This window comes from Tachypleus tridentatus, chromosome 1, assembly GCF_004210375.1.
Source record: "Tachypleus tridentatus isolate NWPU-2018 chromosome 1, ASM421037v1, whole genome shotgun sequence".
In the NCBI taxonomy this organism is placed as follows: domain Eukaryota; kingdom Metazoa; phylum Arthropoda; class Merostomata; order Xiphosura; family Limulidae; genus Tachypleus; species Tachypleus tridentatus.
In genome coordinates, this window is record NC_134825.1 from 158,221,477 (window position 1) to 158,329,836 (window position 108,360).

The 108,360-nt window shown below is 33.8% G+C and overlaps 2 protein-coding genes across 4 annotated transcripts; both read left to right on the forward strand.

The window, feature by feature from the left end:
• Nucleotides 1-26,076: 26,076 nt before the first annotated feature.
• LOC143228723 (uncharacterized) lies at nucleotides 26,077-74,720 on the forward strand. Of its 2 annotated transcripts, none has more exons than XM_076460016.1 (6): nucleotides 26,077-26,332; nucleotides 59,372-59,461; nucleotides 67,440-67,934; nucleotides 69,866-69,984; nucleotides 71,091-71,184; nucleotides 73,439-74,720. In XM_076460016.1, the coding sequence occupies exons 2-6, from the start codon at nucleotides 59,390-59,392 to the stop codon at nucleotides 73,526-73,528; spliced, it is 870 nt and encodes a 289-aa protein (XP_076316131.1). In that variant the 5' UTR covers nucleotides 26,077-26,332; nucleotides 59,372-59,389; the 3' UTR covers nucleotides 73,529-74,720. The 2 variants fall into 2 exon arrangements, with proteins under 2 accessions (XP_076316131.1, XP_076316136.1); XM_076460021.1 differs by having other exon boundaries at nucleotides 73,666-74,720.
• A 10,104-nt stretch (nucleotides 74,721-84,824) lies between these two features.
• LOC143228711 (5'-AMP-activated protein kinase subunit beta-1-like) lies at nucleotides 84,825-94,614 on the forward strand. 2 transcript variants are annotated; one of them, XM_076460001.1, is made up of 8 exons: nucleotides 84,825-84,979; nucleotides 87,268-87,507; nucleotides 88,366-88,520; nucleotides 89,096-89,189; nucleotides 90,972-91,077; nucleotides 91,449-91,570; nucleotides 91,763-91,831; nucleotides 92,041-94,614. In XM_076460001.1, exons 2-8 carry the CDS (start codon nucleotides 87,343-87,345, stop codon nucleotides 92,116-92,118), a joined length of 789 nt encoding a protein of 262 aa, XP_076316116.1. In that variant the 5' UTR covers nucleotides 84,825-84,979; nucleotides 87,268-87,342; the 3' UTR covers nucleotides 92,119-94,614. The 2 variants fall into 2 exon arrangements, with proteins under 2 accessions (XP_076316116.1, XP_076316121.1); XM_076460006.1 differs by having other exon boundaries at nucleotides 84,845-84,979; nucleotides 87,328-87,507.
• Nucleotides 94,615-108,360: the final 13,746 nt, after the last annotated feature.

Below are 108,360 nucleotides of genomic sequence, written 5' to 3' on the forward strand. Positions count from 1 at the left end.
TACAGAGTAACACCTGATTATTGATCTCGAAGATGACAGAAGGAATTCTGTGTAGGGACGGATGTCACATCATCCCGTTATACAGTAACACTTGATAGTAGTCTCTAAGAGTGCTGGTGGAATGTGTTTTACTCTACTTGTGTTGCTCGATTTTAAATTAACAACAAATCAACGTCTTGGAACAGCGCATTCAGTCACCAATACAGCCTTTAATACATGGTTGGAATCGTATAGACGAATTAAATCAAAAAGCACACAAAGACCTTCCATGTACCATAAGCTGGCAGAGCTTTAAAAACAACAATGAGAGATACTCACTGAATAGCACCAGTTACTTAGATCAAGAGGGGTATATAGTATAGTAAGTAACTGGTGTTATTATGTGAGGCAACACCAGCGTAGGCTTCACATAGTAGTACCAGGTACTTAGATAGAAAAAGGCGTTGCACCACAGTAAGTTTCACATAATAGCTCCAGTTATTTATATCAATACTAGAGCTATCTATAACGCGACATGATATATAAGATACTGAAAACTAATCGGTCCTTAAATGATTCATTATAACAGAAATATCAAGTGCAAAAACATGCACAATTGTTTGAAAAGCACAGAACTTAAAACTCTAAAGAAAAAAAATATGATTAACCCAGTACTGTTTAGACGGGAAAGAGAACTTTTAAAACACTTTAAGTATGTTTTTCTGTACAGTCCGTTTACCCTCTTCGTTTCATCATGAAGTGGCACTTACCAAGTATATATTAAATATAAGTTCTCAGAGCACTTACCAAGAATATGTTAAATATAAGTACTAGCAGTGAACATGAAGTAGCACTTACCAAGTATATATTAAATATAAGTACTAGCAGTGAACATGAAGTGGCACTTACCAAGAATATATTAAATATAAGTACTAGCAGTGAACATGAAGTGGGTTCTATTTTAATGTCATTTTTAAGGATAAGCTTTAAAGTTAAAAGAAGAAAAACGAGGAACTGATGATGATAGTCGAGTCTACAGCACAAAATGAAAATTATTAAATAATCTGAAGAGATCTGTTGTCCGCTGGCGCTTCAATTATTATGTTAATATACATTTATAATCTTGAAAATCAAAATTTGACTGGTGTAGAAAGATAGAATCGCCTTAATTGGTATCTAGTATGTGATATAAATAAAAGGACGTCTCACAGCAATTCCCAGGGGACAACGTACGAATGAGCAGACCATATGTACACGATTTCGCCCTTGTACACAGCACACACACCAGAGATTCTACCCTAATTATTTGTTATGAATCCGAAATTGGCAAATATTGTAGAGAAGCCGAACTACGGGCTCACCGTTGCTGCTCAGCGCTCACTACCTGTAACTAATACGCGGTTGGGTATTATTATCCAGCAAATTATGATCGTTAGTCTAGTGTGTAGGTATAATAAAGCCCAGTTCTGGCAGGCGTTCAACAGCAGTCTTTGTATGAAGAACGGCCTAAACTAGACGGCCTTGTCTCGTGCAGTGATCATTATCTTCATCGCTGTCTCAAAAGGAAGACGTATAGGCGTTTAGGGTACCAAATGAAAGCCACGCGGCGCTGCGAAGCCACCGCAGTGGTCCCATCAGTCAAGTGCGCTCGGACAATCAATATTTAACAACAACCGAGCCCCCTCAGTTCTGGCATAACCGCGCAGCATAGATGTCCCGCGGGAAAGCCACCTGAAACCCCTGTTTGGCATAATGAGGAAAATTACAGTAACGGATGATTTTTCATACTCCAGAGTGAAGATATCTTAGTCCGTTATGTCCCTCTATAAAAGAAATAATTAATAGCTTTTTGCTTTGTGATCATAAATCAAACTTACAAAGAAACGCTTCTTCAACGCAATAAATATAATAAATTATGTTTTAATTATGCTTTTCTCCAGTTTACAGTTATTGTATTTTTTCGACAGGGGTTCCTCAAGGTTTATCTTTGGATAATAAAATGTTGCCTTTCACACTCTAGTTAGCGTGACTCGTAACATATTACAATGTAAGTTATTTTCCTCAAGGTTTTTTTTTTAAACACATTGTCATAAACATCACTCATATTAGCATAATCTTTACTCTTTTATTTCAGTTATATATTTAGTTCTGATAAGACCTGATGAAACAGCAGTTACCAATTCCGTTTTAATATATTCGAATGAAAACCAACTAATAATTCAGTTATAATAAATTTGAATAAACAGTAGCAAACAATTCAGTTGTAATTCACTGAAATAAACAGTAGCTAACAATTCAGTTGTAATTCACTGAAATAAACAGCAGCTAACAATTCAATTGTAATTATCTCAAATAAACAGTAGCTGACAACTCAATCACAAATCTCTTTTGAAATAAACATAAATTAATAACTCACTGGAATACACTCGAATAAATAACAACTACAAATTCAGTCGTGAAACACTTGAATAAATAGTAACTAACAATTCAGAAATTCAGTTGCAATACACTCGAATAATCAACAGTTAACAACAGTTCAGTTTTAATACATTCAAATAAGCAGCAGCTAATAGTTCAGTTGCAACATTGTTTCAAGTTATCTTTGTCTTGTACAAACCCAGTAGAAGAAACAGGTCATTCGGCATTGTTCTGATTTCTAATAACCTGTTTACTTGCTGTTTTCTTTGTAGGCTTCTATAAATAGTTATTTCTTACTTTAAACAAACGTATTTTCTACTGTGTAACAAGTATGGTTTTCATGCTATGGAAGAAACCTTTATGTTGATATGAACACAGAAACTAGTCCTTTCAAGAAGAGTGTGTCAGCCCCGTGTAACTTGAGCCGCCAGTGGACTGGTTTACTGATTACTGAGAGTAACCTGATATCAAGAACAAAAAGACATGATCTCAAAGTAATCAGAATCCACAGCTATTTAATAATATTTCATTCGCCTCAGTACAGGTTGAAAACGTGCTGTGTTTTCCTCTGTATATGTACACATAAGACTACACATGCCACAGATATCCTGCATTTAAGAGAGATAATGTAGCTTGAAAACGTACTGTTTTTACTTTATACGTATGTGCATATAAAACTAAGCTTGTTACATGTACCCTGGATTTAAGTAAAATAATACGGCTTGAAAACGTGTTGTGTTTACCTCTATATACATATACATAAAAGAAACCTGCTACAGGTACCTTGAATTTATTTAAGATAATACAACTAGAAATTTCGCTTTATCCTCCTGTATGTATGTAAATTTAAAAAGAAACTTGTTGCAGGTATCGTATCCTGAATTTAACAAAGGTTGTGCGAAACTTTAATGTTTCAGATGTACTACAAAAACGCAATACCAGAATAACGTCGTCAGGGACAGTACACTTACAACGCTGGCTTATTATTAAGCAAATACTGTGGTCACTATAAGGTTACTAGTATAAAATAATACTCATTGAGAATTAATTCATTTAACGTTAAATATTCAACCGCGCCTAGTGGCTCATGGGCAATTGTGAAGGCTTACAACACTATAATTCTGAGTTCGATCCCTGGCTTAATTATTAAACTTTCAAACTTCAAATAATTTAATCACTGCATTAAAAATACAAAATAAATAAAAACTGTTAATTTAAAATCCTGCAAATACGAATACTAAAAAAAACAAGCAAACTACAAACCTTTGTTTTGTCTCCAAGCTGTCACCTAAAATTAGATTTGGTGGAATAAAAATAGCGATTTGTAGTTTGAGGAAATAATGTCTACAATATCTGCAGTTTTGTTTTATTTTATTTTACTTTTTACGATGCCGTTTTGCAGGTTTTTACACTCCCAATTTTTATTTATCTTGCTTCCTGGATTTTCATACTCAGCTATGGGCAAAGGATTACTCGATATGCTAACTAACTTTATACATTGTAATGATAATAAATGTAGCTAGTAGCTATCCGATACGGTACATGATGATTTACTGTTTCTATTGACTACTTGATCACATTAGCTCGAGATGTGAAATGATAATCTTAGCTGGAGATCGCCGTGTGATTAGTTTAAGAACACAGTGAGAATTCATAATTTCTGTGTAACCGAATTCTCTATATAAAGCATATAACGGACGAATATATTCCTACACTAATATACTAAACACACATAAAAGTTTGCCAGTAGAAAAGTAGCCTTTTCAAACAAAATACGTATATTTAAAACATTATTTTAGATATACCTTCGTGTCTTTCAAGGTAATTATCCCAATATTGTGTATAACCCCTTCACTTCATACACAGTATATGGATTAACACACTAAAGACAGCGATTGTTTAATGCACAAAGCATTTAATATACACATGTTAAAGTCATCTAATATTCACCCATTACTAGCTGGTAATTCACGTTTCATTTTGTACTTAAGGTTTTTAAAGAAACACCAGATATTTGTAAGAAAGCTAATTTCAAGACGTATTAATAACATCGTTTGCACGAGAATTATGGTGCTTTCAGCTTGTGTAAAATTTAGGAGAAACAAGTCGACTTTCCAATAGCCCTATGACCTTTGCATTACCTTATTTAGTATTGTACAAAAATATTGAATACAATATATCAAATTATTTTTATTGTGGGCTGACAGGAGAGGAAATTTATAAACTGGCTGTTTTGGGTGATTTTTCTTTCCCTTGTAAGTCTAATATACCTGAATTTCTCTGCATTTTTATACGTTTAAAGCCTTAGCATCAATAGTAAATATTTAAAAGTGTTGATTGAACTGAATCCTTACTATCTAAGGTGTATTTACCTGAACGCTTGTATTAGCATTTTGTACAATTCTGTGCGATACCTATTATGAACCACTGCAGTGGTTTATGCTAGTAATGTATTTTATTCTTAACTGTAGTATAGTAAAAAAAAAACAACTTTGTGTTTTATTTTCAACTTAAGAGTATACGTAAACATTCTCAGACTTCAATTATTTTAATGAAAAAATAATAATTTGAAAGAGATTTGACAAAAATGATTTGAAATTTAAATTAAGAAAAAATGCATACGTACAATTTATGATAAAGCGCATGTGTGGTTAAACGATTTGATCAGTTTAAGACGACTTGTGTAGATGCTACAATGCATAATCGATAGGGCATGTTGCTGTTACAGTTGCTTTAATTTAAGATATCCGAAGGTAGTTTGTGACCAGATTATTTGGTCCATATAAATGAAAAGTTTAACTCATAAAGTGGTTAACCTGGAAAACAATAGGTAAAGACAAGAGAACATCTAACTTTTACAAGGATGTTATAGTAAGTGGTCATCTAGCAGAAGTGTAGTGATCCAAACGTGATCCAAAGATATTTCAACACAGTCTGTCAATACTGGGAGTTGAAATAAAACATTTCAGTCATCCATCACTAAGATAACTGATAAACGCTGATAATTGGTCAAAAGAACAGGCAATTAAACATGATAGTAAAGTGAAACTGAAGACGGTCTTTGTCCCAAATTCGTGTAACACTTCGACATCATGTGTGAACAAGCAATTATTGAAAGCACACGGTGTGGTTTGATGGATCACATTCGATTCTTTCCTAAACTGATAGTAGCGTAAGAGTATGTAAAAAAGTACATACGTCGCTTGACCTTACTTCTATTGTTACGACACTGCAAACTGCTAAAGGTGGTGTAGCAGGGTAGAAACAATTTCATAAATAGGTATTATTATTATTATTTATTTAGAAGGATGAAGCGCATTCAGAAGGTACTTGAACTTCAGGATCTATTATCTTCACCACACTAGGTCATACTTGAGCCATGAGAAGCAAACGTCTCTTTTAAGACGACAATAAAACAATCCACGCCCTCGTGAATCAGCGGTAAGTCTGGAAACTTATACCACTAAAAATCAAATTTCGATGTCTCTGGTGGTTGCAGCACAGGTAAGTTTATTGTATACTTTTTTTGCGTTACAAGCAATAAGCCATCACGGCAATATTTACCAAAACTGTTTCAAGAAGTACAGTAGTATTTTTATCTTATTTTAACAGTTTTAGCATCTGTGGACCTTTAACAGACATTCTTCATTGAGAAATGGGCTACACCTTTAAAAAACATGTTCCAACATCCTGTAAAGTCCACGTTACATCGAAATCAGGGAACAAAAGACGGTACAACTCGATTTTATGTCTTAATAAAGTGGCTGGTCATTGTAAGTCAGAGAATATTATGTCTTAATAAAGTGGCTAGTCATTGTAAGTCAGAGAATATTATGTCTTAATAAAGTGGCTAGTCATTGTAAGTCAGAGAATATTATGTCTTAATAAAGTCATTGTAAGTCAGAGAATATTATGTCTTAATAAAGTGGCTCGTCATTGTAAGTCAGAGAATATTATGTCTTAATAAAGTGGCTAGTCATTGTAAGTCAGAGAATATTATGTCTTAATAAAGTGGCTAGTCATTGTAAGTCAGAGAATATTAACTTTTTACATGAAGATGAACATTATATTTCTCTCAGATTTTTAACAAAGTTCTTGAGTAAGGCTTACTTCAATATTCGAACACATGTACTCAAAAAACACGCTTTCTTTTTTTAAAAAACTACCTACGAATAATTGCCCTTCTTATCAAAATACGACACTTTCGGGTATTATGTGGTAATCGATATGACACTTGTATTTAGCAAAATAATAAAGGCATCTGAAGCATGACAGTAAAGTAACAGAAGTCATCGAACATACTTGGTCTGCCATCGTTGTAACTTGACAGTGAACCCAATTTTTCGTTGCTAAAAAGCACTTCAAGAGTTAGCGGTGAGTGATGTTCTTTTACACCTTTATTTTCTGTCTTTCTAAATTAGGCATAGCTAGCCCTTGAGTAGCTTTGTACAAAATTTAACAAATGTTTTCTCTCATTATTTCTTCGACTTTGACGAAATTGAAATTTTAATTCAACACTTTTCTAAATTCGAACAATAAATCTAATACATCTACTTACTTATAATTACTTTTACATACCTTATCATTCGCCCATGTAACTGTAAGCTACTTAAACTATAACGAATTTTATTAACTTTTTATCTTACTTGTAGAGGAATTATAACTATAACTTAAAACTTCCAACCTTTGAGTAGAATCTCAAACCGTTGTATCCCGTTGGTACAGCGTTAAGTCTGTGGATTTACGCCTATAAAATCAGCGGTTCTTTCCACTCCATGGGCTAAGAGAGACATAGCCTGATGTGGTTTTCTATAAAAAACACACACACACTCAAACCGTTACCGTTAAAAGATGAAATATACATTATTTTAAATTATTTGCTTTGTTCAATTAATGGTAAAACATAATTATTATAGGAAGAAAAAATTGTGGTTAATCCAATATTCGTTATTAAAAAGTGTTCGTCTATTGAATGAAACCAATGTTTTTAAGAAAATCGTAATATATTGTTTTTGCTGCCATCTATTATCACTCACATACACTAATGTTTTGTCAACTACTGATGGAATTTAAATTATTTGTAATGCTTAATATAATATATATATCTAATTATCTTGCAATAAAAAATATTTATTTGTTTTTAAGGTAAAGAGCTTAATGATAAAGCTATAATAATATATTCGCTTTTATTTAAATATCTTTTAAATTCAAAATATAGACCTGTAACAAAAATAAATTTCATTTCATGCATAAGCCAAGATATAGACTTTACAGAACTCACTTAAGAATAGTACAGAAACTAAACATTTGTAGAGATTCTAGACAATAGTAATAAGTAAAAAATAACTACGTGAATATATTAGGATATAAGAAACCTAGACATCAGTAGCACCAATTACGGTCTTCAAACAGACTTTCATAATTCATACAAAACAGAGTACATTTTGTGAAAGTGTAGAAGATAATATTGTGTATAATTTATCTCACATTCGTTATGCTAAAAATTAAAGTTAAATGTTAGAAATGTAAATTGAAACTTTAAGACATTACTGTAACAGAAAAATACTACTATCTTTGTGTGTGTTACATTGAGATTTATTTAAAGAACTAATCAATAGATGATGCGAAACTCGTATGTACACAAATATATATATACGTGTGTATGTGTGTCTGTGAACATAAAAACATAAAAAATATAGTGTGTTTTTTTTTGCTTTTAAGCGCAAAAAGCTTTACAGTAGATTATCAGTGCTACTCTTATCGTAGGAATCTACCTCAAATTTTAAGCTCTTAGGCTTAACGTTGAACCCCAGAAGGGCTGATTTTTTCCGTTTTTTTTTTTACCATGGTTATTTAAGAAAATGAGTAAATTTAATTACTTATATTTTTCATTAAAAATTTTAAATATCATCGAAACCGGACACAGAAAGAAATATTTCCAAGGAGTTCTAAGTTATTAACACAGGTTTGGGGAAAATGAATTAATACCCGTTTTGGCCCGACATGGCCAGATGGGTTAAGGCGTGCGACTCGTAATCTGAGGGTCACAGGTTCGAATTCCTATCACATCAAACACGCTCGCCCTTTCAGCCATCGGGGCGTTATAATGTGACGATCAATCCCAATATTCGTTGGTAAAAGAGTAGCCCAAGAGTTGGCGGTGGGTGGTGATGACTAGCTGCCTTCCCTCTAGTCTTACACTGCTAAATTAGGGACGGCTAGCACAGATAGCTCTCGAGTAGCTTTACGCGATATTCAAAAACAAACAAACAATAATACCGATTTTTAACAAGTTCCTAAGAATCACAGTTCTCAATTAATGATCATTGTGTTTCATATACTTAGGTTATAGGTTTTCCACATGACCTGTAGTGACAGTGATACACATAAACGCAAGAAAATTTTCAAAACCTATGTACGTTTCTGGATAGTGACCTATGACTTCTCTTATGGCCACAACCAAACTTACCACACTCACCAGCTTCATCTCCTCCCAGTGTCACAGTAATATGTCTGTGGATGTATACCACTAAAAACTAGGTTTCGTTACGAGTGGTGGACAGAGCACTGATAGCCCATTGTGTAATTGTGTGGTTATTATTAAGCACATCTATTGGTTTACTTGAAGCAAGAGGTCACTCCACTCTCTACTACCTGTATTTCAAAGTGATTTAAAATTCATTTTTTATTCTTCCCCAGCCATAAGGCTGGCCACACGACTCCAAATTAAAATATTTTTTCATCCAAATTTCAAGTGAAGTTTTATTTTATTCAAACTTTAATTACATATATCTCTTGTGTCCATCATAAACCTGTTTTTGTTTGGTTTCAGGTTTTATTCTGTTATAGCTGTTTATTATTTTTATACTTTTTTTTCCTTCAACTTATTTTTAATAAGTATTTTAATAAAATTAATAATTATAACATTCTATGTTTCCTGTCCACTTTGAAACTTTATTAATTTGAAATATGTATTGTAGACGTTACTCCAGGCGAGTTCAGGTTTTAATACTAGCATAACAATGCAAAAAATATGATGCATAATACTTTATGTTTTAATAACTTAACCTACTCTGTATTTTCTTTTAAATTGCACTTTAGGTGGCCCAGCATTTTTACTAGTAATGATCAGAAAGCGTTGGTTTATCAATAGGGCTCGTTCGATACGTTTCTGATCATTTGTATGGTCCTTTTTACCAAACCTTTTCACTGAAACCTTTATAGCAGGGACCCAGTTTTCAATCTCTCTTTGTTAAATATACAGTTATTGTTCAAATGATTAATGATATAGATATCTCAACATGCCTGATGAGTTTTGAAATTGTAGGGAAGGCCTCGTCAGCACAGGATATAGCGTAAGTTCTCATAAATAACTTCGAGTATGCTTTAAAGTACGTATGCCAACAAAGGAAACAAGATATTCACTAACTTCCCATTTCTAAGCTTTAGATTTAGCCCATTAGATGGCGCGCGTTGAATCCGGACTGTATCTTACTCTATTTAATGAGCATTTTTGGACAATTGGAGAAATTCCTGTTATTTTCTGTGAAAGTGTTTGAAATTTTCCAGTAGTTTCCCATCTTACACAAGCTACGTATTATCAGAAACTTTATGGATGGGTTAATGAGATGATTATTTTGAAAGCTGACACTTGACAACAAAAATTACTTTTGTTTTACAAGCGTGTTAATGAAATTTTTCGAACTTTTTATATTACTATTCATCATCCAGAAACAATTTGACAAAGTTTCAAACAGAAATCTGTCTTATAAAGTTGGCACATTGTTGGTAGAGGTTTAAACTTCAGTTAACAACAAGCTTCATAGGGAAATAAAAGGGAAATTGTGGGACAATTCACACAAGCAGTACACTATATGCCAGTAGATTCTTTTTGATTGAAAATGTAGTCTCGTAAACCGAGGGTTGTGGGTTCGAATCCTCGTTGCTCCAAACATGCTCGCCATTTCAACCGTGGGGGCGTTATAATGTGACAGTCAATTCCACTATTTTTTGGTAAAAGAGTAGTCCAAGAGTTGGCGGTGGGTGATGATGATTAGCTGCCTTCCCTCTAGTCTTACACTGCTAAGTTAGGGGCAGCTAGCGCAAATTTTTATTCGAGATTTTAACCTCACCCTTACTACTTCAAGAATCGCAAGGAACACATATCTCGAAATTAGTAACATATCACATAATTTATAGTATTGATATGAACACCTATTCTAAATTAGTATTATGTCTTACTGATTCTAGTGTTAGTAGATATGATCACGCAATCCAGAGTAATAGAATGTCACACTACCCATATTGATATGAACATCTGTTCCAGATTATTAGTATGTCCCACTATTTCCAGTAATGATACGAATACCTATTCAAATTTGATCGTCAGAGTCAGATGTAGGCTACTGTTTAGCGTGTCAGGTTACAAATCAAAGTGGCCCGGCATGGCCAAGCGTGTTAAGGCGTGCGACTCGTAATCTGAGGGTCGTGGGTTCGCATCTCCGTCGCGTCGAACATGCTCGCCCTTTCAGCCGTGGGGGCGTTATAATGTTACGGTCAATCCTACTATTCTTTGGTAAAAGAGTAGCCCAAGAGTTGGCGGTGGGTGGTGATGACTAGCTTCCTTCCCTCTAGTCTTACACTGCTAAATTAGGGACGGCTAGCACAGATAGCCCTCGAGTAGCTTTGTGCGAAATTCCAAAACAAACAAACAAACAATACAAATCAAAGTATCTGGAGTTCAAGACATGATGACCCTAAATATGTTTGCATTTTCATCTGTAAGCGTGTCATAAAAGTAACAATCAATCCTGTTGTTTGTTTCAAACAGCTAGACAAATCTCTTTTGGTTTCTTTTCCTTTCTCTGCTCAGTAGTTCAACATTAGGGACAGATATACAGGGTGGCCCGTACGTCCCTACCCATCCATATGTTATATTTAATTACGCATGTATTATAAACTTGTTTCTTTTTTCAGAGAAATATGGCCGATGTAAGCCCATTTACACTGAAATGTCTCACAGAAGATGGCGTCGCATAATATTATGCAACGAGAATGAGGGACAGCACACAGATTCACTGGATACATAAGATATGTGGATGGGTAGGGACTTACGGTCCACCCTGTACAATAATCCAACGTGCACATAAGGTGCCATTTAGGTTTGAAATTTCAATTTATTTATATTTCAACTACTGAACTGAATATCTGTCTCCAAATTAATTACACATATCGCTATTTCCAGTTCATATTGAGTGAATGGTGTTTAAAATTCAATAAACACAAACATCATATTGAGTGAATGGTGTTTAAAATTCAATACACACAAACATCATGACTTCAAAATGTTTTATTAAATGAACAGAGAGAGAATGAGAGATCTATATTTTTATTTGATTTGTTTACTGATAAATATATAAACGTGACATATTTTTAAAGTATTTATCTGAATATGTTTGTTTGTTTTTTATTTTGCGCAAAGCTACTCGAGGGCCATCTGCGCTAGCCGACCCTAATTTAGCAGTGTAAGACTAGAAGGAAAGCAGCTAGCTGGTCATCACAACCCACCGCCAACTCTTGGGCTACTCTTTTACCAACGAAAAGTGGGATTGACCGTGACATTATAACGTACCCACGGCTGAAAAGGCGAGCTTGTATAAATAGCCAACAAACTTGTCTGAGAAACAGTCTATAGCACGATAACGAACGAATCAGAAATAATCGAGCTGCAAATAGTAAATGTCGTTTGTCATGAACTCTTAGTGGATCCAACTTTTCAAAATCAAACCAGCCTGAGAATGTATATTATCGGTAAAGTATAATCGAGCTGAGGATACGTGTACGAAATGATCGATGTTGTAATTCGTAAATTTATCATCCATATCCAAAAATATGAGTTGCACCTTGGAAGCATAGTGCGTTGCAAGAGTGACAGTAAAATTCCAAGAGTAGCTCAAGAGTTGGCGGTAGGTGTTATTCACTATTGCCTTAATATTAATCTATCAGTTCAGAAGCAGAGGGCGGATATATCACTTGAATAGCTTTGCGCGAAAATTCTAAACAAACAAATCCCAAATCAAAAGTGTCTAAGCCTACTTTTGTGGTATACTTCGACTAACTGATTCAACACATAAATTAACCTTATAATGTAGACTGAATCCGAGCGTATTCTTCGAAACTTAAGCATCCATCCACACTACATTAACACGTGAATATGTGACTATGGTTTATTTATTTACTCCTTCAAGAAATTTTCTTAGACCTGTCAATATTATAATAAGTTAACGAATTCAGCTGGTTTATATGTTTGTTTTTAGAGGAAACCCACTTGGAACTACCTGCGGGGAATCTAATACCGAATTTTACCGTTATAACTTCGAAGATTTACCGTTGCCCTACGTGAGGCGAGTAAGAAATCATATTTGCAGTTAGAATAAATAGTAATTTAAAAAGAACGAACACCGGAAGTTTTCGCTTTACTTCCGCTGACGTATACTAAGTTATTGTTCAAGCAACAGATATAAATAGCACCAGAACCACTACTACATCTGTCGTATCCCAGCTAAACTGAAGAGACATGGTATTGGCGAAAGGCCTCGTCGGTACTGGATATAGTAGATACAAAAAATCATGTCAGATATTACTAAATACTCTCCTCTAATTTAATTCAGAACCTCAAATTAATAACTACACAGTCTAATGGGTTGCGAAAATAATTTAACACGTTAAAATCATTTAGGTGCATAGAAGTATTCGAGGACTCGAAATTTGAGTTTCGAATAATACACCGCTTATATGACGTGGAATGCAATATACCAACAGTCATTAATCACGTGCTTGCACGCGGGCTCATGCACTAACGTGACAACAAGATTTCGATGTCGTTCGGACATTAGGAAACCTTCTCGGGTTCGGTTCATCAACCTCTAAGTTTAGTTGTTATCTGCTATATAATCTATTGATTTGTCTCTGCCTACATTTTCTGATACAGAAATATGGATCTGTACACGTATACGTGAAGCATTAAATGTATAAACGAATAGTGGGATTGACCGTCACTTTATAACGCCCCTACGGCTGGGAGGGCGAACATGTTTGGTGCGACCGTGATTCGAACCCGCGACCCTCGGATTACGAATCGAACGCCTTAACACGCTTGGCGATGCCAGGCCTAACGTTTAGTAAATTATTTCTTGCTAAATAAGTTAATAATTACAGAAAGAGATTTCACATGAAGGTAATAAAATCACGGGTTACTGGAATAAACAACAATAAAGTGCGGTGTTACCACCCAGTGGATCCGTACTTATAGCACAAAAATTCAGAGTTCTATTCCTGCATCTGACAACAGTGCAGATGGTCACTGTTCAGCTTTGCACGTGTATGGTTAGTTTTAATCTACGTGTCATGTACATTGTATATACAGTTTCAAATATACAAAAACGCGCCAAATAGAAGGCAAAATTTTAATTCGCAGTTATAAAAACGTTTCTATTAAATTCCTTTGTTATTTGAAGCTTAGAATTTTGTGTTTAGTGCTATAGTAAAGTGAGTGCTCACAAACAGTTGTATTTGTGTTATTAAGCCAATGGTTTTCAAACGGTGCAGCGCGAGAGGATTAGCAGGTGTGGCGGGAAGATTCAAAGACAATCGAAGATTTAAAGACGTTTTCAAAAATATTCATGTGCCAAAAATAAATATGATTTTTTATTTGCAGATCATGGACGAATATTTTTCCAAAGTGAGAGCAAGAGCTTTAAGTGAGAATGAGGACTGTCCGAGTCCACGTTATAATCCAGAATCGTCGTCTTTAAAACCGTGCCAGCAGGATGAACAGCATGCTGAAGAGAGTTCGTCGAATTCGACACCAGTAGCAGCCCCAAGCAAACTTCCAAAAAAAGAAAATTTGTCGACAATAGATGGCACAGTGGTATGTCTGCGGACTTACACACTAAAACGGGTTTCGATACCCGTGGTGGGCAGAGCACAGATAGCCCATTGTGTAGCTTTGTGCTTAATTCAGAACAAAGAAACGGTTTCACATGGACTAGAGATAAAAACGCACCTCAGCCTCTGTATTTATACCGTAGTGAGAAGCTTTCCGGTGCCAATATGGTCCCAAGCAAGATGAAAAGACATCTGTTGTCAAAACAAAGAAACCTGGCAAACAAGGATGTTCAATATTTTAAAAGACTTTTGGAACAGTAGAAATTTCAACGATCATATTTTGAAAAACGAAAGTCTGTCTCAGATAAGATGCAGATTGTATCTTACAAAGTGGTTGAATTGATTACTTAACAGACGGAACTAAATACAATGGGATTCTGCCTGCCAGCTGCTTGATTGTGAAAACTTTGTTTGGTGACGATGCTGAGCGAGAAGTTATGAAAATTCCTTTGTATGATAATTCAATTCGCAAAAGAATAGTTGATGTGTCAGCTAATACTGAGAAGCGCGTTTTCGAAAGTATGTAAGAATTCTAAATTTGCCATTCAAGTTGATGAATCGAGCGACATTAGTGAAAAGCACGGATGCTTGCTTATGTGAAATTTATTTCCAATGACGAAACAATCGCATAGTTTTTATGTTGCAAGGAACTTGAAAAACATACCAGAGGACAAGATATTTTCCAAACCTTGCCTGAATATTTGGAAAAATGTGAGAGTTCATGGGATTCTTATGTTGGAATTTCTACGGATGGAGCCCCATCTATGAGAGGCAATGTGAGAGGCTTGGTGTCACTCATGAAACAAAAAAATTCAAATGTAATATCAACTCACTGTTGTTTACACAGAGAGGCATAGGTCAGCAAGACCCTTGTAGCTGATTTGAAGTTGTTTTCAGATCGGTCTGTGCGCAACGTGAACTTCATCAAAGCAAAACCACTAAGGGCACGGTTATTTGCTCAAATCTTCAAAGGCATGGAATCAGAACACCAATGCCTAATTCTGCACACTTATTGAAATAAGAAAAATAAAAATAACAATGAAAATGTTTTTACCTTATTTTTGTATTTCAATTTTTTCTTCTTCTTCTTTACTTTGGAGAGCAGTCACCTTCCCATAACTCTCTGCATGCAGTGTAGGGTGATATAGAGATATAGATGTGGGACGTTGCGGGCTGGAGCACTTACATCTCGCTCTTCTAATTTCTATTTCTATATCTACTGCTACCCCTTTATTTTTTATGTGTGACTGACGAATGGAGGTTAAGACTGACAAACGGTGTATCCCCAACGCAATGCGGGTTCTACTTCTTCAGTTACCTCCACAACCAAGAGTACATTTCATATCCCACATTATATCTTGTACCCTGGGATCTTTTCAATAAATACAGAGTTTTTAGTTTATCATTTTTTTATTTATTTTTCTTTCGGCTTTTTTTTTTACTTATAACAAACTATTATAATTAGTTAGAGGTATAGATTTGCTGTTTTTAACGCAATCCTTCCTTTTGATTTTGGTTACTCAATAATAATTTTCTATACAATATATATATTTATAAACGTATATATACGGTCAAACAATGGATTGTAATTGTATACGTGATGATACAATTGAACCTGCAATTATTATATATTTACGTAACATTGGAGTTTATAACCATATAAGACTGGGTAATGTGAACATGGTACATATGATAGACATAGGTCTTCTGTGTTGTATTAGCAGTTGTATTATATAATTCTATACATTTTCTGAAGAAGTAACGATAAAACCGAAATATATCCAGATTCATGTCCTTTTTCTGCGTTCCATTGTTGTGTATTTGTGCTACAAACCCCAGTCCCTATTTGTTGTGTTCTAGTGTCACAAACCTCAGTCCCTACTTGTTGTGTTCTAGTGCTACAAACCTCAGTCCCTACTTGTTGTTTCTAGTGCTACAAACCTCAGTCCCTACTTGTTCTGTATTAATGCACCAAACCTCAGTCCCTACTTGTTGTGTCTAGTGCTACAAACCTCAGTCCCTACTTGTTGTGTACTAATGCTCCAAACCTCAGTCCCTACTTGTTGTGTCTAGTGCTACAAACCTCAGTCCCTACTTGTTGTGTTCTAGTGCTACAAACCTCAGTCCCTACTTGTTGTGTTCTAGTGCCACAAACCTCAGTCCCTACTTGTTGTTTCTAGTGCTACAAACCTCAGTCCCTACTTGTTGTGTTCTAGTGCTACAAACCTCAGTCCCTACTTGTTGTGTTCTAGTGTTACAAACCTCAGTCCCTACTTGTTGTGTACTAATGCACCAAACCTCAGTCCCTACTTGTTGTGTCTAGTGCTACAAACCTCAGTCCCTACTTGTTGTGTCTAGTGCTACAAACCTCAGTCCCTACTTGTTGTATTCTAGTGCCACAAACATCAGTCTCTATTTATTATGTTCTAGTGCTACAAACCTCAGTCCCTACTTGTTGTGTCTAGTGCTACAAACCTCAGTCTTTACTTGTTGTATTCTAGTGCCACAAACATCAGTCTCTATTTGTTGTGTACTGATGCTCCAAATCTCAGTCCCTACTTGTTGTTTCTAGTACTACAAACCTCGGTCCCTACTTGTTATGTTCTAGTGTTACAAACCTCAGTCCCTACTTGTTGTGTTCTAGTGCCACAAGCATCAGTCCCCACTCACACAACTGTCGTTCCCTACGAGTTAGGTCCGGCATGACTAGGAGGTTAGGCGCTCGACTTGTAATCTGAAGATCGCGGGTTCGAATCCCTGTCACACCAAACTTGCTCGTCCTATCTGCAGTGGAAGCATTATAATGTGAAGGACAATCTCACTATTCATTGGTAAAAGAGTAACTCAAGTGTTCGCGGTTGGTGGTCATACCTATCTGCTTTCCCTCTAGTCTTACACTGCTATATTTAGGGACGCCTAGCGCAGATAACCCTAATGTGGTTTTGCACGAAATTCAAAAGCAAACAAACTCTCGTTGTCATGTCACATTTGTATAACATTTCAACCGCTTCTTGCTGTGTTCTGGTGACCATAGTGGATGATTACGTCACAAAATAGAGAGCACGTTTCTTCATGATGTCATTGTTCCAAAAGTTGTCATCATTGAATGGCTATGTTATAGAATAGTACCACGAGTTACAAACATGTTTCAACAAACAATCATTAATTCAATAATATTATTATAACAAAAAAAAATCTAGACACAATAACTATTTTAATTTTTGTGATTTTGTCACAATAAAGAATTTGTAACCTGATCCGCATTAAAAGGCACAACTATTAAGGATGTATTTAGACGAAAACGTTTGAAGACAAAATCATGAACAAACATATTATTACCACCTTTATGAGATCCAAATTCAGATGGAGATTTCGTTATGACACATGTCTACACCGATAATATAAATAATATATAAAGTAATGTCCATATACAGACGAATGTGGTCTTTGTAGGCAGTTGCTTTTAGTTTTAAGTCGACGTTCAACAATTCTTTTTGATGAATTTTCTTTTACTGAAATTATGTGAAGTAGTCCTAACGAACGAAAATGTTCTCCTTTTTCGTTTCAATCAAAATAAATACAGGCCCAGTGACTACCGCGTTTATGACTAGGATTCAAGTTGACGATATATATCTGTATTTGAGCAAACATTTTTCTCGTACACAAATCTGTATTAAATAAATTTATAATGTATTCATATGTTCGTAGATTTCTGTTACGACGTTTCTTGGCTGACCTATTTTTAAAACTGACTGGAATTCTGCGTACGTCAGAACATTTATAGTACTAGGTAAAGCGCCACCTAAAGATATTTCATTTCGTAAATTTTCCTGTTTCACCGAGTTAAGCTGAGAATCTTCACCAGATAGATCCGGTTTAAGATCAGTGTATTTCCTCCGGAATGAATTATTTGATTTAAAACCGTTTTCCAGTTCCACTAAATAATGTTTCATAGCTTCGTGCACACAGGTCAGCTTCAAAGTCTGACTGGAAAGGTTAAGTGGGTATCTGTTTTCCATCCACGTTGATTGCCACGAAATTGATTTTGTAATGTTTGAAATTGTATGAATGTTTCTTCCAAGATCCTAAAAATGTATCGTTATCAGCACCTCCTATAACAAGACGTGTAGGTATTTGACCTAAAAAGAAGCACATGAGCTATAGATTCTTGCAAGTTTCCCTAGATAATTGAAAACGATTTACACATTATATATTTCAAAGAATATTTAGCTGTTCCTTTCTGAAATGCTCTAGTATGTGACAGAACGTAGATAGAAGTATGTTATAGTATAATTTTAAGTTCTAATTCATCATTTGACGTAACACAAAATGAATCTTTACTTTGTATACGTTGGGATCTTAAAATTCTATCATTAGACAAAAACCTGTTCTGTAAAAATATACCTGAATGTAAACGACCAATCATGTCGAGTACCACGTGTATCTACGTTTCAGTCTTTAACTCTGTCATTGTCGCCGTCATTAAACTCGAGATTATCAACATTGCTTGATGTATCTATCATCCACATGGACGATGACAAATGACATCTTATAGTTTCACCATTATAACTCAGTAGAGTTTTCAGGTAGGCCTTATATGCATAAAGGTTGTGAGAAGATGAAATGGTTTTTTTTTTTATTAAGGTATACATCAGCTTAAGGAAACAGAAAATGAAGTAATAAGTCTGCACGTGCTGAGGTGTCTTCATCCTTTTGTTTATCGATACCATCATATTTAACAGTCTTTGTCTTTACATGTTTGTTTGTTTGTTTTTGGAATTTCGCACAAAGCTACTCGAGGGCTATCTGTGCTAGCCGTCCCTAATTTAGCAGTGTAAGACTAGAGGGAAAGCAGCTAGTCATCACCACCCACCGCCAACTCTTGGGCTACTCTTTTACCAACGAATAGTGGGATTGACCGTCACATTATAACTCCTCCACGGCTGGGAGGGCGAGCATGTTTAGCGCGACGCGGGCGCGAACCCGCGACCCTCGGATTACGAGTCGCACGCCTTACGCGCTCGGCCATGCCAGGCCGCCTTTACATGAAGATATGATTGGACTGGACCTAAATACCTTTCTCCTAGTCCTGATATAGAAAATTCAATCCGTTCTCTATTGGTCATTGAAGACAGAGGATAATATTCAGTCCACTGACCTTCTTAAATTACTGTTTGCGTGAGAGGGAGAGAAAATAAGTCTAGCTCAGATTTTGTATCGCTCGTCGTTTTCAAGTATCGACAGAAGGTTTTACTTGTATGGCATCAGATAGTAAATATTTATCTGATTTATCCGTCTGTTTTCCTAAGACTAGTGCTTCTTTCATTCACAAATGGTGTAGCAGAACGAAACAGGTTACTTAAAGAGTCTCCCAATCCAAGTCTCTGTTGCCATTGACTACCAGTTTCCCCCTTGACAATCGTAAAATATATACGTCATAAACGTCTGGTTCTTCACCGTAAGGAGCTCTCGTGATTGTGAAAGTGGAGCGTCACGATTGCTTTTCCTTGTTCACATGAGATCGGTTGACCAATGTCGTCCTTTATATCGATCTCTATAGTCTGAACATTTTGTTTAGACACGGGTTTGTATTGGGGATTTGTAAATGTTTCAGTGATCATGTCTCCACCCTGACATTTAACTTGAACAAATAGTTAGAGTGGTACATAAGTGTCACCAGCAATACTAGATACCACAATATCTGAGTAAACACAGAGTGAATAAAATCCACAATGCATATTAACAGCGTGTGGTGCTATAAATGGTTCTGTTATCGTGTGTTATTACTAAACCCAAGTACAACTGACACTTCAGTCTCGAGTGTGATACAGACTACACCATTTACGTTCACGCTTAATTTACGGGCGAATGAATCATAAATAAATGTACGTTTATTATCAGGTTTAAGAAGGGTATCTTCCATTGGTTTAATATTCTAATTAATTAATCTTCAGGTTCTTTGTAACGACCTGATAAAATGCAATTTATTATGGTTGCAGAGTGAGACCCTGGAAAGTATGATATCCATCTCCTATCACCAGAGGCCCAGCATGACCAGGTGGTTAAGGCACTCGACTTGTAGTCTGAGGGTGGCGAGTTCGAATCCCCGTCACACCAAATATGGGGGGCGTCATAATGTGACGGTCAATCCCAATATTCGTTGGTAAAAGAGTAGTCAAAGAGTTAGCGGTGGGTAGCGATGACTAGTTGTCTTTCTCATAGTCTTACACTGCTAAATTGAAGACGGCTAGCGTAGATAGCCCTCATGTAGCTTTGCGCGAAATTCAAAACAAACCATTCTACCACCAGACACGTTACGTCAACTATGTGGACATTGTAATTCGACCAAGTCCGCTTCCAACTAACCTTCAAGGTTAATAGATCTTCGAAGACGAGTGATTAAGTTTCTTAGAGTATTGTTAACAAAATAATTAATAAAACTATTACTATGTCACGTTACACACCACTGACCTAAGTTCAATAACAATAAATACAGTTATACATAACAATTTATGAAGGTAGTGATTCATATCTGTTTGAGGGATCTAACTGTTAAATTTATCAGATATTCTTTCCATTTTACAAAACATGGTCGACCTTTCAGTCGTGGGAGCGTTATGTGTGTGACAGTCAATCCCACTATTCATTGGTTAAAAGAGAAGCCCAAGAGTTGGTGGCGGGTGGGGAATACTAGCTGCCCTCCCTCTAGTCTTGCACTGCAAAATTAGGGACGGCTAGAGCAGATAGCCCTTGTGTAGCTTTGCATGAAATTCAAAACAAACAAATATTTTTACCGGTATCGTGATATCTCACTTAATCGAAAGAAAACCTCGTGGTTACGTATATTAAAAGCATTTCTTACAGATAGGCCTTGTGTACGTGTGCATGATAGTTTGAAAGCGAAATCTTCAATGACATCAGTAAATCCCTGAAAGAAAAACAATAAAGTTATTAAGGGACAAGGCAATTGAATTATGGGTCAAGGCACATATAACTGTGATTGAACACTGTAGGGGTCTCTGACCTGGCAACTTTGTTCATTAAAACACAAATACGAAAATATCATACAACAGTTACAACAGAAAAAAAAAACCAAAAACAATCACCGACAATATATTTAAAGAATAAGGAACCATTTTAAAAGAAAACATAATTTAAATGCTGTAACTTTTGAGAAAATTCTTTGAACTTGGTTTTAGTTCTTTACAATAATTCAATCTCTTCTTTACAAGATTCGACAAAAAAGTCCCCCGCTGGTAGAGCGGTAAGTCTACGAATTTACAACGCTAAAATCAGGGGTTCGATTTCCCTCGGTAGACTCAGCAGATAGCCTGATGTGGCTTTGCTATAAGAAAAACACATACACACTCGACAAAAAAAGATTCTATTAAAATGATATATTGTTCTGACACCATACTTCTAGCTGTCATCAGGACCATATGAAGGGTGGGGCAGAAGGAATAAATGCACCAAGACTCTGACCCCGTGGGGACCCACAGTGATAAAAAAAGTTAATTTATTATATGAACTTGTATACATTAGAGAAGGCAAATGGTACTACACTGCGCCAAGCCCCATTTGACCTAAATGCGCCCTCTGGCTGTTATATAATTATTCAATCAAAGTAAAACGTCAAATATATTTCTGGATTTACCATGAAATGAAAAATATCCAAATAACGTTTTATTGGTCTACAGTACTTTTACGAAAGAGTTGTGTGACATTATCTATACGATTTTTTTTTCAAATTTCGTGCAAAACTACTCGAGGGCTATCTGCACTAACCACCCCTAATTTAGCAGTGTAAGACTAGAGAGAATGCAGCTAGTCATCACCACCCACCGCCGATTCTTGGGCTACTCTTTCACCGACGAATAATGGGATTGAGCGTCACATTATAACGCCCCCATGGCTGAAAGGGCGAGCATGTTTGGTGCGACGGGGATTCGAACCCGCGACCCTCAGATTACGAGTCGCACACCTTAACCCACCTGGTCATGCCGGGCCTATCTATACGATACTTAGATTATTTATCTAAAGGAATATATTACAAGATTATTTAATTTACAAAGCGATAGCGTCGAAAACCTATTCATTTTGTATTTGTTTGTTTGTTTTAGAATTTCGCGCAAAGCTACACGAAGACTACTTGCGCTGTCATTTTGTAAAAGTACGTAAATATATATCATAAATAGGCTTAATATACACGTATCAAAGTTTGTTTCAATATTTTCAACTTAAAACACACCTTATACGCACATCGACTAAACGGCCAGACCAAAACTTCTGCTAGGAAGATGCAACCAGCCAAAGAACCCGCCGCCTATTCAACTGCTTTTGAAGGAACAGAGGGATTGATTGTCACAGTCATAAAGTCTTGACGGCTGAAAATGTTCAGCGGTATATCGCTATTCATACTTTGGAATTTTCTATCCGCAGACCAGTAAGTTTACTATTATGTCATGCCTAGTTCGACGTAATTAAACCTAGTCTTCTGAAGTTTCCAACCGGTGATTAGTAGCCAATATATGTAAAAATGTAAGCTCAAAAGAAGCTTTGTAATACTTTTATGTTGGGTAACATGTGAAATGAGGGGGTCATATGAAATTGGTGATCACTTCAGAGTCTCTCAATAAAGTTGTGTGAAGTTTTCAGTTTTAAATTAAAATATAAGTTTCTACCTTTCTTTATTTCAGCATTTTAATCCTAATGTTCGATGACCAGTAAAAATTGAATTTCTTCTGAGTGAGTGAACCATATTTCAACATGTCCATTTCTTTAGTAAATCAATAAATGTTTATTCTCTGTAGGTCTACGATCATCTGTAAGTTCCAAATAAATTGCTAATTAACACTAGCATCAGGAACGGAACTGAAGGTTAAAAATACGTACAGGCCTGAGATATTAAACTAAAAGCCGTTTGACTCCAAGTAAGATATTATCTGTTTATGCATTCTCGATTAAAATGCGAGTAGGAAATGCATGCTGAAAGGTCACGGTCGTTTCGGTTAAAATGATTCAAAAATCGATTCGTAAGCAAATTGTTTAAATTAATCTGACTTGTTTTGAATTTCATGCAGAGATATGTGAAGACTATCTGAGCTAGCCGTCCCTAATTTAGTAATTAAACTAGAGGGAAAATAGTCATTACCACCAGCAGCAAATGGTAAAAGAGTAGCCCAAGAGTTGGCGGTGGGTGGTGATGACTAGGTGCCTTCCCTCTAGTCTCACACTGCAAAATTAGGGACGGTTAAGGTTTCTCCTCCTGGTTGGGGGTTGTGCAGTAGGCTAACAATCTACTCACTTAAAAAACCAGCCTGTTAATGAATCTGCAAGCGATTGCGGCCCTATGTTCCTTCATGGAATCGAGAGGCATAATAATAATAAATAATAACCAACAGCAAACTTTTGAGCTACCCTATTTTCCGACGAATAATGAGACTGACTGTCACATTATAACGTTCTCACAGCTGAAAGGGCGAGCATGTTTGGTGAGGCAAGGATTCGAACCGGCAATTATCAGGTTAGGAGATGAGCGCCCTAACCACCTAGCAAATCGGATAGAAATGGAGATGTCAAAACTACTTATTCACGATATGTGAAACGTGAGGTCGGGCCTGTGCTGTTACGAAGAGTCCGAAATCATGTTCTTGTGAAACAGTTACGTCTTTCACGCACGTGGAGTTGTGTCACAGAAGATCGAAACCTAATCACAACAAAGATTGCTACATAATTGATTGTCGTTTTGAATTAAGCACAAAGCTACACAACGGGCTATCTGTGCTCTGCCCACCATCGGTTTCTTGCGATGTAAGTCCGCAGACATGCCGCTATGCCACTGGGAGGGAGGGGGGGGGAGCGATTGCTACATAAACCTAGGTTTGAGTTACAAGGTCAGAAATTTGCACAAGCAGATAATTGCATCATTAAAGGTTCCAGACAGTTATGAGATATTAAAACAAGCACACCCTCAGTAAGATAGTATAAAAAGCCCTGTATTACAGCTGCTCCCAATCATCTAAATAATGGCAAAGTAATCAGATGAAGAACAGTTTGACACGGTCCTAGTGAATGGAGAATATCAGTAAAATGGCTCCCAGACGAACGTCGTCCCTCACGTTAAATGATTAGAAATGTGCGTGTGTCAGGTCAATTTACTCATAGACGCCGCGCAGACAGACGAGAGTAAGAACAGCAGCCATTACTGACAGTGAAGCCGCCATTCTGGCATTTGTCTCATTTGGGAAGCAGTTTGGACGAAATTATTGATTTTGTTTGGCCACCATTTCGTAGAGCTGTTAAAATTTTTATCTTATCTGTATTTATGCTTACAACCTGGTTACCGTGGAACGATTTGAGTTTCATTTGTCTACTGTTTCACGACTGACATTGTTAGCGCAGGTTGCATATTGACGAAATTTCAAATCTATAAGTCAACATGGACGATATTTTCGCACAGAGGATTTTGCTCACAGATACTCGCACGACTGAAAATTACTTTCTAATACTTTTACCCTTCTGAATTATATCCCCGTGAATAAATTTTAGTATCATCTGGCATACTTGTATATTGTTTAATATATTTAGCTAAATACCAACACAGTAATTTTGACGATAATTAGTTATTTTACAACAGACTGTTTCTGGGCATAACGGTTTTTATCTCTTGTTACCGTCACAGTTATTGAAAATTATTTAAATATATCTTTATATACACGTAGTACGTGTTGTTATACTTTTCAAGCCTAACTTGCCAAACTCTACGCACATAATATTTGTTATACTTTCCAAGCCTAACTTACCCGCTTCTACGCATATAATAACACATTCGTGTACTTTTCAAAGCCTAACTTACCAACCTCTACGCATATAGTACATGTTTTTATACTTTCCAAGCTTGCCTTGTTAAGCTTTATGTGATTGGTGGTAAGAGTTACTCGATAAGAAGAACGAAAAATGTTACCAGTAATAATGGCTCCTACCATAATTCATGGCATTGAAAAGTAACACATTACATGTAGTAACGAAAAGTAACACGTTACATGTAGTAACGCTTCTTTCCAAAAAAGAAAGGATACCTTATTACTTTCACACAACGTACTTTTTATATTACTGCTCGTTCTGTCTTTGTTTATTATTGGTGCCAAGTTCCATTATTATCGACGCCATTTTTATCAGACACCTAGTAAAGAGAAAGATGTGACAGGCCAATTTTTCCTTCCCTGTTACTCATCTTTGTAATGTGTGTTTTTAACTGAGATGTGTCATAGAATACAATATTTAATCAAACAAAAGGCTGCGTATTTGATTACCTATACTGTATCCACCGCAAAATCTTGAATTTTAGTGTTATAAGCCATAAAGCTTAGTCCTAAGGCACCGGTGGGCGTTAAATGTAATAACCCCATTGTTTTATGTAGAATCATACGTTAGTTATTTTTATTATTATTATTCGTATTTAGTTTTATATGCAAAAACATATAGTAAATTTTCAGTTTATTAATTGCTTAACATTCTGATGAAACATATTTTCTTTGTATGTTGAAAGCAGAGAACTAATCTTACTTCTACTTTCAAATTTTACCATTACTTGCGATTGTTGCTATAGTAACATCTCCCCTCTTACGAAATTGAGTTACGGGCAAATAAACTGTCGTCTTTCGGGAGGTTTCTGTGAAAAGGATGCGCCTGCGCAACCCTAGCGCACTGGACGATAATAGCTAGGACGGCGCCACTGTTAGCACGAGACTGCATTCGAGCTCAGTCACGGGTTTGAAGGAAATTGACCAGCACGTGATAAGTAAGCAGTTCGATACAGTTGATGTTTAGTTCGCTGGCTACGAATAATCTGCCGTCGTTTGGCGTTACAACGACAGTTCTTATTGTTTGTAATATAATTAACAGCCTACGTTAGCAGCACTGAAAATATTTTTCTACAGATTTCTCGACAGAATACGATATTTCGAAACCAGTATTAGCAGAAAATTAAGTAAGTATAACTCTGTTCTATTTCTGATTACTGATTAGTCGTCGTACATATTTTTGTACATTAGTTTTCTTAAACCTTTCATTTGTGTTTTAGATAGATTTATTGAGACATTAGAATCCTTAAACACAAGTACATGATAACATAAAACTATAAAAAAACAAACGGAAATTATGTGTTTTTATACCTTAATGTAATATTTTTAAGTCTCTACGCGTTGTATTTGTATACTTACAAGGTGTTCGGAAAGTCACTGTGCAGTTTTGTAATCGTATTTTGTTGAGTCTATTTCAAGCCAGCAACTGATAGCGGTGTTTAGAAACAAAATAAGAAGGATCCAGGCCTGTATTGATGCCAACGGGGGTCACTTTCAACATTGTTTATAATTGTCATTCATATTTACTTCCTGTATTGTATATTGAAACATGTCTGTTAATAAATATATAAGTGCACAGTGACTTTCCCAACACCCTGTATATGGAATTCGGTTCGACATGATGTTTTCCAACGTGCAGGGATAATAATATATGACCACAAAGCATTTTTTTGTGACCACAGTATAGGACAATGGGGTATTTTTTTCCCCTTGGAAAATAAATTCATTTATCTACTCTCAATTTAGGCTCTTCACACAAACATAAGTTTTTTATGGACGTGGAAAATAGTTACTGTTATTATTAACTATTAGCAGTGTTCTTTGTCTATTTAAGAACCCGGTTGTTGTATTGACACTAAAATATCATTATTTAGTTTAATTATTGGATGATTACCGTTTGGGATATTTTATCATCGAATTATTTCGAGAAATATGGAAGTTCTTTTTTTTTCTATCGTGATTATTTAACACTGATTATATTGAGAACATTTAACACGTCACCAATTAACTGGACATTATTTCAAGAGTGTGAATGTCGTACGTGCGATATGGCAGAAACAAAGTTGGTATTAGCGAATGTTCAATAATTATCACATCGTGTCTCGAGCTTACGAGTATAAAAAAAAAAGCAACAACAAAAAACAAAATAGCGGAATAATTAACTTCATAAAATAGTTTTTATGTCGGTCTTTCGTGTGTAAAAACAATGACTTTTTTCAGATAAAAGTTTAAAAAAGTTACAGAAATGAAATATAGATCAGATAAAGGACGTTTGGAAACCCTCATTACCCTCCATTAAACTTAAAAGCATATGGCATTTTTCCTTTTTTAAATACTCTCGTGCGCATGCAGTTGGAGCGTTAATTCTTAAAATACTCTCGTAAACATACAGTCCAAGCGAATCGAACTACAGACCTGTGGTTTGGATAGTCTGCAACTAATGCTGCTTTGTTGAAACACCTTCCCCTTTATTACCCTCCCTCTCCTTCCTAGAATGGAGCTGTTTAGGAAGTGAGTAAATCTAAACCTCGGAATTTAGGTTATCATCTGGCGAGTGAGTTGCAACTGAACAATGAGAGTTAAAGGAAGTTTTCTAATGGCGTGGTGGTCTAGCTCTGGTAGTAGGGCTGCTAAGTATATTAACCCTACACATGTTCTATCCAGCTTTTTGCGGCGACCTATTCAAAGACGAATACCTTCAATATTACAAGAAATGTTGATTTTTTTTTTAACACGTTTCAGAAATATAGATATACACAGCAGATTTGGCTACGCTTTCGAGATGAAACACGAAGTCTGGAGTATTTAAATTCCTCGATATAAATACGTTTGAGTTTACCTGTTCGGAACTTTTATCGATATAAATCTCGCATAGTTAGAAAAGCTTTTTTTGCAAGAAACCCGGATGGCAGTGTATTGCTTTTCAATTCAGAATCACAGGTTTTTGCTTAGTCAAACTTGTCAATGCAACGAGTGTTTTATACAATAGCACAATGTCGTTGTCATCATGTGATGGATGACTGGCTTCGATTTCAAGTTCAGTTTCTTTATTTGCAAAGTCTCAACATTTAACCTGCGTGTAATTTCCTTAAATACAAAAAAAAAAAAATGAACATTACATTAAATACAACTTAATGGGCGTTCTCGATTTAAATGTTTAAAATACGCATACACAATTTGTTCCAAAACCAAATGCTTATTGCTTTGTGAACACGCATTCTGACGTTTCTGCATCTTCAGCTAAATTTACCTTTATTACAACTTTACTTTGCAATAACTTGGCGTAGGTTAATTCAAAGAATGCTCTATAACCTTTCACCTAGTGTTTTTCTTTACTTCGGGTTTTATTCTTCGTTGTAACTGGTAAACTGTGCATGCACTGAACACTCGCAACTGTTTCATACTCGCTACACTATTCTAAATACAATAATACATTATTTATTTCATGTATAGTTTTTCATTAAAGTTATGTCTAGGACTCCACATTAGTTTATTTGCCCGACCACTTAATTATTTTCTTTCAAATAGACCAGGATATTATGAAGCTAACAATGCCTGCTTAAATGCCCTGCATGAACGTGATAATAAGGAAAATTAAAGCAAAGGGCATGAAAACGACGGCAAACATTTTGCGGGGCGTTGCTAGTAATAAATATTACACTGACGTGATTCTCGCATAATGAACGACTTGAAACAACACTTTTAAATGCCGCCTGTGCCTGTACTTCACTACTGCACGTGTTCAAATATTACACTGCGGTAAACTTTTGTAATTCTGCGCTCACTAGTAATGTGTATAGGGTATTGTGTTTTGTCACTGTTTTCCACAATTTGGTGAAATCTTTCAAACTACTATTGTATTAACTTAAACTATATGCTTAATTCCGATGTTACTTGAAGATCAAATTCTTAAAACATCTCGTTTGTCAAAACTAACGTCTTTCAATTTACGATTAGCTTCGGCCTTCTCTTCACCAAAATTGTCGTGTAGGCTTTGACGTTTCTCGCGCATGTCAAATAGTACAGTACAGTATTGTTCCAAGATGTCTGAGTGCAAGCTTATAAAGTACCTAGAACAATATTTTCCGAATTTATGCATAAATACGCACGTATCGAAACAATAGCAGATGGACTGCTACATAGTACAATAAATTATTTTAATAAAAATTGGAGAAAAAATGAACTAGTGAGCGAACATGACAGGTATTGCTTACATGATGATAATAGAGCTAAGCACCTTTCCCCAGTGAAAATATAATTTCCAATTAAAAATAAATAAATATATAAAAAATAATGAAAGGCCACCTATTAACGAGACTCCACATTAGTTTAGAGATTAATTACAAAATACTGAAAGGTTTTTTTATGTAAACGTTTTCTAGTTAATATCTAACTAATGAAAGTGCAACTAATTTATAGAACTATAAGAGAAATGTTTTATTTGCACCAAGTGTATATATAAATCGTGCATGGACATTGCCCTGAAAGGGGCCTGAGTAAGTATGGGTTACCCTATATATAAATACGCTTGACAGTTGAAAAAAAAAATCTGAAGGAAGGGGGCGAGGTCAAAGAAACCTGACCCTCCTGGGTAGACGAACATCAATACTCATAGAGAGTGCGTGTCGAATAGTAATGTATTTAATACTAAATTTTCATTTGTTTCATACCTATTTAAGTCGCGAAAAAGTAGCCAACTGGATGCTCGAGTTTTAATGGGTATTAGGAGTGCATTTTGTTGAATTTATTTTGCGAATTCGTGAAATACTTAAGGAATCTGTCTTTTTTTTTTTTTAATAAGTCTTCCCACAAGTCTTGGGGCACGCGCTTACTAGCTCTACTTGTAGTTATTGTGAGATCGTCTGGATGCTGGTTTACAACGAACTAAACGTAACATTTTAATGGAATACGTTACGATGGACAATTATATACATATTTTTTTGTTCCAGTAAGTGTAATAAAGAATTGAACAAAGGTAGCAATATTTAGTTGAATTTGTTAATGAAAAAGAACGAACTTTGTCCTTCTACTCTAGCTCTAGGATTCTTTCACAACGATGTTAATGTTTCCTCTGATTTGTCACTAGAAAATTAGAACGGCTAATGCCGATAGCCCTGGATTAGCTTTGCGCAAAATTTATTGATGAAAGCAGTATCTTGTGTAGAATAGCTTGGATTGGGTTTTATTGAAATGTTGTTGCTTTTTTGCTTTATTCCATAAAATTCTCGAGATCCTCCAGGCAACTCGGGACAGCCTACAAGCGACCAACAAAACACTTAGCACCTGGTTCAACTAAACCTTCGTCCGGCTGGCCGTTGTTTGGCGGAAATGACTCATCTTTTGCTGGGTAGTGCACCCTTGTTCCTCTGCTTTTCATCAGCGTTTCCGATCGATGACAGACCTTCTATTGACTTATGGAAATAGAGGGAGAATGCCTCCTCGCCAACGTTAATCATGAATAATGTCAGATGTACTTCTAATCGATCGGTGTAGTATTTGTGGGGTATTAATAGATGTGTTCTGAGGATGAATGTGTGTGTGTGTGTGGGGGGGGTGTTTGTGCTCCATCTAAATAGGGTTCCTTAAAACGAGTCTTTCCTTAACTATTCGGTAACTCGCATGTATTAAATTACATTTTCATTATAATCATATAGAAAGTTAAAATATGAAATACCGCCACCTACATAACAGAATAATTTTAACGCTTTGTTGTCATAGAAAGTGAGTTAATCCGTTTCGTTTCCATAGTCTCAGTATTCCAACCTTTTGTTAGGTGGTCAGTAGATTACAACAATATTCCAGATGTTTTGTATAGTAGGTCAAATCCACGATAGTGTTTGATTTTCTCTCCAATGTACTAACAATGATCTGCAGGAAAGCCAATAGCAAGTAACGAAGTGTAATAACGGGAAATCCATGATTTAAAATTGTTTAAGTATCTGTAGCAATCACATTTGTAATATGTACTGAAGCCAAGTCCAGTAACAGTGTGTATTGTACTCTCGTTACCGGGTGGGTCTTAAAGCACTTGCTACTTATTACTGCATTATAGAGGACAAATTGTGAATGATAATATTAAATTGTTCCAAAACAAAACTGTCAACCAAACCACTACACTGGTATCAAGTCTTACTCTCGTAACAGCAAAACAAACCACTACACTGGTATCAAGTCTTACTCTCGTCTCAATGTAACAACAAAACTAAAACGTTTTCAATCTATCACATTGTCAAGTACCCGCTGAACAATAACAGTATCATGGAACTTAAACTGTTTCTCTTATCACTCGGTCTTCATAAAACAGTTCTATCTGCAGTAGTTGGTTTTTTAATGCGAAAAAGGACTTTCAAATACTTGCTCTACGTATTAGATATTTCTTATTTAAATTTACAATTTCCTAAGAACATTATTAATTGTTGTCCTCGGTTCATACCAGAATAAATAAATTGTTTTAAAGCTATAAATTTAAGCAATATGAATTATGTGAGGTTCTCGCTTCTTGTCACAAACCGTTTTCACCATTAGTGTAGAATTTAACCAGAATAAGTTTGAGTAAAAAGTCCCTTTAAGGACCAAACGCGTCTCGATAACGGAGTACCAGACGATTCTCTTTAGTTTAGCACGACCATGAGGCTGTTAAACGCCCTACAATCAATGTCAAACATCTCTGACTACACGCGGTCTCATAATCTGAAGGCCGTGAGTTCGAGCCTCACCCGGGGCACACACTTTTGCCCCCTGCTAGTACAGCGGTATGTCTCCGGATTTACAACGCTAAAAAAATCAGGGGTTCGATTCCCCTCGGTGGGCTGAGCAGATAGCCTTTGTGGCTTTGCTAAAAGAAAAACACGCACAAAAACACTGACTACACGGAATTGTACAAATATACAACTTGTACATTGGGTACCTAATTATGAAAAGATAAAAATTGATTTCTGCACTTGAACGTAATTGACAAATAAATTTCATCTCTAATCTGCTGATACAATATGTAACGATATCACTTTAGAAACTGCCACTACGCTCTTTATGGGTAGACAAAATCACGCTGAATAGATGTAACTATATATCAAACTATATTTTTGGAGATAAATGTGCGTACTTATAGTCCTGCAGAGGCCTAGAACGTTCCACACACACACACAAGTTATGATGCAATAACATTAATAAGAAAACTTAAGGTACTAGTAACATGACGCAATAATCGCCAATTCATAATTAGTGAATTACACAAGGTGTGATTCGTAAACAGTTAGGTAAACAAACCTGCGATAAATTATCGCTTCTAAAGATAACTAAATTTAACACTCGCGCTGCAAACCATCTAAATCATAACATATGCATTAAACTTAGTTGTGTGTACCAAACACAAATTTACGCTGTTAAAATTTTTCAGTAAGAGAAGTCGTGTTGATCTCTAGATTATAAATAATATATTAATACACCGTTACTGTGTTTAGACTATACAAATAAGAGAATAAACGAACACCCAAAGAATAGTAACTAGCCTTGACGTCAGCAGAGTGACGAAGCCACTGAGACACACCTGTCAGTTTTATATTTCTTTTCAAGTTAACCCCTCCTCCCGTGGCACATCGTATGTCTACGGACTCGCAACTATGGAAAGTGCGTTTTGGGTTTCGATACCCGTGATGGGCAGAGCGCAGGTAGCTCATTGTGCTTAATTACAAAAGAGCAAACGCAACTTTAGGTTACGTGTTCAGCCCGCTTTATCTCCACGTGTCCCTTAGTGGCTCAACGGTAAATATGAAGGTTTGTCGAGGTAAACACCTGGTTACAATAACAATGATGAGCACGATACAGAACTCATTGTGTCGTTCGTGCTTTCTTTAGAACTTAGGTTACGTGTTCAGCTTGCATCTGCGCGTGCCTGGTGCTTCGTTCACTTTCCCACCTGTCCATATGAACTGATCAGTTGAACATTTTATGTATCCAACTTAACAGACTGTTGAAATGCTGTAAATAACTAAGCAACATCTGTTAGATGTGTATTTAAGTGATGCACAAGTCTGGCGCCACATGTATCTATTCCCGCTCTTACATGAGCTGTTTATAATGTGCGTTGTTGATTGTTATGAAAACAGTGTCACTTCCGCACATTTTCATAATGTTTGTTATATTTCAGGTAATTATTGTGACACTAAACCAATCACGATGATTGGCATGTCTGTCTTCATGAATGTATGCATACACTTACGTACACGTACTGTGTGTATCTCCTGTCCATAAATTTTGAATAGGTTTTATTTCCCTGTGTGATTTCCATCTTCAACATATGTTTAGGTTTCAGATCCAATTTACTTATCTCGTTTTACCATTTAGTTTCCCAGGACGTACGTGCGAAAAATGCGTTTTTGTAACAGCAAAAGCTGATTGCAACACGACACAATTATGTCGCGATAATTGGTATTGAATACGCAAGTATAAAAGCTGTTAATGAGATAACACATAGTGAGCTCGCGTGCACCAGTAACGTGTGGCCTGTCGTTGCCAGGTAGTTAAGGCACTCGACTCGTAAACCGAAGGTCGCAGGCTCGAATCCGCGTCATACCAAACATGCTCGCCCTTTCAGCCATTGGGGCGTTATAATGTGACGGTCAACCCCACTATTCGTTGGTAAGAGTAGCCCAAGAGGTGGCGGTGGTTGGGGATGACTAGCTTCCTTCCCCCTAGTCTTACACTGCTAAAGTAGGGACGGCTGGCGCAGATAGCCTTCGTGTAGCTTTGCCTGAAATTAAAAAAAAACACACAAAAAAACCAGTAACTTGTGTGAGCATGCACGTAATGTTTTCGATAAATACAAGATGCGAAAATTCACTTGTATTAATGGATAAGACTTAACGGTCGAAATAGTTATTAGGGATCGACTTTTAACAAGGTATGTCGCAAAACAGAGGCTGAACGAATAGAAAGCCCCAGTAACTTGACTGAAAGTAAATAACAATAATATGTAAACCACACTATATCTGGTATATTCATTCCCGACAAGGCATTTCGCCTAATACCAGAATTTATCAGACCAACTGGGGTACCGTAAATCTATTAGCGGTCAAACATTATATCGCCCATTGCTCGAACAACTGTTATTATATTGTACTGATATTATTTGTAACGCTCAGTTCCAGATCCGTGGGTGAGTGAATTTGAAACGAAGGGTGACTACAGTTTTCTTGTTGTTGTTTTTGTTGTCTTTAACTACTTTGACATTTTCCCAAATTGACGCTTGTTTATATCTATCGAGCAATAAAATGTTTATAACTTTATCACTGCCCATGTAGTAGCGATAATGCTGGGACAGATCACGTGATATTCGTTAAAGTGGATAATTACACAAATATCTTCAGTGACCTGTCTGTCACCAACGCATGCGAACTTCAAGTTTAGATTACGATTCGAACCTTCTCAAGAATCGTCATAAATAGTTTCACAGCCGAAGTCAGTTTGTCCGTTTTTTAGTGCTAGGGCATTTGCCTTGAATTACAAATAAGTTAGTAATTGTACAAAATTTGAAGCGTCTCTGTTATTGTGGAAACGTTATCGGAGCGCCACGTGTCGAGGCTATCTTTTAAATACCGTAACCTTGATCGTGGACATCTTATGTTTCCACCACAAAGGGGATTGGCTATAATGTATATTAGCGGCACTCGAAATGTGAATTTGTTTGTATTCAACCTGGTCACTCAATTTTTTTTTTTTTTTTTTATACAGACGTTTTGAAGACTGCGGATTCATAATCTCGAGGCAGGCTGCTGTAAATATAGGCCCTCAACGCAAAAATCACGTGTAGCTTTAAAAAGATAATTAATTATATTGAGGCGGTAGCAGTAAATGTTTAATATGAATTAATTACCATATAAAATTAGTGCATCCTTTATGAACTTGAGCTATCTGTACTCTTTGAAGGGCAAGTGAACAAAAGATATATTTTCTGTGGTGTTAAAGACATGGAAACAACACTAGTTGACAAAAGATGTAATATATTTTATTGTCGTGGACATCTAAACAAGGCCAACACAATTTCACATAATGTGTAATAAGATTCTGCTGTCTTAGACATGCATCGAAGATCAGCATAAGTTAAGGTGTAATATTAATGTTTTTACGGTCTTAATTAACATGCAAGCAAGACGAGTAGTTCACGGAAGATGTAACAAGCAAGGACGCCGTCATGGTGCCACATATGTTTGCTACATGGTGAGAAGTATTTCTCAATTTGTTAAACATTTACTATTTCGATTTACATTGGAACCAGTTAAGTAATAAGTACGTAAACAATTAGGGTAAAATTCTACAGCACGAAGAGAAAAGGAGAAACTTTCTATATAAACAGAAATAACTAGCATTAAGTTTTTCTTGAAGTTTTACACCTTTCTCTCTTTTATTGTTATCATTGCCAAGTAATTTTGTAAACACTTAGCAACAGTTAAGAAGGTATACGAAACTTGAATTTTGGGTATGTAAACAGTCATTTGAAAAGTGGCAGTTCCGGCCGGGTGGTTAAGGCGCTTGACTCGTAATCTGAGGGTCACGGGTTCAAATTCCCCGTCTCACTAAACATGTTCACCCTTTCGGCCATGGGGGCGTTACAATGTGACGGTCAATCCCACTATTCACTGGGAAAAGAGTAGCCCAACAGTTGGCTATGGACAGTAAACATCGTCAATCTAGGAGTGACTTTGTAAATAATTAGTAATGCTTAAGCAGGCATTTATGAAACTAGCTGGGCCAGAGTGCAGCAATCAGTACACCTAAACGTTTGATGGTTATTTCACAAATCCCCGATAATAATATTGGCACGAGTTTGAGTTTTAACAAATATTGGATCAGCCAGAACCTTACTCAAACTTTCTGTACATCAGATATTTCACGATCAGCCGTCACTTTGGACAGTTAATAGAAACTTCATTCTTACGAATGAAAAACTAGACGTGAGTGGAGAAGTTCCTCTCAGAGTTTGTCTTGTCAAAGCCATTTGTCAAGTGAAGGTAATGGTTTCTGCTCTGGGTTTGGATATTGATGTCTAGGGAATGGACCTATTGTGGCAGTTGTCAACATGAGCTGGTTGTGCAGTAACAGATCAGACGTTTTGTAACAAAATGATTCAATGCCAACCAGATTGGTCCCAAGAAGAGTAGATTGCATGCGCGCACGTTAAAAGTAATCTAACTAATGTGTGCAAATTGTGTTCCATGGGGTATTGTCTCCTTCTGGTCCAGTAATAAAAACAATAAATGAAACACTGTTGCCTTTCTGGAAAAATTACATTAACACTAAAAGAGTAATCTGTCTATGTGCAGGTCTAACTACGAGCATATGGTTATTCATCTTCCAGCTAAAATGGTTATAAAGTTAAGAGAGGGTGATTTGACAAAGTAGTTGAACCATGCCTATGAACAAACGTGCATCTTCCAGAGTACCTGAAATCTCCAGTAGATGGCTGTGCAAACAACATGAGCTCATCACAGACATTAGCTCGTTGAACTGTTCAGATTTTGCTGATGTAATTGCTACACCAGATGACAAAAGTGGGCGGGATAATGGTTACACATCACCACATAAACACATGCTGACACAGATATTTTGGACCATACTTTTCAAACCATAACTGAGAATCTGAATATGGTATTCTAGTGCGTTAATAATGCTGGTTTTCGAGTCAAACCAGGAAAATGTGTGCCTCTATGCATGGAAGTGCAGCTTATCGATTGTATAATTGGTAGAGATTGGATGTTTACTGCTCGTGCAAGGACTTCAGTGACCAGAGAAGTGGCCCCTATCTTCTAGCAGGTAAAAACTGTGGACCTATGTAGGTTGTGCACTGTTATTGTTAATTTGTACCATATTTATTCTAGACAGTCAACCACTTCTCGCACTGAGTAAGGTTTATGCCTGCTTTGAGTGAACGTGCTCCCATTCTTATTTCAAGCACTAATGTTGACTTTCTTTCTCAAGATTGTCCATAACATCCTATATACAAACGTCACTCTTATCACAAGAGGAAGCCCGGATTATGTCCAGTGAGATGTAGTGAGGAACAGTCTGATATGTCAGGATTTAGTGTTTTAATATTTTTAAATTCTTAGTACATTGTGACTTATAGTAAAATGAATTTTTCTTTGTTTCTTGGATAGTTGGGTTGGTCTGATTTAAGAAACGTGAACTGAAAGTACCTTCAACCAAAAAGGATCAAGAGAATGGGTTGAACGACAGTTTAAAACCATTAGACCTGTGTGAGGCCCGGCATGGCCAGGTGGTTAAGGCACTCGGCTCGTAATCCGAGAATAGCGGCTTCGAATTCCTCACACCAAACATGCTCGCCCTTTCAGCCGTGGGGGCGTTATAATGTGACGGTGAATCCCAGTATTCGTTGGTAAAAGAGTAGCACAACAGTTGTCTGTGGATGGTGATGACTAGCTGATTTCCCTCCAGTTTTGCACTGCTAAATGAGAGACGGCTAACGCAGTTAGTCCTCGTGTAGCTTCGCGCGAAATTCAAAACAAAAATTCAAGACCTGTGTGAAGCTGTACAAATCAACTTGTTGGTATTTTTGCTTTTATTATAATTACAAAGAATAAATGCACATACGTCCAAAAGTAATTTCTTTTGCATTTAACAACAGTTGATTCCCTTATGATGCACCCTTCCTGTTCCATTTAACTCATGGGCCCATTCTGCCCCTCAGTTAAATGAAATAGCCAAAAAATGCCACTGAAGAGTGTGGAACACATGTTTGTCTGTGACAATCGTACACTTCTGCCCCTGAATACTGACGTTATATAACAAGGATGAAACTTCTTGCACACGTATTATTGACCAAATATTATCATCACTGCGTGTATCGTATTGTTTACTAAACATTAACAGCACTATAATTGCATGTAATACACCAGTTGGGAACCTGTACGTCACTGAAATGGTTAATGAACTTCAGAAACCCTGAAGATATGATTTATGCATTAGATAATAATGCTGCAAGATAATAGCTTTTTTTTTTTTCCTTTAGAAACAACAGGGTCAGTAGAAAAGACAGATTTATATCCCTAATTAATGATAGACATTCACAAGCTGTGTTAACTACATTTTATACCACAAGTTTCACGAAAAGTTAGTGGACTTGTTAGTATATTTATAGTAAATACATTAGGGTCATAGTGATGAACGTAACTCGGACCCCTTTCCGGGCAGTGTCCATGTATATTGTACTCTCAGATTTTCTAAGTCTACAACATGGGTGGCTTGTATTATTATAGCATTACTGTGTGTATATTGTTTTTATTGCTTTATTTTTAAATACTTAATTTTAACTTAATGACCTAATGTACAAGTATATCGGGGAGAGGTGTTTAGAACTCTCTTCATCATACATGCAATACCTGTCGAGTTCACATAACAGCTCATTTTTTATCCAATTTTTATCAAAGTATTTTATTGTACTATGTAGGAGTCTGTTGTATTGTTTTGTGTATTAGAGTAATTGTGCATGAAGTTTGAGGAAGTGGGTTTAGGTACTCTATATGCTGTTGTAATTAATGTATTCTGTAATGATTGTAGTTTAGTTTGCAGTTTTTTACTTGCATTAATCCATGCATGAGCTGCGTCGTCTATTGTTGGTGTTTTATATATTCTGATCTACTGTTATTCCTCTGGTCATAAGTTTAAAATTAGACAAATATACTTAACCACTAGACGTTTATGTACTCGCCGTTAAGTGTTGTATGCGTCAGGTGTCATTTAGTTTCCGCTCTTCTAGACGTTGTGTGTTCATGATGTTACTATTATTCTACCTTTTTACTACCATTTGTGTAAATACATGAAAGTACTAACTAAGACGTTAGAGGCTCGGACAGTTATAAATACATGAAAGTACTAACTAAGACGTTAGAGGCTCGGACAGTTATAAATACCATTTGTGTAAATACATGAAAGTACTAACTAAGACGTTAGAGGCTCGGACAGTTATAAATACATGAAAGTACTAACTAAGACGTTAGAGGCTCGGACAGCTATAAATACATGAAAGTACTAACTAAGACGTTAGAGGCTCGGACAGTTATAAATACATGAAAGTACTAACTAAGACGTTAGAGGCTCGGACAGTTATAAATACATGAAAGTACTAACTAAGACGTTAGAGGCTCGGACAGTTATAAATACATGAAAGTACTAACTAAGACGTTAGAGGCTCGGACAGTTATAAATACATGAATAACAAAAATAGTGCAAGATATTTTATGCCTTTTTAAAATGGCCGAGCATAGCATCATAATTAGCGTGTCAACTTCTAAATCTGGTGATCTGTCGTTTGCGTCCTCTTGTCGCAAATTTCATTTCGCGATCTCGGACCGTGGGTGCGTTAAAGATGGAGTGCTAGCGAAGCTGGTATCGTTTCTCTATCTTTGTGCAAATTTACTAAACAAATAATCCTATTGATGAAATAGAAATAAATTCTTACGTTTTTTTCAATCATGGTGATAAGGCTTGAAGTGAGAAGTGGAAATCAAACAATAATCTAGATGTTAGCTTCTGTCTTGATAAGTAGATTTTTATTGTCATTTAAAATGTGGATTTCTCTCCTTTCGAAATATTTCTATTAATTAAAGTTTAGCAGTTGCTTATTTTTATTTTACGGTAACCGGAAAATTTCGCCTTTTCCCACGTGCACCAGGAAAAGATTTCAGCTTTTCATCTGAGTGTCTTTTCAGTTTGTTTCTGTACAATTTCATATTTTTATGGGCATTTGTAGTCATTTCTTTTTCACGTATATCCTAATATTTTTTACCTTTTTCTTCATGGATGTGTGGTAGTATCTTATCTTTTGTCACGAGTGTCTGTTTTGTAGGATTTGACCTCTTCTCACGACTTTTCGTGGGTTCCCACTCCTTCCGTTAATACTTGTAGGTTGTCACATGTTTTGAAAGTTTTCCCACGTGAGTCTGCTAAATGTCATCACCGCTTTCCGTAAATATTTTTAGGAATTCATTCATTTTCTATTATTAAAAAAGTCCTTCCCACAAGCATCTGCAAAACTTCTCATTATTATTTATGAAAATTTCCCCTTCCCTTGAATATAACACACGGCACAAATAATTACTAGTCAAAACTTGTCTGCAGATGCCAAGTCTCCAATACAAAATGGCGTGTTGCAATTCTGTTATATGTTAACGAATGTGAAATTGTATACAGTTTATTGAAAGAACGAGCAAACAGGGCAGTAGCCCCAAGAACTTTTTAATTACTCTGTTTGAATTACGCCATATTTATAATTCGTGTAGAATTATACAGGTAATGATATTTTTAATACGTGTCCATTCACTTCATTTCTTAACCATAAAATTGCATTCACCGTTTTTGTCTTTATTTTAATCGCGCATGGCTCAACTCAACCTAATTGTGATTACGGCATCTGGACGTTCCTGCTCTGCTCGTAACTATCCATCCGAATGTAACCAGTTTTATACTTTATGTTGCAATCATGCAGGGTCGGAGAATAACACACTTTACTGTAGTACCAAGAGTAAACACTCTAACACAGTAGACTTACCAACAATTTAATGTTTAATGGTATTGACATTAAACTCGTCTGTGCACGGTGTGAACCAGACAAAACTAATAGATCGGCAATACTATTATACTGATTAAACGTGTGAGGAGAACCCCACCAATCGATCGACGTTGAAGGTTCAATAGTGCACAAATTAAATTTAGATTCCACACTTCTAAGAGTACCACATCATCAGGCCCGGCATGGCCAAGTGGGTTAAGGCACTCGACTCCTAATCTGAGGGTCGTAGGTTCGAATCCTCGTCGCACGGTCAATCCCACTATTCGTTGGTAAAAGAGTAGCCCAAGAGTTGGCGGTGGGTGGTGATGACTAGCTGCCTTCCCTCTAGTCTTACACTGCTAAGCTAGGGACGGCTAGCGCAGACAGCCCTCGTGTAGCTTTGAGCGAAATTCAGAAATAAAACAAACATCAACCATTTGAAGAGTCCTGTTGTCTGTCATTTATTACTATTGAACTCCGTTACAATCACAAGCACTCGCCTATATTGTAGAAACTCGCGGTTTGTGCGTTTTTTGTCTTACGTCTTGTATTTTTTTTATCTTAGCTTTGTACTTTGTACCTCACCAGAAATATGACGGACAAGAACATGTATCGGTAGGGTCATCTGGATACGTGAATTGGTCTGTTTGATATGGGGAATGAATGCTTAGTTGACAAAAATGTACGTCTTCGTGGGTACTACCACAGACTTGGGCGTAGCTAGTTCTTAAACGTAACTGTAGAAAGTACTATTGGATATTATTGGATTAAAAAGAACCTATTTCCGTAGACGGTTTATAAGTATGACAATAACCAAAGAAAACAGGGGAGATATTAGCTTGGATTTATTTTACAATTTGTCTGAGTTCACCAGTTGTTTGTATGTTTAAAACTGAATATATTTGAATTACGACAAAGTTAAGATAAGCTAAAAACACAATTACCTATTTTTGCTCAAAAATAAAGGAAAGTGCCTAACTTGTAACCTAGCCCTGTTCAGTTTCGCACATCTATTGTATTAGCCACAGTGAAAGCTGATGCAGATCATTATTTTATTAGTGCCTTGTTGTGTTCGCTTAACACCAAAGAAGTGAACAGATCTATTGCTTTCTCTTCGCCATGATAATTATTACTAAACTTTCTGGGAAGCCTGTTCCAATTCCACTTGTGAATAATTGGATTTGTCCGCTAGATGTATGAACTTTGTGAAAAGATGGTGGGGATGACCGTTTGGATAAAGTTGGTACAGGTGCTGAGCCAGATGATAAAGCTAGATGTTAAAATTACCAACCTGAAAAAAAAAGGTGAAATAATAAATGAAAGAGAAGAGAATTTAAGCTTCTGTTGATAAATTCTGATATACTAACCTTTAACCTTGGATCTCGATGATTCCGTAACTTTTTAATAATCTTATCGTTTTTAATTTACCTTGTACTTGGTACCTCGTGCTTTAGCGCTGTTATTCTGACCCTTGATCTTTAAGCTCGGTAGATATGTAGCGATTCTGTGTTAATATAATGTTCTAAATTATCATCGCGGAATAAGTCGTTCTTTGCCTACTGCCTCAGGATAAAAGCTCATTGTTTTCAAGTTTCTAACCTTAGCAACTTTTCAGTTGAGGATTGTGATTTAATGTTTAAAAACGGTATCTTTTCACAAGGTTGAAACCTGAACGCGTTAAAAAACATCGAACTTGAAATCAAATGAAATGTTGAGCTGCCCAATTCTACATTAAGACTACTAGGTTGAAATCCCGTTTGATTTTAATTTTCCTTGTGATAAACAGGTAAAACTGAGCTAGTTGAATGGTAGCTTGTTAGAAGAAGGCCCGGCGTGGCCAGGTGGTTAAGGCACTCAAGTGGTAATCCGAGGGTTGCGGGTTCGAGTCCCTGTCGCACCAAACATGTTCGCTATTTAGCCCCCCTTGCTAATAGAGCGGTATGTCTACCGATTTACAACGCTAAAATCAGGGTTTCGATTCCCCTCGGTGGGCTCAGTAGATAGCCCCATGTGGCTTTGTTATAAGAAAACACACTCAAACTTGTTAGAATATTTGTAAATTACTTTCTAAAAACACTAGCATCAGTGTACATAATACAGGCTGTGTTGACACTAGCTTTTCTCCAAAATTATTTGCTACTATGATTCTATAAAATGAGCTAATAACACGTCAGAATATCTTAACCTGATAACTGGTAACTTTCAGTTGAAATTTAAACAGTAGGCAAATTGCAATATTATTTTCACTTTTATAGTCCTATGTGCACCGTAAAAACACGGTGGTCTGGTGCTATTACATCGTAAAAGTATCTATAATTTAAATTTCAAATGTGCAGTGTGTAATAATCAATGTGCGACTTAAACGGGAGATTTATTGTAACGTTAAGGTCATGTTTAAGTAGATTCTAATTATAAATGAAATAGAATTTCCTCAATCAACTTTTATGTGTAACAATACTTAATTTGGTTACCAAGCTAAAGTAACAATTATTATGAAAGTATATAAATGACAGCACGTGTTGAATACTTTACCTGAGCGTAAACTTGTGTGTTTTAGTCAGATTATGGAATCTCTCAGATAATATGGTTACTACATCCAAAGGCCGATAATTGTTTTTTAAAAGAATTATAGTATTTTCACAAACTGAAATTATCTTAAGATAGCGAAACGTATTTGTTACCGAAATGTTACACAAGCTCTTCAACCGAGAAGGGAAAAAATCGTGCAGTTCTTTCATCTTGGCAGTCTCTAAACGAATTATGTTTATATATAAACTAGTTAAAACATGATGCACTATTTTCTTTAGCCTTTGTTTAAACATTAAATCCCGTTGAAATACCAAACACGCTTTTATTTTTAGAATACTTGGGAAGCTTGCTAGTTTCGCACAAAGCAACACGCTGGCTGTCCATAACTTTGAAGGTAGATAGTCAAAACACCTACCGGAAAGAATAGTAGAATTTCGCTGTTCGTTCTATGAGGCACGCATAGCCTTAAAATTTGGAGAGCAGTTCTTTAGTTTCTAATGGTGAAGGGACGCTTTGTGTATGTATATATACTTTGATCCACTATTTTGAACGCGAACTGAAAGGCGTCCGACCCGATGAGGGCGTTTCAACTTCTATTTTTCTACCACCAGGTGACACGAGAAGCTGTTTTTAAATACTATTTTTATTTCGTTGAACCTAAATACCAATCCCTATTTACTGATGCTAATAGGATATGTGTCAGCATTTAAAGTGACCAATGCACAGATTTAACGTCATCCAAACGACACTCAAAAGAAATTTATTTTTTCTAAATATTTTAATCTCTAATAGTGTGCGAATAAAATATTTTCCAGTGGAACTGCGAACGCTAGAAATTAAAGTGACATTTACGTGTTTGACTAATAAAAGGACTTGTAATGGTTAATGTCAGTCGTATTTCGCAGACAGCCAGGGCTTAAGACCTTCGATACTTTCATAACTAACCACATACTTATTTGTATTTTATATTGTTATTAATTTAACTTGTATCAAATCTGCCTTTTTTGATGAGCAAAGAAACATATTAATACGAGAAATAAATCGGCGTTGTTTGTAATTAAGCACAAAACTACGTGTTGGAGTAATTGCTTTTACCATAATATGTATTGAAACTCGGTTTCTAGCGTTGTAAGTATTGGCAAAGTTCATTTGTTTCAATACCCCTTTTAAAAAGGACTTTTTTGGAGTAACTGAAGTTCAGTTTGGAAGATATGTCCAACTAAAACTGTTATTAATTATTTTATGAGGACATTTTCATTTATTAAGTAAACTTTGTACATTCAAATTATTCCTATTTAATAGCGCTATTCACATGAACATAACTATTTAGGTTTTATTCTCATCCAGAATTATTACTACACCTTCAACTGATTACATCCTCGAATGGAAATATTTATACGAGGGCGTAATCAAATTATGAATTTATATATAATATGCATGATCTTAGGGTCCTATGAAATGAAAAACACTTTCATTTATTTTATACAAAACACTACTATTGTTACTTTCAACTAACTGACACGTAGGAACTGGAGAGAAATAATCGCTACAGTAAATAAATCTTACCCGTAAACTATACATTGATGTACACTAATTAACTCCTAGCGGGCTGTGGAGTGAGATTTAGACTATGAATCACCCGTCATCGAATGAACGCTTAGCGTCTCATAATAAGCGCTAAAAATACTCGAAGTTAGTGGTAATAATAACAATCTTCCTTTTAACCAAAATCACGTAATCTGCGTCTGTGAGCATGTAAGGTTAAACTTGATAATTGTGCTTTAGACTGCATGGTGGTTTGTAGAACGGCTTCGCGTTTTTTTCTTTCAAGTACAAAGTTTTAAACTCCTAGCTCTCTTGACTGATATGAGATCTAATTACAGTTTGACTCGGTAGGTCAACCTTTCGACTGATCTATATAACTCGCCCAAGGTCTCTTGTATTTAATCTTATCCTGCCTTAAATAATTTCAGATCCTTGAGTAATAATACAGAATTTGTTATACGTGAGCACCACACTCAGTATTGCTGGCGCGCAGAAACGTAGCTAATAAAATGTCGAAAATAATTACAAGCTCCGCGGCTATATAGGATTTCCTCTTGTTTCTTATTGGATAATGTATCATACGACACCTACAGTCAAATTCACGAGTTTCATATCTTTACTTTCTCTAGACCAACCAAATAAATGTTCTTTCAAAGTTAAGTTGAAAACTACATTCATTTCAGTATTTTATCATAAACTATTTTTCAAGTTTAGATTTTTATCAAAGCTAACATTTTAGAAATCTCGAGATAAACTATTTCCAACATATTGGTTTCAAGTAAGACCTAAATTTATTGATCATTTTGAGTTGTTTTTTTTATTACTACTTTGTAAGCTACTAGCATTATTGGAATTAGATCTCCTTGTATTTTATCGTTTGGTCAAATAAGCCTACTTGTAGATAAAATGTCTGAAACTGTAAAGGTTTTATCTTAATTCATGTTTTAATGAGAAATTCCAACATGGATAGATATATAAATTCCATCAGTCTCCGAGAGGCTAAATAAGCATTTCACGTTTACTACACAGTGTATGGGAATGGTTGCTTATGTCACCGTATTTGATATTGATACATGCTTATTAATCACGTTTGTGAAATATAATTATAGCATAACAGTGGTTTTAAATAAAGAAAATGTAATTAAACGAATAAAGGCTGTTTTTAATGTTTTAAATACAATGCAACGAAGCTCTTAGCATTTACTTTTATACTTGATACACAAGTTTTCCTATCAATAATAAATGAAACAATCTCAAAAGTGAAGAAAACCAGACGTGGTATAATTAGTATAAAAGTATCGCTTTTCATTTATCTTTAAATAATACTAACCAGTTCTATACTTAACACGGTGTTGTAATTTCTGTTGGTGTTCAACAACGTAGTTGATTTTGTTTTTTATCCAGTATTGCTTTTCTACAACTAGTGTATAATACTTGTTTGTTTTTTCTCGTACTGTAAGAACATTTATTGAAATATATTGCTACATAAGTAACTCGAAGTTGTTGTTGTTTTTTGCCATTGTTTTTATGCAGAATTTAATTGTAAGCAAAAACCCTCCTGATGGTATTTTGTAGCAAATAACTACAGTGACAACGAACACATTTCCTGACAAAGTAAACATTTCTATCGACGACCGCTCTTCAACGGTGTTTACAAATGAGTAGATGATAAATCTAAGGACTTAACGTTAAAATCCGGAATTCGATTCTCTTTTCTGTGGATAGTACATCGAGTAACTTTGCATTAAAAATATTTTTCGTGGTATAATTCGTATCGTTATGATAATGAACATATTATTTTACTTAACTTCAGTTTAACACATTATATCTAAATTGCTTAATGTTAACCTGTAGTTCACGGTAACATTGAATTCGGCTGTTTATAATATAGTCACCTTTGTTTATTCAAACAGATTTTTCCCTAAGGTGTCAAGTGTCATCTAATTTATTTTTTTTCGAAGGACTACTTTTTTCTAACTTGCCGAGTGACGCGGAAGTCTACAACTGTACACCAGCATAATTAAAACATTTTGTTAGCCAGGCCGCGTTTTTTTATTAGCACCCTGGCTGATTATTAAAAATATTTGCTGTAAATTCTTATAAACGCTGTAAGTGTAGCTACCAGTTCAAATGTCTGTTTCAGTTCCTTCAAACCACACGCTCAATTCTTTTTTGTTCGCACTTTTTTACACCTAAGGGTTTTTTAATTAGATAGCATAACTGTCAGTTCAAACCACATGAAATAAAGTGACACTCGACAGTAATCAAAATTAATTTTAGGATCGCAAAACTATTATTCAGAACAGACTTTACATAACCAACCATATTATAAGATATGGTGATAACCATAATCTTTAAAACAGTTAAGCTTCTTTATACTAACGCCATGGAATCTAGATCAACAGTTTGTCATCATCTGGATACACGTGGTACAGCCGTATTCACATTAATTGTTAAGCTAATGTCATGTAATGTTAAATGCTTTTACATTTTAAGAATTTCATAAAATTCAGCGAATTTATTGTTAAAAGTTAACAATAGATAATCAATAATTGTACTACTGTACAATTGGTCTACTGTACGATGTTTTTAAACTTCAGTTAGTTCAGTTTCTAACCAATATTTATATCTCCACGTGATTTCACTCTATAATTTTACCGCTCTAAATCGGTCGTCTTTAACTTGAATGACAAACTAAATAATCCACTTTAAATGTAACGAGAATCTGTGGTAACGTTTTATACAGATAGCTCACGTGACTTTTTGCATTGGTGTGCGCATAGTTTGAAATTTCAGCGGTTTTTGAATAACTTTGTACACGTAACTATATTTAGAACAAATTTGATATCTAATTACATTTTATAAATATCTATCAATGAATCAGATTTGAAGAATCGTAATGCTTTCCTGTCAAATAAAATTCCGTATTTTCTGTTGGGGGAACAAAAATTCAACAAACGTTTGATATTTTGTCTCGTTGTTTAACGGATGGTCTTGGAATTTGGTATGTGAAGTAATGTTCCAGTAGAGCACATCCGTTGAAGTGTGTGTTAATTTGGATTACCACAGTTTGAATTACAGAAGGTGGAAAAGCGCCGAATTGTCACTGCTGCTAATGACACAGCCGTGTGTCGTACGGGTTGTCTTGGCTGTGTGTCTTGACACATGTTTTCCAGCGACTTTCGTCCCACGGTGACTCGGCGGTAATCATGTAGGCCTATAACGTTAAAATTAGGGATACTATCCCCACGATGGACATAGCACTGATTGTGTATTTTTGTGCTAAATAACAGAGTAACTACCGCATATGCACGTTGGATTATATTTCCGTTTTTTTGTTAAATAGTACACAGTTTTTCAAAGTATTGTGTAGGGTTCGTTCAGTAATGAATTTTTAGTTTACATTTTAGAGTCTGAATGAAAGCTTGCAACTCGTCTTTAAATACATTTTTAAGCAGTTTGAATGATCACTAGCATTCGAGCTCAGTAAAAACCATAAATGCTACCAAAGAAACAAATGAAATAACTGTTGTATTTGCTTTTCCTAAGTTTTATTTTAATTGATATGTAAATCAGGTATCTTTAGTATGCAAATCAGCAAAGCCATACCAGCCGAAATGTTTTTAAAGATTTATAATAGATGTACCATACAGTTCGTAATTGCACATTCGTTTTAACTAGATATAATTCTGAAACTTTAACCGCGAGGGATTTCGGCAGCTTTTAAAGTTACAGGACTTATCTGATCCTTACTAGTACAAAGATACTTGAGTCGAAACTAATTAAGACAGTGTTTTAACCCACAAGTTAGATTAATTGATATACAGTTGGCTACCAAAGGGAGTATTATATTAAATAACTGTATACCACAATGTAAAGAAATGGCAAAACTGTCACAAATAAAATGAAAACACTTATTTTCTGTCATATTCGATGTGATTACAGAATTGACTTCGTGTTACGGACTATAATTTATCTCGGACGAATCTCCAATTTATGTTCCGTACATTACGTATTGCGAATTTAAATAACCGGACATTTTAATCTTAATTTAGAAGTTAATTAAATGTATCAAACTTATATTTGTGCGCAAGGTTTATGCATAGAGCTTTCTTTTTAACACATTTTAATATACAAACAATACAATTTATAATGACGGTTATTACAAATAATCGTTTATATACTGGAGTTTTACAAACTATACCCAGTCTTCTATCTAGTCTTTAACTGATTATTATCGACGGTCCAAATCCACGAGGAGCGAATTGAGTTCATATTGTTTTACCTCGCTTAAGCTAATGCTATCGTTTTTTGGCTGGCCTCACACTGCATATAAGCTGACTTTACCGACGAAGATGTTTAATGCCCTCATAGGAATACTGACGTCCGAAGTTAATTCAGTGACGTTGAACGGTTTGTAATATTTGAAATCCTATAAACGTTCCTGGTTAGATATCTATAGTTTTTCAATTAGTAAGTGTTCATCATAATTATAACTTCCGAAGATTATACAGGGTGGCCCGTAAGTCCGTACCCATCCATATGTATTATAAATTTCTTTTCTTTTTTCAGAGAAATATGGCCGATGTAAGCCCATTAACACTTGAGTGTATTGTGACAAGTACGTGAGTACATGAATGAGGGACAGCACACAGATACACTAGATACACAAGATATATGGATCGGTAGGGACTTACGGGCCACCCTGTAGTATACTGACTGTAGCGACCAAACATTTTTTTATTACTGTCTCTCGGCACATCGGTTTAAAAACTCGTGAGGGGAAATTTGCAAAAGCTCAACGTATTCGAAAACGTTTTAGCATTTTCGTAAAAAAACATATTGTTGATTTTTGCTCTCGAGAATCTTCTACAAATTTTGGAGAACAAGCGGGATATAGGCAATACACATCCAGCAATATACATCACGTGCATCAAAGGTAAGTGTTAAAATAAATGTGTATACAGTAAATCCGTACACGAGGGGGGAATAATGTGGTATGTTTAACTACTCTGAAACTAACTTTTTTTTTTTTTTAGACCCACAAAAATTTGAAAAGCTTAGTAAGATGTGTCAAGAAATCTTTGAAGTTCTATTGCTAACGGTGATGGTGGCAGGGAAACATAAGCAAGAATATTGTTAAGAAAGCATTCTACTACTAGGGGAAAAAACATGTACAAGTTGCGTATAAAGTCTGTTTGTCCCTTTTTTTGGGTATTGTTTACTCGCAAAAATTATTTTAATTTATTTTAAAAAGTTTTAATCTGATTCAACAAGAATAGAATCGAAGAACGTGAGCCCCTTCTCGTGGGAGGTGTTGTAAATCAGATTTTTTGTACTTTTTTTTTTTTGGTGGCGGTGAACTTTAGCTTGGAATTAAACTTTACGTGACGTATTTAGCAAAGACGTATCGTCGTGAACCTCGTTTCCTTGGAATTTTTCTTCATTGTTGGAAGCAATGAAAAAGAATCCTTCGCTGTAATTGTTCCATTTAACTTGCAAATTACATAAATTAATCGCGCGATTAGGACTATGAATCGGAGTGTTCAATTTTCGCATCTCTTTATCGCAAAAACGTGTTCGTAACTCTGTGGCTGTGGGGGCGCTGTAAGGTTGACGGTTGATTTGCAATGTTCGGCCAGATAAAAATAAACTGAAAAAGACAAGGCGGTTGTTTTACCTAGAACTGGTTTCAATTTTGCGCGACAATTTTGAAGCAAACAAGCAAGAGTGCATGGTTATACTCAAATATTCTCTTAAACTTCAGTTGTATTTGAAATACGCGTTTGATCATTTTGTTTTTAAATATTCTAACTATATACCCTCACTTTCCAACGGACATAGTTCAAATAGTTTTGTATATGAATGCTCTTTGTTTATAATGGTTTTCTAAGCTTTGTTCGCGTCTAGTTTCAAGTTTTGGGCTTTAATTCAAGAGACAAACACGGTGCATTGATTACATAATTCCAGGGGCAGTTGTAATTATGTTCAATGAATATCCGGCTAACGTAATAATGAAGAGTGCGTCATGTGGTTACCATGGAAACAAGCGCGTAAAGTAACGCTAACCTACAATATTTTACTTAATTACCATCACGACCACGTACATGATTTAGAATTTCTTTTATTTCATTCTGACTATTAACGAAAATCTACCCATTACTTACACTCCATTGACTGCTTTCAGATGTACTCTGCTGTCGCTATCAAGTTAAAGTTTCTCCAAGTAATCTTAAGTTCTGGGTTCTTCGATATGACATTTGATTAACATTTCCGTGTGGTACTTTATTTAGCACATAATTTGATAGTTATAATGAAATACTTTAAAGAAAACTGTTCTACATTGAGGGAAATTAGGATAAGAATCTGTAACAAATTGACAAGTAATGTTTTTTTAAGAGAACGTTAAAATATTAAATATTTTTTGCTCATATAAAATGAATCCTTATTTATAAAATAATCATCGGTTTACTGTTGTTAGCTTAACGTATTTCCGTACCCAAGTACAAAGTGGCTTTATCTATTCGTCTTATCACTAACGAAATTTTTCGGATTTCCCAACATCTTATCCCTATGGATCTGACTGGGATTCTTAGGTTGTCTATGTTCGATCATGTACAAGTTTCAAAGCAGTTTCAGTTTCCTCTGTTACCACTGCACGAGTACCAACTTTTCGAACTCTGATCACCATAAAAATCAGTTTTGTGGGTGTGCCCCAGATCTGTAGGAAGTCTAGAAGTAGAGATTTAATATATTACAAAGTTGCACAACGTGAAGGTAGTAATAGGGTGAAACATTATACCACTATTCACTAGATCTGCATCGCGAACAACAGGGCGCGCGCGCACAGTTTCGCAAATGCCGTAAAGAAATGCAAGAAAATATCTATTCCCACGTCAATCCTCACTTAAATAAAACAAGCAGGGGGCGCGCAAGAATCATTTATTAAATGAGTGAAAGAGAGTTAATTTGAGATATATAATACTCGGATAAGCATTATAATGCTATTTCTGTTGTAGTAATTACTTATTTTCATTATTACACGACCTCTACCCTAATTACTCCACCTCCCCTCCCTCCCTCCCAGGAGGGAATAATTTGTGCACCACGGTTTGGGAAACTTTAAGTTCTGTATTTAACATTGTAAAGCCCACTAACTGTATATAGTGAACGATTGTTATTGCTAACGTGTAGTATAAAGCGGCCGAAAAAAATGTTATTTTTAAATAATTTGACACGGGTGATTTATTGTTACAGATCTAACTATGTCAAGGTTTATTACAGATGTGTAGATCGAGTGGATCTTTTAATGTTGCATTTTAGCAGTTCTTAAGATATTTTGTGAGGAAATAGAGATTCGGGGGATCTCACGTTAATGGTGACTTGATAGTATGTGTGACGTGTACAACGCTGAAAAGTGGGCTCAAGCGAATTCTTTGTCAGGATTATGTATTCCGTATAACTTGAACTGGAACCAAGCGAATATACAATTCATTGTACAAGGTTTAAGTTTCTCTGCTTTTAATTTTATATCTGTAAATCTTTTATATCAGAACAACTGATTAGGGTTTATGCCCCATCGGTTCTTTAATTTATTTTTAATTTGAATAGTTTACGCTCTAAGTTGCCTGTGAATGCATGGTTTCGTTGGTTACATATTCTTTAATGGCGTGTGTCGTTAAAAAGAAAAAAAAAATCAATATTTCACTTCATCTCAGTTGTGGCTGTTGTCAGTGTATTTTCAACAGAAAATAAGTGGCTTTAATTTTTGTCTCCAGTTCGTTCCACTATGTGTCACAACAAGCAAAAATAAAAATTACTCATTATTATGCAACAGGTAGTTAATTCCCACTGGGCAGTGAAAGGTATAAAATGGCATATCTAATGAACAATTCTTTATACCAATAAATAAAATATATTAAGAACACTGTTGTGAAGACAAGAAAATGTTAAGAATTGCCAGCGTTAGTTATAATTTCCTTATTAGCCACGTACTATTTTTAACTCTCTTCAAGAGCTTGAATTAAAGATTTTTTTTAGAAAAACAAGCTTAATTTATTTTTAAAAAATGAAAAATGCTGTTGGTATCGCCGTGTTCCATAAATCCTCTAGTGTGAAGTATAATAGTGAATTTAAACAATTCTTGCGCATTTGATTGGTTACTTGTTTAATAGATAAACAATCGGTTGCTATTGTATACTTTTTATCCCAGGAATATGACGTCAGTTTTATATTTGTTCAGATAGGTTGTAAACGTTTTCCATCCGACCTGAACGAATCGAGTTAGATGATACGTCTAAAAACGTTTAGTCTGAGAACAATTGTCTTTACAATACACCGAAGGACGTTGGATTATATTTTAAAACAGTTGCTGAAGCACATTTGATTACTTTGGTTTAATTGAAATTTTCAACAATTGAGGTTTATTCTGCTACTTTAAGATTTGTTAAGAATACGATTGATACAATTACATTCGCAGGTTAAACCTAACTAATTTAATCTACACGAAAACAACTCCACCTATAAAACAATCTTGTTTGTAGTGAGTTATAAGGAACGGTTAAATTCATACTTATCAGAATGTTTTTGTTCGTGTCCTGTCGGAGAACTATGGAACTAATTTTAAAATTAAAGATATGGAAAATTTTACTTCCGACAACAACAAAAGAAAATTTGAGGATCTATCAATAATTAAAACATCTAGGCAGTTAATACCTTGTATGTAACAGTAACTTAATATCAATACAGTGACACCTATTGGAGGGAATTTAGAGTATGAGGCATGCCCTCAGTAAACATTAGTTCCACAACACGTCTTACCCCATTTATATTTTTGATTTTAAAAAGTGATTTTGATAGTTAAGAGGCGGATGTCCCTCTATTGTGGCTATTAATTAAATATTCAGCTTTATTTATCGATTAAAAAAAACATTCTGATAAGACTGATAATAAATATAAATGATAGGTCTCTCTGTGAGAGCGCTTCTAAACCAGCGTCATTATATGTAACATAGTTTTCACTTTGGGAAAAACAAGTCTTGGATTAGTTAGTATCCATTGTGAGACAACCACAATTTTAATCTAAACCAATACGATAAGTCGTGTTATAGCAGAAATATTTTGTTTACAAGCGTTTCGATACCGTTACGAAGACACGAGCTAACGTGATGGTGGATTTAAACAACAATTATATGCAGAAAGTTTTATAAATAGCAGAATTATGTTTTATTAGTTAAAATTCCTTCTACGTATCGATCACCCTTTGTAAGAACTCCATGTACTCCTATACGTTTAAATATTGTGTTGTCAATTATCACGTAGAAATAATTTAAATAGATTTGTTATATTGTTTTTATTTAGAGATCAAACAAATTTACTAAAACGTTTCTATAACTTAAAGTATTTGATTTTGTTATTTTCTCGTCACTGCCTCCCCTTGTCTATTTCTTGCTTTCGTGTGAAACATGAATTCGTCTTTTATAAGAATCTCAAAATGGATAAAGTAGGCTTAAGTATGAAAACAAATCATTTTTTAAAAACTATATAAAGAGGTAACACAAGTTTTGTACTTGGATTGTTCTAGCGACGCAAAGCTCAAACGAAGAACTTCTGTTCCGGCGAAATTGCATGATCTAAACGTAGAGTATAAATCATTTTCAAGGAATTATAGATTTTTCATCAAATTATGAGATTTATTTGGTTCAGTTTGTTTCAATTACCATTCTGGAAAGACCCGGCATGGCCAGGTGGTTAGAGAGCCTGACTCGTAATCTGATGGTCGTGGGTTCGAATCCCCATCACACTAAACATGCTCGCCCTTTCAGCTGTGGGAGCATTATGTAACAGTCAATCCCACTATTCGTTGATAAGAGTTGGCAGTGGGTAGTGATAATTAGATGCCTTCAACAACAAACGAACCATTCTAGAGAAATCGGTGCTGATATGTCTGGTTGTTTTTCTCAGTTTGTTTTCGAAACTAAGGTAATCATACTCTCCCCTTCTCAAAATAATGTTTTTGACGAAGAAAAAACAAATGTAAAATAACATGACGCTGAAAGAAGGGTTACTTACAGGAACGTAAAATCTAATGTATAACTCTGAAAGAGGGATTACCCTATAAATATTATCAGTTTGATCCTCGCCTCTTTTATTACCAAGGGCGAATTCATGGGTCACATTACATAACCTTTTGTTTCAGCCTCAGTGTGATTATTATACACATTGAGACTGGAAAAGTTTACCGCCATCAAGACAACGCGTGCCGTTTTAACCTTTCCAAAGTTTACCAGTTTTAAGTTTCGATTAAGTTGTGGATTTATTAAATCGTGTCATTTTTTTACTTTCTTAACTGTGTATCTAAAAATATAATTGCCACTGAAAGAGTTTATAAATAACACATGGTAGTGACACCACTGCACAAAAACTTGCTTCTTGGATATTAACTATTTTTCAGTTTCGAAGAAACAAACAAATTTGAATATTCACGTATGTATGGAATTAATAAACTTGTTTACTAATTGGATAGCCGTGTTTGTTGTTGTAGTTAGTTGTGCACCTATATTTATATTTATTCATTTGTGGCTGATTTGAATTCTCGGACTCTTCAATACAACACCTTTACCACATGTGTTCCTTTAATAAAATGTCGTGGAAACCAGTGAAGTTGTCTTGTACGTGTTCGAAACTTTGAACTTTGAGCACGGAAAAGGGGAAAGCAAACCGCTTCCCACCTCTCGTTTGAGGTTTATGAATCCCTACAGAATAAATAATTTGAAACATGGTATGAAATACTTAGCTTAAAACTGTTAAAGGGGTTTATGTGATATTATTTCGAAGTGATCCAGGGAATTATGAATACATGTTGTAAATTTTATTTGCACTTGGAACCTAAATTTATGTATATAGTACAATAACGAATTAGTATTAACTTTTGATCGCTGTAACACCTGTCTGTACGTTTGCTCGTATAGTTTTAAACCTCTTTGTCGTTCCGAGATACCAGAATTGGATTCAAAATGTAATATTTAAACACGAAGCAAGTTCGAAGGATGGAATATGTAAACATCAAATGTGGTTGAAAAGTATCTTTATGTTGGAATCAACCGTTGCCCGAAACTGTTTTATTTTGAAATATATTGTACACAAAATAGATACCAGGAGGTGTTCGATTGTTGTAAGTCAACTTCAGACACAGTTAGTGTAGTTTGTCTACTTTCCAGCTATCGCACTTTTTCCATTGCGAAGGAATAACTGATGTTTAACTTTCCAAGTAACCGATTATCGTTTTGTTGCAAGTTGTGAAAACTCGTACAAGTTAACAAAATACGTACTGTAAACAGTTGGGAACTGAAGCGTTGAGTATCTCTAAAAATATAACAGTTCAATTAACACTACGGTCTTTATCTAGTTCTCTTCTAATTCCTAAGGAACTAGATTAAAAAATGCAGTGTTTAAAAAAATAGTGTGTGTGATATTAATGTCTCGTGACAAGTGTAGTTGTACATATTCTCGAAAGTGGAAACTATTTTTTTTTTATACACTCCAGGGGTTGTAAACGTGTGTGGATATGTTTCTGAAATTTCTTCCGTCCCGTGGAAAACAAAAAACAAAACAAAGATTGATTATTTCTGAACCACATCGTACTTGTGTACATATAAATGCATTTATTTTATATTACAAATAACGTTCTTTAAGTATATCTTACGACACTACTATATCGAAAGTGTTAAGTCAGAGTTGGTTCTTCTAGGAGAGGAAAACATTAGGTTCTTCAGAAGTAAATGTCTCTTTTGAATTGCGAAGTTTGAAAAAGTATACACCAGTGTTGTAAAACCTGTATTTTAACCAAAGTAACCACCATTTGCTTCAACACTTTTGCCAACTTATAACGGTGTTTTGTTTATGCTCTTGCTGTAGACGTCAGTTTCTATGGTCAGTGAACTCTCCGAAAGCTTCTTCTGCAGCTGCCTGGTTTTGAAAGCGTTTGTTCAAAAAGTTGTCAGTCTTGTAAAAAAATTAAAATCTGTAGGGGAAATGTCTGGAGAATAAGGTAGATGAGGCAGAACCTCGATTTCAAATTTGTTCAATTTTTGGAGTGTCAACATTGACAGGTCTCATAAGGCCAATTTTGTTGATCTTCAGTCAGATCATACGGAACCCACTTATCCAACTTTTTCGTCTTTTACAATCGCACTTGGGTGTTTTTACTTGTGCCTGGCTTTTCTGCAAGCTCACGTTCTGTTGTGCGAAGATCTGTCTCAACTGATTCCCTTAATGTGTTTTTATCTAAAGAAAGTCTTCCTTCCACGACCTTCGTTGTCTTCAAGACTTTCATTTCCATGTCGAACCAACGCTGAACTTGCACATTCAGTAAGAGATCCATAGCCGAATGTCTGGTTGATGTTGCGTGTAGTTTCGGTAGCTTTTCGTTCACGTTTTTTTTCTCGTAGATGAAAATTAGACGAAAGTCCTTTTTGTCCATTCTGCCTTGTGGGTTGCCAAACTGACCGAGTAGAATTGAAACAGTAGACAATTAAGACACCTCGTAAGCGACGAACGTTGTATTAAACCAACCAACGATAAGTTACTCAATATTCAACTTCTAAATGCCATCGTGAGAATTCAAACATTTTATTTCTGGTAACCTAATATCAAAAATGTTCTTTTTCTTGATAGCATAGTCTTACATTTGTGAATGTAGTTCGTGAGAACTATTTTGTGAAACTGTAATATTGATCTGAACATTTGTATATTGAAGGTCAACTGAAAGTGAAGTGGTATTGGGTATATCGTATATAATAACGATCTCGTATTATTGATCGTGTAATTTCGACATTTTTGTGTGCTAGTCAAGTAAACTTGTGTTTAATTAACGGTGTTCAAAATGATATTCTATGACTGATTGTTTCTAGTTAGAGAATGTTTGTAAACTTGGCTTCTATAGAAATTCTTTGCATTTTATACAGTAAGGCCAAAGAATCTCTATTTGTTACTGAGCAGTTTAAATAGACTTGAAGTGAGTTGTTAAACACACAGCCATAAGGCACCAGTTGTAAGCTCGCATTTACGCCCCTTTCAAAACATCAGAAATAGCTTGTTCTGCTAAAATTTTAGAAAGTTTTATACAGTTTATATATTCAAGCAGTTTCAAATATTTTCAAGTAATCGTTCTTTTAGTTCATTTAACAGGTGAAAAGTTTGAACACAACCGAGTAATTAAATTTGAAAATATTTTTACTCGGTTGATAGAACTTAAAGCACAGATTTATCTAACACATTAAGATATATGTAACTTTTAAATTTTGAATATTGATCGTAGTGTATTGTTCTTCGTGTTTTGTCAATGTTCTTCCTCCAATAAACGTCTGATAAAATAATTCACTCTTGCATAGTTTTGCATTGTCTTAGGAAGCAACTTTTGGATTGGTCAGGTCATTGCTACAACCAACGACACACTGTGTGTGGAAAGCATGTCATTTTCTAGGGGGATCTGGAGGCTTGAACCTCACTCAGAAAATCTTAAATTCAATGCTATGCAATCGAATCTTGAGCCATTTTTACAAAGTGCAAATAGTACATACACGCAGAGTAATTTATTTAATTAAAAGCAAGTTTTAATACATTAGTCAGAAAAATGGTCACGCTATGGTCTGAGCAACCTTATCACTTCATACGGTCCTGTTTTGTACTCTTAAATATTAATTTATAAAATTGAGCCACTGCTAATGAGAGAAGTTGATTCAGCATTAAAAAAAACAAGTTAGCGTTACGTAACCTGATGAGGTACGTTAAAAACCAAAACTTTACTATTGTACTATACATTTAAGTCTATTTCTGATTTTAAAAGGCTTATAACTTAAGTGCCAGTCGTAGCCTTGTTTGTTTGCATATCTAAAAATTGTCAGTGCCGTTGAACCAATGGATTTTCTAACATTTTTTTTCCTGTTGCAACCAGTTTTCTTGTTTATAAATTTCTTATTTAACCAGTCGTAACCCAGTCGTAAACCTTATTCGGTTTGTATTGAATTCTGAAACCTATCCTCTTAAGTTGGCGTTGTTTTCCAAAACCTTTAAAAATATAACACTAAGCGAAATAAGGATAAAGTTAAGTTTTAAAACTTTTTGTGCTGTTTTTATTTTTTTTTAGGTTTCATCAGCTAAGTTTGTCTTTTGGAACATTTTAAATTCTAACGTATGTCAGTCATGTTTTGGATCATCAAAGTCGTGTTAGGATCATCCAGTAAGATTACGAGTTTTGAAATGTTAATTGCCTTTCAACTGCCTTTGCTATAAAAAGCGCGCGCATGCACACAAGTATAAGCTCTATCATGGTTGCTGCAACTATATAAAACCCGTCAACGCGAATAAAATTAAAACTATTTGTTTTAAGTATTTTTAAAGGTTAGTTTACATGTTTAAATACTTTGACTCTAGCTTTTTTAAATAATCGTTAAATGCTGGTAATGTTCACGAACAAAAGTAGCATGTTCGATAGTGTTTACTGTTCTATTTAGTTTGTTCATATTTGCAGAGTCGCACAGCTCGAACCATGGGTCAGAAAAAGAGTAAGCAGAAAGCTGACAACAAGGAAGAAGCAACAGGAGGAGAATCGGTTGCAAAGGTTAGTAAAGTAGGCTGAAAAACCAAAGAAAACCACGACCGATGTGTGCTAAAGACGTCTTTTAAAATGCATTTTTACTTCAAGTGGGTTTCTCGTCACCATAGAAAACTAGGAATAATTGTTCCTTTTAAGAACAGAGTAGTTTAACGAAACTAGCTTAGAATATATTTTTATAAAAAAAAAGACGTGAATGGAAACCATTTAAAGGATTATTACATCTAATTTAACTTTTTTTAAAACTTCTGTTCGTAGCCTTTGATTGTGGCGACATCTATTGTTCATGTAGTTGACGTAATATTTTTTATATTTAGTTTTCCTTTTGTTGGCTTTTATTTTACAAATTGATAAATCTACGTGATTTTATATTTATCCATTAACAATTCACTTCTATTTCCTAATTAGAACTAACTATAAATGATTGATTGTCCAAATAACTAAACTTGAAAAATTCAATAACTAAATAGGGAAATAATTTGTTTTTTCATGCTTGTTTCATAAAATGTTTAGGGTAAGATGAGGAAGTAAGTGGAATAATAGATTAATCCGTTGACTGAGAGAGAACCCTAGATCTCTGCGTATTTATTGTACGCCAAGTTTTTCTTTTGAATCTTGTAGTCGACTTAATAAGACGACGATAAGTGAAGGTACACTTTGCACAGCCCATCAATAATAGAGGAAACACCCTTGCAAGCTACGCCCAATTTTGAATAGATAGATCCCAGTATTCTTTAAAAACAACTTTATTTTGGTGCAGGTAGGTTTTCTGAGTTGCGAAATTCGGTGATAGTCGTCATTGTCCTATCTTTCAACACAAAAGCACAACGTCACTGCATGCAAAAACACTAATCCTAAGTTCCAAAGGTTCTTTACCATATGCTTTAGACCATGAATGTTTCGAGACTGTAATGCCAATATTGTCTGTTAACCGTGTGCGCATTGTACAATCAATACATTGCCACCTGGTGGAGCATGTAATTATATCATATTACGTAACATATATCGAATAATTTGTCGAAATAATCCCATTACTGCATCAAAAATAAACTTAGATATTTAAAAAAATATTTTAAAAACTTGTTCATACACAATTTTTGAGTCTAAGAAAGTCTTGCCTCATTTTTGTTATCTGAGTGGAACTTGTAACATTGGACTACGTGCAACTCTAGCAAAATGTTCAACTTGATAAGCACGTTTTCAGAGACTCTTCACCCATAATTTTGTTTACGGGATTTGAAAAAATATATATATTAATTAAATAAACAAACACCTGGTATCTTTCCTGATGTCACTAACTTACTGTTATTTTAAACCAAATTACTATTTAGCTGGATGAGGCATAGTGGTTAGGGAAATCTACTAGTAATATGAGGGTCACCGAACATCCTCGCCCTTTCAGTTGTGGGAGCGTTATAAAGTGATGGTAAATTCCATTTTTCGTCAATAAAATAGTAACCCAAAAGTTTGTGGTGGTTGATCTTTGCTAGCTCCCTTCCACCTAGCGACTGTAGTCATCACTTCAACATTAACGAAGACTGGCGAAGGTAGCATTCGAATACCTTTACGCGAAATGCATAACCAACCAACTTGGACAACTGGATATTAGCTCGAAAATTGACGTATTTTTAGATAGCAAAGGATACCTTGAAATAGCATTGACTACCATTACTACAGTAACATTAACATGAATCATGTATAGTTGAAAGTCTCGTTGTTTGCTGCTCAGGCTCATGCATTTCAAGTGTGACGTTTGTTTTGACTAATTCGCGCAAAGTTAACACAAAGGCTATCTATGCTAGCCATCCTTAACTTAAAACCGACAAATTAGAGGGAAAATGCAGTCTATCAACAGAACCAACCAACAACTCGAGTTATTCAAACCTGACGGTGTGATTTGACCGTTTCTCTTATAACACACTCACGGCCCTTAAAGTACGGAGTGCGCGATTTTGTTGCAACGAGACGCAAATCATGACCCTCGGATCTGTTGTCCAAAAAATTAACGAGTAGGCAACGTCCAGCCCCCATCTCGGTGAATAAGCCCAACTTGTTCTATACATAACCTCTTGCATTTTATCGTCTACCCATCTCCCCTGACTTGGCGGTAAGTCTAAGGGCTTATAACGATAAAAATCGGATCTCCGTATTCATGGTGGGCACGACTCGGATAGTCCAGTGTCTGGGTTTATGCTTAACAAACAAACAAGGTTTATTGACAACCTAAATAACCACAATTAAAATGTTATGAAATCATAGTGGAAGAGTATGTCCTCGTAGAATGCACATGTGATCTGTACTCAGATTACTGGGTTTATGCTTAAAGTTTATTGTAACCACAATTAAAATGTTATGAAATCATAGTGGAAGAGTATGTCCTCGTAGAATGCACATGTGATCTATACTTTACATTAAAGTAGTAAACGAACAGTATTAATAGTTCTCAGAAGTATTCTCCATGTCGTGACTGGCATCGTTATATGAAGTCCTATTAACATGTACATTTACTTCTCGGGTTTGAACATCATGAAGTTTACCGACGTGTTAGCTCACGCAGTTAGTTCCTCAAGTAAAGACCACTCTTTTCACTGAACTTTAATCTACTTAAAATGGGGCAGAGCCTTTTTACTAACGATCCAATTTGTGTAGAATTAACTTTCTACATAACCCATCACACTTTTTAAACGGTTAGGGTACATTTTTTTTCAATCGAAGAGTAGTTTCATCTGAGGATGTTTTTTTTTTCCCAGTAGAAGAAAAGTTTTCACTACACACACACACACACACACACACACACACACACTGTTCAGTAGAAGGGGAAATGTTTCAAAGCGTACCAAGTTTGAAAGAAAAGGAGTTTTCCTCGAATACATTTTTTTTTTTTATTAGAAAGTTAGCGTTTTCACTAGCATACAAGTATTATCCAGTAGAAGAATTCTCTAAGATACACTTTCCATTTTGAAGTAAATTGTAACGTGCATTTCGATTTGAATAAAAACTGTCTGGCTCTAAGCCTAAAGTTCCACCTTTAGTTAGAATTAACCGAAAGTTTATAAAGTTAAAATTATTTGGAGAAGAGCGAGGAATACAACTTGTTCAAAAATGTGTTAAATCTTTTTTATTCTGAATATCTAGCAGTTGCAAGCGACTCGGACTAAAGATATTTGGGAACGTTTTGCTCTTCTCTTATAGGTTAATCTAGAAATAGTCGAAAGACTAGCGCTAAAACTATAGTAATGAATCAGTATATGGACACCAGTTACAACAATTTTAATGTCTATTAACAAATATGGTTGATTTCTTCCATTTTCCGCTTTGTTTTGCAATGTTTTATCCAAAATCTTCAACTGGTCAAACAAAAGTTAGTGTCGGTTTCAAAGCAAAAAAACAAGCCAAAACTGAGTATAATTAATTAACTTGTATATCGACATGGGTTATCTTTGCATTAATAGTTTGTTTTCATTAAAAGTACACCCTGAATTTTATAATAGGCTTATATTAAGTTTTCTCTTGCACCACATTCATCCAGATTGTTGGTCATATTTCGTAGTTTTATCAAAACATAAATTAATGTGGTTAATATTTTTTAACAGATCAGTTTTGATAGTAAATTCATGTTTGTTATCCGATTCGTTTCAGGCTTACGTTACATAACTTTTCTAAAGAAGCTCTTGTCGGAAATACCTCTTTAATTTACTAGAAAGATTAAAAGGAACTTTAGAAACGTTGTATAAGGAATTACTAACAGTTGAATTAACACACCGTCCACTTCCACCCGGATTACTTTCTCTCACGATGTCTCCAATTCTCACGCTGTGTGATTGGTGGAGATAATAGTGACAACACTGAATGAAGTACTTCACTCGTATTTTAACCTAAGACCCCCCCCCCTCTTTTGCCCTGTTGTGTTGTATACTTTAATTCGGTACAACAGTCACTAAGTGAGAACGCTGTTGTGAATAAGCGAGTGAACTTAACAGTTTCAACGAACTGGTTGTCTTTGCTGTAAGCGCAATAATTTTGTTTATTTGCATCTACCTTTTAGAAGACTATAACAATGGCAAGTGATGTAAACTTGGATACAAATATTTTGACGGAAAGATGATTTTTGCCAAAGAAACTTGTTTTGATATAGAAGTACTTGTACGTTTCTTAAGTGTACAACGGTAAGTCGTTTGTGACCTAGTGTGCAAAAATTAACTCCGTACAGTCAGTTGTCTTATTCTGATATATATTCTCAACAGTCGTCGATGATTTCTTTGATTCTTGCTCGTAGGCATAGTAGGACTTTGTGCTTGTTAGTCATAAGCACTGAAAAATTAGTCTGGGTAAAGTTATCACATTTTTCTGTTGTTGACTGGACACAGGTTTGTAGAAAACTTTCCCGTGCTTGTTAGCTATAATTATGGTATTCTTCCCAAAGGTCTATGTTGACTAGATATGGAGTTGGTACTGTTTTTTTTTTTTTTTTTTTTTTTTTTAGCACAAAGCTACTCAATGAGCTACCTTCGCTGTGATTGAGGGATTTGTTTGTTCGTAGTTACGCCCACAGCTATACAAAGGGCTAAACGTGTTCTGCCTAGTTTTTAGCGTTGCAAGTCCACAGACGTGCGCTGTGCCATTGGAGGCCTATCACAAAGAATTGAACGCCGAGTTTCTGCGTTTTAAGTCCGTAAACTTACCACTGGTCTACTGTAGGGAAAGATAATACAAGACAGGTGTATTTATGTAAATAAGAATTAATTCAGTTGAATGATTGTGCCGTTATTAAAGTCCGTGAACAGTTTAAAATTGAGTTTGAGAGCTAGAGCAAAATTGTTCATTAGAAACCGAAAACGATGTAACATTAAAATTGTATTTTTCCAAAACATTTTTTGTAAAAACGCCTCTTTGACCATTTTGTATACTTGAAAGCTATTTAAATTCAATTTTTAGTACTAAATTTGTAGCCAGTCCGTGTGTGTGTGTGTGTGTGTAACGAAGAATTATTTTTTGTAAATTTTTGTTTATTTTGAAGTAGTTTTAAATTACAACCCAGCTACTTCCAATACCTTAATTAATCTCTACAGGATTATTTATATTATCAAAATATAACAAACTGATGTGAGTTCATTTAAGAAAAGTTGTCATCTGAAATTTTCTAGAAATTTTCTGAAGTGGGACAAAAATTCAAAGATGTAAAATATACATTATGTCACGTAATTTTAACAACAATCCAAAGTCTGGAACCATAGGCACTTCAGCGAATTTCGTAAACTGTATTCCATATGCTATCCTAATTCGAAACAAATTTTGATACCGTTTCTGTTCTTTAACAACTGTGAAACATATTTGTGTCGTTATCAATGGTTCACAATGGCAGTCTGTTTAAATTTAGCTAGAAATTTCCTAACAGTGCTGTGAGTTATGTCTGTCTTTCTCTCGGGATTGCATACATTAAATTCCACCGAGATCAGTCCTCATTGCCACGTAGGATTAACACGATCTTCTCACGCTTTGATAACATACGAGTTACATATGAAATTAATAAAAGCTGAAAAATCACATACGGATCCAGACTGTTCGGACGCCGTGTAGGCTCCCTAAACGGGCTAAATTCAATACAACAAGAATATAGGTCCGTAACACAGTCGGAGAGATTTAGTATTAGAGTTCCTTGAAGATATTGGTTTTAACCAGCTGTAAGCCTAATATTTAGCTCACGGGAACTGCGAATCTAATTTAATAACTTGTCCCGTTGTCGGAAAATTTTCGTTTCACACTTTGGCGCCTTGGATGTGCTATAAGTGCTGGTCACGTCTAATTATTCCATTGAGAGTAGTCACAAGATTGTGGTTTGGTGTACTGTTAACTAGCTGCTTTTCCATATAGTCTTTCTGCACAAAGATACGGATGGTTATACGTTGGTAGATGGCCATGGGGTTAAGGGATTCGAACTCGTCACCCTCGGATTACTGGTCAATCCCAGTATTTGCTGGTAAGAGTAATCCAAGAATTGGTGGTGGGTGATGATGACTAGCTGCCTTCCCTCTAATCTTAAACTGCAAAATTAGGGACGGCTAACGCAGATAACCCTCGTGTAGCTTTGTGCGAAATTCACAAACAAACATCAATAGATAGCTTTTTTAGCTTTACGCGAAACTTTGAATTAAACAAATTCAATTGCATGAACTTAGTATTTTAATTTTGCCATGTACGAAATTCTACAAGACAGTACTGAAATAAAGTAATTCGTTTAGATTCGTTTGTTCTTTTGTCTTTGTTTTTCTCGTAACTTTGAGTACTGACACGTGTATTTTGGTGCCAAAGTAAGGATGTGGAATTAGTAAGTGTATTTCACTGAAACCCGAGTCTAACTACAAAACTGTGTGTGTGTGTGTGTGTGTGTGTGTGTAAATATAAAACTTGACTAAAATTGTTTAATACTTTTTAATGTTAGAACTTCGTTTCAAATTTCAAGTGCACTTAGAAATTACTTATTTTAAGTTAGTCTTTGTTTACGCGATGTAATAACCTAATTCTTCTAGCCCATAAACCAACAGAATATCACTTAATAGCTTTTTGAAAAGATTTTCTACTGAAATCTGATATTGTCTTGTCTTAACTACTTTTATAGTTTGTTACGTGATGCTTAAAAAAGCAGAACTGGATATAATATCTTGTATCTATTTTGTTTTCAAGAACTCTGCACAACACAAGTTTCTTAAATTTAACTAATTTTTTCGCATTTTCAGTGGAAATCAAAGGAATGAAACTATCTGGTTACATCTGTTGCGTTTATTGAGAAACGTTTGTCTAATGTTTTAAAAATTCACTTTTTTTTGTTTTGTATGGATACTTGTTGAGTAAAACTGTAATGTTGCTCTGTTCCGGTATTGAAAATAGGGGTACTTCATCATTTACGTATTTTTTGAACTCATGTTTGTTCAAATTTCAAACAAATCTGAATCTCTGTACACTTTTGTAAATATTCTTCCAGTAGTACAAATCAATTTACTGTGAATATGATTCACTAATTTTATATTTATGCAATATGATTTTTAACAAAACTTTTGTCAAACGAAAATGAATTACAGAAATATTGATCGAAATTAGCATTTTCGATACTATACAAGTATCTTGAGTTTTAAAATGTTTTTATTATTTTCCTATTCTTAATGAAGCTCCAGTCATTCCCTTTTGTGTTAATTATTTGTAAATTTAACCCGGTGCTTAAAACAGGGTCACGATGATGCAATAAAAAAGTTTTCTATTTTGTTCCATCTAATATTCACTATCTGTGATGTTCCGAACATGAAGGCCGATTTATCGCTTTTGTGTGTTTTGAAATATCCTTATGAATAATAGATAAATTTTAGATATTCTATATTCCATTGGTTTCGTACATTGACAGGCATTGGCTAAAGAGGATTAAGTTAATAGGTTAGAATGTTTTGTTAGTGTTTTGCAACCGTCGGGTGCATGCAGCCCTCTAGGAGTTAAGCTGAGCCCTTCTCTCTTGAATCGTTTTAAAAAGTGTCGCAACAAATCTGGTTAACAATGTTATCTGAAAAGCGTGTACAGCATAAGCCTAATATAATTTAATATTACGAAATTAATCTGTGATTATTTTTCTTTACCTTGCGTTTGAACGTCGTGTGTATATAATTATCACAAATCCTAATGTCGTATATCACGTGTAGCCTGCGGATTAGTTTCGATTGCCCACATCTGATATATTAAAGTTTGTTTGTTTTTTTAATTTAGCCTATATCAACAAGTACACACAAGTGGAATAAATATTGAAGTATGTATGCAATTATATTTTTTGGAGCAACATAATTATATTTTTTCTGTACATTTATTGAGTTTTGTTGGTTTTTTTTTTTTATTGGGAGTAATATTTAAATTATATGCTTCACTTTTGATATTGTGTATTACACAGATGTAAAAACTTGTGGCTTGATATATACCAAATTGTTTAATCAAATGTTATTACCCATAGGAAAATAATGAAACCAAACCCGAAACTACAAACCAAGCAGGTGAAATTGAAGAGGGAAAGGAAAAGAAGGAAGAACAGGCTGGTGAAACAACAAAGGAGACATCTACAGATGAGAAGCCTAGTGAAGTAGCTTCCACTGAGCAGAAAACTGAAGAGAAAGAACACACTTCAGATGAATCACAGAAAGAAACTGAAACCCAAGAACAAGAAGATGGAGATCAGAAATGCATACAAGAGCCTACCAAACCAGTCCAATCAGTGACACCTGAGAATATAGACGAAGAAATGAAACAAACAGAAGATAAAAGTGGGGGAGACAACAACGCCCAAGTGCCTTCTCCTGAGGCTGCCTCTAGTGAGGACATTGCATCTCCAGTGACTAATTCACAAGAGAAAGTTGCAGAATCTATTAAATCTAGTGAAATCCAAAGTGCTGAAGGGACCAATGATGGAACTCTTGTGGAAGAAAGTGAAACAAAACTGACTGAAGGCCAGGTAAATACCACACATTTCGTCTCCTGTAATGATCTATAGGAGATTGAGTAAAAGCGTTAACTTATTATAGTCTGAAGTTAATGGAATTTTAAGAAATGGTAATACAACTATATAGACTATATGTAAACTTGTGGTTAAAAGATGCCTGAGTATTTTTTATTAGAACTTACTACAGCTAGAAATTTCTAGAGAGCAAAATGGACATTTTTATGCATAAAGATATGACACGTTGCTGACTGTGTTGTATCACTGGTCTTTTTTATAGGGCTCTTTATGAGTTAGCTATAATTTTAAGGATTTCTAATGCAAAAACTTGGGTTTCTGTTCAATGCACTAGAAAAGGCTTTGAAAGTCCATAATTTTGCTTTAAGCTGAAAAAGTAATTTTTGGACTTTTCACAACCTGATTGTTAGTTTCATACCCTCTAGTGACTGGCCATCTATTTGGAAAGGTTGTTTGTATTCATTTGTTGGTCATCCATAATTGAATTTAGATTCTTATTTGGTATTATGTAATGACTACTACTGTTAAATTAATTAATGTTTCATTATCTTATAGCCATATGTTCCTGTCTTTGCTCGAAACTTGCCTATTTGTTTTGCCAATATTCTGGAGTATAGATTATTTTAGTTTTTGAAGACAGTTATAGGCCATGAGTTAAAGGATCATGAAAAAGGACAGATGTGCCTTTTTTTTAAATACCTCAGCTGAGTTTGCTTTACCTTGGGTTAAGTTTGTTTTTTGTTTTTTTAAGGGTATAGCTAAGTTTGGAGTTCTTTCTGTCTGTAATAAAATATAAGGCCCTATTGCATGGTGTTGATGTTCATTTTGTGAATATCTTTAAAACTCAGCTTAAACCTAAAAACTTGTTTCAATTACTTACAGCTCAATCACAAAACAGATTCTGTGGTATCACTACTTTAGGCATTTGAAAAATGAAGGGTGTACATATTAAGCATAGATTTGGAATAATTGTTTTTGATAATTTTCAGTTTTAGATCATCTTATATTTGGCAATAATTTTATTTTGTTTGTTACTACTAATTTTGTATTTAAATTATGCTTAACTAATATTTTTTTTTTTTTTACTATCCAGGTAAGTACAGTCATTTTTGTAAGATATCTTGAATCATTGATGCATTTTTAAAATTTTTATGAAGGTGGTTTAATAAAGAGAAACTAGTTGAACTCTCAATCTGTAGTTCTCAAGATCGAAACCAGTCAATGGATATGCTCATCTTTTCAGTTTTAACTGTTGTAATGTGATGGTCAGTTCCACTATTCATTGATTAAACTGTCCAGAGTTGACAGTGGATGGTGTTGACTTGCTCCCTTCTATCACTTAGAGATGGCTAATGCAGAGTAAACTTAAACAACTAATTTTTATTGTATTTTCTTCTACACACTTTTGTAACAAATTTTTTGGAGTTTTTCATCATGACAAAACAAAAACCCATTGTTTTAGAGAATATTACTACAAGTTTTTGACAAAAAACGAGTGAAAGTATCTTTATTTCCTCCTACAAAGATTTTGACAGTTAATACATTTTTCATGTATAACATACCAAATGATTTGCATTTTTCACCCTAAAGAAAAGACAGGCTCACACCTCTACATCTGTCAAAAGCATAGGTTATTTTTGTTTTGTAATGTGAATTATGATATGCTTAAAGTAACCACAATACCATAGTTTACAACTAAAAACATAGTATCAAGACAGTTGGTTCTAGGCCTAAACCATTTCATTTTTTTGAACAATCTGCCATGTAAGCTATTTGTTACAAATTTGAAATGATATATTACATGTGATTTTTCACAACATAACATAATTAAGAAAATGTATTAGTTTTTTGAACAACTAAATTGGTAATGTATGTTAAGTATGGATGTTACTTGTATACTTTATTATTATTATTATTATTACTTTAAGAGTTCACCAGCAAGTGAAACTGTTTATCCAGCAACTTTCATTTGGGATGGAGAAGGAAAAGAAGTGGGAGTTTCTGGAAGTTTCAATAACTGGGGAGATCCTTGGAGTCTTTCAGAAAGGTTAAATGTTTCATCTTTAAAATATTTTAGCTATATTTAATAAGTCAACGTATCATTGGGTTAAAGCTAATTATTTTTCATTTTTATAATGGGGGGTAAGATTTCTTAAAATGAATTCAAAAGTGTATGGGTGTAAACTAAGGTACATGTAAAACAAACTGGCTACTTAACTGTATCAATTAATAAAACAATTTCTATTTATCAACAAGGTTTCAAGACGATCCAGTTAAAAACGAAAAAAACTATGCACATAAAACCTCAATTATAATTTTGTTCATTTAAATGTGAAAGAATCTGATTTCTTAAAGCTAGTATTACAAAATTAGTATAGGAAGCAATGAAAAGAATTGAAACGTGAAATATTCATCTGATTTTTGGATGTATACATCCATAAACTTCCTTTGCCTCATTTTAGAAGTACTTCAGGCTGTTATGTTTAAGAACATTTTATTGAAACAATCTCTATAAAGAACAGCTTTTAGATAATTATTTAAAAATTATTCTATCATTATGGGATAAATGACTTGGCTCGCATAACTTAAGATCTTTCCCAAAATGAAATTCAGACTTTCTGGGTAACTTGTTTTTTTATTTGCTAAAATGGAATATATATTAAAACCAATGTAACTCTCATTTTCTGCTACTATATAAGACTTACTTTATTTGATTTGCTCTTCCAAGCCAAATGAGCTTAGACTTGAGCCAAACTAGTCTGTGGTAATGGAAGTACAAACTCAAAGTGCAGTTTAGGCCTACTCTTCATCCTTTTACCACCAAAATTCACGTTAACTCAATAGATGGACATATTTAGCTTTTGAACGTTTGTTTTTAGACGTGTAACAGCAAATAATGAAAAAACAATATAAAATTCTGTTTTTAATTCCAGTATCAAATAACAATGTTCTGTAACCTTGGTATAAACTAACATAGTAATGAATCATTCAAAAAGTACAAGAAATAGTTTGGCTTTCATACATTTTAATAGTTTTATATATTTCACTGTTTTATTAACTTTCACAGTTGCATAACTTAACTCAAATATTTTAATTATAAAGGGAATAAAATTCATATTGTGACTGATTTTATCTTTTCTTTACTTTTTTTAGTGATGGCAAATTTTCACTCACAAAGTCACTAGCAGCTGGTCAGTACCACTACAAGTTTTATGTTGATGGAAATCAAACAGTCAATAGTAATCAGGTAGTTAGTTTTTATACAAATAGATTATCAGTATTTAAGTTTAAAATAAAAATGGGATTTGCAAGTCATTTCTGAAAATGTTTTTAATAAATTTTAAATTTATTTTCATACAGTTGTAACATAGCCATCTGATGAAGCCTGCAGATTTCCAAGGCTTCTTGTATCTTTTTAATTGTCATAAAATTGGTTTAGCTTTGTTTAAAATAATTTGACTTACCTCATGAAAACTATATATTGAAAGTATAGGAAAGTACAGAAAACTAAGTATTGTCTGATTGTTGTTAAGCACAATGAGCTATCTGTGCTATGTCTATCATGAGTATTAAAACCACGTTTTTAACATAAGCTTATAGATTTACCACTGGAGCAAAATTAAAGATAATCTAGTGGGCTGACTTCATCATAAGTTTTTCTCAAATATTTGATAGAAAGAAGCAAGTACACTTGCCACTCTGTCAGTAACTATTCTACTTGAAGGGGGATATGACGTGATAAAATTAATTATCAGCCTCTGTGAGATGGGGCAGGTTTGGTTTTTGCACACTTAATGTTCAACTAGTAGAGACTATTGTCCAGCAGTTTTTCAAGCTTAACTAGTTGTACACCAATTTTATTTCAAGCTTGATTTTAACATGTAAACTGCATCAGTAACTTCTTGGCTTTGTGAGAATGTTCTACAAGGTGAAGAATTGTATAAACATAATTATTATTGGTTCTTTAGACCAATTTTTGGTCTTTGAGTCATATTGTTAAATGTAATGTAGATAAAAGTAAAACACGTTTTCTTTTGGTAAGACATTTTTGTTACCAGTGCTGAAAGTGTAAGGTATGGATATTGTTTGTAGTTGTTATTTAGTCAGTGGTGGCGCGCTAGGATATTTTCATTGGGAGGGCTGAGGTAAACTGTAGAGGGGCTTTCCAAAATGCCATCAATATGAAGTATAGATGGTAAATTATAATAATGTAACTACCAAGTTACATTTCAGAAAGGTGTGCAATTTTGAACTGCAATTATTATTACAAATTAGAAATAATCTGTTTATGAAAATATGCACATATGTAAAAGAGGAAGCTCACCTAAATTCCACCCAAAGTAATACATAATAATAAAGAAAATTAAGATTAGCTTAGATTGAACATTTAATATACCATTAAGAGTGAAGCTACAAATCAAAATAAATATAACATAAAGACATAGTTTACATAGCAGAAATGAATTATCCCATGTGAAGTTAATACACTCTGAGGAAACGTAAGGTCACTATCAGGCTAACTGTCTTTCATCATGTTGTGTTTATAGTCAATATTACTTCAAAACAATGTACTTGTTCTGGTGATTGGCAGCAAATTTTGGATGGCTGATACACAATGCAAAATGATCTCACAATGGACACAACACTGGCTAAATGCTTCATAGTTTTGACCTATACACAATACACTTGTACATGCATGCTATGTTTTACTTTCCAATAAAAGATAAGTGAAATTAATGGATATATACCTGTGAAACCTTTGGTTTATCAAGTAAAATCCCACTTGTAACTTGAAATCAACGTAGTTGTCTAATCTTCATCACATCTCAAGATAGAATGGCATTACACAGGGAACAGCAATACAGCGCATGAGTTTCAGTACATTCAGTACGTTGCTATGGGACACATGACACATACTTCTGTCTTAATGAAGATGTTGAGTTCTAGAGATCTATGTCTCTTTGATGTTAATTGTTAAGCAACAACGACAATTGTTTTCCATATTTTATGAATATATGTAGCTAACAATAATGCCCCCCCCCCACCTTGGCACCACCACTGTATTTAGTTGCTACATGTAGTGTAAATGAAAATAAATTATTTGAACAACTATTTGGTTTTATAATATTATGCTTAATGCAGATGGGAGTAAAACATTACTAACGTTTTGTTTCATGTTTAGTTATTATGCTTGAAGCACCCTAGTGGCACAGTGATGTCTGTGGACTTGCAATGCAAAAAACTGGGTTTCAATACCTATAGTGGATGAGCACAGATAGCCCTTTGTGTAGCTTTACACTTGACTACAAACAATTTATGCTTGGAGAAAATGGGAGTCAGATACATGAACAACCATTTGGCTTTATGTTATTTTTATGCTTGATGCAGATTAAAGTAAAACCTTAACTTTTTGATTTTATATTTTTGTTAAGCTTGGAATAATTTGTAGTAATGTATATGAACAGTCATTTGATTTATTTATTTTTTTATGCTTGATACAGGTTGAAGGTAAAACAGCAGCCTTTTCAGTTTCAAATTACTCGGTTCTTGCTGCAAACAATAAAATTATATGTAGTATTTTGTTTTTGTAATGCTTGTGAAAGAGAGTAACTTGTACTTACGTTCAGAAAATGTGAAAGGAACTTGTGAAAAATTTCGTTAAACGTTTAGAAACAACAAAATTCAAGCTGTTGATAACCAACTGATTTGTTTTTGTTTACTTTGTTAGCCTATCGTTCAGTTAGATCATCATGGAGAAGTTAACGTAATGACTGTTGAGTCGACCAGAAGTGATGAGTGATTTGACTACAGCTTCAGAGCCACCAATACTATGGCCTCTGTCTTTCTAGGTATAACAGAACTACCTTTAAAGTACAGCTGTGGGTGTCGTCATACGCTGTTATCTACAAACAATAATATTCATAATTAAATTGAAAATGAAACAGATTGTATTTGTTGAAGCAAAATCTGTTTTGATTTTTTATTTTACACCTTACCTTTTGGTTTGTTCAGTGTATATTTTGTCTTGAAGTTACACTGAACGTTTGTACGAAAAGTCGTTGCTCTGATAAATAACCATGTACAAACTTAGCCAAACTCTAGTTTTGAGTTGAATATAACATAATTCGTTAAATTACAAGAGATAACCCTGTATTCCATATGTCGTTTTAGAGTAACTTATCTGAAAGAAATTTAACTCTCAAGCTTTCAGAATTTTCTACCTAAATACGTTTATTTCTCAGTTTACATTTTTTGTATTTTATCATAAATGCCTTAAGTAATATAATTTATAAAATTTGTGTTTTAATGTTAGTGTTACACTAACAGTGTTAGTGTAATACAGAACCACTACTAATGTAATATCTGATCTCCAAAAGAAATTACTGTTTAGCATATAAACCTTTGTCAGAACCTGTTTATACATAGTCTGGCCAAATGTGGATGTTCACTTCTTTTTTTTTTTTTTTTTTTTTAAACCAGAAATGAGAACTGAAAACAACCGTTAAGTGCTTAATGATTTATATGCATAACCTACAGTGGCTTTTATATAGCACGTGAATGTGTGTAAATTTTGTAAATTTCTACTTAGTAAATGTAATTATTTTTCTTTTAATTTTGCATTACATTTTCTACTATATACGATTTCATACATTGTTTGTTAGTCTTCGATAGGTTAAACTTTTTGTTCGGTATGATTGTGTAAGTTACTTTTAAAAATACAAGCAGTTTAATTCAGATTTCTGAAGTTTGCAAAATAAAAATATAGAAATCACGAGTCACTAATTAGTTATGAATGTTTCTTTACTTCGTAAAAATGATTCACCGTAATAACTAATATTTACTCCTAACGGTGTTGTGTGTGTGCTCCATAGTTGTTTTTATGAATAAATTCTGTGGTGTCTAACTGTTGCGCGTGCCTGAAAACTTTTCAATAAACAAATTTTAGGATAATTTTTAAGACATTTTAATAAAGTTCAAACGTATCGTATCTTAATTTTCATAAAAATTACACACACTGTGATTGTTGCTGTTCGTTGTAATAAATCCGAACTTGTGTCACGTATTCTGTGGAAAACAACAAAAATGAGTTTTTGAAAATTTACTTATCACTTTGAAGCAACTTATTACCCAATATCACCACCACTAGCGCAGAAAGTAAACTATAATAACTGTAACGTAGTGAAGCTTCGAAATAATTTTAATATAACATACTCAACTCTCAGCACATATAGACAAATGATAGTAAATAATGGTGAAAAAAGGGAGACATGTTGAATTTTATTACTTCCGCCTTTAATGGAGTTTAATTAATAGAAAAATAAAGAAATTTATACATAATACGCTTAAATACACAAGGAAATTACAATGTACAGAAAAAAGGAACGTGAGGAAGCTTGAAATAGAAATAAAACCTGCGAAATCACGTACATTGAAAATCAAGGAATATAACCAAACGTTTGATTGGTTTTAGTTGAAACAAGAGCTTCTAAAGAAAAACGTTAACTCATTTCACTCTGTGATGTTTTTAACGATACGTTAGTAGTACAATCTTTAGGTGTCTAAAGAAAAAAAGTGACCTTAATACGACAGTGTTTAAGAGTATTTGTTAAATAAGATTTCATCAAATTCTAAGGAAATTTGTAGTGGAAATACTTTGAACAAATTTTCTAATCTGTATTTCAGCGAAGATACATCAGTTTGAAGTTACAAAAACTTAATATTACATTAAAAAGTAAACAGTTGATATATAATTAAATGTACCTTTCATTTCTCTTCTGTCGCAGAACCGGGATCTCATTTTAGAAAACTATAAACTTACCTTGAAATATTCTTAACCTGCGACCAATTCAGCTAGTTTCAGTTTTTTTTAATTTTTCAAATATAAATAATTTTGACTAACGAAAATGCGTTACGATATATAACGTGCTTTTCCGATTATGTAGTAAGAGTAAATATACAACTATATATTCCAAAAGAAGATAATTACAATAACAAGCATCTTAATAGAGCAATAGGATTTAAGTAACGAATGGGGGAGAAGCGCTTCTACATAGATCTTGTGTCAAAATGATTGCCATTTTTCGGGCTCAGTAATTCAGGAAAAAAAAAGTAAATTATATATTTATATAAGTAAATTTATATATGAAATATACATTTCATATTGTGAAATGTAATAGCTAAGCATTACCAGTCCTAAAATGTGATTTTAAAATCACGTTAATGGCGGATAGTTAACATTTGTCTTAAATTAGCTATGGCGGCTTGAAATTCAAAGTCTGTAAAAATAATTCTTCACATAAATCATTTGTTTTCCACGAATCTCTACCCAACTAGCACTTCGTTTAATACCTGCAGAATTAACTTTTAAAAGATTATAACGTATACATAAATAGCGCCGAGTACGCAAAGATAATTCATAAGGATCAAAATATTTTTATTTACATATATTTAATTAGTAACAGACAGGAGAGTTTGTTTGGGAATTTCGCATAAAGCTACTCGAGGGCTATCTGTGCTAGCCGTCCCTAATTTAACAGTGTAAGACTAGAGGGAAGGCAGCTAGTCATCACCACCCACCGCCAACTCTTGGGCTACTCTTTACCAACGAATAGTGGGATTGACCGTAACATTATACACCCCCACGGCTGGGAGGGCGAGCATGTTTAGCGGGTGCGAACCCGCGACCCTCGGGTTACGAGTCGCACGCCTTACGCGCTAGGCCATGCCGCATGCCGGGCCAGACAGGAGAGAACGTAGTTAGTAAAATTTAGATTAGAGTAAGAGAGGGTAAAAAGTATTAAGTGAAATAAGTTTTTTAAACGATGAGGTCATGACAACTAGTTCGAGAAATGGATCTTGTATTTGTCATGACAAATCTTTGTTGTTTTTTTTTACTATATAATTTAATCTCGTTTATTACGACTCCTGCTGTTAAATGCAAAACGAAAGACTGGCTCCGGCATACCCATGTGTGTTAAGGGATTCGATTCGTAATATGAGGGTCGCGGGTTTGAATCCCTGTCGTACCAAATATGCTCACCCTTTTAGCCGTGGGGTCGTTATAATATTAGGTCAATCCCTCTATTGGTTTGTAAAAGAGTAGGCGTTGGGTGGTGATGACTAGCTGCTTTCCCTCTAGTCTTATACTGGTAAATTAGGGACGGCGAGCACAGATAGCCCTTGAGTAGCTTTGCGCGAAATTCCAAACAAAGAAAGAAACCAAAGGTTTATCATTTTCTGTCCTCCACTTAATGGGTTTGTTTTGTTTCTGATGAGTCTGCCCGGTTGTACATCATAACAAAAAAGTTTTCAGAATATTTTGCTTCTATAATCGATATTAACCATTTAAACCTGCATATCTCTTGTTTCGTTTCGAAAGGCACGGTATGGGCAGGTTGTTAGAGCGCTCGACTCGTAATCTAAGGGTCACAGGTTCGAATCCCCGTCACACCAAACATTCTAGCCCTTTCAGCTCTGGGGGCGTTATTATGTAACGGTCAATCCCACTATTTATTAGTAAAAAAATGTAGCTAGCCCAACAGATGGCGGCAAGTGGTGATGTCTAGCTGCATCCATCTAGCCTTACACTGCTAAATTAGAGACTGCTAGCGCAGATAGTCCTCATGTAGCTTTGCGGGAAATTCGAAAACAAGCAATCGTTTCGAAAGTTGCTTAAAGTTTTGTTTAGTAGAATTCTTCGTTCAGGTGAAACATTATCAAGTTTATTGAACCCTGTGAACTTATGTTCATCCGTTTCAGTCAACACAAGTTGTACTTGATTGCAACTAAATTGTTTCTATAGTTACCTGCTACAATAAACTTTATTAAAGGCATTTTAGTATAAACTTTCATGAAGTGTTTGAAGCCAGTAGACTGTGGTCATTAGAAATATTAAGTAAATGGACACGTAATAATTACTAAACAGGCCTCTTTTCTTTCTTGTTGTAGATGACTGTTTTATTCATTGTTAATTCACATAAAAAGAATTAAAAATGCTGAAAGTGGTAGGATTAGTACTAAAGCTTTGATTTACCCTTACTATAACTACCCTTCAACAATATAACACAATAAAGGGTTTTTTATATATATTCATGTTTTACTTATTCAGTGATCCTTCGGGTTAGGAAATATGCTTTAGATTGTTATCAAGTGAATTAAAAAGCGTCTTTATAAATGACGTATTAGTTAATGTATTTATATTTTCACCGCAAGTGTAGATGGAACTCATTCGAGCTTCATTGTAGTTCTTGCTTTATAAGGTTTTAATTTTCAGTAATATCAAAAGTGTTATCATGATAGGTATCATTAATTTCATCAACTGTAAAACTATTATGAGGCTTTAGTTTAAAAATCGTTGTTTCGTCATAAATAATGGTCGCTGTGTTCTTTGTGATGTAATAATCTCGCTGATTTACACATTTTAACTTCTAATTATCGTGCACCAAGGAACACTACTGGCTCTTTAAAACAATAATTCAAAAAATTATCCCTGATTGTAAGAAAAATATGTTTTTAACCTGTTCAGTGCGGTAGACGAGATAACTCGTCCAAGCCGATCGGTAACGCAGTGCCAAGGACGAGTTAATTCGTTCTCAATAATACCTAACTTCAACAGTAGATGTCAGCACCATACACGCATTTGACCTACTTACAAATTGTTTCACTTTCGATCCAAAATGGCGTCACGAAAAAGTTACAAAATGAAGAAGCATCAGAGTTGTGTTGTAGCAGCTGAAATACTTGGCAGTCAACAGGTTAAGTAGTTAAGGATAGTGGAGGAAGGTTAATTTTCTTGGTGACCTAAAGAGGTCATGTTATTCCTAACGATAACTTCATATAAAGTGAACAAAAAAGTCGGTATTGGCAGCTGGAAGCTCAAAACTCGTTGGTAAGAAATATATTTTGTAACTGTCACTTAATTCGTGACGTTGAGAAATCAATGATTGAAAGGATGTTATTTTTCTTGTTTTTCATACCACTGAGTAAGTTCTCTCGTGAGAAATGACACCAGATGTTTCGAAAAGATCGTTTCATTGATCGAGAGGAGTGGCAAAAGTAGCACGCAGCAAGATTCCTGATACTTAGTAGATTGTGACCTACACATCTCGAAAGTTTTCCAATTCTACATGGATTGAGAGAATTGTGTTTTCTGTAATTGTAAATTGCCATACAATAGTAATAATATAAACATTAATTCTGTTTGACGAGAATTTTAACTGAAAAGTCTAAAGTTGTACTGAATTCTTCTAGTGATTATTTACTTCTTGATGTCTGAGATGATAAACGAATTGAGTTTATTGATGGCAATGCATTATGGGGCTTTCGCTATCACGATGTAGTTTTGAAATATAAAATAAGAAGATTATTGAAATAACTCAGGCAGGAGACAGCGACAGTTTTTATAAGCTCCCAGATTATGTAACAATGGACGATGATGATACATGTATATAAAAAGATATATACATAAATAAATAAATGTGTATGATCTCGTGCGTTTATACGAACATTACATAAAGTCATTCGTGAATGTCGTATAATATGAATGAATCAATTATAAAAGGACTCAACAGCAGTTAACGTGTGAATAGTCAAAGGATGTGGTCTTTAATGTTACGACTTTGTGATATGATGTCACTTCTGATACCTAAACTGTAAAGTTTTATTCCAAGTACCAAGTACTTGCTATACCCATCCATGTTAGTAAGAAAATGTTCTAATCTGAATGCTGAAAACTTCAAAGGGTAATGATTTTTTTTTCTAGAAGTAATAAGAGTAACAAAAAACTCGTACGATAGTCTGAGAAAACATAATTTTACCTGATGTATTTGTGTGTGTATTTTTTGTTACAGCAAAGTCATATTAAGCTATCTGCTGAATCTATTGAGGGGAAATCGAACACCTGATTTTAGCGTTGTAAATATTTTTGTGAAGATTAGCGCAAGATATTTTGATTGAATCGAATAAAAACATGTACTTGTGGGTGAAATTTTCAGTAGTAAATGAAATTCATAGTTAACAGCTCAAATATCATAACAAATATAAACCTGGTGCACCAATGCTTTCTTTAGTCATGATAGAATATCTTCAGTCATGTAAATTTAAATATTTTTAACAAAAAACCAGTTTTACAGAATATTTTCTTGATATTGTTTCAGCAAAAGCTCCAGTAGTAACACACGAAAATGCAGGTTGCAATAGAGAGAGGTTAAAAGTAGTACACGCATAATGAAAGCTCTGTAAGATACACTCAAAACTTGTACTAAACTTGAAACTGAATGACAGTACTTAAGGAAAGACAACATAACTGTCAATGTATTCTAACAGTCAAACGTAATTATTGACATAATCTAACCTTTCTCAGCTCATATGTGGGAAACCAGTTTACTGTATTTTTTTCATTCCTTTATGCTGGAACATCTCTACAGATGTGATAACCAGATGTTTGGGAGTGGAATGAGGCTGAGCTAGAGATTAAAGTATGTTTTGTTGCCTAAAAGGGACGACGTGGGGCGGTATGATTAGCAGTACAAACCAATCGCAAACCCCATACAACCTGAGGATCAGAAATTTTACAGGCATTGAGGATACGTCTTATATAGGTGTTATAGGACGTGAGTACACGCAGTCCAGTAGAAATGTCGCTTGACAAACATATAGGCTTATGAACTAATTCCTAAAGTATTTTAAAATAAGTTGTAGTCATAATCGAGCAGTTATGACGTCTTTCATTCTTCGCTGTATATGTTCTTTGGACCAATTGCATTTCATCAGACATTGCATTTTCAATATAGAGTTTTGCTATTGACATAAAACCCTTACCCGTTTTTTGGCTATATCTTTCTTCAAACAGTTAACGTTCAGCCATCTTATCTTGTTTATCAGTTCCAGAGAATTTAATTAAACTAATATGAATCGTCAGTGCGAAAGGGACACAAAAGCTGAGACTTCTTTACAGTGAAAAAGTGGATTATATTATCTCGGGCTCCAGATTTGGTTTGTTTTGAATTTCGTACAAAGCTATTCGAGGGCTATCTGTGCTAGTTATCCCTAATTTAGCGGTGTAAGACTAGAGGGCAGGCAGCTAGTCATCACTGCCCACCACCAACTCTTGGACTACTCTTTTACCAACGAATAGTTGGATTAACCGTCACATTATGCTAGGTGTGACGAGGACTCGAACCCGCGACCCTCAGATTACGAGTCGAGTGGCTTAACCACCTAGCCATGCTGGGCTCGGGCTCCAGGAGACGGCCTGAAGTTCACCACAGAGGGCAAAGTGTTACAGGCCAATGCACTGAACATGGAAATGCTTACTACATCTTTTGTGTGGTTTGTTCAAGAGTTACATCCGTTAGAAGTCAAGCCTACTTTGAATATTCCAGTCATTGAGAGAGAGATGGATGACTAACCACCCTCATCGACTCCAGAGAAACTGAGCCTCTAAACTAATCAAAAGGTGCCTAGAATTCCTTTTGGAAACAAACAAGGAGGAGCTATCAATTGCAAAGAATCGAGACCTGTTTGTACAATTTTCTGTAAGAGGATGTAACATTTCTACTCTTTGATGTTGTCAGGTGTGCTCACTCCTTTGATATAATATTTCTACTCTTTGATGTTGTCAGATGTGCTCACACCTTTGATATAACATTTCTACTCTTTGATGTTGTCAGATGTGCTCACACCTTTGTTGTAACATTTCTACTCTTTGATGTTGTCAGATGTGCTCACACCTTTGATATATTGATGGCCAATCAGGTTCCAGGAGAATTGTTATGCATCCCTGGACAGTGAAAGCCATTACTGAAGTCCTAACGTTAAATCTAGTGCCATCATCACTACAAGGGCAGTACAGACAATCATGGGTCATCTCTTTGGCTACCGTATTAAGGGTTTGTGCCATAATTGGAAGTGTTGTATACACATCCAAATATCTCTGTTGTTTGTTTCTATTAAATTCTTTTGTTTGCTTCGCTGGCGTACTTTTTATTCAACCTGTATGCTTTCAAAGATAATGTATTTCGTTTTTCTGTTAGCTTATATCGAGTCCTTAAAAGGTTTATTGTAATATTATATCCAAATATTTATGTGAGTTTACTTTTATTCATTTATAAAACGAATATATGTCAACACTGGATGATAAAACTGAACATTTTTTCGTTATTGTATTATGTATATTTACATAATAACTTAACATAATATTTTGGAACAACAAGGGACCTGTTAGTCCATTTCGGCTGTCTCATGTTCTAAGCCGAACTAAGCGTATTAAATAAATTAATTTTAAAACATTTAAAGCCAGCACTAATCATTCATATATCTATCAAACTTTCTTTTAAACTCACTCAAATTTACTGCCACCACAACATCTATAGAGACCAACCACCCTATTTAAAAAATAAAATTGTTTTAGCTGATGACGGTTTCTACCTTGCCTAAATCTGTATTTGGGTCCTCTAGTTCTGTCCCACCCCAGTGACACAGAGGAATGTTTTATAATTCTCGTCGTTAAGTATGAAAAATGTTGATATATATTAGTTCAAATAAGATTCCCTCTAACTCTTCTTTTTTTCAAGAGAAAATAATTTTAAAAATCTTATTATCTCCTTATATGACAATCCCTTCATACCAAGTACCGTTTTAGTAATGTTGTGCAAGATTGTTTGTTTTGAATTTCGCACAAAGCTACTCGAGGGCTATCTATGCTAGCCGTCCCTAATTTATCAGTGTAAGACTAGAGGGAAAGCAGCTAGTCATCACCACCCACCGCCAACTCTTGGGCTACTCTTTTACCAACGAATAGTGGGATGACTATCACATTATAACGCCCCCACAGCTGGGAGGGTGAGCATGTTTGGCGCGACGCGGGCTCGAACCCGCGACCCTCGAATTACGACTCGCACGCCTTACGCGCTTGGCCATGCCGGGCCGTTGTACAAGAACGTAGATGATAGCAATGGCCTTCACTAGTAGAATACATGGTATGTGGAGGTTACTGCCTTACCTATCTCAAATGATAATGACTATTAACATGGAAAATACTAGCCCTTGTGGATAAAAACAACATTTCTCAATAAATAAGAAATATTAGACTTAAAACTTCCACACGTAATCTCAAGTAAGAGTATTAACGTAAACATATCTCAAGGCTGAAAACCCGTTGACTGTGTGATGAATCTATTAAAAATCAAATATACACCCTGGTTTTTTTCACTGATTTGAAAAGAAAAAAAATTGTTTTCATTTTGTATAACACATCGTGTCTGTTTTGTTTTATTTCTTGTTTAGTTTATTTATATTAAGTATCACTGAGTCATTTATCACATCGATCTTTCTGTTATAAAGTGGATCTACATATTTTTCGGATAAATCAGTTTAAACTTAACAATACCATACTGCAACAATAACATATATTTGACATGGATCATTCTTTTCACTTCTCACAGCACAAAGAGTCTATTCACTGTGAAGTGAAAAGTGTTATTGCAAGTGATCCAGCGGTTTCTCACCGACTTTCGCGATGACGAGAAACCCACTTGAAGTAAAAATGTATCTCAAGACTGTTTGCTGCAATCTCTCTTTGTTAACCTGAAGATGATCTAGGAAGGTCGAAACGCTGTTCTCTACTTCTTTTAATAAAAGTTTTAATACCCATACCAGCCGTTTTGAGATACGTTCTCACCGACTTTGTCTGATATCCTAACGCCAAACTATGTGACTTCAATAAAATACTGTTATGTTCCATGGTTCTTTTGTTCATTGTCACATGAATTTTACACTTCCCGATATACTGACAGGCTGTGTGTAGCTTAAATAGAACATATCATATCAAAACTACTGAAAACTATTTTTACCATAGCATAATAAATTGATCTTACGTATATTTTGCAAACTGTGGTGTTTGTCCGAGCATTCGACTGTCTCTCGTTTGGAAAGCTTTGCAGTCAAACAAAATTGTTAAGAATTAATCAAAATATCATTTAAAATGTGGTATAACTTAAATAATAGAAATATAGATTTACATTATGTTACTGTTGAACAGTTCTTAACACAACTGAAATGCTCAACGATTACTTTTCGCGGTGAGCGGTTTAAGTAGCTCAGAGTTTTGGCTCTGGGTGAAACGAAGAATACATTACGATTAAACTTTAAAAAAAAATCCTTGATGTAATTTAAATTTATAGATTAACTCAAACTTCCTATTATTGGGATGGGTATTTTTTTCTCGTTATTAAATGTAACTAATAGTAACAACAAGACGAAAAGTCCCCTGTCGTCAAAATACTTTATATTTTCTCGTAACTATTTTAAGTTTTTAAAAATAACTATTCAATTTGTAACTGACTTCCATACACCACATACTGAACTTTAATAAAGCATCATTACCTTTTTCAAACTGTTTACAAGCAACGTCTATTAGGCTACTATAGTGCAGAAAATGGCTAACTGGATCATACTCACACCCTCATACAGAGACAAACAGTCGGTATAAGTTTCATAAGTATACTTAATAAACAGAATTAATGTATATTTTTATTACACCTACGAGATATAATAATATTCAAAGGTAGACTCAGCAGATAGCCTGGTGTGGCTTTGCGATAAGAAAACACAACTACAACAACAATAATATTCAGTCGACTTTCGTGTTCTATTTGATTAAAGCATTGCTTTTTCGTCTTACTGATCAAAAGCAATCCACATAAAATTATTGGTGTTGCGTCTTTGTAACATCCTTACATTAAACATTAATGTCACTCATTCAGCTGGATTGTTCTTCACTACAAAACGTGTTGGATAGTTTGGAAATTAATATCTATTTTATTTATATTAGTTACTCTTCTCCTCCCCCATTAAGAACGAAATATATTTTTGACGTATATTGCCCTCTACTGGGTAGGCTTATAACTACCTCAGAATTGACATAAATAAGCATGCGACAATCAGAACACCACATTGCCCTTGTGTCATGAGTTATATTGTAAGGGATTTTGTTTTTTAGATGAATGGCTGTTCTGATGCAATAAAGATTTTTAAAGGCGAAGGTGAGTGTGTTTAAACTTGCATTTGGAGTGAGTTCCGCTTTTTATATAAATATACAGATCTAGGTTTTTGCTAAATATTAGATTTTTCGGAAGAGTGAAGGGCGCAGTAGTACTAACTGGTATTATTTAATACTGCATTCAAATAATTATTAATAGTGTATGTTACTCTTTTTCTCTTTTTTTTGTATTAAGTGAAACCTTAAGCTGTACCATCTTAAAACTAATAACAGCACCACTAAAGATTTAATAGTTTAACTACTTTAAACTCGTATGTCGGTCTTTATTTAATGGAACTTCGAATTCAACATTTAATTAGGGTCCACTGTAGATTGATTTGCATCACTTTTATATAAAAAAAAAAAAAATCATTAGTTCTTAATATCAAGCTTGTACTTACTGGTACAAAAGTAACTCGTCAGTATAATTTACGAAGCGACTATAATTGCGAGCTGAAGGTTCACAAAAACAAAAACTTTATACATACTTTCATCACAGAGGTGTAAATGAAACTCTTCCTGGCTGCATTTACTCCCATATCTTTTCATCTGGAAAGGTGCACATTGTTATATTTGTTCTTGGAAGCTAACAACTTCCTTTGTTTGAGCTTTATATAGGTAAGAAACACCACTACTTAACAATACCATGTGCTATACAGTTGGAAATTTTTTGAAAATACAGTTAACGTGAAACCTTTCTCCCTGGCTTGTTTTAATGGCTGGAGAATGTAGTGATACTTTATGATCACATTGGTAACCAGATAATGCTGTAAAAACTTGGTAGGTTAGAGGATGTTAAACTTAACTTAAGCTAGATCTTGGCTTGACTTCAAAGTAAGAATTCCTTACCAAGATGTTTTAACAAACCATCATTTGAACAGTTAGTATCCTCATTGTCTTAATGGTACATGTTGTGTGCAAGTCTTAAAAAGTGAGTATAATAGTTGGCAGATGGGATGTCCAGTGCACTCAATAAGCATAATACAAATATGCATACTGAAGAATCAACAGTGGAGTTTTTTTTGTTGTTTTTTTCAATTACAATAATTTGTTTTTCCACCCAACAATATAAGAAACCATTGATAAAATACCAACCCACTAAGTGATCAATCCACCAAATTGTTTATTTTTGTTTTGGTAGAGAACCCTACAAGTAATTTATCACTAATGTCAGTTTAAACCTAAGTTCCCTCTGTTTCTTGGTGGTGACTTTACTTGCTCTACATATTACCCTTTGAAGTTAGCTTTCCTAAAGGAAGCTAATTTTCCTTAAACAAAACAAACCCTTAAGCATAGAGTGAATTGGAAATTACCAGCCAGTAAGAGAAGAATGTTTAAGTGTAGCATTTAGAATACTCCATTTGTATACCATATAATTGGTATCTTCAGGGAGCTAACTTCTGTATGAAGTGAAGGAGTTTAAAAGAAAATTACACCTTTAACAGAATACCTTGTTAAAAGGGAGGGAAAAATCTCAAACCAAGATAGTTAAAGGAAATGTAAAATATTGTAAAGACTGCAATTTAAATGGATACTTAGCTTTAATATTACTCCAGTTGAGAAATTATGTTCCTGACTGGTATGCATATCAGGGTAGGCATCAGTGTGATGTTACAGTCTCTAGTCCTTGTGTACAAGGACAGTCATTGACTTTCCTCATGACAAATTTTCACTTATGCATTTTAGCATAACATTAAATTTTAATATTAAGTTGTAGGTTGGTGCAAAAACAAGCTGTGTATCATCCCTATATTATTGTTTTTTTAGGTTTTTCCACTACCATTTCTACATCATTTTGCACTTACAAAATATTTGTGTAAAGTTACTGATAACTTGATATTTAAATTTTCTCTTCAGCTACAATGACTTCCATAAACTTAACTGCAATTCAAAAACCAAAAACAAACCTTTTTTTTTTTTGATAATATTTCACTTGAATTTGCTTTTTCCATCATCAGGCTGGAGGTTGCTGAAATAATGTTCATAGGCTTGAAGGTGTACATTAAAGTTTATTAATTTGTAGTGTTAGTGTGAAGGTATCTAGTGCTATTCAGTAATTCTGGTTTCTCTTCAGTGTAAAATTACAAGAATAAACTTCCTTTACTTTTATGTAAAAGATCTGTATTTATATAACTTGTCTGAGCTTTTTCTGCTCATTTTGTGTATTTTCTTAACATTAAGTGTTTCCTTTAATTACTAAGTAATGTTTTTATTAACATACAGTATGTAACGCATAGTGCACATGTATAGTAAGTTTGGTATATGAGGTGGAGGATTTTTTTTTAAATATAGAGATCATCTTCAGGAAATCCAAGAGTTTCAACTTGTTAACATAATTTATTTCACCACAAGAACCAGTGCAAAGCAATGGGGAACATAAGTTCATGGAAACTAGACAGGAAATGTTTATCTGACACAGAATCTTATCCAGTGTCCCCAGTTAAAGAAAAGTCCAAAGAAACTGGGAAGAAAGGCAAACCAGGACGTCAAAGGTCTTCAGAAGATGTTGAAGATTTCCATACCTTTTCAAAAGTAAATAGAATCTGTTGGAAATTTGCCTAATTTTACATTAACTTTAAGCTCTTAGGGGCTATTCAAAGTACCAAAAATAACTACTTTTTTAAGATACTGTTAAATGTAGAAAACTGGTATACATGTGGATTATGACCCACTTTGGGAATTATTAGTTTGCGTAGTTAACATTGCAAAAATCTTTATCTTGTAACATAGGGATTGTTTTTTCCACCTTTTTAATCAGGTTATAAAAAAAGATTGGATCCTGAGGAAACATGGTAAACATGTGTAGAATAATCCCTATTGTCCTGCAAATAAGTCTAACATTTGTCATACAGGTTCATCTTTATTTTTTTACTAGAGCTAAGTATGATCAATGCTGCATGGGAGAGGTATACTCTGAGTGTCACTCTAGTTTGAGATGTTTTAATAACTATCACAATATTTTAAGTTTCCATACTAATTATAAAAAGTAGGTAAATTTTAATTTTCAATTAGACCTAAATGTTATCAAATTTTGTCATCATCTAAGTGTTTCTTTTTATCAGGTTTAAAGATTTTAAATGTAGGTACTTTAATTTTATTAAGAAATATTAATAACTTGTTCCTGCAGATATATTTGCTACAGATGAAGTAATTGTTTCTCATAGTAGTTTGTGTAAGATGAGGCTTTACTACAAATTAGCACTTGTATACATTACATTTTAAATACTATAACATTCTGAAGCACTATTTTCTTGTGGTGTTTTGCTAAAGATGTCAACATAAATATTCTTCAAAAGCAGCTATTTGGCCTGTATGGTACTACATTTTAATCCACATAAACAAAACATGAGTTTTTTTTTTGTACCCAGCTTTATTTGTTAAATATTGCAGGAACCAGTCTCAAGTACTAGTAGCAATACTATACCAATCAGTGTCAATCGTAATGAGACAACTTTGCCAACTGTCTTTAAATGGGATGGAGGAGGCAAGGAAGTCTATATAAGTGGTAGTTTCAATGGCTGGGAACCTGTAAAGATGATCAATAGGTAATCAGGATTAGTCCTACATGTCTTTGTAAACAATTGAAAGGTAACTTTAAGGCTTTTTGTTAGCTGAAACTCTTAAGTCTTGCTGTATACTTTAGTTTTGCAGTATATATGAGTAGAAATATGTAATCAGGACTGCCTTCCCTACATAACTGCCTGTGAATAATTAGTAAGGGAAATTTTTTTCCTAGCTTTTCCTTAATTAGCAAATAAATTATCTTTCATGGTAGTGCCTGAAATTAAGATTATTTGCAAACATGTTTGTAATGACTTTAGCAAGTAAAGGAGTCTTGCTAATGTAAATGTCTAAATATCAAATAATGCCCCATAACTTAAAGTCACTAATTTCCCTAGCTATTTAGAATATTTAAAGTTTACAGAGAAAATGAGTTAATATTTAACTGAATTTAATTTATTTTGTTAGGTAATGGAGTTAAATATTTAAAATGATGGTGAGCAAATGTTGACTTTAGATTTGTTCAATATTATTGTTCTTCCAGAATAACTAAACTAACTGTAATCTCTCAAATACAGCTTCTAGTAACTTGTTTTTCCTTGCTTATTTTCTACCACAGCTATGGAGATCATATGTTAATATTAAAGTTGGAAGAAGGAGAACATCAGTACAAGTATCTAGTGGATGGTCAGTGGCATCATGACCCCATGGAGGTTAGTAACAAACTTTTTTAAAGGCACTTTTTTAATTGCATAAGATTCATGGAGTAAGCTGGCTATATTTTGAAGTATTTGTAACTGTTTTTATTTGACTGTTGTAATTAGAGGTGGGCAGTTTATTTTAGGATAGGAACTACATCTCTTATAATCAATTAATGCTAAGAAAATAAATACCAACTAATAAATTGGTGTTCCATTATACCAAATAAATAAAATTAAAAAAAAAAATTGTATTATTGTTAAGCATAAAGATACCTAATAAGCAAGTTGTGAGGTCTTGTGATTTCAAGGCTTTAGGTTCATTCCTATTACCATTAAGTTTACTTGTCCTGTTTTGTACATTAAGAGCCTACTGCTGTTGATGGCTTTGAACTGCTGTCTAGTGGGAAGGACTAGCCAGTAGTATTCATTGCTAACTGTAAATATTAAATGGTGTAAGTTTACTGTTTAGCTTCATTTCTAATTGTAATTGCATAACTAATGTTTAAGGAACCAGAGGCTTGAAAGGGGCTCAAGGGGTCCAGGCTCTATCCACTTTTTTTCCAGAAGTAACTTGATGTTTAGCTATCAATCTAGGGATGTCTAATCCCCACCATATTTATTTTTGTAACTTTCTAAACAGCTACGTAATTTCAAAAATGTTTTCCATAGTTTTGTTTTTATTTTGCAGGTCTATCAATTTTTAAGATTGTTTTGAAACCAAACTAACTGGAATCTAAATTGGTCTAGTTACAGCTTCATTATTAATTGATTTCTAAACTAATGCAGCAATATTAACAACAGTTAAGTTTTTGTCATGGTAATTTTGGTAATTGTGCATATAACACCTGTATATCAAGTCTACTTTAATGAGTATGTTTGCATCATTTGAAAGTTGACTTTTTAATGTCTAAAGTAAATGCAAGTGCTAAAACTATAGTGATAACAAAAATTGTCATCTTGCTTACAAATGGTAAAATATGAGTTTAGGCAACCATTTTCAAAATTGAATTTTTTTTTTTTTTTTTTTAAATGCTTTAACTTTGAATGTGGCGTTTACTTTTATATCGATAAAATTGCTAGAAATAAAAGCTTTAAATCCATTTTTGGTATTGTATTTACAGTATGTCAGCGTGCACTTACTGCATATTTTAAAAACGATGGTAATTAGTTGTATTTAGTTGCTGTTTGATTTATCTACCCTCTCTCCAGAAAGTTTAATCACATGACATCAAGTACAATCCAAATTACTTGGACTAAAATCAGTGCAGAATGAATTAATCATTAAGAGAATAATGCAGTGGTTGGTAAAGCTTAGTTTTTTGAATGAATAACAGTAGGGAATGTAGCTTATTAAATTGCACAACTCTACTGATAACTGGTTCTATGATGGTACAAAAACTTCTTAAATTAACATTTAAGTATCATTGAATTTTACAATTTTCTAATACTTAAGATAAACTACTTGCAAAACTTGTCATTTCTTTCAAAAGAACACTTACAGTGTAATTTATCCAAAATGTTTGTTTCTTGTTATTAATATTTAAGATGAACATCTTTATTAGGGTTAAGATACAAACTCAAACCTTAAAGTAAATATTATTGTCATGTTTAATATTTTATACTTAAGGCCATTTGAACTGAACAATTTCTATCTTTGTTTCATGTTAAATATGGTGGACTAATTTTGTTCAATCAGAATTAAGACTTAAAAATTGACCCAAAATTGGTCTACTGTAGTTTTAAATCTTTAAGAAAAACTAAAGTACTGACTTCAAGCTTATGGTTTTAATTTAGCCAGTTTGTGACAATGGAATGGGATCAGTGAACAATGTCATTAGAGTAAGAAAAGAAGACTTCCAAGTATTTGAAGCCTTGGAAATGGACAGCACCAGCGCTAGTGGTAATTCATAAAGTAGGAAATGAGTTTGAAAAATAACTTAAAAATGACAAATTAAATTCATGATGTATCTTTCTTTCTCTCCTTCTGTCTCATCAGAAATTTTAATTTTTGTTGCATGTACCTGTGTATTGTAAAGTGGATAAATGGAAATATGTATACACAGGTAAAATCTTGTTTTCCTTCATTCTTTCTCTATGCCTGCATATTACTATTACAAGGTAATAGTTCAAATAAGCCTAAAAGTACAGAAATATTTTAAATATTAAAATTCTTAATGTGTAAGTTCATGAAATTAAGTTACTTGTAATGTTTTATTTCTATTTTTATCCTGTACCATAATTATGTACACTTTACTTATCCACAAATCTCAGGTGCTCTTTCAGAGGATTATTCACAGGAAATTCCTGAGCGAGGATTTCAAGTTAAAAAGAATCCTCCCTTACTTCCCCCTCACTTGCTTCAAATTATTCTCAATCAAGAGGTTTCTATCTCGGTAAGTTTTTAGACATTTTTCTTCTGCACAGCCTTCCATTGTGTTGCACTTTTTTTAATATTGTATTTCAGTGAAACAAAAATTCAACTAATGAACTTGAATCTGTATAGTAGTGTTTTTTTTTGTATTCCAGCTATTAAACAAGCTTTAATAGTAAAGGAACTAGTTATGAATATTTTTTCTGTTTTTAAGTGTGACCCAACCCTACTTCCAGAACCTAACCATGTCATGCTTAATCACCTGTATGCTCTCTCCATAAAGGTAAAGTACCTTCTAAGCATTTACCTTGTTTTTCTATCTGAACAAAGGTTAATTTTCTCAAATTTCTTATTGGGGCTGTATATTTGTACATGTCTGTTTATACACAAGTTCATGTAAACTTTAAATTGTAAAAAAATAATTAAAAAAAATGTATAAATCCAATACATAGTGATCCTTGTATGTGTGTAATCCATTCATTTGATTTGCAGGATGGTGTTTTGGTACTGAGTGCTAGCCACCGTTACAAAAAGAAAACTGTTACTACTGTTTTCTACAAGCCTGTTTGACAATAGCAGTGTAGTGTAACCTTTTTCTACCTACAACCTCCTGTAGGAAATTAGCAATTTCCAACTGCTCTGTAGATCACTAGAAAATATCTTGAAGCTAAGCAAGTAACAGGGTAATTAATGTTGCCACAATATTTTTGTGCATAATATATACATTGAAAAATTGAATATGTAAAAAGTTTGGATATTTTAGTCTTTCAAGAGTTTATGGAGATGCATGTATTTTGGGTAATAACAATTTGTATAATCTGAATTTCTTTATAAGGTTGTTAAAGTAAATCACCTATACTCTAGGTTAAGATTGCAACAAATTCTTGTCATACTAAAATTGTTTAAAAATTAAGTACAATTAACTTTTTAGTTGCATGTTTTTTGAATTGTGTTGATTAGACTTGAAAAAGAAACAGTTTTTGGTGTGTAATGCCTTTGTTTTGATGTCAAGTATGGTGTATTTTGATCTAAACGTTTCTTCTACACACAATGGATCTATTTGAAAAAAAACCAAAAAAAAACCTACTAGCTTTAATGTCATTAACCTTCTGTTAGTGCCTTTCACAAGTTACAAGCTCCATTTTTAAAAGTACAAGTGACATGTAAAAGTCTAGTTCTAAGTGTCTATTGGGAAAATAAATATAAACTATTATAGTAAATATTTTGTTTTGGATTAAGAACTAGTTCTAATTGTCTTACAAATATTGGAAATGTACATATTGAACTTTTGCTTTCATTTGAATTTCATAGTTAAAGGAGGTAAATTTAAATTTGTACTTAGTACAGTTCTTATGTTATGTTATTAAAAATGGTAGAGGGTAGTTCAGATTTTACTAGATACTTGTTTAATAATAGAAGGAATCAGTTCCATAAATGCTTAATATATCCAATAAATGTTAGGACCTTAATGTAAAATATACTTTCATTAAATGTTTTTTTATATGGGTGTGAAAATCCATCCAGAATAAATAAGTTTTTGATCAGAAATTGTATTTTGAGGTTTCGTTTATTTTACTTTACCCATATATGTTTTGTATCGTAAAAATTGTATAATACCAAATATTTATTAGAAATTTGTGCATGCATATTACTGCAGACTTTTGACATCAGTTTTGTCTTTGTATTAGTTGAATTTTTGAAGCTTAATTTTTAAATTTTGTCTTAACCTAAAATTTAAATACGTAAACTAATGTTAATACTTGTATTTAATTTTTTAAATAAAATGGTTTTAGCTTTTTAATCCTTTAATTTTAAAAACTATCCTGGTTTTCATTAATACTTGTGAACTTAAGGTTAGATTAAAACACTTTTTTGTCCATTGTAACTAATGAATTTCAGTATTCAAACATTAGAAAGTTTTGTGCAATTACAAGTAATGTTGTCTGATATTAATGTCTCTTAATGTGTAGATGTTTAAGAAACTTGTTCCATTAAGTTATTATCTGTGATAGTTTGTACTAGTCTTACTTTAGCATTCTAGTCCAGACAAACATTGAAGAGTATTAAAATATTCAATCTGTGATTTGTATTTCTAAAAATATCCAGTTTTTAAGAAGTAATGGAAACTGTTTTCCCAAAATATTTACTTGTTACTTAAGTTTAAACCTCTCACTTTTAGAAACATTAATGTGTATGATGCTTTAAAGTGCTACACCTTCACTGAAAGACTTTATTTTTAAATGTTATTTTGAATGTATTTAAAGTATCTTTTTGTCTGTCTTAAGTGCCAAACAAACAAGTTTAAATGTTATTGCTAATCAAAAATCTAGTGACTTTTTTTTTAAATTAGTGAAAATTGTGCAGTCAAACTATTAATTTCCAAACTACTCCTTAATTCTCCACGAGGAGAAACCATCAGAACAATAATATAAAATTATGTATTTGAAAATTTGTCGTATTTATCCTACTATCAATACTTGTGGCACAATCATTCAGCAAGATCATGCAGTATATTAGCAAACTTTTCATGTTTTGCTTAAAATATTTCCTTTTTATATTGTTTACACCATTTTACTTTACAAGGCTTAAATAACTTTACAGGTCAGTTGGTTTTGAGAATGTTGATCAATATTAATGATCTTCAGTGATTTGGAATCAGTATTAGTGTAAAAGCAATTTTTGGTACTTTTGTAATATCTAGTCACAATTATTTTTGCGTGTTGCTCAAATTGCATCATGTAGTATTTTTGACCATTGGAAATTTTTCAGATGGGTTACAAGTGTTTTGTTAATTATTCACACCGATACATTTATACTGAAGTTAGTTTATATATCTGAAACTGTACTATAGCTCAAGGGCAAAATGTTTGTAGTAATTCAGAAAAGTATCTTCAGGCTCAAAGTTCCAGAATGTTTTAAACAATTAATTTGGATATCAGTCAAAAGTGACATGTGTGAAACTAGTTCCAGTTCTAATGGCTTTATGAAGTAAATTATTTTTTCATGTTTATGCTTATTGTATTGTACTATACATATTTATAATTACATGTATTTTTTAAAATGAAAGAGACTCGGTTGTATTTTCTTATCTCTCACCTGGTACACCACATGATCAAGTGCATAAAGATGAGTGACACTTAGAATAAAGCAGCATATCCCAAACTTTGTCCATGGTGCCCTTAAGCAAAAAAGAAAAACCTAAGCAGTTAAGTCCAAACAACATGATACTTAAGTATTTGTCCTACAACTTGGTAGCTGTTTCAAAGAATAACTTCTGTAAATTGAAAGTAAAAATTTCATTGTTAAATAACCACACATACTAATGGAATGTGTGTGCCTGTTGAGCACTGCACAGCTTCTCAATCTTTGGAATCGCAATGAACACTGCCACCCTAATTTCCTATTCCACATTAACTTTCACAAGGTACTTTGCTTTTTATCACAAACTACAGAAATCCCACTTTTGCAAAGATGACATCACAAATAAACTAGAATTTGCTAAGATTTAGCACTTGACAGCAGATATTCCTCTTTTACTGATATCCCAAACTCTGTTCTATGCTGCTAAATTTTGCTTTGTCTTGTACAAGATGGCTTGGAAAGATTTTCTTTTGTGATGTAAATTCAGATGGGGTCTAAGCCTTGAATGAGTCTTGGATCCATGGAAAGTAACTTTCAAACCAGTCACTGAGCTGTATTTAGGTGCTCCTCATATTTTAGTTCCAAAGTCAAATTGGCTTCTTTGGATCAAACAAACTACTGCAACAGGGGAAAACAGTCTTTGCCACCATCTTCACTCATTTTACTTCTCCATTTTAAATTTCTGCTGATGGCTGAAACCTTCACTTCAAGTTTCAGTAGGTGCATGTTGCTTCCCTGCAGAGCTTCAATGCATTCAGTTTTTCAAGAAATCACCTAAGTATGGTAATTTTGACAATAAAAAATGAAAAAACTGTATTCAAGGAGTATTTAGCACCCTTGTGTTCTTATAGAAAAGGGATAGTTCCTGTTATGTTTTAAACCTCTCCTTCTGTGGCAGTTTTTATAAAAGTCAACACTTTCCAGGACTACATTCAGTGGAAGATGAGCTCCTTGACACAATGGCTTCCCTGTGGATCATGCAGTGTCCATAGTGCCCGCAATTGCCCATAACAGCTACATGTAGAGTGACCACCATTGGTACAGATGCTAATGCACTTAGTCCAGTCTAACTTGTTTTCATGCAAGTGTCAAGGATCTGAAAAGTCTTGAGCCTTTATACCTGAAGTGATACTTTCACAAAAGGTCTCTTGCAATTTTCTTACCATCCACCAACTGTGTAGCAAATGAAATGATCATCCTCATCTTACTGTAACCTAAGTTCCTTCCCTCATTTTTTTTTTTTTCAGTTAGCTGATTTGTTGAAGTCTTTTGTCAGATGTTGGATTCTATGACTGATTAGTATTGTTGAATAAAGGCACCTTTTAGAAAGCAGTCTTCCTGCAGATTCACAAACCATAATGTTCACCATATCCACTGCAGCCATTAAAATCAGTTCTGTGATGGTGTGAGGACTTTTACACTTAAACTCTCTATGCCACCTTGTATGATGCTAGCAAAGGATTGCTTGGTAGTGATGCTTGTTTTAAAAATGTACTTCTTTGTTCTTTCAATTTTCTGAACTTTCTGATAAAATAATCACAGAATTTACTAGCCATGTTAAGATGATCTGATTAAGTAGCATTTTAGTTTACTTATAAGCATGCACTCTAGAGCCAAAACATTCTCTCCTTATCAGTAAAAGTTTAACACCCATAGCAGCTGTTCAGAGATGTATACTGCATACACTCTTCATGATTGACTTCTACTGAAGTGAAACCAAAATCTAGGTAACTATTGTCATGTCGGATACTTCCATTTCTTCACAACTTTGCCATCCTTCTTTTCACTCCAACACTTTTAATATTCAAAAATCTTTGCATTTTTATGCACAAGACTAAAGTTCAAAATAACTTGCTGAACTTCATTAGACCCGGATACTTGATCCCACCACCCTTCAGTTATTTCAATCACTAACAGACCTGGAGAGTTTATGGGTATGTATATACACAATTTAAGAAATTAGAAGGCTTGAGAAGTTACGGGTGTGGCCAAAAATACAAGTAAACAAAAATATCTCAAACATTCAATAACATCATTGAAAAGAAGGTAGTACAATCTGATGTTAAAACTGAACTACCTTAAGCTAGTAGTTCACGTGATCTCTGACAGATGTCAGTGTTGCTGTATTTCCCTTAAATTTGAAATATCCTGCAGTGCACAGTTTGGGAACCACTGGAATAAAGTATGTAATCCACAATTTTTGAGCTATTTATTTTCTTTAAATACTTAATTTACTACACTAAGAAATTCTAAATGCTCTTAAAACATCAAAAAATTATCAGCAAATCTTGGAAAGGAATAAGGTCAGAATTATGGACAAAATAGATCTTAAAGTTTAAAGCATGTTGGATTTCCCTATTATAAAAATGAGAAAAATTGGCTACCTATGCAAACTTAATCAAAATATTTGTAATGAGTTTATAATATTGATAAGAATTGGGACACATTGAATCAAAAACTTAAGTTTAGCACAATATTGTCAATAGTAGCTTGTACTGTGTTCCAAACAAAAGTGGTGTTGGTATTTATCAGGTTTAGAAAGGTGTTTGTGATGATAATAATGAACATAGCCCATGTGCAAATGAAACACAGCTGTTTTCCAATACCATTGCAGACTAATATTTCCATTTAAAAACTAAATTTACTATTTGTACTCCAATATTGCCATGCATCAATATAAACCTTGAGTTATAAGGATATGCTACATCACCAGCAGGAAGACAAGTATTATTCAACAAATAGAAAAATTGCATACAAAGTCATTAAGTGCCCATTAACTGACCAATAATTCAAGACTTCTCCCAGCACATGAAATGAGAGATCTATTTACTCTAAGTCATCACAATAAAAATCAATAACTGGGAACAAGTGTTTTAAATATTGCTAAAACTCTAATTGAATCATTTTTGTGAACTTCATCCTTCTCTTATCACAAGTTTGTTGAAATCCTAAACTATAGATATAATATTGTCTAAAAGCCTGGCAGGAGAGCTCATTTTATCAAATGTTTTGTTTTCTAATTTATTACTACAAATCTATTATTGTGAAAAAAAAGTAATTTTTACATTCTTATTATGCTGGATTAGGTTCCATTAAAACACACCAAATACTCTTGAATGATGATGTTAAGAATCTAACTGCCTAGTAAGTTAAAGATTGAAACATCAATGTATAATTATACTTTGACACACAATTCCAATTATGTCTCTGACAAAACCACTGCTTCATTTGAAACATGAATGAAAAAATAGTTACAAAAAGAACAGAAACCTTAATATTTGATCAAGATATTAATCTTGGTCTTGTTTAAAGCAGCAAACTTGTAGAAAAATACTTTTACCAGCAGGCCTTAAATTTGAGATTCCAGGAGTGTCCCCTACTTCTCTTGATTATCATGCATGTTAACTTGTATTTGTCATCAGTAACTGTGAGGGTGGCTAATTTCAGATAAAAGTATAAAATATTTGTGTGCGTGTAAAATTTTACACTTTGCATGTACATGATATTGCAATGAAAGTCTAATGTTACCACCTGCATCAGTGTTTTATATATATACACATACACATAACCATAAATTTTTAAGCCATAAACAAAATACACTGCATATGTTTAAAAAGGACCTAGGGTACAAGCTACAATGTAGAATTATAAAAGGTATCTGCAGTCACCTCCAAAACCTAGGATACATTTTATAATCCCACATTGTAGCTTGTACCCTAGGATCCTTTTTAAAAGTATGCAGTGTATTTTGTTTCATGTTTTGTTTATGGCTATTATATAATAAATTAGGGGTTGGGAGTTGCTGTTTTTAATGCAGCCCTTCATGATTTTGTTTATTTGTTCAGCCTCATGTGGATGTAATTATTTAATTTCACTAATATATATCCCAACTATTTGGCCTCCTTTCAAAACCCATTGATTTATAATCACTTGTTACAGGTCAGTTCCTTATTGATATGTCTGCGGACTCGTGCCGCTACAAACCTGGTTTCGATACTCATGGTGGGCAGAACACAGATAACTTATCGGGCCTGGCATGGCCAAGCGCGTAAGGAGTGTGACTCGTAATCCGAGGTTCATCAGCTAAACATGCTCGCCCTCCCAGCCGTGGGGGCGTATAATGTGACGGTCAATCCCACTATTCGTTGGTAAAATAGTAGCCCAAGAGTTGGCGGTGGGTGGTGATGACTAGTTGCCTTCCCTCTAGTCTTACACTGCTAAATTAGGGACTGCTAGCACAGATAGCCCTCGAGTAGCTTTGTGCGAAATTCCAAAACAAACAATCCTTATTGATAAGTAACTATACAAATATAAGTCTCCACTATTAAACAGTGAATAAGTTGTGATTAAGCTAGCAATAGATGCAGAAAAACAGAGTAATCAAAATAAATATCCAATTTTTTTTCTGTTTCAAAAATGTATAATAAAGAAAAATGAAAAACTAGATGCTAAAAATAATGTAAGAGTGAAGTTCAACAAGTCTACAATAATTGTTTCAAACAAACATCTGTCTCGAGAAGAGAAAGGATTCAAGTTTTTATACTCCAATTACAGATGAATATTTTATTTCATTTCATCTGAGTTTGTACTTCACATAAAATCAATTGTACCTATTTTAGTATTAATGGAATGCAACATTGAGCAACTGAAACTACAGAGCTATGAATGTTTTAAATGACTACCAAATTAATCTAGGATCCAGATGTCTCTAGAGATTTTGGCCACAACTGTTACATTAACTGTGAAATTTTACTATGCAAGAATGACTCCTACAAAACGTTTTCTAAAAAGAAATGAAAATAGGGGAGAAATATCAAAATAAAGGTTTTATTTTATACAGATACAAATGCTTTAATTTATACTACTTACACAGTAGTAGCAGTTCAAATTTCATTCAAACACACTGCAAACCAGATTGAACTCAACTGCTTACACTACAGTGTTTTAAGAGTTCACAACAGAGCAATTCCAAATTATTGTTCTTTTGACCAACCATGAGAAAAAAATGGATGCTTCAAATTATCTTTTATTTTCCAGCAATCTGGGATGGAAACTCATGTTATTATAGGCAAATATTATCTATTATAATTCAAATTTTAGTTTAAGTAAACCAGGTACCTTAAACTGTTTTAATGAAAAGTTGTAAGTAGGACCAGCTGTTTTGCTTTCCATTTGTTTCAGTTTACAATGTACTTCTATATTATACTTTGTTATACTTATCCATTCTTTAAATAGTTAAGTTAATGTGTGGTTTAATTATTATTATAATAAATAAAAAGAGGATTATAACATCCTAGCAATTTCTAATTAGTAAAAAGTATGGTTCTTCCTTACCAATTTCAACTGTATCAATATTTATAATTTTTTTTAATTACATGACATCAGAAAATAAAACTGGAAAAAATAACTTTTATAAGCACCAGGATACTTCATTCCCAACAAAACCTCTAATCCTGTAGCAAACATTAGAAACAAGGGAAGTAACTAACAATAAATGTCTACCTTACACAAATACTTTCACAATAACATATATAATTACTACCAATCTGAGAACATTTTCATTGCTGAAGATAATTAACAATGAACCTCACAATCACATACAGACAGTTAAACAAGAATTACAACTTTACTGATAATACTCGGTTGGGAGTTAAACAGTTTATTTTCGAGTCTAAGTTTAATCGAAAAGTAGCTATTCCAATGTTGTTCATGCCTTAGTAAAACATTAAATTTCCCAAGTGTTTTACACAAAATTTTGATTTGTCTGCTTTGGATGAGGAAATAACATTTCAGAAATTAAAGATATTTTCCAACTACATATATATATATACATACATTGTACTTCTAGTGTGCAAAGAGTTTACATGTTTGTATTTATTTCAGTCAAAATCCAAACTTATGTGCCTTTTCACATTTAGTTTTGCACATGCTAAGACTTTACTGAGCATAAAACTTCTACACTAATATTTGGAAATGAAAGAAATAAACCTAATATTATTAGAAACAAAATGTTTCTTAGTGTGTACAAGCTTGAAAGAAAACAGTTTTAGAAGAAGTACTTTATTTTCAGTTAAAACGTACATAAAATTCACAACATAATGCAATGCAACTTAATTTTCTCTAAATGTAGTTTCCTTTTCAAGTTTTTACATTAATGCATACATAAGTAAGCCACATAACTGCTTTAATTGTACTTCAAATAGTTAATCTTAACATAAAACAATAAGTTGAAGTTTAAAAAAGTTCTTTTTATGGCTAATGGTTGACCTACACAATCACCTGATTCATATTAATTTATTTAAAAATATTCAAGCTCTTGGTCACTGAAGTCTTTTAATTAAAAGAAAGGACTTATCAAAGAGAGATTAACGATATAGGTTCACATGCTAATTTATACTGATATATCAGTTCTGTTTTTTTTAATGCCTTCACAGACAAAATGTCAATGCTGATAGCAATTTTTTCAACTATATCTTAATCCAACAATCACATTATTACAAAACTGATCTTTTCTTTACAAAATAGGCCTGAAAATATAGCTAGATCAAAATTTACAAGTCTGATTCAAAGCATAAATGCAACTACAACAATATTTGCAATAAAAGTATATGTATTACATATTTAAAATTTTCTGTAATATTAACTTTCACAAATGAATACTTCCAATTGTTAAAATGTTATTTTTGAAATCACATTTGTGTATTTAATTCTTTTATTAATTTATACATTACAACTAAACTCTTGTTGATTATAGTTAAAATAATATGGATAATTCAAGAACAAAGAACTATTAAATATTTTTCAGAAACGTTGTGTTATGAAAGATGTTATAAGTACTTTAAACGTCTTTTATCATTAAAAAAAAACTATTCTGTGTCTTCTTAAAGCTATGGGTGAAAGCCAACTGAAGCAAATAAACAATTAAGTGTTTTAAATCTTCCCATTTGACCTGTCTCTACATCACTGTCAGTGGCCTCGGAAGATTACACAAAACAACAAGGGAACATCAAAACATTTCTCATTATGCCTGAAACATTCAATAATTAAACTATTCTCAGCCTAGTGCTTGCTCCTTTAAATTAAAATGCATACAACATGGGAAGTTTTAATGGTCTCAAATCTGAATACAAAACAAAGAGCTATTTCTGATAATACATGGGAGGACACATCTCTCATTCAGTTTTCGTATATAAAATTTGCTCTTTCATCAATTATATAAATAATCATCACAGTCTTTGTGTTTAATGAAAACTTACTATATGATATACATCCAATGTATTTTGTTGAAACTGTATTTCTATTGAATGTAAAGAAGCAAATTTCTCTTGTATTTTAATATATTCAACATAACTATAAACTTTAAAGACACAAAGTTGTCATAATCACAATTTGTTTGATGTTAAATTTCCACATTTGTTCTTCAAGTAATGTCATTTTTCAGAAATGAGAATCGTCATTTATTTTTTCAAAACATAGGACACATCACTTAGTTGACATTATAAAAGCTTATTATTGAATGAGATACATGTTAGTTAAATATACCATTATGCATTTTCATTATACTTAAAATAACTGAAAAATATTTACATGAATGATTCATACAATTGTTTAGCATTTTATCATCAGTATTATAAAATTCAAGTGTAAGCAGCTTAAACAAAACTAATTCTATTGAGCAAACAGAACAATATTCAGGTTCAGTTAATACAAGACTAATAACAATCTGGGTGACAATCATGGGAAATGCCTAAATATATGCTCAATACCAGGCACCAACACATGAAAAGAACCAATACTCTCAGTTGAGAACAAACAAATGGAAATGCTGAACTAAGGATTTATTTTCTGATATTCACTAATTTTCCAAGAATGTTACACCAGAAAGCTAGAAGCCCTCTCTTTAATCATCAACAGCATATGACACAAACCTCACAGCTCTAACAATCTCAGATACAGCCAAGTTCCTCAACTTGATGAGATTAAAACAAGTTAGACGACTTCACAGAGGTCAAATATTTATTTTGTTCATATGTCAAGTAGACTACTACTGTCTGCAAGAACATTAGAACAATTTTCAACTTTAATATCACCCTCAAGCAATATATGCAAATTTATAGTAACGTTTCTTTGTACATTGAACACCATTATCACAATGGATGAAATTCAATCATTATTAATGGAAAAGACCAATAAAATCAATGCTATTTTCAGAATTGCATCAAAGAAGACTGGATAATTAACCAAATCTGTAAAATTTGTTAGTATCTCCACAGTACAGTACAAAAACACTTACTAAAATTAGTTTAACTATTATCATTTTTCCCTTTTGATACAAAAAAATATGCAAAAGCCATGAACTTGATCATAAAGGTATCCAATTTTATACCTCAACTTCATGTAAACAAGCAACAATTATAAAAGAAAGCTAACTTTAAGTGCAGAAAAATGTAACACCTGTGAGAACAATCAAATCATCCACTAGATCAATGAAAATAGATTCAAATATACAGAACAAATAATTCAGACCCAAAACCAGGAATTATGAAAATTTTGAGAATCTGGTTTTAAACATCATTAGCAGAGCAAACAGAACTAGCAACAACAAATCTTCAATGAACTGCATTAATCTAAACAACAGCATCAGCACACAGAGTAAAACGTCATCCTAAAGGCTGAAACCACATGTACACTATTGAAGACTTAATGTGTACTAGTTGAAGAGATAACAAAAATTCCACAATTTAATATTGCATGGAAATTTTGTTTATACTAAGGACCCACAATCTGAGAAATTAGCCCAAGAAACAGGCAGCATTTATTAAATTTGTAAAGAGATTAAAATTTTATTTCTCAATGTTAATCTTAGTTCTTAGTAGATTGAATGGAAAACTACTAATCCATATGAAAAATTTATTTAAATATTATTTTACCAACACTGTACAAAAAATAAGTGTGTGTGTTTTCTTATAGCAAAACCACATCGGGCTATCTGCTCAGCCCACCGAGGGGAATTGAACCCTGATTGTAGTGTTGTAAATCCAAAGACATACTGCTGTACTAGCGGGGGGCCAAAAAAAATAAGTACGTATTACAAATTAGCTTCTTAATGAATAACTATCAACTGATGATACCTTTTAAGACAATTTATGTAATTCCAATACAGAAATATCAAGTTTTTCATACCTTCTAACATAAGTGCATTCTTATAAACAAAGGCTAATTTTATCAAGCTTCTACTGAAGACAGAAATAAATTTCCAGTTGATAATTAAAAAGATACTCTGTACAAATAAAATGACTATCATACAAAGACTAAACTTATGTTGCTCCTTTAACTCAGCATTTTCAAATAATAATGAGAGTCCTATTTACACAGACTAAAATATATACAAAACATTTCTACACAAACCAGAAAAACATAAGAACTGTGTATTTCAGAGGTTTTGTTGAATTGGATAGCACCTTCTTCTCAACAACCAGTGAATTTATATTAAAAAGTTATGAAAAATTAATTAGTCACTTGAAAGGATCCATGGAAGATACCCAGTACTCTGCAATCAAAAAATTACAAAACTATGCCTATATCTGAAAAATATAATTATCATGTCATTTAATAAAACTTCAAATATTATCTGGCTTCAAAGCTTTTCTTAAATCCAATTTGTAAAAATCTGTTTTTACATGCTGTAATGTCCACATCCTGAGTCAAGTTATTTATTGAAGATGAACTTTCTGCATTATACCTGAACAAAAACTTGTTCAATTTTGAGACTATTTTAGCTACAATTCATTTTTGCATAGATTCATTTTTATGCTCTTTTTAATAAATTAAGTTCATGTGTGTTTTTCTTACAGCAAAGCCACATTGGGCTATCTGCTGAGCCCACCATGGGGAATCAAACCCCTAAGTTTAGCATTGTAAATCGGTAGACTTACTACTATACTAGCAGGGGGGGGGGGCAATAAATTAAGTTTAAACTGTGTTTATGTTAACAATCAATAATTAATCTAAGACATGTCTTGCATATTGCAAATATTTATATAAAAAAAGAAAACGAAAAGACTTGTTAAAAGTATTTTTGAACTTGTATAATTTCTTATAGCAAAGCCACATCTGGCCATCTGCAGTCCATTTTTTGAACTTGTATTAATTAGAATGCTTTTATAAGTTTTCATTGTTGTAAATGAAAAAAGTATAAAATATACTACCACTTTAGTTTGAACTCTGTTTTGTGTTGTTTTGCTTTAACAAGTTCCTACCTTCAACTGTTTTCTCATTAGCCCCTAACCAACTTTACCTCCCCAGTATTTTTACCACCCTATCAACAATATAAAATTAAAAGTCAAAAGTATGAATAGGTGATGTATGATATACTTAAAAATATAGAAAAACAGGCATAGATTTGATCTGTTGGAAAAGGACTAATTTTCTAGTCTTGGAAATAATCAAATTTCATTTCATGATTTTCCAGGTCATTTCCAAGATTAAAAATTAGGCTTTTAAAATTTAAGCCTTCAAAAGGAATAACTATATGTAAGAAAAATGATAAAAAAAAAACTTGGTATAGATGTCAAGTTCTTTTATAACTGAAGAATTTCAATGATTAATTCACAATTTTATCCAAGCAATGGTAGGAAATTTTGGAGTCATGTGATCATTAATGTTGAACAGAATACGATTCTTGTCAGAAGTTCTACAATTTACAAAGTTTTTTGCAAGAACATGTAACATTTATGAACTACACATCTACCTCATAAATACTCATTCTAAAAGATAATAATCTGGTTAACAGATTACTTGAGCCTAAGTAGAAAAGTCTTAATGCTAATGTTATTTAAGCTGCAAGTTCATACACTGGACCAGAAACAAAATTCCAGAATGGATCTAACTATATTCCATGACCTCAAGAACATCATAAGAAGCAAAAAAACAGTTAAATATACCAATTCTGCTTTGTAACTGAAAAATTGGTTGCATATTTAATTTCTCAAGAAGCTTGTATGCTGCATGATTTAAAATGGATTATTAACATGAATGCTAAATATTATATTTAAATATAGGTTCACTGTGAAGAGTAAGAGACTAAAACACCACATGAAATTATATTATATATGATTTGATTCAGTTTTTTATGCCCACTTGTAAACTACATGTGATCAACACACCCTCATTACTGTTATGACATTTTTGTACAAAACATGCTGCATTTACAAGGTTAGAAACTTTACGAAATTGAAACCCAGAGGCTTGAAAGTAAAACTGTTTTATTGTGCATTACAAATAATTGAAACATCTAATCCCTTTTTTCTAATTTCATATTGTATGAGAGATAAGATTAATAATTTTGAAATGGCTTAGTCTACTAACAACTGTCTTTAACCAGTTATAATAAAACAAATTTTTATACAATGAAGAAACTTTTTATTCCAACTTTAATTTATCAAAACTGTGATTTATTACCTACATTTCTCATTAAAGTTTAAATAAGAAACCATGTGTATTTAAAATACAAAACACTTTAAATATAAGCACCAAAAAAGACAAACTTCGCTAACTGAAATAAAGTACTTTTCACACACAAAACTAACCTTATTTCAAAAGTTTATAAAAACTATGACAAAAGTAATTGGAATGTAAGCTCAATGAAAACTTTAAAAATAAATGCAGAGCATAAGTAGAGAGCTTTAATTTATGATTGCACTGAACAAAATGAAACATAACATGAAGGAAATAACCTGTAATATAACTGATAATAGAAATGCAAGTTCATATTAATACCATATGAAAATATTCAAGAAAAGGTTCAATCTAAATGGCATCTCAATCAAAGCAACAATGGGGAAATGCATTTGAATAACTTATTGTGAAAAGCCACCTATTGTACAAGAAAATAAAGCCCGATATAAAAATATCAGCCTACATAATACCCATGTGCATGTAATTGGGAGTTTATGCATCATATTTTTTCCAAGAAGAAGCCAAATAATTTTTTAAAAAGTCTACATAAAATTCTGATAAACTAATGTTAATATTTCACCAAACCATTAAGTGTACAGTGCCACTACCATCTCAACCTTTGATACTTCCTTTGTTGAGCAGTAAATATTTTGCTGAAAATTGTATATTGATAACTGAAATAGCAAATTAATAGAGCAAAAAGATTCCAAAATAGCATACACAAATACATTTAACTACCCTAAAAAAGAAAATACAAAAGAAATAAACATTATACAGTAACTAGGAGGAAGAAAAACCAAGTTGTACTGTTTACAGAATGTATTATAACAAAATTGTTGGATTATGTTATAGTAGCTCAGACGTTTGGGAAGATGTATTAGAAACATTAAACTCTTACACAATTCCAGCACTTTATAAACTTGTGAGGAATGTAACAATTTATAAAGCTGAGTTAGGGTTGGACTAAACTCTAAAACACTGTGAGGTGTTCAAACTTAAATTTGTTTCATCTCTAAAAATTGAAGTCAGTTAAGCTTAACATCATTTGTTGAAACAACCATTCCTACTGATACTTTAATGACAAAAATAGTTTACCACTATTAGGGTTAATAACAGTTCCATATGATATATTAAAGGAAAAATAAGCTAAATATAAATGTGAACTAAATTTCTATAGTCATTATTCCAAGACATTAACCTAATAAGCTTTATCTTCATAGTTTTAATAACTGATACAACTGAAAGAATATTTTTAATATGTCATATTAAGGGCAACAATCAAGCTGATATGATACCAGTTAACTAATTACAATTTCAAAGTAACAGAATTATTAAATGAAATAGTACTCAACAGCAATGTTTTTACAATAAAATCTAACAGTAGTTAATTACAAATGAAATGATTATCAGATGCAAGATTTTATAATTTACAATCAAAGTTCACACAAAAATCAAATCCCAAAGGAAATTGATTAATTATGAAATTATGCAACTATTTCCCTGACAGAAACTTGTAAGAGGCTTAAAAATTTGTCTTACACTTGTATGTGTAAAACAATGCTGTTACACTTTCAAATATTGCTGTTTGAACTTTGAATCATTACCATGAATCTTCATAATGACTAGTTTAAAATGTTTAATAAAAATACACAAAAGGTATCTAAGTAAAGTTGATATGATGTTGAATAATTTAAATGTTCAGTAGCCAAATAATGAAATACCTTTTTATTTTGTAAGTCTTTAAGTAAACTGTATGCATTAATCTAAAACAAACCTATCTGAAATCTTTTTATATAAACAGATGAAACAGAATTTGCTAAAGTATCATAATCATTGCAACATGAAATCTTTTGCCAAAATATCGACCTGCTGCTATCCTCACTCAGAAAAATTACAGGAACAATTGTAAACAAATATTTAGTAAAAACAAAATGGAAACTTTTTAATGATCAGAATTAGGAGTTAAAAAAAAAACTAATAAAAAATTTACAAGATGTAAATGTAAGCCCAGTCTCTTGATAGTTCTTCAGATAAATTCCTCTAAATTCAAATTATAATTTACCTGAATACCAAGTATGTTAACATACCGGCAGTAAGAGTTTTACATTGAAAAAATATCAATATATAATCTTGTTTCAAGTACAAAGAAAGTAAGGCTTCTTAATTCTAAGTTATTGTTAAAACTGCATTTAAGTTAAAAATAAAGTACTACTA

Excerpts from the sequence above, each read along its gene's own strand:
- LOC143228723 (XM_076460016.1), top strand. The coding sequence starts at position 59,390 with ATGGGTCAGAAAAAGAGTAAGCAGAAAGCTGACAACAAGGAAGAAGCA. Across the intron at positions 59,462-67,439 it reads GAGGAGAATCGGTTGCAAAG|GAAAATAATGAAACCAAACC; the intron begins GTTAGTAAAGTA and ends TATTACCCATAG. Across the intron at positions 69,985-71,090 it reads CCTTGGAGTCTTTCAGAAAG|TGATGGCAAATTTTCACTCA; the intron begins GTTAAATGTTTC and ends TACTTTTTTTAG.
- LOC143228711 (XM_076460001.1), top strand. The coding sequence starts at position 87,343 with ATGGGGAACATAAGTTCATGGAAACTAGACAGGAAATGTTTATCTGAC. Across the intron at positions 91,078-91,448 it reads GGACAGCACCAGCGCTAGTG|GTGCTCTTTCAGAGGATTAT; the intron begins GTAATTCATAAA and ends CACAAATCTCAG. Across the intron at positions 91,571-91,762 it reads ATCAAGAGGTTTCTATCTCG|TGTGACCCAACCCTACTTCC; the intron begins GTAAGTTTTTAG and ends TCTGTTTTTAAG.